Source organism: Chiloscyllium punctatum, chromosome 37 (genome assembly GCF_047496795.1).
Source record: "Chiloscyllium punctatum isolate Juve2018m chromosome 37, sChiPun1.3, whole genome shotgun sequence".
Classification (NCBI taxonomy): domain Eukaryota; kingdom Metazoa; phylum Chordata; class Chondrichthyes; order Orectolobiformes; family Hemiscylliidae; genus Chiloscyllium; species Chiloscyllium punctatum.
In genome coordinates this window covers 44,298,213-44,420,108 of record NC_092775.1, presented here as the reverse complement: position 1 = coordinate 44,420,108, position 121,896 = coordinate 44,298,213, and the positions used below count along the sequence as shown (strand labels likewise).

The following is a 121,896-nucleotide window of genomic DNA, read 5'->3' as shown; positions in this document are numbered from 1 at the left end:
TGAAGAAGGCATATGAAATGTTTGCCTTTGTTAGCCAGGGCATAGAGTTTAGGAGCAAGGAAGTTTTGTTATAACTTTGGTTAGGCCACAGATGGAATACTATGTGCAGTTCTGGTACCACACTATTGGAAGGACGTGATTGCATTGGAGAGGGTGCAGAGGAGATTCATCAGGATGTTGCCTGGGATGAAACTCTCAGTTATTAGGAGAATAAGTGGTTTAGAGGCAATCTTTTTAAAAAAAATAATAATTTTTTCACCCAGAGGATGGTAGATATAAGGAATGTGCTGCCCGAGATGGGTGGTGGAGGCAGTTACTCTCGGAACATTTAAGAAGCATCTGGATGAGTACCTAATATGCCAGGTGACTGTATTAATGAGGGTGATGCAAGGTAAATGGGATTAATGTTGCTTGATATTTGTTGATTGGCATAGACATGGTGTGCCAAAGGGCCTGTTTCTATGTTATATGACTCTATGATGATTGAAAGCAGGTAAACCAAATACAAGTGATCAACATTTCACAAATTTAGGAGACAAATTTCTGCAAAGGTAAGATACTGATTTATTTTATAAAGAAAGGAATGATGTCAAACATGCAAGATAAAAAGCGCCATTTTATAGTTTATATTGATACCTTTGCAGCATGTTTCAATGGGGCAGCTTAAACATACACATTTATTGAAAAGTGCACAAACTTTGGGGCAGCTCTTTCTGAAAGACTGACTCCTTTTCCAATGCAGCAGAATATATTTTATATTTTTCTTTGTTATATTCATTGTTGTTCTTGATCTGGGATGGAATCTTGTAGGATCTGACCAGCATTGCTGCTAATTCTTTTTTTCTGCCTGGACCTCTGAGTTCCATGGTGGCAGTGACTTTTGGAAGTTGAATTCAATATCTGTAAACAGCATCGGCATGCTGATCACCTTGCAAGGATTCTCAGAGCAGCTACATAGCTTACTGGGAACACTGGGTCTGAGCAATGTGCATTATGGTGAGAAATGAGGCAGAATCACTCACTAGTGCATGAGGCCCACCTCAAAGTCAGGAGTAACTCATACCATCTTTTCGATGGTTTCTAATCAACATGTTCAGAGATTGCATGGTTAAAGGGGGAATAGAGGGTCCGTATGGTGAGGCGGTTGCATTACCTAATGATCTGGCAGGGCCCAGCACTGATGGTGTCCACCACGAGCTGCATTCGCTGTTATTGGTTTCCCTTCTCTCAATATGAAATGATACTAGAAAATGGTTGGAACAAAACCCAGGTGGGTGAAAGCACAGCATCCTCACTTTCTGCACGTCAAGACATCTGAACCACACGACATAGTGTTCCTCATCTATTGTGTAAATGTTATTATGGTCTGTACTGAATGCACTATGATGTTTAGTGTTTGATTTATTTAAAGATAGATAAGCTTGCTCATATTCCAATAATGTAGTGATTGCAGGAGTGGTTTTGCTTATACAGATACCAGGCTGAGATCGCTGTCTGTAACATGTAATTAAGGCTATGAACATTGTAATTTGAGGTTTGTACATCTATTTGAAATTCAAACCACATCCATTTCCAATAAGAGACAATGCAAATATTATTATGAAGGCGATGTTACTTTTATTTTGAAATTTGTCCTATTTACTCAAAGCCTGTCTATAAACTGTGTTTTAGTTTGTGAATGTTGAAGGAAAGACTTGTACAACTCCAACAATCCTCCTTATGCCCTAGCCTAACCATATGTTTTGGTAAAGCAGATTTCTAAGCTGAAATTAAGCATCCAATTTTAAGCAAGTTTTAGGGAAATTATCTGACATGTACAAGCAGTGTTCCAAATAGATATAATGTTAAATGGAAAATAAATATCATAGGGGTGTAAAGAAACCGACTGTCTCAATCACACCCATGCATTTCAGTCTCCTACAAAAATGGGAATGAAATGCCTAACACCAATAATATTAATTCTGAAACAGATATCGTAATCCTTTTGGAAAATTTCAAGGTGAAAACCTTTTTGCCCTTTGCACTTTAAGCTAGTTCTGGAAACGTCTCAAATGCTGCTGTGCTGGTACCAAAGAACATAGAACATTACAGCGCAGTACAGGCCCTTCGGCCCTTGATGTTGTGCCAACCTGTGAAAGCAATCTAAACCCCATCTAATCGACACTATACCATTATCATCCATATTTTATCCAATGACCATTTAAATGCCCTTAATGTTGGCAAGTCCACTATTGTTGCAGGTAGGACATTGAATGCCCCTACTACTGAGTAAAGAACATCTGTATTATATCTATCACCCCTCAATTTAATGCTATGTCCCCTCATGCTAGCTATCACTATCTGAGGAAAAAGGCTCTCACTGTCTACCCTATCTAATCCTCTGATCATCTTGTATGCCTCTATTAAGTCACCTGCTTAAGTCACCTCTAATGAAAATAGCCTCAAATCCTTCAACCTTTCCTCATAACACCTATCCTCCATACCAGGCAACATCCTGGTAAATTACCCCTGCAATCTTTCTAATGGTTCCATAATGCAACGATCAGAACAGTACGCAACACTCCAAGTGCGGCCACACCAGAGCTTTGTACAGCTGCAATATGACCTCATAGTTCTGACACTCAATCCCTCTACCAATTAAAGCTAATACACTGTATGCCTTCTTAACAACCATAAATAATTGTGCTTTGCTTGAGCTTGCTGCTGCAGTTAGACATTTCAGAGTCTTCAGTATTTGATGTGAATTCTTTTTTAAAATCCACTTTACAAGTTTTGATTTACGTTGCAATCAAATTATCCTCTCATAGTGACCATTCTGGTCAAGCCTTAATCCTTCTCTGTTTTAGGACATGTGAAGAGTAATGCTCTTCAACTGTATCCCTGAATGAAGTCATGCATTAATTTAGACTAGTTTTTTCAAGGTGGCATTACATACCTTTTCTTTTGCAACAGGAGAGACATGCCTGTACTGGCTGATTCCACCATCAGTGCAGAGATAAATTAAAATTATATTTGGGTGTGGAACTAAGTTATTTGTAACGAAGAAAGTTATAAAGATAGAATTAAAAAGCAACTGAGATTGTTGAAATAAGTCATGTAAATAATTATGACCGCTACATTGTTACAGCCCAGATTCAGTATGCTATTTCTAAAGACATTTTAAGCCTTTTTGGATTGAAGGAGGCATAATGCTATTCTGCAGAAATTGTACTTAACACCTACCAGTAACTTTTTAAAGTCAGAGGTGATGAAGACAAAGATCATGGAACACATAAGATCTGAGCCTTTGAGCAATGATATGTATTCTAAAATAATAAAATGCAAATTTAACAGTCTAAGTCATTGTTTTTGATTTCCATTATTTGTTTAAATTAGTATTTTGAGGAATAGTAATCCAAATTTAATTCTGAAAATAGGATGTTGATAGTTCAGTTTAAGCGATCTGAATGTGTCACAGCAGCAGGTAACACAATGACGGGAATCAAAGGATGAAAGGCACAGCGTGAATAGATTGAAAGGTAGAGGATACACAGGTCGAAAGGGCAGCTTGAGGAATTAATAAAGTGGGAAAATGCTCCAAAACCCCGACAGAAAAGAAAAGCAGACGGATCTCAATACTGAGGGGAGACGCTTGAGTATTTCTTAAAGGAAATTTCAGCTCTTCCCTCATGTACTGTTTTCTATTTTACTTTCGGTCTGCTGAAGGCATCCACTGTTATTTCTACTTCCATTGGCCCTGAATTTGGAGCTTTATATTACAGCCACTCCAAAACGTGTATTTTTTTTAAATCTGCGGAAAGTTAATGTCAGTGCTAAGGGATACAGTTTGAGAGTGAACCTGATTTGCAGTGATTGGAGCGGTTTCCGCATACTTGTCGCTGACATTTGAAAACTGGTTCCACCTGAAATGTACCTGCAGGAAGTAAACCATCCCCCTAAAAATCCAGCAAATGTACTTCAATGTGGTTTTAGTCCAAGGTGAAAGCACCGCGTCTGGATGAGTGGGTTCTTATTCCAGTTTGTTTTCTGCCCCTCTCTCTCTCCCTCTTTCAAGCCCCAGCAAAACATTTCAGAGCAATTGCATGGAACTGGAGAAGTGCACCGGGAAAAGCTGCTGACGGATTGTGATGGAAAAGACCTTGCGGAGCTGCCTCCCGTGTCTGCGGGTGCTCTGGGACCGCCTTTGGCCCGAACCTCCGCCCGCGACCTCCCCTCCAGCTCGGCGTCAGGTCGCTGTTATCTCGGGTCCCTTGGTGGACTCCAAACTGTCCGCCTTAAACCCAACCCCAGTGGCGCCTCGCAAACCCGGACTTGTCTACACCGCACTGTATGATTTCCAGGCCAGGTCGCCAGAAGAGCTGTCCTTGAAGCAGGGCGAGAAACTGAGAGTCCTCCGAGATGAAGGGGACTATCTGTTTGCACAGAAATCCACCGGTTCCGCCGAGGGTTTGGTTCCCACCAACTACGTGAAAGTCGTTGAGAACTTTGCAAATGAACTGTAAGTAATTTTATTGGCAAATCTCCCACGTGTCCCGGTTTTCTCTTGTGTACATGTTATTAAAATAAACTAGGCAGAAAGAAAAACTTGCATTCATATAAGGCCATCAGGAAAAGGCCATTCAGTTTGATCACGACTGATCTGATATTCCTCAAGTCCATTTTCCTACCTTTTCCCCATAACCCTTAACTCCCCTATTGATCAAGAATCTATCTCAGCCTTAAAACTACACAATGACTCTGCCCTCTCAGCTCTCTGTAGTAAGAAGTTTGCAAAATAAATTCCTCCTTTTCTCAGTGTTAAATCGGCACCCTCTTATTCTGGGTAAAAACAAGGACTGCAGATGCTGGAAACCAGAGTCTAGATTAGAGTGGTGCTGGAAAAGCACAGCAGCTCAGGCAGCATCCTCTTATTCTGAACTATGCACTCTACTCTTAGACTCTCCCACGTGGGGAAACATCATCTCAGCATTTACCTTTTAAGAACCCTGTCTATTTCACTGAGATCATCTCTCCTTCTAAACTCAGGTGAGTACAGTCCCAACCTGTTTAGCCTTTGCTCGTAAAACAATCCATCCATCCTAGTGAACTTTCTCTAAACTGCCTCCAACAAAATTACAGTAGGACGTCAGTTATCTGAATGAAACGAGCAGGGAGTATTTTGTTCGGATAATTGATCGTTCAGGTAACCGGAAACAAGCGGTAATTTATGAGTGCTGGTTATCTGAACATTACTCTGTTATCCAGCAATGCACACTATAATGCTGTTTAACGGATAACTGATCTATCATAATCAAACTGTAATTTATGAGTGCCGATTATCGAACATTTCTTGGTTATCTGGCAATACATGCCATAATGCTGCTTAATTGATAACTGAATGCCTAATGCCATTTTTAAAGGACCTTTACATCTTGTTCAGATAGTCTGAAATTCAGATAATTGATGTTCAGATAATCGAAGTTCTACTGTATATCTTTCCCAAAACTGCTCACAGCACTCTATATATGTGGTGTCATCAGCACCTTGTACAGTAATGAGACTCCCCCGTCTTCTACCCCAACCTTTTGAAATAAGGAATAGCATTGCATTTGCCTTCCTGAGAACCTGCTGCATTGCACACTCAATTTCTGTGTTTTGTGCATGAGTTTCCCCTGTAGACCCTGGGAATCTACTGTAGTCTGAAATTTCCTTCAGCGTTTGGTCAGAGATGTACAATATCTGGACACAAGTTCAAAAAGTCAATGTTAGGACCTAAACAGGGCTGGTGCAAGAATACTGGGTGCCTGAGATGAACCTTCAGCCTCAGCAACACCCACCATCCCTCCCAAACACACAAAGGTAATTTTCAAAATAATTTTTATGCCGAAGCATGAATAATATTTCAATATTGATAATTGCAAATTTAATTTGAAGGAGATTATTATCATTCTGATTGTTCTTGATCACTGTTATACACTTTCCACAGCTTATATGCTGGAAGAAATGCACATTACAAGAGGCAGGGTACACATTATAATATGATGCTGTGTATTCCTTTCTGGTTTATTCTGTGTGTAATTGTCATTACAATAGAATGAGTTACATTCAATGATATTCTTTGATACTATTTACTGATTCACAGCTTTGGAATCGTATTAGATGTTCGAATTTCTAAAACTGCCACATTAACAGAATGAGGAATATACTATGAAATTTTGGGAAAGGCTACAGTGTAAATACATAGAAGCCTATATGTTTTTAAGTATCTGTGTGTTTCAGTAGATATTGAGCTTTTATTTGCTTATCAAAGTCTTTTTGTTTACTGAAGTGGTTTGTTAGTTTGGTTTTTAGCTCCCCCAAACTTTTGCTGATCTAAGTGTCTACCTAGTTTTAACAACTGGTTGCTCTGGGTATAAATGTGGGTAACGTGCCTCTTGGATCAAATGTTTGACCTGGCATCTTTTTGTACCTCAGCATAAAATGACTTCTAAAACTGCTCCTGTGAAACCTTTGGGATCTTGTTACTATGTTAAAATGCTATATAAATACAACTCATTGTAACTAGAGTGTGCCAAGATCTCATCCTGTAAGATGGTCTAAAGAATTATTAAATTGTTTTGTCCCGTTAACAAAAACCGAGTTAACGTTTTACATCCAGTGAGTCTTCAGAACCACTCTGAAGAAGGGTCACTGGACTAGAAACATCAACTCCATTGCTCTCCACAAATGCAGCCAAACGTGCTGAGTTTCTCCATCAATTTCTGTTTTTGTATCAGATTTCCAGAATCTGCAGTTCTTTATTTTAACTTCTCCCTTTTCCTGCCCAGTTAGAAATCCTTCCTTGTCTTTGCCCCTTCCTATATCTATAACCTTTTCCAACTCTACAACTCAAGATATCCGCTGTAATCTACATCTCATCAACCATTAGTCGCTGTAAATTCTGCTGCCAACCCCCTAAGCTCTGAAAGTCTCACCTGAAACCTTTTAACCTGTCCTCCCCTTGAAAAGCTCTTTCAAACCTATCCCTTGACAAAGGATCTTCATTCTCCATTTGTAACAACATCAGATTCCTTAATCGAAGAAATATGTCACTTTAGAAATTTAAATGTGTTCCCAGCTTCAGCTTCTTGAACATAATGTGCCTAATGTGCATGAGTGATAGTTAAATGAGTTGAAACTGAATTCTTCTACAAATTTGAATGTTTATTCTTTGTCTACTTGGTTCTTTCCTAGGACCATGGAAAGCCACCTTCATTTGTGCTTAATTTGTGACTAGGTACATTCACAAGAAAGGGTAGAATAGGAATGTATCAGACACATCTTTGAATCTAACATTCCAATTACATCCATTGGTAAATTCCAGAGTACTATATCAAAGTACAATATCAATGCATACTTCTCTTGAGGTACAGTCACTGTGATGTAAGCAAATGCAGCAGCCAATGTGTGCACTGCAAAGTCTCTCAAACAAGTATCAGATGTATGAAAATTAATTTGTATTTGCAGTTGTTCAATAGAAGATTGTCAGATAGAAGACTGGCAAAATTGATTCTGAGCAAGCCACAGTACTGAGACAGTAAAGTCATACTAGCAACATAATAAAATATTTGGAATAATACTGTTATCACCACCTGAATTTTTTTTGAAGTAATGTTATGTTCAAAGAAGGTTGATTTTGGGTTTTTCATTTTATATACAGGCCATCCTAGGTGAGCCTGTTTTATGTCAAGATCCAAATCCAACAGTATTGAAACTCAAATACTTCAAATCACTAGCCAGGGGATTTTTATCTCATTGATCTAGACTGAATTCAAACCCAGATCCACAGTTGAAAGTCTTTTGGTTGACCCATCCCAGTACCTTAAATGAAAGTGTCGACTATGAAGAAAAAATGTCATCCAGGGCACTTATTCACTTAAACTTTCTCTTTCTTTTTTAGAAAAAAATGCTACCTTAGCATTGCAGACATACAACTCTACATAGGTGTGGAGTTAACCTTTCCAACAGGAAAGAACAAGCCTTGTGGATTATTAGGTTAAATGATAGAATGATAGACTATATGAACGTTAAGACAGATTTCTAGAATTGTGATTGTTAGATGAATTGTATGGACACAACATTAAATAAGCTGTTAAAGAATTATTTTTCAAAAGAAGCAAAACAGTTTTCTCCTCTATAAATAGGCCTAAATGAAAAAGAATCTGAATTGGGTAGATGAAAAATAAATACAGAATTTGTTTCAGTAAGTTAGCCCTACAGATCTGCTCAAACTACAATTCCACTGTCCTTGGATCTTTTATAAAGTCATGGAGTTGTACAGCATGGAAACCGACCCTTTGGTCCAACTTGTCCTTGTTGACCGGATATCCTAAATTAATCTAGTCCCATTTGCCAGCCCTTAGCCCATTTCCCTCTAAACTCTTCCTATTCATATATCCATATAGATTCCTTTTAAAGGTTGTAATTGTACCAGCATCCATCACCTCCTCTGGCAGCTTATTCCATACACACACCACCCTCTGCATGAAAATGTTGCCCATCGGATCCCTTTTAAATCTTTCACCTCTCACCTTAAACCTATGCCCTCCACTTTTAAGACTTCCCTACACCAGGAAAAAGACATTGGCTATTCATCCTAACCATGCACCTCATGATTTATAAACCTCTGTGAGGTCACCCTCAGCCTCTGACACTCCAGTGAAAATAGTCCCAGTCTTTTCAGCCTCTCCCTACAGTTCAAACTATCCAGCTCCAGCAACATCCCTTTTCAGAATCCTTTCAAGTTTAGCATCTTTCTTATAGCAGAGAGACCAGACTTGAACACACTGTTCCAAAAGTATTCTGAACTAATATCCTATACAGCACAACATGACATCCTAACTCCCAAACTCAATGCATTGACCAATACAGATTAGGTGTGAAAATTAATGATATCTGATTGTGTTGTTGTTTTTCACTGTATCAATAACTAGAATGATAGTCCTTGTAATTCTTTTGTGTGAAAGTGGCACCTAATCTGCATGTGGCAAGCTTTCACGAACTGCGATGTGATGATGGCCAGATAACCTCCTGGTTGACATGCTGTTGACATTGCTCACTGTATGAATAAGTTGTTCTGTTTGTTTGTGTGTGTGTGTGTGTGTGTGTGTGTCTGTCTGCCTGCCTGATAGCAATGTTACTTGAAATTAATTTTAAATCCCAGGAAATACAATCCAGTATCGCATGCTGCATTCAGACATATAATAATAAGATGAAATGATTGTGATCTTAAATGTGGAAAGTTATTCGTAAGGTTTTTAATTATACATAAATACACATGATTAAGTGCTGGGAATAAGAATAAAAGTAATGGAAATTAACAATTTTTTAAAAAAATTCACTGTATTCCTTTAGTTTGCCAGAAAGATAAGTTATTCCATTGAAGTTATAGAATCCCTACAGTGCTGAAAGAATTCATTTGAGTCTGCATCGACCATCCAAAAAGCATCCCACCCAGGCCCAGCATCCCCACCCTCTCTCTGTAACTCTGCATTCATCATGGCTAATCCACCTAACCTACACATCCATGGACACTAGAGGACAATTTAGCATGGCCAATCCACCTAAAGTGCACATCTTTGGACTGAGCGAGCAAACCCACATAAACACAGGGCAAGTGGGGAAACTCCACATAGAAAGTCTCCTGAGGCTGGAATCAAACCCAAATCCCTGGTGCTGTGAGGCAACAGTGATAACCACCGAAACAAAGTGCTGTCCCAACATTTTTGTTGACGTACCCTCTAAACCGCCTGTGATTGGCCTTCAACCAATAGGAGGGATAAAAACTCCCTTCCTATCTGCCCTCCAACCTCCACAGTAGTCAGCAGGATTTGAATAAGAAAACCCCAGTTGTTTTCAAGTCCATCATCTTAACCACTCTGCCATGACTACAGAATCAGTCAGTTGAACTCAAGTTTTATTTTTCACCATGTGTGTATTTTACAACATCACAAAGAATTAGAAAAAAAACCTAGTCCGAGTTTATATAATCAATTCCCCTTTTTCTTGCAGTATTCATTTGATTTTTTTAACTGATTAAAATTAGAACATCTGATGTTAATGATTGAGTCAGCTTTTGACTTTGGGCACCAGTGTCACAATTCTGCATTCACAAGTCAGGAGTTACGTAAAGTTTTATCCAATTTCCCAATTATGTGTTTCAAATCTAGCGTTACAGTCATTTGAATAAATTTTGCATTTTCTAACAACCTGATCTTATGGAATTTGCAGTTAATTTTTTCAACTTGTTTTCAACTTGTATGTTATAGAAAACCATGACATTCTTCATTTGAATGCATGCTGCTACTCACATGCAGAAATTCAACTACTTTCTAATTGTGACTTCGCAATGACCTTCCTTCCTGGCCTTTATGTTAGTGGTTTTCTTGGGCATCACCTCTTCTGTCTCCTTGAAAATCACTATAACCACCCAATCTTCAATTTTTATCAATACCCGCTTATTTTAATTCCTTGAATGTGTCAATTGCCCCTCATACCCTAGCAATTGTTGTGATAGATTCTCCTGTTGTTTTGCTGGTTGTGTATACAGCGAAAGAGACTACTGGTGTCAGACTATGTTGATGAGGTAAAAACAATGATTGCAGATGCTGGAAAGCAAATACTGGATTAGTGATGCTGGAAGAGCACAGCAGTTCAGGCAGCATCCAACGAGCAGCGAAATCGACGTTTCGGGCAAAAGCCCTTCATCAGGAATAAAGGTCTACTGATGTGTGACATTAGGTCAAGTGTCTGATTTGAATAATTGATTGCAAATACTGCCTATGAAGCCATTTTTAGTGATGATTCTTGTCTTTGGAATTCTGCTACATTTGCTTGTCCTGAAGGCATTTGATTCTGTCTTCCTCAAATGTTGAAAGCACTTGATGACACATTTTCCCATTCAAGTCTGTCCAAGTTTGTTTAATTGTACGTATTTGGGTAGCTTGCAAACAAGCTTAGCTGTCAGAATATCTTTACATTTATGTTTGGGACATCAATACGCTCAGTTGGTAGTAGAATACTGCCATTGATCTGCAGGATTCTTCAATACAACAAAAACCAAAATTGATGGGAAAACATAGCAGGTCTGGCAGCATCTGTAGAGAGAAATCAGAGTTATGGTTTTGGTCCATGAACCCTTTTTCAGAATGTTTCTGATTTCTAGCATCTGTAGTTCTTTGATATTTGCATTTAATCTTCAATACAAACCACAAGATCTATCCGGTGAAGTTGAGCTCTGATGAGCCAATGCTTTCTCCTCCTAATTTACAAGATTCTCGGTGTTACAAACATTGTTTTGCCATCTGACGTTGTAAAGACATTGAAAATGGAATGCTTCCTGTTGCTTTTATATGATGCACTAAATTGTTCAAGTCTTGCACTATGAAGAGATGTTGCAGGAAGATTGCACGGTAGATGTTGGTCTTTGTTCTCTGACAAACTCCATGTTCTTTCCAAAGTCTGTGAGTAAGCTTGCCAAGCAATGAACTTGCTTTTGTCAGGCAATTCTTGATTTTTGCCATCCAGCAGAATGTTATTGGATACTGCCAAGATAGGAAAATCTCCTTTCTGTACAGACGGATGCATTATTGATGATGACTGTGGGGCCTTGAAGTACCAGGCCAGGTACGAAAATTACAAAAGTTACAATTTGGTCTTATTGTCAGACCAAAGTGTTCTGAAACTAGGATAAAGTGATCAGTAAACAGCTGTATATCCTCAAGTCTGATACAAGAGCACTCAGCTTCAGTCAAGCATTCACTTAGGAGTGTGAGCTTAAAGCTTTGCCAGTCGAAGATGTTGTCATCTGTCTTGAATTTAATGTTTACTTCTGTGTCATTATTTCTGGGTATGCGATGGAACATGGCTGAGAAATGTGTGGCAAACAGAGCGGGAGTTAAAGCTGTCTCCTACCTTGCCATTAAAAGATTAATTTCCACATTTCAACTTTAAATTGGTGTTTCCAACATTTAATAAGTAGGCCATTCAGCCCATCAAATCTGCTCCACCATTCAATGAGATCATGGCTGATTTGATAAGCCTCAACTCCATTTTCCTGACAACAATCGATCCCTTACTAATAGAAATGTGTTTGCCTCAACCTTGAATATAACAAACAACTCAGTCACTGTACTAAAGCATTCTGCAATCACTGTGCATTGAACTACTAATATTGGATATTAATTGTTTGCTAAGTGTATAAATCATTCACTTTTTTTGTTGTATCTTTCAATGTTTTTGATATTGAATAACCAGTTTAAATTGCTGTTCCTTGCTTATACCTTTCAACACTATGAAAGGAGTTTCAGTATGTAAAGAAAGTACAAACGAATGTGCTTCTTTTATGTAATTTCATCCTCAAACTAATAGCCCTACTTGTATTAGGAAGCCTGTTCAGCTAAGATGAATGGTGGTTTGCAAACAAGTTACTTTTTTGTTAGGATTTGAACGTTCATTTATTTTTCTCAATCATCTTAAGTCCATAAAATGTCAGACCATAAGTACGCCATTCAGCCCATCAAATCTGCTCCACCATTCAATGAGATCATGGCTGATTTGATATGCCTCAACTCCATTTTCCTGATGGCAGTCGATCCCTTACTAATAGAAATGTGTTTGCCTCAACGTTGAACATAACGAACAACCCAGTCACTGTGCTCTGGGAGAAGAAAGTCCTCCTCATCTCTGTTCTCAACGAGCAATCTGAGTTTGAGATTATGGTGTCTGCTCCTAGACTCACCCACAAAGGGAAAACAACCTTTCAGCACCCACCCTGTTAAGAATCTTGTCTGTTTCAATAAGGTCTCCTCATAGGAAAATCCCTCCATACCTAGGATAACTCTAGTCAACCTTCGCTTGCCTCCCTCCAATGCTAGTATATATTTCCTTAGATAAAGAGACCAAAACTAATAGTTGTATTCTACAGATTTATGCATTTAAATTATCACTGTACCCTGATGAAGGATCACTGAACCCAAAACATTCATTCTGCTTTCTCTCGACAGATGTTGCCAGACCTGCTGTGTTTCTCCAGAAATTCTGATTTTGTTTCAGATTTCTGGCATCTGGAGTTCTTTGAATCTAGAATACAATGATATAAAACATTCTAACTAGTGCCTCGGATAGTTTTAGCAAGACTTCCCAATATTTATACTCCATTCTCTTTGAAGTAAAGGCATTAATTCCTTTTGCCTTCTCCATTACCTGCTGAACTTGAATGCTAACATTTTGCAATCATGCACAAGGGCTTTCTACAGTCTTTCTCTATTTAAATAATATTCAGCTCTTCTGTTCTCCCTGCCGAAGTGCATAACTTGTCATTCTTCTACATGTGTTTCCATCATTTTTGTCCAGTTACTCAACCTGTCTATATCCCTCTGTAACGTTGTCATTCTCGCCACTTGCCTTCCCACTTGCTCTGTGTCATCTGCAAACTTGGCAATAGTATATTCATTTTCCTCATTGAAGTTAATGTAAATTGCAAAGAATGTGGCCTCACAGTACTGACCTCTGTGGGACTCCATGATTGTAGGTTGCCATTCTTAAATTGCATCCCATATCCCAATTCCCTGTCTTCTATTAGATAGCCAATGCCCTATCCATGCTAAAACACTACCCCAAAAACTACGTGTTCTTATTTTATTAAATAGATTCACGTGGTATCTTATTGAATGCCATTCGGAAATCCAAATATATTACATCTACTGCTTCCACTTTATCTATCCAGCTTGTTACTTCCATAAAAATTTCTAAAAGATTTGTCAGGTATGATTTTCTACTCCTGAAGCCATGCTGACTCTGCTTAATTATATTTTTGTGTTTCTAAATTCTCTTTGATAATAGACTCTAACATTTTACTAATGATAGGCGTTAAGATAAATAGCCTGTCATTGCTTTTCTTTTGTTCTCTCCCTTTTTGAATGAGTGTGTTACATTGGCAGTGTTCCGATCATCTGTTAAGAATTCATGAAAAGCTACTACCTATACATCCACTATCTCCGCTGCTACTTCCTTGAATATCCTAAGATGTAACCAATCAGGTCCTGGGACCAATCAACCTTTAACTCCATTTGCTTCCATAGTATTATTCTCCAGTACCAATCTTGAACCTTCTTCCTTAATTTAAATTGACAGGTTTACCTCAAAATTACAATTGTTGAATTATTTTATTTGTGCCCTTATCTGTATCTCCACCCTAAACACATGTAGCAATATTGACAGGAGAAATTACACTTCAATTAAGGAAGAAAACTATACAAAAAATGAACAAACAATAGTGGCATTGTCCCTTTCCTGACATTTAACTTTCAGATTTTAATATAATTGCTGGATATTTCATTGTGTACATTCAGATTATAAAAGTGTTATGTAATTGTTTAGATTATATTAATATATTTTCAGAACTGATGTAAAGGATACATATGCTTAGACTTAGATTTTTCCATATGTTACGACACGAGGAAAAACCATCTGCTAATTTAAACCAGCAACACAGAAAAGATTCACCACGTGCTATAATCTGTTAAAATTCAAGAGGCAAAAAACTATCCCAAAAGTCACTCTTTAAAGTAAAAGTTAACAACATTTTTTGAGTCTAACAGAGAATAATTAACTAACAACTATTTACAACTCTTTTCTCTAAATCTATCTTTTACCTTCCCCGTATAATAATGGTCCAATAAAAACAATCCCGATTATGATTTTTAAAAAAATTTACGTTTCAAAACCAGTCAGCTTGCCGAGTGTCCTCTGTAGATTTTCCCTCTGTCTTCTTTTCTTCTTCTTAAGGATTCTATTTTACAGGTTGCTGATAGGTAAAGGTACCTTCTGAGAGAGCTTTTCTGCAGGCAGCCTGTATTTGTTGGTCACTTGACAGTTCTCTTTGCTGCTCTGGATAACTGTTCAAAATGTCTGATATTTATACCTCAAAACATCAGATCGTTTCATTGATTTTAATATTGTTAAAATTCTAAATTCAAACTTGATTGGAGTTTGGTATCTTGGGGCATAATTTAAACTGATTAACCAAATTTGAATTTGTTTTTGTCTCCAGGCAAGCCGGCTACTCTAGATGTTCGACCAAATGTTACGTTGTTACCTTGTTCAGAACACTTTACTGTGTCAGGTAGTTCTGCTAGCTTTTCAACTCTCTTAAAGGTACAGTACACCTCTACACCTTCATAACACATAATTGTTAGTTACTGCTGTTTCACATATCATACATTCTTCCACTGCATTCACACTAAAACTCACCATTAAAAGATTCATTCAAGACTGCCCTCAACAGCCAGACACTGAGACCGTATCCACTGCAGTGGCCTTCCCTTCTCATCAGATGTTAAACTGTTTGGGTCTCCAACTGAGAAACAGGAAAGGGTAAGGTTCCAGAGGGACATGTACCTCTCTGTCTCCTTTGCTTCAACGAAAGCAATTCCTTTCCTATGGGAGTTTAGTGCTGCAGATTCTGTGACCTGGCTTAAACTAGTTTTTAAAATCATTATCTGGGACCAAACAATGTTCAAGGTAATCTTTTTAAGCACACATTGTTGGCCACACACAGTAATCATTTCATGCTAGCAGTCTGTGGGTCTCAGGGCTCTCTGAACTACTGTGATCCTTCTGTGTTAACCACATTTGAATTGCAGCTGCTTCAACTTTACTATGGAAGTTTGGAATTTAAAAATGACTGCCCCATCTGTGAATAATGTGTGAATGTGTTTTAGCTTTAAAGTTACATTGTCACTCTGACCCAGTAACTTGAATCTTTAAATCTAGGTCATGATTCTCAGCCCTGTAGCTTTATTGGATGATTTTAGATTAATCATCAAATCTCTCCAAACTTCTCAGTTTCCTTTTCTCCCCCTTTGGAATTCAAATCACTTAAATATATCTGTTTCTAAATCTGATTTAGCAACATCTGAAATTAAAATATATCAATTAATCTTGAGACTATGGTAAGAATCAGAATCCTGAATCCTAAAACTTTGCAGTATGTTTTTAACTCCAAGATCTGCCCAATCCAGTGCAAAGTCATTTCAAATACTCTGAATATTTTGAATTCCCTTTCATTCTAAATCCTGAGTCATATTTCAAACACAATAATATCACATACATGGAATGTGTCTTTTGTTCACACAAAAGAATAGCAGGTAATAAAACAGAAAATTCAGAAGAAACTCAGCAGGTCTGGAAGCATCTGTGTAGAGAGACAGCAAGAGAGTTAATGTTTTAGAATGAAGAAAAAGAAAATCTACAGCACAGGAACGGGCCATACAGCCCTGCAAGCCTGTGCCAATCAAAATCCACTGTCTAAACCTATCACCTAATTCCTAAGGATCTGTATCCCTCTGCTCCCCACCTACTCATGCATCTGTCCAGATGCACCTTAAATGAATCTACCGTGCCTGCCTCCACTACCTCTGCTGGCAACGCATTCCAGGCACATACCACCCTCTGTGTAAAGTATTTTCCACATGTACCCCCCTTAAACCTTTCTCCTCTCACCTTGAACACCATGACCTCTCATTACTGAATCCCTCATCCTGGGGCAAAGCTTATCTCCATCCACCCTGTCTAAACTCTTCATGATTTTGTAGACCTCAATAATCAGGTACCCCTCAATCTCCTTTTTTCTAATGAAAACAATCCTAAACTACTTCCATAGCTAGCACCTTCCATCCCAGGCAACATCCTTGTAAACCTTCTCTGCACCCTCTCCAAAGCGTCCACATCGTTTTGGTAATGTGGCGACCAGAACTGTACACAGTATTCTAATTGCAGCCCAACCAAAGCTTTGTACAATTTTAACATGACCTGCCAGCTCTTATACTCAACACCCTGTCCGATGAAGGCAAACATACCATATGCCTTTTTGACGACTCTATCCACCTGTGCAGCCACCTTCAGGGTACAATGGATCTGAATTCCAAATCTCTCTGCTCATCAACTTTGCCCAAGGCTCTTCCGTTTACAGTATAGTTCGCTGTAGAATTAGACCTTCCAAAATGCATCACCTCACATTTGCCTGGTTGGAACTCCATCTTCCACTTCTCTGCCCAACTCTCCAGTCCATCTATATCCTCCTGTATTCTTTGACAGCACCCTATGCCTTCTGCTACTCCACCAATCTTCGTGTCATCTGAAAACTTACTGATCAGACCAACAATGCCCTCTTCCAGATTGTTTATGTATATCACAAACAATAGTGGCCCCAGCACTGATCCTGTGGAACACCCCTAGTCTCCTTTCTCCATTTCAAGAAACTCCCTTCAACTATTGCTCTGTCTCCTGTTGCTCAACCAGTTCTTTATCCACCTAGCTAGAACACCCTGCACACTGTGACTTCACCTTCTCCATTAGACTACCATGGGGAATCTTATCAAATGCCTTGCTATAAAGTCCATGTATATGACATCCACAGCCCTTCCTTGATCTATCAACTTGGTCACTTCCTCAAAAAACTCTAATAAGTTGGTAAGGCATGATCTCCCCTGCACTAAACCATATTGTCTATCACTGATAAGCCCATTCTCTTGCAAATATAAATAGATCCTATTCCTCAGTACCTTCTCCAGCAACTTTCTCACCACTGACGTCAGGCTCACTGGTCTGTAGTTACCCGGCATATCCCTACTACCTATCTTGAACAGGGGGACAACATCAGCAACTCTCCAGTCCTCCGGCACTTTATCTGTGTTTAAGGATGCTACAAAGATATCTGTCAGAGTCCCAGCTATTTCCTCTCTTGCTTCCCTCAGCAACCTGGAATAGATCCCATCTGGTCCTGAGGATTTATCAACCTTAATATCCTATAGCCTACCCAATACATCCTCCCTCCTTATGTCAATGTGATTCAGAGTAAACACACTTCTATCTCTAATCTCAGCATTCATCATGTCCCTCTCCTCAGTGAACACTGATGCAAAGTAATCATTGAGAATCTCACCCATTTTCTCAGGTTCGACACACAATCTTCCTTCTTTCCGTATCCTTTAGTGGACGAACCCTTTCTCTAGTTATCCTCTTGCTTCTTATAAATGAATAAAAGGCCTTAGGATTCTCCTTAATTCTGCTCACCAAAGTTATTTCATTACGCCTTTTAGCCGCATGATTCCTAGTTTAAGATTGGTCCTACTCTCCCAATATTCCTCCAAGGCCTGTTCTGTTCTTAGCTGCCTGGACCTTATGTACGCTTCCCCTTTTCTCTTGGCTAGACGCACAATTTCTCCTGTCGTCCACAGTTCACAAATCTTGCCTTTCCTATTGCTTGTTTTAAGTCTGAAATAACACTATTTCAGAAAACATTGAGCATTTTCTGTTTTTATTCCAGCTTTACAGCATCTGCAGTATTTTGCTCTTCTAAGAAGAGCAGATGCATTCGGGGAAGGTAAATAACAATGAAATAGCAAACTGCTTTAAGATGATTACAAAACAGGCCACGTAATGCTAAACCATTTTTAAGCGATATAGACACTGGCTTGCAATCCACTCAATTCCAAAGGCTATTTGTCCAGTCTATCTCTTTCACTCAAGAATAGAACAAAGAAACTGTTTCAACACAGTATTAGAGATTCAGCAGCAGCTTTTCACAGTCAGTCTCTGGCAAATATTATGAACTTGTTGATATATGTTCCTACTTCTGAAATGCACAGCCCCTTAAACCCAAGTTTTCATCTCATTCCCCAGGTACCTTAAGCCCTTCTTCTTATCCTCTGTCAGGGCAGAGTGATTCCCCTCATGAAGGGTCGACAGCAACAATCTATTCTCTTCTCTCTCTTTAAAACTGTGGGTCTCCACCTTTTGATCAATCAGGAAAGTGGCCATAAAGCTCTTATCCTTGTGTCAGTTTCCCTATTCCTAAGACTAGATTTTCCAGTCTGTTGAAAGTGGATGGGACTACAGATTCCTTTTCTAACATTCCAATGCCTTTTTTTATCTGTCTTGGAGAGAGAGCTTTCTTTTTTCCCCCACTTGGTATCAACACACAATTGACACTCTCTTTTGCCATAACTTACCAGTAAAACTATCAATGATTCTGTTACATAATAAATGTCGTCCCTGGTAACATACTTAAAGACTGCAAATTCTGAGCCTTTCCTGCACAGCTTTGTTCCACCTCTGCTACAACCATATGTCTCTTGCCTTTTTTGCCTCTTTCCTTGATGTGTTTGCATAATAAAGCATCAGGAACTGCATTTTCCCAGACCACTGATCTGTTCTACATTTCTGCATCATCCTGTTCCTCATTCACCCTTTCCTGTCTGCAGGAGATTCTCTGTCCTGTCAACTCTGGCATCCCAATTATAATTCCAACTGGCTGTACCTTTCCTCCAACTGCTTAAACTTTGTTTGATAAGACTGCTTTCACTTTCTGTTTCTATGGATTATCTACTGTTCTGTTTCATGGAGAGGATTGTCCAAAGTCTCCACAATCTGGATCCAACCTAGAAACAAAAATAGAAACTGCTGGAGAAGCTCAGCAGGGCTGGCAGCATCTGTGGAGAACACTTGAGAAGAGTCACTCAATCCAAAACATTAACTCTGATTTCTCTCCACAGATGTTGCCAGACCTGCTGAGCTTTTCCAACAATTTCTATTTTTGTCTCTGATTTACTGCATCCTCAGTTCTTTCTGTTTTTATTTAGTATCCAACCTAGAATGCTTCTACCACCAAACGAAGTAAGCAATGCTTTCTCATCACACAATCTCTCATTTTTTTAATATAATTGTCTAGTTGCTGCTTTTAACTTGCATAAAGTTAATACAACTTTGCTCAGACACACTTCACATCCATTCATGTTTACTAGCATCTAACACTGAGACTAAACACTAACATTGACACACCACATGGACACATTTTCCTTTTTTTTGTCTTTTTCACAGCACTCTAGACTCGGTGGTACTCCCAAGGTAACTTCTAACCTTTCCCTCACCTCTGTTTCTTTATCCCAGCAGATATTTTTGTGCATCCAATAGTTTCCCAGGATTCTAACCCTTTTGTTCCAGAATTTTGTTCTGTTATTCAAGCAAAATTTAGTTTATCCTCTGACAGGCTTCCAACTAAATGTATTGTTTCCAAACATTAAAGACTTTCCAGACAATAAAAATGTCAATAATCTCAGCAACCACCGCCATGTGTGACTTCTTATTTCCACGGCTGTTTACCGGTCCTGTTTTGTAGTGATTCTGCCTTTCTCACACAATGGCTCTTGATCCACCTTTGGAGGTGCTGATTTAACAGAATCTACATAGTTGTTTTGGACACAGCATGCTCTCCTTTTTCTTCTTCCATGCTACCATCTCCAACTTCGATCTAATTGGTAGTTCATCTGGTTGCAAGACCAACACCCTGCCTATAGTGATGGATAAAGTTACTCCCATTCTTGGTATGTCTGATCATCCAACCTCCCGGCAATCAATAGCCCACCCTGTTTGCAATTCCAATTATCATAAAGCTTCAAATGGGACTCAAAATGGAGAAGGTTGCAGGTTCAAATAAGGCAAAGGTTTTATTTTGGCCTATGCATCTGGAGATAAAGCTTGATAGAAATTGTACAACAAATGAAAGTTTGTGTACCATTTGTCCCATGACCATAAACCATACAAGAGGATCACTGTGTCGACGTCTCTTTAAAAGCTTGGACCAGTCACAATTGTGATAAATACTTTCCATTGTAAGGCTAGTCAAGCTTGTGCTATGTAACAAGTATATCTCCTATATTCCCTATGTTCTCATCTTAGTTCCAGGGTATCTCTGCAGGAGTTCTTCAGGGTGGTGTCCTAGACCCAACCATCTTCAGCTGCTTCATTAATGACCTTCCCTCCAGTAGTTAAAGATTGGGATGTTCACTGATAGTTCCACAGTGTTCAGCAAAACTCACGACACGTCAGATACTAGAGCAGTCCCTGTCCAAATGTAGCAAGACCTGGAGAATATCTAGGTTAGGGATGCATAATGAATGCTGGCCCGGGCAGCAATACCCATATACCCTGAATGAATGTGTATTTCTGAATTAAACGTCCACTCAATATGCTTTATTTTAATCCTAAAAGCCTTAACCAAGCCTTAAATACTAACCTCCCAGTGCGCTATGTATCTATGTGCCCTTCTATGTCTATCCAGTTATTCAGATAGTTTCTGTACTACTGGCTCTCATGACCGACAACAAATGGACTGAAGTGGTTCACGAAGGCAGCTCACCACCACCTTTTCAAGGGCATCAAGGGATCACCTCATCAGCAAACGATTGAAAGAAAGCCTTCCCACCATTCCACTGTCAGTCCCCCCAGTGATGCCTGACATCCTTCGAGCCCAGTCTGTTGCTGCCACATAAGGTGTGATGTTCAAACCTGTGGTGTGAAGGATCAAAGCTGTTCCAGAAAGTCCTGCAAGGCCACCTGCAGTGTCCCCTAGTGGATTTCAGAAGTTTTCCACCAGCCATTCTGCAGCTACTGTGGTTACACAAGTCCACGACTTTTAGCACCTCTGGACTCTCAATACAGACATCAATATTGCTACAAAGCCCAATTTTACTGTCCGTGTTAAATAATAACAGTGCAACATTGAATAATGTCACATCAAGGACAAACGGTAAAAGATTAACAGCAAAGGTGCTTTATCTGAATGTATAAGTGTTCATAGCAAGTTTAATTAGCACAAATGGTGATAAATAGTTTTGATCTGATATCCATTCCGGAGATGTGATTGCTTTGTGATCAAAGCTGAAAACTAAATATTCCAAGCTACTTTATTTTTAACATGTATAAATAAAGTGGATAGAAAGGGGTGGAGGTAGCCTTCATGAAGAAAGTCATGAGTGAGGATTTTGGCTCAGATCAGAAACAGTATGGATGAAGAAAAAAAGTCAGAAGGTGTCGTCTATAGGCCACCTACTGCTGAGGAGAGAAGTGGTCTATGTAACAAAAGCAGTGCAATAATTGTCAGCACATCTTCTCTTCATAAAATCTGAACAAACCAAAGTGGCAAAAGTCATTTGGAGGATAGATTCTCCTTTAGGCTATTGACTCTTTGTCCAGAATTTTCAAGAGCTTCTCAGTGAATGATATAGTACCATTTTTGTTAATATCATGTCATTCACATGCAACTTTTTCCACCCAGGATGGTTTGTATGTGGAATGAACTGCCTGAGGAAGTGGTCAATGCAAATACAGTTAGATCATTTAAAAGACATTTGGATAAGTTCATGAATGGAAAGATTTAGAAGGATATGGGCCAATCATAGGCAAGTGGGACTAATTACAGTTTGGGAAACATGACCGACATGGACAAGTTGGACTGAAGGATCTGTTTCAATGCTCTATGTTTCAGTACTCTATGACTCTATAATTCAGTTGAAGTGAACTTCCTATATTTATTATAGTAATGTATCAACAGAAGACAGGAGCTAACTCACACAAGTAGTGGAGTAAATTTGTGTTGCTTTTCGGCTGTTTATCTTCTGTGTAGACAGTTGAGATGTGCAGGAGAATTTGTGCATAAGTTCCTTTAAGTCCCAGAAAACAGCATAATTTGGGTATACTATAAATGAGAAAACTTTGATGCTTTTTCTCAGAATTTAGGAATAAGGGTCTCTTGTAATTTATCAATTTTTACAGAGCTCTCCAAAAGTGTACTGATGTTTACAATGTTTGTGAGATAATGAATCAGCTTTCCAGGAAATGTTCTCAGAATGTATCTTCATTTTTTTAAGGATTTCCTCAAATCATGACAATATACGCAATAGCTTCCTAACAAAGTTCCTAGGAATGTTTTACACTTTGCAAGTGGATCCACATGAGTATTCCCATATTTACAATGGGGTCTTATGATTTCTTTGTTTATAAGAGGTACCTTCAAATTTCTCAGTATTTAACTGATTTATGGGAGGCATCGGTACTTACGAAAATTGTTGGGAATGTGACATGATCTACAAAGGTTTTTGACAACAGGTCAGTGCTTGGGGGAGTCACCAGTCGTTTATTAATATCTGCAGATAGGATTATACCAATATTTACAACGTTCTCTGCATAGAAAATTAGAGTGTGAGTATCACTGATTCACATGAGATAATAGGTTGAATTTAAATGCTCTCGCCCATTGCGAGTCTGATAGTGGGTTGTATTTAGTCAGATAATAGTGTGTAAAATGGAGGCCTCACCATCTTATGCCTCCTCTCTTGTTTAAGAAGGCTCGCCCCACTGTCAATTGGGGCCATTAACTGGGGAATTAATATCTCCTTGAAGGCTTCATTTTGATGCTGCTGGTATTAACCTTGCTACAAGAGGCACACTACTCTTGGAGCATAACAAACAAACCTGTGCAATTACCTGTGGGCTCCCTCATTCAAAGACACCAAACATTGAGAAGGGTGGTGCCTACTGAGAGTGACTTGTGCTGCAGACACCCTCTTAAGACAACAATCTCTTCTCCAGCCTCCATTTACAGATGGCTTGAGAAGCAGCCATGATACCAGGCCTGAAATGGGTATTGTAGCAGCAGATTTTTATTTAATTTTTTCTTTCATGGAATGAAAATATAACAGAAAATGCCTGCATTTGTTGCCCTTCCCTAATTGATCTTGAACAAAGAGGCTTAGAAAGTAGTCACAGAGCATAGTTAAGAATCATCCATATTGTTGTGAATCTGGAGGCATTAGCAGGACAGACCAAGTAAGGATGGCAGGTTTACTCCCATAAAGGATATTAGAAAGGGTTTTGCAATAATGGCGGATAGTTATTTTGATCACCATGATTGAGATTATAAATTGAATTTAAATTCCAACAGCTGCAGTGGAGGCATTTGAACCCTGCCATCAGTATTATCATGGGTCTCTGGAATGCTAGTTTAATGGTATTTTACCATGGATCAGAGAAAGGCCATGTTTAATCTTCCAAGAATGTGAAAAAACTGGCTGATCCTTTTTTATGAGTAACAATAGAAACATGCAAAAAATGTTTGAGAGAGTGAAGAATGAAAGGTGTTTCTCTCTTCCATCTATTAACTTTTTTAATGTGAAATAAACTTTAGCAGAGCAATCCAATTCATTGTTATATCTTGATATATATCAATAAGAGGAATTCTCCCCTTCCCAAATACTGGGAGTAAATGGAATTTTAATATGCATCTCGTTGTGCTATGCATGACATGAAGGTACTAAGGTTACCAAAGGGAAGCATTGTATTTATAGAATGTCTTGTCATGTCTGTAAAAAAAAAACTTATTGAGGTGCTTTGAAATGAAGTCAAACTTGTTCTTTAACAGATTGTAACAGCATATTTATGCACAAATTGAGGCAAGTGACAAGTTAAAACATTGGTTTAGCTCCGGCAAGATTTTTTTTCTACAATTCTGGGCATCACAATTTAGGAAGGATGAGAAGGCAGAAAAGATTCATGAAAATAAGTCCAGGGATGACAAACTTCAGTCACATGGATTGGAAAAGCTTGTCTGTTCTCCTCAGGGGAAAAAGAATTAAAAGGAAATATGATAACATCAGAGGGGCCTCAGCAGAGTAGACCAGGGGAATTGTTTGTGTTGCAAGATCAAGACTTGAGGGCACTGATTTAAGTTCACTGGCTAAAGGATTAATGGAGACCTGAAGAAAACCGTTTATTTTAATGCAGTAAGTGGTGAGAGTCTGGAACACACAGTATTGTGAAGGTAGATTCAATTATAGATTCAAAGAAGAATTGAACATTTATCTTAAGAAAAAAACTTATGTGACTAAAGGGAAAAAGCAAGACTTTGAGACCAGATGAGAGAGCTTTTGCAGAGAGCTGGTATGGATATAATAGACAGAATGACTTCCTGCAATACTGTAAGCAAAAATTAAATTGTTGGCTTAGGTCAAGTTTTGGATTTTTTTCTAAATGCTATGGACATCAAAATTAGCAGGCAGGACCCCAGCTTTACATTACTTTCAAAAGACAGCATCTTAAACAATCCAGTACTCCTCAGTATTAACAGCTTAGCTCAATATCGGGAGTAGGATTTAAACCCATGACCTACTGGCTCAGAGACAAAGGGTAGAATTGTCATTCTTGATTACAATAATGGGCAGAAGTGCAGGCCAGGAGCTCAGAAAGGCTATTGGACGCCCTCTCAGTGAAATTTTGGAATAGGCAGCCCAATTAAGTGGCCACTGTTCAGCACCCCACACCATTCAGAATGGTGAATAAGCTCCTGAACTTGGAGTGCTAATAAGGCATCATCCAGCACTGTAATATTGACAACACGACTTTCCAGCTGGGCCCTGCTGAGATCTTCCATACTCAGTCACCAGCCACAAGTCATGTATGTAAGAAAAGTACAAAGTTAGGGCTGTCAAACAGGAGGTGCAAAGACCACTATCCCGGTACGGGCAAAATTACGACATCTTCTACACTCTTCTCTCCAAAAGTGTCCAGTTAAGGTTTAACAAATGGCTTCCAGCATGGCATTAGCTGAAAGAGCTAAAATATTACTTGGCAGAAGTGATGAAGGAGAAGGTGACCCTCAGACAAAGAGTCATAGAGGTGTACAGCATGGAAACAGACCCTTAGGTCCAATTTGTCCATGCAGACTAGATCTATTAAATTGATCTAGTCCCATTTGTCAGCATTTGATCAATATCCCTTTTAACCCTGCATCTGACAAGAATGTTGCCATAGGGCTGCTACAGGTCATTAAGGAGGCACATTTGGGACTATAATATGAGAAAAGGCCCTACAGAGAAAAAGCCTTCATGAAACTCGATGAAAGGTGATACTTCAGTTTATTATAAATAGAATCAGCACCCCCATTTTTATTAATGTGTTCAATGGCCTGCAGTTGTGTCGGAATCTAATTGGGGACAATGGCTGACAGAGGAGAAAAATTGAAATGGCAGGATCTTGGGTAACTGTTGTGTGTCAATTGATTAGAAATTTGAAGAAGTCCCTGACAAATGGTAAAATACTAGCCCCATTAAAAAAAAAGTCCATTATTGGGCGCTTGGAGGCATGTGTCAGTCCTTGTTAGGTTACAGCCTGATCTTCATATGGAAGAAGACCTTCCTCACACTTCAGCTATTGAGCACAAAGCTGCCTCCACAAGTTACATGGATCAACATGCTCCACGTTATCCATCTGTTAGTCCTCGGGGAGCAGTGCAATGTCCGTACCTGGCACAGATTGAATGCTTTTCCTGTTGTTTTGGTTTGTGCATCATAATCTAACTTTTTGCTTCCTCATAAACTGAATAAACTAATTCACAATCACTTAAGCTCTTGACAGCCTCTTTAGGGTGGTCCTGATACTTTGAACTTTCATGGCTGAAAAGCTTGAACTGAATTGAATTGAATTTATTGTCACATGGACCAAGGCACAGTGAAAAACTTTGTCCTGCGAGCAATACAGGCAGATCACATAGTTAAATTGCATAGATAAGTAAATAATAGGTAAATAGTGGCAAAAACAAAAACATAGGTACAGGAGTTACCTCAAATTGTCCAGACTGATACTTAACCCTTGACTATCAACACAGAAATAGATTACTGTATTGGTGTAATGGCATGTTTTATGCATTCATGAGAAATGGGTTTCACTGGTTACGCCAACAAGGGAAACTGCTGTTTTCTTTTGGGAGCTTGCTGCATCACAACAGTGAGTACCACTTCAAGAGCACCTCACTGGTTGTAAAATGTTCTGGGACAGCTGTGTTCATGAATGATACTATATTAATGCAAATATTTCTATCTTTGCTGAAAGAATTGTTGTTCCTCCCAAGGAAACAGATTCTATCAACAGCTGCTGCACCCAAAATTCTGAACCTTCACATCCAACACTCTCAGTAGGGTATGTATATAAGAGTAGCTTTATTGTGTACAAATGAGCTGAACTTGTCAAGTAACATACAATTGCCCCAGTCTTTTGAATTACAGTGTCAGTCTCATTACCGAATATAGACTAAAATAATATTCACAACTTTTCAGTAAAAATATAAACATACTTCATTACATTTTAGAATTGGACAAGACTGAAATTTCTGCCTCTTGCTGTTCAAACTTAGTTTATTTTAAGGCAATCAATACAATGTGGTATGTTGAGATTGTATATTATTATGTTAAATAGTTCCTGAGAATCTGTAAGCAAGACATTTGTTTACAAAGACCTGATGCTCTGCCAACTTAACAAGGGAAAGTAGAGAGTACCTACTGGCTTTCTTCATTGGAATTTATGAAGAATATGAGTGGGCCATGCAATGTCAATACAAGTTTACAAAATGCGATAAGAACAATGTTCTACAAATAAACATCGCCACCTTCCTACAATTTATCATTTTTTGATCAATTCCATATTTTAAAGACAGAGATCACCAATACTGCCTTTTCTTCACTACTATGGCAACTTGCATTTTTGCAATACTTCTAACATACTAATACATCACAAGGTGTTTCACCAGAGCATTGTTGCTACAGTCAGACATTTTTTGAGCTGGTTCAAGCTTCACTTTGTTTTCTTCAGAGTTTGACTGTGAACTTTTTCCTTGGCCCTATTCTGTAAGTATGTGAATCACTTTCATAAGGAATGGTAACCTTCTGGGGCTTTGCTGAACTCCCACTGTTTTCAGCAAGCTGGTTATGCTACCATCACTGTTACCTTGGGCAGTTTGATCGAATGCTTCACCAGGAAGTGGCGGGTGGGTTCACTTAGGAACAATGGAACTTCCACCTCTCAGCAAGAGGAAGCTCTCCCCTTTAGAGTTGCTGGCCAATCAAATTGGTTGGTAGATGCAAGAGCTTGGTAATGAGTGGCATTGGGAGTGCAAACAGTCTCAGAGAGATGGCTCAATGGATCCTTAGAGAGGTATGTTGGGGTTATTGTGTGGGAATGTTTGGCCAACTTCAGGAGTATTGATTGGATGGGTTTTAGAGAAACAAGGTTAAGGAGGAAGGGTAGGTAGTATCTTTAGAGGGTATCCTGACACATGAAGCCACCCATTCCAAACCCCATCACACCCCACCACAATGACCATTCAAGATTCAAGAACAGCTGCTTCCCTGCTGTTATCAGACTAAAGAATGGACCTCTCATTTTAGACTTGATTTTCATCTACACCTTCTCTGTAGCTTTAACACCATATTCTAAATTATTTTACCCGGTTGTACTTACGTATGATATGATTCGTCTGGATAGGCTGCAAAACAATGTTTTTCACTATATCTTGGTACATGTGACAATAATAAGTAAAATCAAATATCTCTTTCCTTTCTGTCCCTTTTCTATAAAATCAGGTTGTCCACTCCTGCCTCATTACTCAGGTTGCTAAGTCTACCTGGACCTATTACTGGAGATGTTAGCAGTTAATCAATCATCCCACTCATACAAATTGTTTTTCATTCACTTTGTGCAGTATCTTTATAACTGGCAAATGAAAGCATTGAAAGAAATTGAAAAGTAAAACAAGGTTGTGTTCCATATGGTTGTTTTCTCTCCTAGCAGTGTTCCAGGCTGTTCAATTCTTGGAGATCCCAGGTCAATCCTGGAGGGGTGGCAACTCGACTGATCATTTCAATTATCTTATGGCAGAGGCAGTGTATTCGTCAGGTCAATAGGGTTGTTAATAAGCTGAACTGACCATCAATTAATCACTTAATGTAAACTGATCATTTCAGTACCCACCCAGCTTTCATATTATAAAGGCTGGAGGGCAAAGTGTCTCAGCACAGAAAAAGGCCATTTGGCCCATTGAGTCTGCACCAATCAAACGTAAGCACCTTCCATATTACGGAGGAGGAGCTGCTGATGTCTTAAAACGCATAAAAGTGGATAAATCCCCAGTACCTGATCAGGTGTACCCTAGAACTCTGTGGGAAACTAGGGACGTGATTGCTGGGACCCTTGCTGAGATATTTGTATCATCGATAGTCACAGCTGAGGTGCTGGAAAACTGGAGGTTGGCAAACATGCTACTTAAAAAAAGGTGGTAAGTAAAAGCCAGGGAACTATAGATCAGTGACCCTGACATCAGTGGTGGGCAAGTTGTTGGAGGGAAGTTGGAGGGAATCCTGAGGGACAGGATTTACATGTATTTGGAAAGGCAAGGACTGATTAGGGATAGTCAACATGGCTTTGTGCATGGGAAATCATGTCTCACAAACTTTATTGAGTTCTTTGAAGAAGTAACAAAGAGGATTGATGAGGGCACAGCAGTGGACGTGATCATATGGACTTCAATAAGGTGTTCAACAAGTTTCCTTCCCCATGGGAGACTGACTAGCAAGGTTAGATCTCATGTAACACAGGGAGAACTAGCCATTTGGATGCAGAACTGGCTCAAAAGTAGAAGACCGAGGGTGGTGGTGGAGTGTTGCTTTTCAGACGAGAGGACTGTGACCAGTGGTGTGCCACAAGGATCGGTGCTGGGTCCACTACCTTTTGTCATTTATATGAATGACTTAGATGTGAACTTAGAAGGTATAGTTAGTAAGTTTACAGATGACACCAAAATTGGAGGTGTAGTAGACAGTGAAGAAGGTTACCTCAGAGTACAACAGCATCTTGATCAGATGGGCCAATAGGCTGACTGGCAGATGGAGTTTAATTTAGATAAATGTAAGGTGCTGCATTTTGGAAAGAAAAATCAGGGCAGGACTTATACACTTAATGGTAAGGTCCTGGTGAGTGCTGCTGAACAAAAAGACCTTGGAGTACAGGTTCATAGTTCCGTGAAAGTGGAGTTGTAGGTAGATAGGATAGTGAAGGAGGTATTTGATATGCTTTCCTTTATTGGACAGAGCATTGGGTATAGGAGTCGAGTGGTCATGTTGTGGCTGTACAGGACGTCGGTTAGGCCACTTTTGGAATATTGCATGCAATTCTGGTCTCCTTCCTATCGGAAAGATGTTGTAAAACTTGAAAGGGTTCAGAAAAGATTTACAAGGATGTTGCCAGGGTTGGAGGATTTGAGCTGTAAAGAGAGAGGCTGATTAGGCTGGGACTGTTTTCCCTGGAGCTTCAGAGGCAGAGAGATGACCTTACAGAGGTTTATAAAATCATGAGGGGCATGGATAGGGTAAATAGACAAGGTCTTATCCTGGGGTGGTGTAGTCCAGAACTAGAAGCCCATAGGTTTATGGTGAGAGGGGGAAAAATTTGAAAGGGACCTAAGGGGCAACTTTTTCACGCAGAGGGTGGTGCTTGTATGGAATGAGCTGCCAGAGGAAATGGTGGAGGCTGGTACAATTACAACAACGAAAAAGCATCTGGATGGGTATATGAATAGCAAGGGTTTAGAGGGATAATGGCCAAGTGCTGGCAAATGGCAATAAATTAGATTAGGATATTTGGTCAGCATGGACGAGTTGGACCGAAAGGTCTGTTTCCATGCTGTGCATCTCTTTGACTCTACTATTCTATTTCAAAGTGGTGGGCTATCCTGCTCGAGTTGGTTTACGGGCCTCCAACTGTTGAAAACCCACCCGGCAGGGCTACAGAAAGGCCAAGCGAGATGAGCACATTCATACTGCACAGAGAAATAAATCTGCATTCTCCTTGTCTTCATGGTTGTGTCCCATCATATGATAAAATCACTTGCTGGATAATTTGGAATTTGACAGATAACATTTCTGTGGAACACTGAGATGTTTTACTACATTACAGATGCTGCATCAGTGCATGTTGTTATTGATCTATATACAATGCAACCCTGCATACATTTAGACACTCCTGTTGCAAAATATAAATATTTTTCCGCACCTACTTCTAAACAAAGTAGTTTAAAATTATGATATTGGGGTTGCTCAAAATAACCAAAATATAAAAAGATAAGGGAGCAGCCAGGAGTATAAGATTAGATTAGATGATTTACATGGAGAAGAACATCAAAATCTTAATGGGCCTTATGCCTGTTTCTGTGCTTTAAGATTCTATCATTCAGTGGTAACTGTTGTCAGGAAATATGATGTCCAGTAATCACACGTTTAATGAAATATTGGCTGGTTTATGAACTTTGCTCTCTATATATGTATAACATACAATATACTGTGCACCCTAGTCAAAGAGTGTAGCACTGGAAAAGCACAGCAGGTCAGGCAGCATCTGAGGAGCAGGAGAATTGATGTTTCGGGCATAAGCCCTTCATCGGGAATGCTGATAAAGGGTTTATGCCCGAAATGACGATTCTCCTGCTCCTCACATGCTACCTGACTTGCGTCCTTTTCCAGTGCTACACCTTTTGACTCTAATCTCCAGCATCTGCAGTCCTCATTTCTCCTCTCCTGTACACCCTCCTTATTAATGTTAAAACCTTTCCCATAACATTGATTTCAGAGAGACAATAATGTTATAAAGTGACATATCATCCAACACACCATAAACAATACCACAGGGAACTTGCTAGTAGTTTGTAATAAAAGGTGATTTTATTTTTGAATCAGGTGGTACTTTGGAAGCCTATCAAGAGCCAATGCAGAAAAATTGCTGCAATCTGCAGAAAATCAAAATGGAACTTTCCTGGTTCGTAGAAGTGAGACTACTAACAGTGATTTTTCAATATCAGGTATGCAAAACATGGTCAAGTGTAAATCAAAGCTTTGATAAAAATTAACTTGTAATTAGTGGTTTACTGGGTTATTGCCGATGTGCGTTGGTATTCACCTTTGGAAACCAGCTTACACTTTTGCGGGATTTCCAATCCTAACAGCACTATGGGTATGTTGATCCGCTATGGACTGTAACAGTTTAAAAAGACAAATAGAGATACACAATAAATGGTGCCCTATCCAGGATTAGCCATGTCCCAAAAACAATTTCTTTTTAAGTCTCTGATTTGATCCAGCTAATGACAGAAACTATCAGCCAGAATTCTGATTTCTGACTGCTGGGAGCTGACCCCTGCTGGAATGAGAATTTGTTTTACATTACAGCCGAGTTGGTGTCTTGTTATAAAGTTGCTTTATTGAATGACAAAGTCTGCATGCTAATTTATAATCCATGGAGCCTTCACATGGTGCATGTCTGTAAAATAACGGCACCTCAAACTCTGTTAACTATTGCAGAAATGTTAGAAAAGATCTTCATTGTGCTATCAGAGGTGACAAATTCTCATCTCGTACAGCAGCATCTGTGCGGTTGACTCCAATACTTAGTGTCAATTCACTGGTTTTCAATTTGATTTCAGGCAAAATCAGGCGGTTGAAAAGCATATGGGGAATGGAAACAGACACTTGTGTGCATCCTAAAAATGTTTTCTGAACCCTTTCAAGTTTCACAAATCCTTCCAACAGGAAGGAGACCAGAATTGCATGCAATATTCCAACAGTGGCCTAACCAACATCCTGTACATCTGCAACATGACCTCCCAACTCCTTTATTCAATACTCTTACCAATAAAGGAAAGCATATCAAACGCCTTCTTCACTGTCCTAAATACAGGCCCTTCCTCCCTCAACTGCATTGTGGGCCTACCTACACAAAATAAAATGCAGCGGTTAAGAAGGCATCTCTCCACCACCACCTCAAGGGTAACCACGGACAGCCCAGGCAATAAACGCTACTTCCCGTGAATGAATTTTTAAAAATCCAGATGAACAGGAGCATTAGCACAGAGGAGAAGTGTCAGGGAAGTCAGCCACTTTGAATCTGGCCTATTGAAAGGCAGTGACAAGTCCCATCTAAGAATCTAGGTCTAGTTTGTGACAAAGACCCCCAGTATTTTGATACATTTTGAAAGGCTTATTAAGAAAGTGTTTGGGCACAAGTAACAGTCACTAGCTAAACTTTGCAGTAATCTTCACTTTGGTAGATGCCTGAAATGCTGGCCCCATGGTGGAAGCACCTGCCTAATTTTAGTTCGTCTCAGAAGGACAATCAGGATCAAAAACTCAAGGGCCTTTAAAGGCTATAATTTAAATCTAGGTAAAGGGAAATGATGCATAATGTATATTCAAAAGCAGATAGTTTCATATTTAATCATTCAATGGGGGGTAAAAAGCCATTTGATTAACCATAAGTTTAGTATGCCCCTGCTTTCTCAAGTGGTACTGACTTGGTAACTCAATTAAACATTATGATCATGGCTAGTTCTCCAAATTGTGCTATGCTTCAGTTTTGCAGTAAAAATGAATTCCATGTGGACTAGACCATAAGAGGAGCAGAATTAAGCCATTTGGTCCATTGAGTCTGCTCCACCATGGTGAGATCAATATCATGAATTAAACTAAGGGCCAATGATATGCAGATATATTTAGTAGGTTTAGTTCCCACATAAGTGTTATATATTTTGGCCCTATTTTATTGTCACTTGAAACTTTTACATCTTACAACATAAATTGATTGTTGTACATTCTCAGTAATGTGATTGCATTATCTCACCTTAGGGAATGGTGAGATCAATATCATGAATTAAACTAAGGGCCAATGAGGAGGGAGACAGTAAATAGGAAGCTATAGGACAGTTAGTCCTTGATATGGTGAGTTAAGAATGTATTGGAATTTAACTTTCCTTCCTTGAATAACAATGTTACTTTGTTACCTTCCAATCATCTAGAACGGTTCTAGAATCCAGCCTGTTTTGGAAGATCACAACAATGCATCCATTATCTGTACAACCACCTCTTCTAAATCCCTATGATATTAACCATCATGTACAAGTGGATTTTTCTGCTCTTAGTTCCACTTTTTTGTCTCATATATTTTCTCTAATGATATGAACAATATGATCCTGCCTGTTGAGAGAGTGTAATAACACCATGGCAAGGTTACACTATAAAATGTAAAAGTTTACAATGAAAATATTAAAATGGATTAACAAAAATATGAACAGAATATATCACATTAAATTAGATGTTGAATTATATACTGATGTTTTAACAATGCCCTTCAAACATTGCATTGTAGTTGGGTAGCAACATTGTGGTTTTACACAAAGGAAATTGTGACTTAAAGTTCTCCCTCTCTCATCTTTTATTGTTTCTCCTCTCCATAATGCTTTATTTTTATTTGCTTTTTGCTGTGTTCACTGTTGCGTCTGACTTTTCCTTCATTCTTTCTAGTGGGAGATTGTAGCTGGGGGGGGCATTGATTTAACGGTAGATGGATCCCCAAATGACTGCACTTTTGATGCACTGTTTGAGGTTTGTGAAGCCTTTTCCATTACATTTCCCAGCCACTTGTGTTTTCACCTCAGCTTTTTTTCTCACAGTGTACTTCATTCTTTCTTCTTTCCAATTCCCATCATCATTCCTATTAAGTATTCGTTCATGTCCTCCTTATGTTTTGAACTATCAACCAGAGTATGTTTCCCAGCAATCCATTATCTCCCTGTCAATCTTTAAGTTATTTCACGTGTATTCCTCCTGCCAAGGGTGGTCAACGTGAGGCGCGAGACCTCTTCAATCCCATCCAGCTTCTATTCACTCCTCCTTTGCTATGCTTTCCTGAGAAGCCATACCTTCTAGATTTCTTTTTAAGGAAGCAAATAAAATTAGCATGTGGAAAGTAATTGTTTCTATTCATGTCTTTTTCTATCCCTTCTTCCCCTTTCTCTGTTGATGTCTCACATTCGTCACATTGGTGTTAGGCATTAAGGTTTGAAGTCACAGTTGTAGCTCAGGGCAGCCAGTGAGCCCAATGATATTGACAATATAAAGCCTATATTATCTCCCTCGTTTCACTCAAGTAAGATGAATGTGCTGACCTCTTAATTATATTGTGAATCAGTTTACCTACCCACGAGGCACAGAATTACCAATTTGAGTCCCAAGGTCTATTTAAATCAAGGTTACAACCCCAATGTAATTTTTACATGCAAGACTTGAAAATACTTTTTGACAAGGCACATAAGACCAAGGGCAACACTTTCACTTTAATACACCATTGCAGACACTCTAATAGAGAAATTAAGGATAAAGATGGAGTAACTGTTTCCCAGATTCTGTAAATCTGTTCACTAGCTTGGACAAAGGTGGTTGAAAGGGTCATTTCCAGTACTTTCCCACATAAGGATCTGAGTTCAATGCAGAAAGGAGTGCAATGACCTTATGAACAGGAACAGTGAATATGACTCATCATGTCTTCTCCTCAATCAATAAAGCCTGATGACAATCATCATTGTCGAAAATTTCCTCCTGTCTATCACATTCTTCAGAGTACAATTACGTGGGAGCTGTGCAACACCTGGATTTATCATTCAGTGCTAATTTAGTTTGCTTTCTTTACATCACATATCAATTCTCCTCTCTTTTTCATATGACCACCACCAAGTACTCCTTTTTCACTCTACATTTACAGTCATCACTCCACATCCTGTTTTCATCTTGCTTCTGCTCCATTTCTCTGCTCATAGTTTCATACACCTATGTATCGCCATTACTCCTAAATGGTCTTATTCTAATGTGATGATCAAAACCAGAATTCTGCAGGTGCTGGAAATCCGAAATACAAACTGAAAATGCTGGAGAGAGAAATTAGTGTCTTCTGTTATTTCTGATTTTCAGATTATGTTACCTTCTGGATTTCACCCACATGACAAAATAGCTTCTCTGTGTTTACCCTTTTAAAAGAATTGTATTATTTAAGTCCTCTCAGTTAGGCCACCCTCAACCTTCTAAACTCAAAGGACTGTATATCATTTTTGTGCAACCTTTCCTTGTGATTTATCCTTTAAGCCCAGCATTCTTGTAACAAATTTGTACTGTACCCACTTCAAAGTTAATACATTGTTCCTGAGACTTAGTAGCCAAAGTGAATGTGATAGTCCAAATGGAGTTTAACCATGGCTGCAGCTAAAACATCACTTTCTTAATTTTGACTTCCATCTCCACCTTGAGATTTTGTTTTCTTCTTTCATGGGATTTGAGGATTGCCGGGAATGTCAATATTTGTTGCAATCCCTAAATAAATAAATAAAGGCTTGCATTCAGTTACCTTTTTAGATCACTTGTCGTGTTTGAACAATCGCTATTAAGTTAACTGATCAACCCATCCTCTTCCGGATATTTTCTCTGTATAGCCGCATTTCCTTAGCAAAGTCCAACAGCAAAGTTAAATTAGCTTTGGAGCCTGATTAGTGTCAGTAAACCCATACTTCTGAATCACAAAGCATCTGTCACAGGCTGCAACGTGGATTTCTTACTGAAACTTACATGTTAAAATGGTGTGTGGACACTACAGTGTGGATCCAATAAGTGCCCCTTTGCAAATATTTTAACCCCATACATGCCCTATGTACAAATGATTAAAATCAAGGCTTGCATTTTCATGCTTTAAAGATTGGATTTTAAAGAAAAATATTGTCAGGTTATTACTAAGAAAATATTGATCATCACTGGCAATTCACAGATACTGAAATGAAAATAAAGATCCTGTGTCATGCCATCACTTGCTAGTAACGAATATTTAAAAGTCAGTAACATTCATCCATTTTCAACAGGAGAGGTTAAGACTCTGGAAGTTAATTTGTACCCAGATATTGATGAGATGAATGCATGGATAATAAGGCCATGGAGAAACATTTTACAACTTGTGGAGGAAAAGGGGGTGAACTGATATCAGAACTTCATATCAGCGAATCTTCAAACACCATTGCAGAAGGTTACAGGGTAGTCATCAGTCTGGACTTTCACCCCTCCTGTCACTTATTGTTGTGTCAGCCCAGTTATAAAGGATGAAAGATAGGCAAGATTTAATAGATTAATAATCTTTCAAATGGACATTTCGGTAGCCTGATGGGGGTTGTGCATGGCGACCCCATGGAATTGGAAGTTTAGCAGACTCCGAGAGAATTACCTGGGAAACTGAAGATTTCACTGAGCAATTCCTCTACATTCCCCTCCCATTAAAAACCTAATCTAATTGCCGACTGATTCCCAACTACACCTCTCCCAGACCCTGATCTGCCACCCCAATGTCATCGCCGGATCTGATACCACCCCCACCAGCTTCCTCTCCCACACATGGTACCCAGCATTTCCCTCTGCCTATGCTCCTCTCTGCTACTTCAGGACTCAACATCCCTTCCCCCTGTTGCCAGTCCTGCCCAGCCACCAGACTCAATACCCGGTATCCCAGTCGCAGAACCAGACACTTGCCTCCATGACATCAGGCCTACTATCTCACACCAACCCTGACTTACCCTCTACCCTAAACACTCCATCACTTACCTGGCCCTCTTGCCACCTTGCGATCTAGCACCCTTTCACCTAGTACCTTGCCCTTAGTCACTTAGCAACCTGCATACCTGACACTCTATCCCATCTCTCCTGGCATATTACCCTCTTGGCACCCTAATGTCACAATGACTGTTTCACAGGAGTTGGAGAAAGTGAGGACTGCAGATGCTGGAGTACCAGAGTTGAAAAATGTGATGCTGGAAAAACACAGCAGGCCAGGCAGCATCCGAGGAGCAGGAGAATCAATGTTTTGGGCACAAGCCCTTCCCTAGGAATGAGGCTGGTGTGCCAAGCCAGCTGAGATAAAAGGTAGGGGGGAAAGAATTTGGGGGAGGGGCGCTGGGAATACGATAGGTGGAAGAAGGTGAGGGTGATAGGCCAGAGAGGGGGTGGGGGCGGAGAGGTCGGGAAGAAGATTGCAGGTCAAGAGGGCGGTGCTGAATCTCCCGTCCTGCCCCCTGTGAAAACGCCATCTTCCCAATTCCTCTGCCTCCACCGCATCTGCTCCCAGGAGGACCAATTCCACTACTGAACAACTCAAATGGCCTCCTTCTTCAAAGACCGCAATTTCCCCTCAGACATGGTCGACAATGCTCTCCACCGCATCTCCTCCACTTCCCGCACCTCCGCCCTTGAACCCCGCCCCTCCAATCGCCACCAGGACAGAACCCCACTGGTCCTCACCTTCCACCCCACCAACCTCCGGATACATCGTATCATCCTCCATCATTTCTACCACCTCCAGACAGACCCCACCACCAGGGATAGATTTCCCTCTCCACCCCTATCAGCATTCAGGAGAGACTACTCCCATCGTGACTCCCTTGTCAGGTCCACAGCCCCCACCAACCCAACCTCCACTCCCGGCACCTTCCCCTGCAACCACAAGAAGTGCAAAACTTGTACCCACACCTCCCCCCCCACCTCACCTCCCTCCAAGGCCCCAATGGATCCTTCTACATCCGTCGCAAGTTCACCTGCACCTCCACACACATCATTTACTGTATCTGCTGCACCCGATGTGGTCTCCTCTACACTGGGGAGACAGGCCGCCTACTTGCAGAATGTTTCAGAGAACACCTCTGGGACGCCCACACCAACCAACACAACCGCCCCGTGGCTAAACACTTTAACTCCCCCTCCTAATCCGCCAAGGACATGCAGATCCTTGGCCTCCTCCATCGCCAGACCCTGGCCACACGACGCCTGGAGGAAGAGCACCTTATCTTCCGCCTAGGAACCTCCAACCACACAGGATGAATATAGATTTCTCCAGCTTCCTTATTTCCCCTCCCCCCCCCCCACCTTATCTCAGTCCAGCACCGCCCTCTTGACCTGCAATCTTCTTCCCGACCTCTTCGCCCCCACCCCCTCTCTGTCCTATCACCCTCACCCTCACCTCCTTCCACCTTTCGTATTCCCAGCGCCCCTCCCCCAAGTTCCCTCCCCCTTACCTTTTATCTCCGCCCTCTTGGCACACTAGCCTGGGGAAGGGCTTGTGCCTGAAACGTCGATTCTCCTGCTCTTTCACAGGAGTTGTTGAGGTGACCATCTATGTTACTGGACTTTTAAATATCACCATACCATCAGCTGTCCGCTGTGAAAAAGGAATGCAGTTTGCAACCTTCTGACTGTTTTGTATTATGAGGGACCTGTCAGAATGGAAATATTGAAGGAGCTGGGATTGGAATCTCATGTCACAAAGCAGATTTCTGTTACAAAAAAGGGATTGGAGCAGCTTTCCACATCTGATCGCCACTCCTCGGAAAATCCAGCCCAAGTGGTGTTCTCAATTTAAACTTGTTTCTTTCTTCTACAGCTTTAAATGATAAAGTCCATCACTTTCGGATATTTACCTCACCTGATGAGGGAATGTTTTATCTTCATGAAAACAGGAAGTTTCCAACAATTAATGATCTTTTGGCATTCTACAAGACGAATTGGAAGACCCTTGGGTTTTTGTTGACAAAACCTTGTGCAAAGGTATTTATTGAGAGTTCACACTTTGTAAGTGAAAACTGTATAGAAAGACTTGATATAGAATGTTGTGACATTAAGGACAAAATGTTACTACATTCAGGGCAGCTTAACCAACAGCTTCTGTAAATAACGAAAATGAGGTGTGTATGTATTGTACCTGAGGTAACATTATTATCTGTATGTGATCTGGAAACTATGCAACAGTTCTTGCATTTAATGCTTGATAGATTACAGAATGTGAATAAAAACTTTCTTTCATGTAACTCCTTTAAAGTATTACAAGTCTCAAACTGCTTCAAAAGAAATTAAGCCGTGAGGAAAGAAACAAGACAAAATGGAAGTTTTTCATCTGGAACTCAGGACTAGGATTAACCAAGCCTCGGAACAGTATGGTGATTATTAGATTTGATTCTGTTATTGGAAATCAGGTATTAAATAATATGTGCTACAAATTACAACTGAAACCAATTTAAAATCATCAGACTAACTTGCAGTGTGTTGTGTTAGCATTAGCAAGAAGCTGCATATAATACCATCCATGGGCCTGTTTTATGTAGGCAAAACTTTTTCCTACATACAGCTGTACCTTTCTCATGGGATCAAAAGAGGGTTGGTGGTGACTACCAATCTCTTCTGCAATCTAATGGAAACACCCTGACCAATCAGATCTACTATCTGCTCTAAGAACAAAAATTGACAGTTAGCTGTGCTTGCTGTGTGAAGATTAGAGTGGTGCTGGAAAAGCACAGCAAGTCAGGCAGCATCCGGGGAGCAGGAGAATCGGGCAGGAGCCCTTCATCAGGACTTTTCTTGCCTCTGTGTAACAATGTTTGATTTCTTCACATAAAATACATTTTGTTAACTCTTGGAGCAGAGTCACTCTCAACCTGGCTATTCACAGATCACCTGATCAACAGATCTGTGATCACTCAAGCTGTGTGCCTGTGTAAATCAACAAATAACAATAATTTCAACTTCTAAATGAACTTGAGGAATTGTTTTATTCAGAACAGACAGTGTAAGAAAGAAAAAGAATTGTGGTACAAATTAGGAATATAACAGCACATAACGTTTCTCTTTCCACATGACATGTGAGTTTTGATTAACATTACCAACTTACTTACACAGGGTTGCAAGATCCACAACTGCAAATGGCCAATGATCAATCCCTCTATATCATTACACAATGTTAAGTATAAAGATTAATGATACAACAAGTCATAAGCATTGTGGAGTTACGAAATTTCTTTTGTGTTTTCTCTGTGCTGTTATATCTGTGGTTTTTGATGTCTGTTTTTATTCAGGGTAATCTGGGCAGGACCCTATTTCTGAAACATTAAAATAAAGAAGTTGAGGACAGAGTCATCCTAGCTAGACTAATTTACTTCCGATTCTATGGCTGAAAGTTAAGTAACGAGATATCTGTAGTTACAAGACAGCTGCAGTATCAGAACTGAGCATGGGGGGAGTGTTTCCAAATAGACTTATTAAACTGACCTCAGAGTTGTATGATTTCCCCAATATGCTGACTTGTACAGCTTACAATATTGATGTAATTTAGATATTCTATCAGAACATTTTGCCTTGAGAGTTTAATTTATGCAAAAAGAAAGAACTTGCATTTAAGTTGAAAATCACACAACACTAGGTTATAGTCCAACAGGTTTATTTGGAAGCACTAGCTTTTGGAGCGCTGCTCCTTCATCAGGTGGTTGTCTCTTTTAAGTTGCACTTTCTCATGCCTTCAGAGTATCACAAAATGCTTCACAATCAGTGGTTAAATTTTGAATGACAGTTACTGTTATAATGTCAGACAATTTGTGCACAGAAATATGCCTCTAACAATAAGTTAATGAATTATTGGGTAGCCTGTTTTTTGATAGAACTTTCTTAAAGAATTATTATGTGGAAGGAGGCCATTCAGACCATTGTGCCTGTACTGGTTCTACTCCCTCATGTCAATCTCCTGCTTTTTCTCCTTGTATACCATTTCCATCCAAATAATCATCCAATGCCCTCTTGAATGTCTCAACTGAACTCACCGCTGCCAGATTCCAGGCACAGCATTCTGTACTCTAAAGTACAGGGTGAAAATGTCTTTTCTGAAATCACCTTTGCTTCTTTTGCATATCATTCTAAATCTATGCCCCTCTCATTCTATTTTTAACAAACAGAAGTACTTCTCCTTATCTACTCTATCCAGCCAGCTCATGAGTTTGAAAACCTGTATCAATTCTCCTCTCAACATTCTTCTCGCCAAAGATAACCGTCCTAACTTTTTGAATCTAGTCTCATAACTGAATTTACTCATTGCTCTAAATCACTTAAGCACTCATTCCAATGCATTCCTATTTTTCCTACAATGTGGCCCACAAAACTGAGGTCTATCAAGTGTCGTGTACAAGATCCCTGCTCTTGTACTCTATGCCCCTGTTAGTAAAGCTGAGAACACCACTGCATACTCTATTAACTGTTCTCCCCATGTGTCCTACTACCTGCAATAATCTTTGCACATGTATATCCAGGTTCCTCTTCTCCTGCATCCCTTTTAGAATTGTGCCCCCCCCCATTTTTATATTGTCTTTCAATGTTATGTAGGCTAGGCTAGACTAGGTTAAGATACAAGATCTCTGCGTTCATTTGGGAAACAACATGAGATGTTTATCCCTCTACCTGAGTAGGTATGCAAGGTTTGAGATGATAGGGCCAATCTTCTGTGTACTTTCATCACACCCCATCCTTCCCCTCCACCTCTCCCTGTCCTTCTGCTGGATTCTAGTGCAGTGGGCTTGTAAAGACCTGAATGCAAATCTGGTGCAGAGCTACTCCCTAGACAGAGAAAAACAATTTTGATGTTGGCAGAACCTTGCACTTGAAGCTAATCTGGCAACAGCACTGTGAATATTAGTCTATGGAGGCTGCAGCTGTACTCCTGCAAAGGGGAATCAAACATTCACATGCACACTTTTGAGAAAACTATCTCTTACAATCTCCATCAACAAAACTTACCCTAAGTACTGCACTGAAGCAGACTACAATCTCTGTGGTAGGGTTTGACTCCATTTATTGAGCCTTTGACCACTTATGTAAAATAATCTGATAAAGATGTTATGAAATTGAAATTAGCTTGAGAAAATATTGATGCCCTAGAATTTGATTGAAGAATCATTGTGTTTACACTTGTTCAAAATAAATATTTAATTAAGGTGCTATTTAAAAACATATATTAAAATTGTCTTACTGTTTTGGCTTATTTGCAGCGGACTATTTACAAAGCCGATCAATGGGAAATACCCAGGGAAGAATTGACTTTGCTACGAAAACTGGGAGAAGGTCATTTTGCAGAGGTCTGGGAAGGTGTTTGGAAGAATAACCAACATGTGGCGATCAAAATGATTAAAAAAGGTTTGTGTTATATTTACTGGATGATGTGTGTGCTGCTCAGAAGATAGGGGTGGATGTAAATCTGAACAAATGCAGTCGGCAGAACGCATTCACACGAGTATTGAACTTCACAGTTACTGTTGAAGAAAAGCCAGTAGCTATAGATTATTAAAATCTGAAAATTCTTTCATTCCTTCTGGGAACAGAATATTTTCTGATAAGATGTAGTTTTTTAAGTGAATATAGTTAATGTGATCATAAACCAAGATTATGTTCTGAGGGTCAAATCCCAGTGTTCAACCAATGTGGGGCCTGGTGAACCACATTGTAGATCCCAGAATCAACTCAAAAATTCCAAAAGTCTATCTCCAACCTATGCTTCTGCCTAACATGACTCCATACCAAGAGTCTAACATTAACAAATTATCCCTTTTGCAAATTGCTTCATATAAATTATAGAAGAAACTCTTGTAATTAATGAACAGAGAATTTATCAGGTTAGAGGCACCATTAAATAATAATGTCAAAGGGAAATAAGTTTCTCATTGTTTCTGAAAAGCCCTTGCAAGAACATCCATACTGGAAAACATATTTCCCCTCCAATCTGTTCTTTATGACAGAGCATGTTAAGATCATCACCATATGATAGCATCAAAATGCATTAAATGTGGTATATCCAGTATCAGTTTTTTAATCGTATTTTTTCCTCCGGAAGTGTGTGTAATACTGCCAGTTATATTTACCGTGAGATGGTAGTGGTGGTGAACTTTCTCCTTTTAATCACCGCAGTCATTGTGCTGATGATTTCTGTTGTTGTATTATATAAGGAGTTTGTATCATTCTGTCATAGATGAAGGAATGGTGAGTTATATTTGACCAAAAGCATAACTAGACCAGCTACATCAGTGCGATTAATGTATCGAAGTAGAGCTCGGATACTCAGTGATAAGTGGATGAACCTTTTAGAGAATATTATCCAAAATAAAGCGACCCACTTGATTGGTGCCAAATCCACAAACATTCAGACCTTCCACTACTGATGATCAGTAGCAGTGAGTAGCACTAGTACCATCTGCAAGATGCATTCAGAAACTCACCAAGGCACCTTAGGCAGACCTTCTAAATCCATGACTATGACCTTCTGGAAGAACTAGGGCAGCTGATACATGGAATACCACCACCTGCAAGTTCCCTTTCAAGCCACTTACCATCCTGACTTGGAAATATATCACTGTTCCTTTTGTGTCACGGAGTCAAGAACCTGGAACTTCCTCCAGAATAGCATTCTTGGTTGACCTGCACCAAATGAACTGCAGCAGTTCAAGTAGGCAGCTCATCTCCACCTTCTCAAGGGCAACTAGGGAGAGGCAATAAATGCTGGACCTGCCAGTGAAGCCCAAATTTCATGAATGAATGAATAAACAAAAAAAGTGTCAAAATCTCTCCTCCATCTTAAGACAATGATTGAAGCTCATCATTCACTTGAATGGATGAAGAGCAACAACATTCAAGGAGCTTGACACAGTTTGTAACTTAGCAGTTTACAGAAGGACCTAGATTATCCGAAGGTCACAGGCAGGAAGTATTTCATTCAGTTAATCGAAATCCAGATAATCGAGTGCCAGATAACGTTTAGCCAAGCATCGGCACCTTGCGATCTTGTCAGATAATCCGATATTCAGATAATCGAATGCCGGATAATTGAGGTTCTTCTGTAAATGACTGACACCTCAGCCATTGATTTGAATGTTCACTCCCTTCATTAGCAATGCTGTGTGATTACACTGTATGCAATTTACCAGATGCACTGCAGAAACTTCCAAGATACTGTGGCAGAATTCCTTTCCCGAGACCTCTGAAATGGATTCTGCAGCAATGTCATGTGAGGAACATCACCGTGAAGGTCCACTCCAAATCACACATCATTCCAACTTGGATAAATATTGCTATACTGTCATTCCTAGTCTTCCACATCTAATTCCATACACCACAGTGCGAGCACAACTCTACAAGGAATATGGTTATTCAAGAACAAGACGCATTACTGCCCTCTCAGGTAACCACCCTTACACTAAAATAAATATTTTCTTGATATCCAAATCAGGATGGTCTGTAACATGGAAGACAGTTTGCAAGTGAAGGTCCTTACCAGTGTAACAAACATCAGGGAAGTTAGATGAATTGTCTCTTATTCAAAGTGTATTAATTCCCTGAAACTGATTAATAACAGTTGACTAGGGATAGCTAAGCATTTGAAGAAAAACTGAAGTGCAGGGAAAACCCAGGAAGATGGCACAAAAGCAGATTATTCTGATGTCCTGCTGCACGTTGCCTCTCCTGTTTGTTCTAAGGCAGTGGTGAGTTGAAAAAAGCATGCTTCTCTGTTTATATTTATAGATTCTATACTCCTAGAATCATTACTGATGTCAGTAGATTCTCCTTTAGTTATTCTTGGGTCTTTCTTTTCTGACCATTTTGCAAAGTCTGTCAGCATCTGATCTCCACATTCACCCAAGAAGAATAATCCCATGAGCAAAGATGGCCTTGTGGCTAAGTGAAAAAAATAATGGTAGATCTTTGTGTAAAATTTAAATTTTATTTTATAAAATTTAATTGTGGTAGAAAAATGGCATGAATGGAATGTAATGGAAGAACATTGAATGTTCAAATGTGAACTTGGCTGATTGAAATTTCTATTGTATAGTTCTTAATTTTTGCTTAATTCTCAAGGGTTTCTTCAATCATATGAATGGATAGCTGTGGAGCCAAGTTAGCATTAATGACACTAGTGTGAAAATGAATTGCAGATGATAACAGAAAGGTGCAGCCCTGATGTTTTGCTGAGATACTAATGCAATTAACCGTGACCTATTTGAAATTTCACTGACAGTGTCAGAATATAAAATAAGATAATGAGTGCAAATTAATTTACTAAACTTTGTAAACTTGTGACCTGTTTTGACTTCAGGACTGTAAGCTCTTGGAGGTGAAAGATTAAGCAGGAAACATTGCCAAATTGGGGATAAAGCTCCACAGGATAGATTTTATATTCCCCATGGGCAGGTCTGAAGGCAGGCAGCCTCAGAAAATCCAAAGGCAATCCAATTAATGGCCTCTTGAGGTCCTCATCTGGTTCTTTCCACTCTTTTACTTAGTGTGAGAAAGCCCACTATGTGGTGGCTAATGTTGGTCAGGGATGGGGAACTTGCTTTGCCGGTGTCCGTCAGTCTGAGAATCAGATCCAGCATTATTTTCTTTTTCCCACCTTTGCTTCTGCCAAGCTTGATCGTGCGCGTGTGTTTGTATTAGTGAATTTGCTCCACAGTCATATGTGATCTCATTCATGACCTCTTACATCAATAGCAAACTCTTACATCAATTCACATTCTTCCAACTCTTCTTCACAGCAGTGAGCAGATTATAAAAAAAGGCTAAAAATGTCAGTTGATATGTAATGAATACAACATTTTATTTACACAGATGATATGATCGAGGATGAGTTTGTTAAAGAAATACAAATTATGAAGAATTTCAGCCATCCAAAGCTAATCCAGCTACTTGCTGTTTGTTCAATTGAGGAACCTGTTTACATTGTGACAGAACTTCTGACTAAAGGGAACCTCCGGGAATATTTACGTGGTTAGTATTTGAAAACAGTAAAATGTCTGGAGAGTTAAATTAAACAGTTAGCTCTTTCAGATAACTCTCACAAGCATAATACTGACTAAGTCATCTCTATTTCATGCTGTAAGATGATACATGTATTTCTATATGAAACAACTTTAAGCCACATATTTTACTGCATAATAATAAATGTTATATCATCCAAGAAACAGTTTTTTAAAAATTAGACAATCTCTAAGTACAATTTTATTTGGTTGAAGAAGTAGATAACACGGTTGCTCTTATCTTGCTCATAGTGTGTAAAGTTAATATTAATCATAATGAATTTAGAATCCTAATCATCTGATCTGTAATATTTTTGTTTGGAATATAATAAAGTCATAGAGTTATATAGCACGGAAACAGATCCTTTGTTCCAACACATCCACACCGACTAGATATCTTAAACTGATATAGTCCCATTTGCCAGCATTTGGTCCACATTTTTCTAAACCTTCCTATTCATGTATCATCCAGATACCTTTTAAATGTTGTAAATGTACCCACCTCTATCTCCTGTTCTGGCAGTTTGTTCCGTACATTTACTACCCTCTGTGTGAAAAAGTTGCCCCTCAGGTTCCTTTTGAATCTTTACCCTCTCACCTTAAACCCATGCCCTCTAATTTTGGACACCCCTACCCTGGGAAAAAAACCTCAGCAATTCACCCTATCCATACCTTTCATGATTTTATAAATCTCTGTAAGATCACTCCTCAGCCTCTGTTCCAGAGAAAATAGTCCCAGCCTATTCAGCCTCTCCCTTGACCTCAAACCCTCCAACCCCAGTAAAATCTTTTCTGAACCCTTTCAAATAACATCTGTCCTTTAGCAGGAAGACCAGAACTGAACACAGTATTCTAAAAGTGGCCTCACCAGTGTCCTGTACAGTTGCAACATTACATCCCAATTCCTATATTCAATGAAGGTAAGCAAGCCAAATGCCGCCGTCATTACCCTGTCTACCTATGACTCCACTTTTAAAGAATTATGCACCTGCAACTCTATGTTTCTTGTTTAGCAACACTCCACAGAGCCCTACCATTAAATAGGTCCTGCCCTGGTTTGCCTTACCAAAATGCAACACCTCACATTTATCTAAATTATCCTCGATCTGCCACTCATTGGCCCATTGGCCCATCTCTTGAGATAACTCTGAGATAACCTTCTTCACTGTCCATTGCACCACTAATTTTGAGGTCATCTGCAAACTTACTAATCATACCTCCTATATTTATGTCCAAATCATTTATGCAGATGATGAAAAACCATGGACTGAGCACTGATCCTTGTGGCGCACCACTGGTCACAGGCATCCGGCTAGAACATAATCCTCTACCATCATTTTCTGTCGCTTACCTTCAAGCCAAGTTTGAACGATATAGTTCTAGTCACTCATAATGTGGGAAGGGAAAATTCCTGAGTGACATTGGTCTTCAAAGTTAGCCATAGCCATTATTGCATAAGTGGGAAATGAGGTTAAACAAAATGTTGAAGAAAGTCAGCAGGTCTGACAGAATCTGTGGAGAGAAACAGAATTAGGTTTAAAGTTCAGTGGGACTGCTCCTTGGAATCAAAAAGGACTAGGAAAGTGATACAGGTATCCCCCGCTTTTCAAATGTTCGTTTTATGCAATTTCGCTTTTATGAAAGACCTATATTTGTTCGTATTTTCACGAATCCAAAGAGGATTTTCGCTTTTACAAAAAAACGGCAATATTTTTTCCCATCTAAATCATGCAACTTCGCTTTCTGCCATTTTCAGCTTACAAAAGGATTCCTGGGAATGCTCTACTTTCGGATAACGGGGGCTACCTGTAATTCTATGCTGCAATAGAAAGAGAGCGGGTCTAGTGGAGCAAATGGTAAGGGTGCCCAGAGGAAAAGACAGAGTGAGTGCAAATGGAAGTAGAGGAGGGTATGGAAGGAGAATCGGTATTAATGGTAGATGGTAATTAATTGCAGAAAATAGGTCAGCTCTCCTGAGAGTAAACCCCATGTAATCAAGACACTTGAGGGGAGGGGTCGTCAAAATGGAGGACAATGTTCACGGTCTGAAGTTATTGAACTCAATGTTAATGTATGAAGGCTGTAAAATGTCTAAGCCAAAAATGAGGTTCTGTTCCTCTAGCTGGCATCGGGCTTCACTGGAACAATGCAGCAGGCTAGTAAACAAATGTGGGCATGACTTTGAGATGGTGTTTTGAAATGGCAAGTGACTGGAAGACTGGGGTCATGCTTGTGACCAAGCAGAGGTGTTCAGCAAAGTAGTCACCCAGTCTGCATTTGGTCACAGCAGTGCAAAGGAGACCACATTGTGAGCATCAAATACAATAGACTAGATTGAAGGAAGACCGAGTAAACTGCTAAGGAGGGAGGAGTTAAAAGGCTAATGTTCCACCTTGTGCAATTGCATGGGAAGGTGCTATGGAGGGAGTAAAAATGTGTTGGGAGTGAAGGAGGAATGGTTAATGTATGGAATGAACTTCCAGAGGAAGTGGTGGATGCGGGTATAATTACAATGTTTAAAAGATATTTGAATAGATACATGAATAGGAAAGGTTTGAAGGGATATGGGCCAGGAGCAGGCAGGTAGGACTAATTTAGTTTGAAATTATGGCCGGCATGGACTGGTTGGACCAAAGGGTCTGTTCACGTGCTGTATGACTCTATAAGTGCATGGAATAGTTTTAGACATGGCTGACAGCTGAGTCAATCACCGTGGGAAAGAATCCTCTGTTGAGGAAAATGTAGGATATGTCAGAGGCACCTGTGTGAAAGGCAGCATCTTGAGAACAGATGCAACAGAGAAACAGAAAAGCAAAATAGAGTTCTAACAGGAAGCAGAGTGTGAGGTACTGTCATCAATTTTGCAGTCGGTGGATTTGTAAAGAATGAGTAATACAGCAAATTGCTGCTTGTGTTTGGGTCCTTGGCAGTAAAATGTCAAGGGGTACATGTTTTACTGAAATTGTATGGGATGGTACCAAGTGAATACAAAATGAATGTGACTTAAAAAAAAAAGACTGTTTGACTCCTGTTCTGAATTGCATCCAATTTTTACAATAGAAAGAATTACTACAATGTAAAAATAACAGTATACATTTGCCATAACAAGGCTTGAAATATGCATAAAAAGTGAATAACCTCACTGGAATTGTTCAGCTATCAAGACATTTGAATTAGGCGGAGGTGGGTACTGCGGATGCTGGAGATTAGAGTCAAGGTTAGAGTGGTGCTGGAAAAGCATAACAGGTCAGGCAGCAACCGAGGAGCTTTTGCCCGAAACGTTAATTTTCCTGCCTGAACTGCTGCGCTTTTCCAGCACCACTCTAATCAAGACATTTGAATTGTCTGGCGTTCAAAGGTTGAGAAGACATTGGGTCGCATTTTGCAGTATACTTGACAATTCTGAGCACCTAAAAAGTATTGGAAGTGGGGCTATAAATATAAAATTGGAGGACGATGTTCACGGTCTGAAGTTAATGTGTGAAGGCTGTAAAATGTCTAAGCCAAAAATGAGGTTCTGTTCCTCTAGCTACATCGGGCTTCACTGGAACAATGCAGCAGGCTAGTACACAAATGTGGGCATGACTTTGAGATAGTGCTTTGAAATGGCAAGCGACTGAAAGACTGGGGTCATTCTTGTGTTCAGGGCTGTTCAGTAAAGCAGTCACCCAGTCTGCATTTGGTCACAGCAGTGTAGAGGAGACCACATTGTGAGCATCAAATACAGCCTCCACCTCCAGCAGACTGCCACAACCAAACACACGATCCTCCCCCGTGACTTGTCAGCAATTTGTCAGCTTGTTTAAGCTAGCTGTGGGTGTTAAATGTTAAGGAAATGGTTTTTAATCAGAGTGTGTTGTTGATAATTGTAAATTTGACAATACACACTTGGATCTTCTTCCATCTCACCATGGATTCTGAATTATGCCCCTGGGGGATATGATGAAAGTTGGTATGAAGGATGTAAAGAAACAGGTGGGGCCATGGCTTGTAATGGATTGGTTAACCATCAGCATAGGAAGTATAAAAGGCCACCTAAAATGGGGGAAAGGGCACAGGTTAGTACAGAGGGCATGAGGGATCATGGGGTCAGGTGGAGGTTAGCATGAAAGCTGTGTGTGAGAACTTGGAGGCATGTGGAAAGCATGAGTTGACCTAGAGAGGTTATTGCATGTGGGTGAGGGCGAGAGAACTTTCATCATAGAATAATAGAATCCTTAAGTGTGGAAGCAGGCAATTTGGCCCAACAAGTGCACACCAACCCTCCGAAGAGAAACCCACCCAGTCCCATTCCCCAACCCTATTTCTCTACATTTGCCCCTGATTAATGCACCTAACCAACACATCCCTGAAAACTATGGGCAACTGAGCATGGCCAACTCACCTAACCTGCACATCTTTGGACTATGGGAGGAAACTAGAGCATCTAGAGAAAACCCATGCAGACACTGGGAGAATGTGCACACTCCACACAGACAATCACCCAAGGCAATTACAAATGTATACTGTTATTTTTACATTATGATAATTCCTCCATGCCCCAATGTGCATTTTTTGTTTAACAATGCAATAAAATCCCACGGCACTACGACAGTTCTTTAAAACAAAACAAAATAAAGAACTGCAGGTTCTGGAAATCTGAAATCAAAAACAGGAATTATTGTAGAAACTCAGTTGGCTGGCAGCACCTGTGGAGAAAAAGCAAAATTAACTTTTCAAGTCTAGTGACTGTTCTTCGTTCTAAGTTTTTGATTTTGTTTCCAGTCCATCTCAGCTCCCTGTGGGCCTTCTTTCAGATGTCAGCAGGCACACCAATGGTTAATACCTGCCAAATTTTCACAACTCTGCTCCTGGCTTGAGTTCAAAAATTCAGGCCAAATTTTTAAGTACATTTTATGCCCACCTGAAGAGTGCCCAGATGAACTTTCCCAGCATATCAGAGACACTGGTTTCCTACTTAAATGTGCTCTACACCCAGTGGATATTTAGAACCATACTTCTATGAGCTAAACATTGTCAAGAAAAGAAATGTATTATGATACTAAATGCTTTTACATCTTCAATTTAATTTGCCTTTGAAAATTGGACGTGAAAATCTCCAAAATACAGGATCCCACTCTTAATGGTCAAAATACGCATAGTTGAAAGAGCCTGAAAAAATATATCTGTGGTGTTGAACCTGCATACAGCTGGTCAGGAAACACTGGGAAAATGCTGGAGATTACGTTTTTCACAGAACAAGTTTAACTTTCTGTGGCTAGGGATATTGCATTGTTGTTACACCATCACTCTGCATTTAAGTACTGAAAAAAGAAAGAGATTTCCGGCTACGCTTCCCCCTTTGACAAAATAAAGAAGGGGCTCTAGTTCATTCCTGTCACTGGGATCTGGTAGTAAGACTACATTTCTATTATATAATATTTTAATAAGCCTGAATCATGAAATTTCAAAGTTCATCCTTCAAAAGGTTTACTTCCAGTTGTACAGATGCTGTGATCAGAGGTCCCTGGTTCTGATAGAGTTTTCTAAACTAGAACGCCTTTATATATTGAAGTGTACAGTCTTATACCATTTGGGGAATAGCGTTGTAAGAGACTCATTGCATGTACTGCATTAAGAACCAAATGGGAGCCTCATCACCTTCTCCCTCTATTCCAGAAGGCATTAAGATCACAATTCCAGGTCAATGTGTAAGAATAAAGCTAGTGGACAAATTTATTTGCAAGTGATATTGTATACAAATATTCAGTGGTAATTCAAGTAAATGCAGTACTCGACTTAAATGGCAGTAACACTGGGTGGAATCTTCCAGGCTACTGGAGACAAGGGAAGTGTCAGGAGGACTAGAATACGGTTGCATTGAAACAGATACCTGATGCCTTTCTGCTTCCACTGAAGTAATTTCCAGCTGGGAATGCCTTGATCAATCAATTAATGATGACTTAAGGACCATTAATGGTTTATTCCTGCCTAGCTACAATTTCCAAGTTGGGCAATAAAAGGGAGCTCACCTGCCAGGTAAACCTGTGCAGGATGTGTACCATTTGGATGATGAGGTATTGACCTGCAGTCATTTCTGATTGCTCAAGGGCATGTCCAGGGAAAAGGTGGTTGCTACAGCTGGCCAACCCATGTCCTTGCTTCTGACCCGTCTGGACCACCTCCCCTCGGAATCCTGAGTTGCACACCTCCCCAAAACAACACTTCCCTTTGTCCCTGATTGCTACTCCATCCCAGGAGTTTAGTTTCTACTTGAGTGACTGATGGGCACTAGATCAAGTGGGCCTTCACTCTAGGAGGGTATGTGGATGTCTCTGTGCCCATGAGACATCTACATGACAAAAGATTCCATGTAGTGTTGCAGGGCAAAACAAATACCATCTGAAATTCTAATATCCTTTACACATTCTATCACATCTAGCAATATCACAGTGCTGAATGGGATAGACTTCAAACAGACCTAGTGACACAAGACTGGGCATCCATGAGGCACTGTGAGCTATCAACAGCAGCAGAGTTGTATTCCAGCACCATCTATAACCTTATGGCCCAGCATATATCCACCACTGTACCATTGCCATCAAGCCAGGGGATCAGCACCAGTTCAATGGAGAGTGCAGGCGGGCACACCAGGAGCAACACCAGGCATTTGTAGAAATGAGGTGTTAACGTAGTGAAGCTGCAACACTGGACTCCTTGCATGCCAAACACTGTAAGCAGCAAGTGACAGACCGAGTTAATCCAGTCCACAATCAGTAGTTCAGATATAAGTCCTGCAGTCCTGCCATGTTCAGTCATGAATGGTGATGAACAATTAAACAACTCACTTAAAGAGAAGGCTTCACAAATATACATATCCTCAATAACAGGGGATCCCAGTACATCAATACAAAAGATTTGCAACAGTCTTTAGCCAGAAGTACCAAGTCGATGATCTTTCAAGGCTTTATCCAGAGGTCCACAGTTTTAAGACTGTCAGTCTTCAACCAATTTAATTCACTCTGCATGATGCAAAGAAATGACTAGAGGCCGGGATGCTGCAGAGGCTATGGGCCTTGACAACATTCTAGCAATAATACTGAAGACTTGTGCTCTAGAAACTGCTGTTCTCCCTAGCCACACTGTTCCAGTACTGTTACAATATTGGCATCTATGCAACAAGGAAAATTACATAGCTGTGGGACAAATTCAATCTCGCCATTGAGTGATGGAAGCTGTAATCAACAGTACTATCAAGCAGCTACTGCTCAGTAATAATTTGCTCAGTGTCACCCAGTTTGGGTTTTGCTAGGGCCATTCAGCTCCTGACCTCATTACAGCCTTGGTTCAAACATACACAAAAAAGCGGAATTCCAGAGGTGAAGTGAGAGTGACAGCCTTTGACATTGAGGCCACAGTTGATTGAGTGTGGCATCAAGCAGCCCTAGACAAACTGGAGTTAATGAGAATTGGGGGTAAACTCTCTGCTGGTTTGAGTCATACCTGGCACATAGAAAAATGGCTGTGGTTGTTGGAAGTCAGATATCTCAGCTCCAGGATATCGCTGCAGGAACTGCTCAAGGCAGTGTCCAACCCCAACCATATTCATCTTATTCATCAATGACCTTCCCTCCATCATAAGGTCAGAAATGAGGATGCTTGCTGATTGCACTATCCTCAGCACCATTCACGCCTCCTCAGATACTGAAGCCAATCCATGTCCAAATGCAGCAAAACCTCAACAATATCCAGGTTTGGGCTGATAAATGGCAAGTAACAGTCATAGAGGTGTACAGCACAGAAATAGATCCTTCGGCCCAACCCATCCATGCCGACCAGTTATCCCAACCCAATCTCGTCCCACTTGCCAGCACCTGGCCCATATCCCTCCAAACCCATCCCATTCATACTCCCATCCAGGTGCCTTTCAAATGTTGCAATTGTACCAGCCGCCACCACATCCTCTGGCAGCTCATTCCATACACATATTACCCTCTGCGTGAAAAGGTTGCCCCTTAGGTCTCTTTTATGTCTTTCTTCTCTCACCCTAAACCTATGCCTTCTAGTTCTGGACTCCCCCACCCCAGGGAAAAGACTTTGTCTATTTATCCTATCCATGCCCCTGAAGATGTTATAAACCTCTATAAGGTAACCCCTCAGTCTCCAGGGAAAACAGCCCTAGACTATTCAACTTCTCCCTTTAGCTCAAATCCTCCAACCCTGGCAACATCCTTGTAAATCTTTTCTGAATCCTTTCAAGTTTCATAACATACTTCCAATAGGAAGGAAACTAGAATTGCATGGAATATTCCAAAAGCGGCCTAATAGTCCTGCCCCACAAATGTCAGGCAATGTCTTCTCTGACAAGACAGAATCGAACCATCACCCCTTGACAATTCAATGGTAGTGCTATCACTGAATCTCCCATTATCAACATTCTCAGGGGTTATCATTGACCAGTAACTGACCTGAACTCGCTATGTAAATTCTGTGGCTACAAAAGCAGTTCAGAAGCTAGAAATCCTGCAACGGATAACTCACCTCCTGATTCCGCAAAGCCTGCCCACTGTCTCCAAGGCACAAGTCAGAAGTGTGATTAAATATCTGCTACTTAATGGATAAATGCAGCTCCAACAACACTCAAGAAGCTTGACACTATCCAATACAAAGCAGCCCATTTGATTGGCACCACATCTACAAACTCCCTTCACCACCAACACTGAGTAGCAACAGTGTTTACAATGTACAAAATAAACTTCAGGCATTGACTAAGCCTCTTCCAAATCCATGATCATCTAAAAAGACAAAGACGAAAGATAAATGAGAACACCACCAACAAGTTCTCCCTTAAACCACACTCCATCCTGACTTGGAAAATAGTTTGCCTTTCCTTCAAAGACACTGGGTCTGGGATTGCGTCCCTAAAGGCATTGTTCAAATACCAATACCAATTGAACTACAGCGGTCAAGTTGGCTACTCACCACCACCTTCCCAAGGACAGCTAGGGATGGGGATTAATTGTTGGCCCAGCGAGCAATACCAACATTCCATGAATGAATAAAACATGTAGCTGCTTTGAATTGAATCCTTGATGAGCATTCTATGAAAATGACATTACATGGCACCTCTTATGTGGCACAAATATTTAAATAGACTGAAAACCATGGAACTGAATTAAATACAGTAGGGTGTCAAAGGAATGAGCCAACGCAGTACATTTGCTTTGACAACTGTCAGCACATATTATCCAGATTTTGTGTATTAGTGCAATTAAACATCATGCAACTTGATCTGTTCAGAAAAAAAAGCTGCCTTACTGGTTCAGAGTTGACAGTGTGGTGCTGGAAAAGTAGAGCAGATTAGGCAGCATCCAAGGAGCAGGAGAATCGATGTTTCAACATAAGTCCTTCATCAGAAATGAGGCTTGTGGGCTGGGGGGAGCTGAGAGACAAATGGGGGGAGTGGTGGGGTTGGGGGGAAGGTAGCTGCAAATGCGATCAGTAGATGAAGGTGGGGGAGAAGGTGATAGGTCACAGAGGAAGGTGGAGCGGACAGATGGGAAAAGTGATGGACAGGTCAGGAGGGTGATGCCGAGTTGGAGGCTTCGGATTGGGATAATGTGGGGGAGGGGAAATGCGGGAACTGGTGAAATCCACATTGATCCCGTGTGGTTGCAGGCTCCCAAGGGGGAGAATGAGGCGTTCCTCCTCCAGGCGTCAGGTGGTAAGGGTTTGATGATGGAGGAGGCCCAGGACCTGCATGTCTTTGGCAGAGTGGGAGGGGAGTTGAAGTATTCAGCCACGGCTCAGTGGGGTTGGCTGGTGCAGGTGTCCCAGACATGTTCTCTGAAACGATCCGAAAGTTGGCGTTCTGCATCCCTGATCTAGAGGAGATGACATTGGGTGCAACAAATACAGTAGATGACATTAGTGGAGGTACAGGTAAATTTCTGTCAGATGAGGAAGGATCTTTTGGGCCCTTGGATGAAGGTGAGTGGAGTGGTGTGGGTGCAGGTTTTGCACTTCCTGCGGTGGCAGGGGAAGGTGCCAAAAATTGGGTATGAGCTGGTGGGGGAGTGTGGATCTGATTAGGGAGTCGTGGAGGGAATGGTCTCTCTGGAACACTGATAGGGTTGGGGAGGGAAATATATTCTGGTGATGGGTTCTTTTATAGGTGTGGAAGTGGCGGTGGATGATACGATATATATGGAGGTTGGTGGGGCGGAAGGTGAGGACCAAGTGTTTCTGTACTTGTTGAATTGGGAGGGGTGGGTTCAAGGGTGGAGGTACAGGAAGTGGAGGAGATGTACTGGAGGGCATCATCGATCATGTGTGAAGGGAAATTGCGATCTTTGAAGAAGGAGGCCATCTGGGATTTTCCAAGCGTTCCAGAATGACCATTCCCTCCGTGACCCCCTCATCAGATCCACGCCCACCACCCCCCCCCCCCACCCTCACCACCAGCCTACACCCCACTCCTGGAACCTTCCCCTGCCACTGCAGGAAGTGCAAAACCTGCACACACATGTTCCCCTCAGCTTTGTTCAAAGCCCCCAAAGATCCTTCCACATCCAACAGGAATTTACCTGTACCTCCACCAATGTCATTACTGTATCCATCGTGCCTGATGTAGTTTCCTCTACATCAGGGAGACAGGGCGTCAACTTGTGGATCGTTTCAGAGAACATCTATGGGACACCTGCATCAACCAACTCCACTGCCCCATTGCTGAATGCTTCAACTCCCCCTCCCACTCTGCCAATTCTAGTCCTCCTCCATTGACAAACGCTTGCCACACAAGGTCTGGAGGAAGAATGCCTCATATTCCGCCTTGGGACCCTGCAACCATAGGGATCAATATGGATTTCACCAGTTTCACCATTTCCCTTGTCCCCACATTATCCCCATCCCAAACCTCCAACTCGTCACTGCCCTCTTGACCTGTCCATCACCTTTCCCATTCATCCGCTCCACTCTCCTCTGCAACCTATCTCACTCTCAGCTAACGTCTTCCCAGCCCCACCGCCCTCCCATTTATCTCTCAGCCCACAAGCTTCATTCCTGATGAAGAGCTCATGCCCGAAATGTTGATTCTCCTGCTCCTTGGATGCTGCCTGACCTGTTGTGCTTTTCTAGCACCACACTCTCACTTTCTCCTGCCTTGCTGGTTCAGGAAATTTCTATAATCATTTATCTATTAATCTGTTGTATGGTCTAATACTTAACAAGAATTGAAATCAGAGGGTTCATTTTACTTTTCTATCTCTTGCCTTTTTGTGTGATGGATTGAATTAGAGGCAGTGTCCTATCTACTGGCTTGATATCTCCAAATGGGATATCACTTTAACTTTTCGGACATGTCCCAAGCCCTCACAGTCGATAATAGCCACTTTAAATTGCGGAGGGCAGTGTCTAATGGTGTGAGTGGCCTAATACTTATTTTAAACACTCAAACTGACTAATTGAGCATAAGTAGCATAGGCACAGGCCTTCATCTCACAGAAATCTCCAGAAAGAAGTACATTTTCCAAACTTTTAAAGGTAGTTGTTGTGGAACCAGAGGAACTGCCTCTGGAATTACAGCAGGTACTGGCAGCTTGATGAAGTGTTATAAGTAAGAGTCTTCATTCTCGGAATCTAGCTACTACACTCAGTTCATTCAAAACAATCATGTTTCCAAAATAGATAAAACAATGTATACAGAATAAGTTGCTCGCAATTTAGTTAGAACATAAAAGTTTCCAGCCAGAACTGAGTGTGACAAAATGGGCAAACCAGCTTAAATGTACTCAAGATGGAAAATAATATCATTGAAATGAGTCTAAAATGTCCTTATGTGTCTATATATTTAGAAAATGTGTTTGCTTATGTGCAATTGAAAGAAACATCAGTTGTTAAAATGCTTTTATAAAACATGCTCTTTTATAAATCTTTCAGAAATAAGAGTTTTTTTTAATCATTGTTTGAAACTTTTCTCCCCATCTCATGTGAATTGTACTCATTGAAGCAAGTTACAGATTTGTTCCCAGAAACCTCCAGGTACAGGGAGGGTAATGTGTGAAATTACAAGTCTGCACTACCAAAACAAAGTCTTGCCCATCGGCAGCAGATATCAGAGATTCAGGAAAACACTGCTTATGATTTTCTGTCAAATAAATTCATGTTCACAATTTTCTGAACATTGTTTTGTTGAATTCGCAGCCTATATAGGAACACAAAAATATGTAAGATTTGTTAAAGATGAATTTGCTCTCTTGAGTGTTCAACTCCAGAGTTCAAAAACATACTACTGACCTTTGTATTTCAATTTATTTTCTTGCCAAATTCATGCCCAGCTTTCTCAAAATGACTGATGTTATCAGCTTGATTGTTTGCTGACTAAATGTCCCATTCAACAGTAGCATGCAGTTAGAATTCTTCTGTTGAGCTTTTAAGTGCTGTCAAAGGTCAGAAAGACTATAGATTAAATGCCTTAACCCCCAAAATGGAAACCAGGTTAACACAGAAGATGATATGGTTTTATGTGGAAGATAAATTGCTAATTTTTCCTTTTTATGGCTGGTCATTTGGAAGAAAAGCTGACCTACAGCCAATTATGATTTTTTTTAAAATTAACCATGGATGGCCAGACTGACAAATTTCACAACTGCATTCCATGGTTATCTGCATCAAAATGCAGCTACTCATTTCAAAGCAGTAACTGCTGCAGACATGAACTGATAAATTATCTCCAGCATTTGCAAATGAGCAAAGTATTGCAAGGGCTTCTCAGTGAGAAAGAGTGAAACTGAGATAATGCTGTACTGAAGGCAAACTGAGAAGTTGCTCTTTCTATCTCCATCCCCCTTTGGGAATGGTTTGCCAGGTTTGGTAAAAGCAACCAAAACCAAGAGAAATCCATGGTTTGGTTGCTCAATGGTTAGTACTGCTGCCTCATAGCAATAGACACCCAGGTTTGATTCCAGCCTCGGGGGTCTGTCTGTGTGGAGTTTGCACATTCTCCCCGGGTCTACATGGTTTTCCTCCAGGTGATCCAGTTTCCTCCCACAATCCACATATGTGCAGGTTAGGTGGATTAGCCATGGGAAATGCAGGGTTGCAGGGACAGGGTGGCTGAGTCTGAGTGGGATGTACTTTGGAGAGTTGGTGTGGACTTGAGGAGCCAAATGGCCTGTTTCTATAGTGTGAGGATTCTATGATTCTAATTGCTGACTAAGACAGATTACAATATGGGAAGCTGTTCTATAAAACTACATCCAGAAGAACAACTGGCAACGTTCCCCAATTTGTTATGGTTCCAGATGAAGTAATTCCAATTGTTAAGCTCCCAAATGAGGAAGGATGAACAGTTTCCCCTGTACACCAGCCATGTCAGTTGGTCACAAGGTTAATTTACTAAGACATTTTTTCCCACATGGATACCTTTGTCCCAGACGCAAAAGAATTATGTTTCAAAGGGAGCTAGTTACCCATGTTTGTCAATCAATAAAAAGTGAGTTTATTAATAAAGAAATGCAAGAAGAATTGGTAACACAACACCCATATGGATTAGAAATAAGAGGTTAGTCCTGAAAGAGAGAATTTTAAAAACTTAAGTCTCTGAATTGTTAATGAAGAGTGGATTATTGAACTTCATGTCTGTTGGAGTGGAAGGTACCATAGTGGTGACATTGGGAAATAAAAATTTCAAGATTCTTAGTTTTGTAAGTTAGTTGATATTCTGTAGTTTTGATTCATTTGACCATGACAGAATTCCAATGTTAAGGACAAGAGACAGTCCTTTTGTTGTCCTCTTCCTTTTGTCTAGCTTGCTGGTTAGCTGATGGTTAGCACACAGACCCTTTTCCTTGCATTGTGGAGGTGACTAGGAGATAGTTCTTGAACTGTAACATTCACCGCATGTTAACAGTTGAACTCAGGCTAGCACATATGGTTACCTTAACCCACTGGCACACACTCAACCACACTAGCATATGCCAGTAAAATAGAAACTGGCCTTTTAACACTTTCTGTATTCTTCAAAATGTTGTCCCCGCTATCTTTGTAGGCACCAAGAGATAATAGATCAGTCTGTTTTCACATGTCTCTTCTCCCTTAGAAGGATTGTTGTTTGAAGTTGGTTTTGCAGCTTAAAGTGTTCCATTCCATGAGTCTTTCTCTCTCCAGACAGCTATTCAACTTATATTGTGGCGATTTTTAGCTATATCAGGTTTCTCTTAAAACTCATTTTGAAAAGATAAAATAAAATATTTGCAGTATTTTGGAATCCTGACCCATGGTCTTGATACTGTACACTCCCTTGTTTAACTTCAATTTATCGTAAACCACTTGTAACCTATTTGTGCCTGTGTGATTTGAGGGAGTAGGGGCATGTGTGTGTAAGGGGCATGACTGTACCAATGTTACCTAGCGTTTCTTAGACAAGGAAGATCATAGTTTTAATAAATCTACCTTGTTCTTCGTTTAATCCAAGGAAACATGTCTAATCAAATTCTTCATAACCTTAAATTGTAAATGGTGGGCAGCTTGTACAATTGTCAAAGCACATCCAGTCTAAATTCCAAAGCTAGACAGTGTTATGGTGAAATCAGAAGTGGGAGAATTAGATAATGCAATTAATATCTCCTTATCTTGGTAATAACATACCTCATTTGAGCTTAGCCCCTTACATTAAGCAGAGAAGATGATTTTGCCATTACTATTGATTGGATTCTAATTCAGTTTAGTTAATAAACATTTTTTGTTAACTAAACACATGTGAAGAGCTGACTTTAGAAACTGAAGTACAATAGCAGAGATATATATGTGTATTTAATTTCTAGGTGATGAAGGAGCGTCATTAACAACAACTCACCATGTATACATAGCTAGCCAAGTGGCTGATGGAATGGCTTATTTAGAACAACATAAATTTATCCATCGGGATTTGGCTGCAAGAAATGTTCTGGTTGGAGAAGAGCTCACCTGCAAAGTCGCAGACTTTGGATTAGCAAGACTAATCCGGGTAAGTGACATTTAGACATTCCAATCCAATTATGGAACTAGTTTTATTAGGATTTTATTTTACATCACCTGTTTCAAAGATGAAATGTAAACACCTGCTGAACTTACAGAACAGGACACTCTTTGATAATGCTTGGAGTTGGATAGTATTGAAAGTTTCAGTAGTTTCTTGCTTATGTCTTTATAGTGTTCTGGCAATGAAATAAACACTTCACAAACAGTTGGGTGTTTTTTTTCTTCAAAGTCTGTCAACCTGTTCCAGAAATGCAGAGCTTCTTATTGTTGTGGTTCTGTTCGCCGAGCTGGGAATTTGTCTTGCAAACGTTTCGTCCCCTGTCTAGGTGACATCCTCAGTGCTTGGGAGCCTCCTGTGAAGCGCTTCTGTGCTGTTTCCTCCGGCATTTATAGTGGCCTGTCTCTGCCGCTTCCACTATAAATGCCGGAGGAAACAGCACAGAAGCGCTTCACAGGAGGCTCCCAAGCACTGAGGATGTCACCTAGGCAGGGGACGAAACGTTTGCAAGACAAATTCCCAGCTCGGCGAACAGAACCACAACAACGAGCACCCGAGCTAAAAATCTTCTCCCAAACTTTGAACAGAGCTTCTTATTCCTGCACCTGTGCTCCCACGCCTATTTCGGTGCACAAAGCCTGTCGTGGACCTGTATCGATAATGTAGCTGAGTTAGACTAGGCAAAAGGAAGGGCCTGTATTCCTGAAGAAGGGCTTTTGCCCGAAACATCGATTTTACTGCTCCTCGGATGCTGCCTGAACTGCTGTGCTTTTCCAGCACCACTCTAATCTAGAATCTGGTTTCCAGCATCTGCAGTCCTTGTTTTTACCTCGGCAAAAGGAAGGGCCAAGTGAGAGTCAATGAAGTATATTGCTGTATCTACATTCTCATACACAAGAACACTGATGACACACGCACTGAATCAACTATGTGACAACTCTTTCTGATATTTCCACTACATGTTTGTCTTCTGAATTTTCTAATATGTACCCATTTTAAAAAAACAAAGATACCAACTGGCTTACTTTTTCACAAAATGATTTGGAGATGCCGGTGTTGGATTGGGGTGTACAAAGTTAAAAATCACACAACACCAGGTTATAGTCCAACAGGTTTACTTGGAAACACACTAACTTTCGGAGCGTTGCTCCTTCATCAGGTGGTAGTGGAGGGCTCAATCCTAACACAGAATTTATAGCAAAAATTTACAGTGTGATGTAACTGAAATTATACATTGAAAGATTGATTGTCTGTTAAGCCTTTCATCTGTTAGAATATCATGATAGTTTCACTTCTTTCATGTGTAAATCACAAAACCTTTTTTTTAAATTGCATTCTTAGGTTAGCTGTTAACAATGGTGGTAGCTAGACAATATGTTGAAGGTGTTGGCCCCCTGTGTTCTCTGTCTATGCCATGATGTTTAGATTGATTCTAATCTAAAAAGTGAGGTAACGGAGTTTTACATAAATTCATGCAGTTTTTGAGCTCAGAGTTCTACATGAATGCATGCAATTTTTGAGTAAAGTACAATCTAACCCTGAAAGTACAAATTCACCACACAAAATATATTTGTGTATGTGAGTCTTTGTCTGTCTGTGTGTGTCTGTCTGTCTGGGTTGGGGGTTGTGAGTGTGAGAAAGTGTGTGTGTGTGTGTGCGTAGTGAGTGCAGAGTGTCTTAAGTCTGTGAGGGGGTGCATGTGTGAGTGTTGGAGTGTGTGTGTCTGTAAGGGTTTGTGTGCGCGTCTGTGTATATGTGTGTCCGTGTGTATATGTGTATAGGAGTGCCTGTGTGTGTGTGAGTTGTAGGATGGTGTGTGTGTATAGTGCAATGGTGGTCACCTGTAATGTGACATGAACCCAAGGTCCCGGTTGAGACCCTCCCTATGGGTACCAAACTTAGCTATCAGCCTCTGCTTGGCCACTTTTCACTGCTGCCTGTCCCGAGGGCCGCCTTGAAGGTAGGTCACCCGAAGGTCCGAGCTCGAATGTCCTGGACCACTGAAGTGTTCCCCAACTGGGAGGGAACCCTCCTGTCTGTTGATTGTTGCGCGGTGCCCACTCATCCATTGTCGTAGCCTTTGCTCAGTTTCCCCAATGTACCATGCCTCCGGGCATTCGGTTGCAGGCAAGGATGCCCGGAGGATTGAGCCCTCCACTACCATCTGGTGAAGGAGCGACGCTTCGAAAGCTAGTATGCTTCCAATTAAACCTGTTAGACTGGTTTTGTGTGATTTTTAACTTGTTTCGCAAAAAGAATCGTAAACATAGAGCTGAGCATACAATTTGGCAAGTCAGTTTGTTTAACTTGTATAATCTGTGTCTGTCTTGTATAATCTTGACATTGGTCAGAGGGAGACCAGAATTGCACACAATATTCCAAAAATGGCCTAACCAATGTCCTGCACAGCCGCAACATGACCTCCCAACTCCTATACTCAATGCTCTGACCAATAAAGGAAAGCATACCAAACGCCTTCTTCACTATCCTATCTACCTGCAGCTCCACTTTCAAGGAGCTATGAACCTGCATTCCAAGGTCTCTTTGTTCAGCAACACTCCCTAGGACCGTACCATTAAGTGTATAAGTCCTGCTAAGATTTGCTTTCCCAAAATGCTGCACCTCGCATTTATCTGAATTAAACTCCATCTGCCACTTCTCAGCCCATTGGCCCATTTGGTCCAGATCCTGTTGTAATCTGAGGTAACCCTCTTTACTGTCCACTACACCTCCAAGTTTGGTGTCATTTGCAGACTTACGAACTGTATCTCTTATGCTCGCATCCAAATCATTTATGTAAATGACAAAAAGTCGAGGACCCAGCACCGATCCTTGTGGCACTCCACTGGTCACAGGCCTCCAGTCTGAAAAACAACCTTCCACCACCAACCTCTGTCTTCTACCTTTTGAGCTAGTTCTGTATCCAAATGGATAGTTCTCCCTGTATTTCCATGAGATCTAACCTTGCTAATCAGTCTCCTATGGGGAGCCTTGTCGAATGCCTGACTGAAGTCCATATAGATCACATCTACTGCTCTGCCCTCATCAACCTTCTTTGTTACTTCTTCAAAAAACTCAATCAAGTTTGTGAGACATGATTTCCCACGCACAAAGCCATGTTGACTATCCCTAATCAGTCCTTGCCTTTCCAAATACATGTACATCCTGTCCCTCAGGATTCCCTCCAACAACTTGCCCACCACCAAGGACAGGGTCACCGGTCTATAGTTCCCTGGCTTGTCCTTACCACCCTTCTTAAACAGTGGCACCACACTTGCCAACCTTCAGTCTTCCAGCACCTCACCTGTGACTATCGATGATACAAATATCTCAGCAAGAGGCCAGCAATCACTTCTCTAACTTCCCACAGAGTTCTTGGGTACACCTGATCAGGTCCTGGGGATTTACCCACCTTTAACCATTTCAAGACATCAAGAGCTTGCTCCTCTGTAATCTGGACATTTTGCAAGATGTCACCATCTATTTCCCTACAGTCTATATCTTCCATATCCTTTTCCACAGTAAATACTGATGCAAAATATTCATTTAGTATCTCCCCCATTTTCTGTGGCTCCACACAAAGGCAGCCTTGCTGATCTTTGAGGGGCCCTATTCTCTCCCTAGTTACTCTTTTGTATTTAATATATTTGTAAAAACCCTTTCGATTCTCCTTAATTCTATTTGCCAGAGCTATCTCATGTTCCCTTTTTGCCCTCCTGATTTCCCTCTTAAGTATAATCCTACTTTCTTTATACTCTTCTAAGGATTGACTCGATCTGTCCTGTCTATACCTGACATATGCTTCCTTCTTTTTCTTAACCAAACACTCAATTTCTTTAGTCATCCAGCATTCCCTATAACTACCAGCCTTCCCTTTCACCCTGACAGGAATATACTTTCTTTGGATTCTTGTTATCTCATTTCTGAAGGCTTCCCATTTTCCTGCTGTCCCTCTACTTGCGAACAGCTGCCTCCAATCAGCTTTTGAAAGTTCTTGCCTAATACCATCAAAATTGGCCTTTCTCCAATTTAGAACTTCAACTTTTAGATCTGGTCTATCCTTTTCCATTACTATTTTAAAAACGAATAGAATTATGGTTCGCTGGCCCCAAAGTGCTCCCCCACTGACACCTCAGTCACCTGCTCTGCCTTATATCCCAAGAGTAGGTCAAGTTTTGCACCGTCTCTAGTAGGTACATCCACATACTGAATCAGAAAATTGTCTTGTACACAGTTAAGAAATTCCTCTCCATCTAAACCTTTAACACTATGGCAGTCCCAGTCGATGTTTGGGAAGTTAAAACCCCCTACCATAACTACTCTATTATTCTTACAGATAGCTGAGATCTCCTTGCAAGTTTGTTTCTCAATTTCCCTCTGATTATTAGGGGGTCTAAAGCACAATCCCAATAAGGTGGTCATTCCTTTCTTATTTCTCAGTTCCACTCAAATAACTTCCCTGGATGTATTTCTGGGAATATCCTCCCTCAGCACTGCTGAAATGCTATCCCTTAACAAAAATGCCACTTCCCCCTCCTCTCTTGCCTCCCTTTCTATCCTTCCTGTAGAATTTATATCCTGGAACATTAAGCTGCCAATCCTGCCCATCCCTGAGCCATGTTTCTGTAACTGCTATGATATCACAGTCCCATGTTCCTAACCATGCCCTGAGTTCATCTGCCTTCCCTGTTAGGCCCCTTGCATTGAAATAAATGCAGTTTAATTTATTAGTCCTACCTTGTTCCTGCCTGCCCTGACTGTTTGACTCACTCTGTTCTCAACTGTGCCAGTCTCAGATTGATCTCTTTCCTCACTATCTCCCTGGGTGCCCCCACCCCCACCATACTAGTTTAGATCCTCCCAAGCAGTTCTCACAAATTTCCCTGCCAGTATATTAGTCCCCTTCCAATTTAGGTGCAATTCGTCCTTCTTGTAAAGGTCACTTCTACCCCAGAAGAGATTCCAATGATCCAAAAATGTTAATCCTTCTCCCATACACCAGCTCCTCCGCCATGCATTCATCTGCTCTACCCTCCTATTCCTGCTCTCACTAGCTTGCACTGGGAGTAATCCAGATATTACTACCCTTGAGGAACTCCTTTTTAGATTTCTGCCTAACTCTCTGTAATCTCCCTTCAGAATCTCAACCTTTTCCCTTCCTATGTCATTGGTTCCAATGTGGACAATGACCTCTTGCTGGCCCCTCTCCCCCGTGAGAACATTCTGCACCCTCTCTGAGACATCCTTGATCCTGGCACCAGGGAAACAACACACCATTCTGTTTTTTTTCTCTGCTGGCCACAGAAACGTCTGTCTGTACCTCGGACTACAGAATCCCCAAACACAATTGATCTCTTGGAAGCCGACGTACCCTCATTGCATTAGAGCCAGTCTCAATACCAGAAACTTGACTGTTCATACTACGTTCCTCTGAGAATCCATTACCCCCTACATTTTCCAAAACAGGATACCTGTTTGAAATGGGTATATCCACAAAAGACTCCTGCCTTAGGTGCCTACCTCTCTTACCTTTCCTGGAGTTAACCCATCTATGTGACTGTATCTGAGACTTTCCTCCCTTCCTGTAACTGCCATCCATCACATACTGTTACTGTTGCAAATTCCTCATTGCTTCTATCTGTCTCTCCAACTGATCCACTCGATCTGATAAGATTCACATCCAGCAGCATCTATGGCAGATATAATCCGCAGTAACCCTTAAACTCTCTTTGAACTCCCATAAGAAGTATATATCACTGCAAAGGCCATTTTTGCTCCTTCACAATCTACAGACTCAGAAAATAACACCGTCTTATTCCTCTCCAAAACACTGTACCAGGTTAAATTAATAGCTATGGTTTATATTTTAACTTTATTCAAGAGACTTATCTCCAAAAATGTATAATCAGGAAAGAACCCACTGTACTCACTAATACAGCCTTTCTCTTGGACAGACTTAAAACAACAATTAACTTATCTGATTCTGTGTTGTGAACTTCGCCCAAATCAGTTCCTCCAAGATTAGATATGAAATTCACTGTTGGTTAATTTTCCCAGATGCACTCCGATGTCCAGCAACACATGAATTCAAAGACAGCAACTGTGCAGGTTCTCTCTCTCTCCTGCACTGTCCTCATCATGTGCTTCCTTTGTCTGTTCTCTAAACAATACTGCTTCTGCCCAGTTCGCATGTTAGGCAAACGTGATAACCACTACACTACGGAAACCTCCCTTGCTGAAAATAAGTCTTCATCAAAGCCCCAGTTGAAGGAAACTAGATAAACCTCTTTTAGTTAAATTTTGAACTAAACATCTCCAAACAATATTGAACTGCCAAAGACAGTGCTAATAGAACCACCAACCTTTTGGACACAACATTTCATGATCATGAACAAGCCAAGACCATGGCATTTTGTTTTCACATTTTCCTTTGGGATTCATCTCTCAATTCTAATCTTTGTGTATGTGTATAATGTTTTACTTTCTATGTTCATGTTTCAGTCAGCAATGAAACCCACTCTTCTTTAACTCAAAAAGACTGGACAAATTGGCTCCTTTTAAGCCATAAATATATTTGACTGGAAAAGGTATCCACAAGGGAAGGCATTCCATTCAAATTAACTTTGTAGTAACCAGCCAAGAGAAGAATTAATTTTAAAAAGAGAGCCAGTGCACTCCCATCAAGCAGGTACACAATGAGGGCATTTCATCCAAAATGGGGATGACTGCCAGGAACTGTTCATAACACTTGTATTAAGGCAAAAAAAGAGCCATTTGCCTTTCTAACTGCTTGTTTTTCCTTTGTATCAAGTTTTTGTCCTACTAGTACATGTAGATCCAAGTCACAAAATGTACAACTTTCACCAAGTTTTAACCCTTAGGCTAATCCATTCAAGCAGATAAATTGTACAGATCAGTGTTCCCGAGCATGGAACCTTATTTACTGACGGTCTATATCAGAAAACTGTGCACTCCTATTCTGTGATTTTCCATTTGTTTACCTTAATGTATAAATCATTGCTAATTAATTATTGTATCAAAAATAATTAAATAGTCATAATTGTAACAAATTCCTTGTTTCAATGGGCAGGATGAGGTATACCATCTCCGTTCTGGGACTAAAATGCCTATAAAGTGGACAGCACCAGAGGCTGCAAACTACCAGAGATATTCAATAAAATCAGATGTATGGTCTTTCGGTATACTTCTGTATGAAATAGTGACATATGGCAAAGATCCTTATGAACGTAAGTCAATTAAAAATTCCAAAGCATATAGCAAAGAGAACAGTGCATTTTCTTATAATTTAATTTAATTTTGCAGGAATGACAAACACAGAAGCGATGGATCAAATAAACCGTGGATATAGAATGCCTTGTCCATCAAACTGTACACAAGATGTATATGGAATAATGCTTAGGTGCTGGAATGAGTCCGAGGAGAGCCGACCCTCATTTAGTACTCTTTTTGATGAACTGAATTCATTGTATGCTGCATATTATTACAAAAATTAAGACCAAATTCAGTACAGACACAACAAATATTGCTGCTACTTGTGTAATGCTGGATGAAACTGTGTTTGAATCAATTCTTAAAACAATATTTTGTGGCAGTGGACTTTTTAAAACTTTTGTTAAAATAGGATACATAAGTGAAATAATTACCTCAAAACTACAGTTGGTAAAATGGGGGGAAAAAAAATTATGGCATTGGCATGATATTCTTCTGTGCAATATTCCAACAGAGCTGTTAACAAAATGAGAAAATGCTAGCAGAGAAAGGAATGTTGTACAAATGCATTAAGTGCTTGTCAAACAGTCAGCTTAATATACTGCCAGTAAATATTAAGCACTGTAAGAAAAGAATTGAAAGCTTAAAAAAAAGATACAGCAAATTTACATCTGGAATCTAAAATCTCTTTAAAGAGAATAGAATTTTAACCAACATCAATCATTGCATTGTGAAACATTTTTAAACAATCTGTTACAGAGCACAGCCTTTCTGGTACCATTAAAACATTTGTGGCTTTCATGTACCATGTCTAGTTCCTTAAAGTTATATTAGGTTAGAAATTACTCTTAACATTAACGAGCAATCTATTTGGGTTTTTCCTTTGTCAGATATTTTAGCACAGATGGTATTCTGTTTGTTAAAATAAAACAAATCCGCATTTCTGTTCAAATAGAGAACAAAAGATTGTCATCCAAACTGTAACTTCCAAGCCTTAATGACCTTTACTAAATACTATGCAAGAACTGTAAAAATCTTTACATTGGACAAACAAGCAGGAAACTTGACCTTTGCGAAAAACCACGCAAGAACTGTAAAAAAAACACTACATTGGATAAACAAGCAGGAAACTTGCCACCAGATACACAAACACCAATTAGCCACCAAAAGATACAATCCACTATCACTAGTTTCCATACATATAAACAAAGAAGGACACCACTTTGAGTGGGACAACACACACCTCCCAGGACAGGCAAAACAAAGACACGCACGAGAATTCTTGGAGGCAAGACATTCTAACCAGAACTCCATCAATAAGCACATCGATTTAGATCCTATCTACCTTCCCTTTAAAAAAAGAACCAGAAATGACATCATGCACCTTAAGAAACCAAGACCTAGATATAGAGAAGCAGGATGTACCACGAGCGCTTCACTGGAGACTCTCACTGAGCTAACTTACATATTGACCTGAAAATATTTTTACTTCTTTATTTGAGTGTAGCAATACTGTTGTAGGCATCAAACAAGCTTAAATATTGACTTCATGTCACTTTTTAGCAACATTCAAAAAGTCTCTTTCATTGCAGCCAATTCAATCAGCGAATGGGTGTGCAGATTCCAGGCAGGTCTACATTTTTGGGGGCCTGCTAAAGGGAGCTTAAGACTTGTAAACCATTTCAAAAGAAGAAAATTAAGAATCCACTAAAACACTTGCTTTCTATACTGCATTCTTTTTCTTTTGCATGTATTTACTCACATGTAACTGACAGAGCGAATGTTCCTTCTTCATAATTTCAGATAGACCAAGCTCTCATAAATAGGCCCTCAAGAGTAAATTCGATACTCTGCTTCCAGCTTGGAGCCTTATTTATCAAGGGTATCAGTTCAAGAAAGAGCTGAAACACAACAGAGAAAATTCTACATTTAGCACATTTCTGTGGCAGGAGCAGCATTTTACAAAATACTAACTTGCCATTAACAGTCTTAGCCTAATTTTATAAAAGAGTATTTAAGCACTTCCTTCATTGACTGAGAGTAGGAAAGTAGTGTGCTGAAAATCAATGTACTAAATTTAGTGTCCCATTCCCAATACACTCCGCGCCATTGCATAACCATGGTTGTGGGATTAGATCAAACAGCTCCCTGAACTCACTCTACCATTCAACATCATGGTGGATCTACCACATTGTTTTAGGTGTGCAGCTCATTATGACACACAAGTCAAACTCCAAGGATGTACACAGAATCTCAGGGCAACTTTCATATAGGAAGACTGGTGTTTGCATCACCCCGACTCTCCATTTGTTAGTATTTGGCACAGAGTATCCTTTAAGTAGCTCCTGAATGGATTCCTGCAAACCACACTGGAAAATATATTGATGAGTATTCAGAATGTTTTTATTTTGAAAAAATTAGGAAGACCACTCTGGACCTTTCAATGCTCCACCCCTGATTAGTTGCCTTCTCTTACTTCGCTTTGACTTATATCTCAACTCTCACTGTTGGGTTTTCCTCCCCCAGCAGTCGATTGATTGGTCAGCTGTCTTTGAATGCTGGTTCCATGTTCAATTATCAGAGGCAAACAAAGCGTGATCACTAACTAGTCTGGGGCCCCCCATTGGGTATACCAAGTGATCATTTACATAGATGGTATGTACTCCAATGAAATCTGTAATCTCATGGCCTGGAATATCCCCCAATCAACCATTACCATAAAGCTGTGGCAAGTAACTAATCTCCTGACTTCCGAAAGCCTGTCCACCATCTACCAGGCACAAGTCAGGAGTGTGATAGAATACTCCCCACTTGCCTGGATGAGTGCAGCCCCAACAATGCTCAAGAAGTTTGACATCATCCAGGACAAAGCAGTCGACTTAACTGGTACCTACAAAATGCACCTCAAAATTTCACCAAAGATCCTCAGACAGCACCTTCCAAACTCATGACTACTTCCATCTAGAAGGTCAAGGGCAACACATGCACATGGGAATACCAACACCTTCAAGTTCCCCTCCAAACTATTCACCATCCTGACTTGGAACTATATCACCATTCCTTCCCTATCGCTGGGTCAAAATCCTGGAATTCCCTCCCTAATGGTATTGTAGGTCAACCCACAGCAAGTCGACAGCAGCGGTTCAGGAAGGCAGCTCACCACCACCTTCTCAATGGCAACTAGGGCCTGGCAATAAATGCTGGCCTAATCAGAGACACACATATCCCACAAAAAAAATGAATTTTTTTTTAAATGCCCAGTGCCTATCAAAAGTGAAAATGGGACCCAATATTATTGTATTTCTACCTTTGCCACTGGCACTTCTCAGACCATCACAATAGATTTTATTACAGTCACTCCTTGCTTAGATTACTTATTTCTTTTCCACTTATTTCTCCTTTAAGAATCTCGTCTTATTCTACGTCTCTCCTCTTCCACTTAATATCCTCCTTTCTGCTATGCATCTAACTTTCCAAATTAAGAAACCTCCTTAGGCACGAACAAGTCTCTCCTGGTCAAACCAGATTATTCACAACCTTTAAAATAAACATCTGACCACATGGATGGCATGACTAAGATCATCTGCTTCCTCCTCTTACATTTCCTGATTGTCTCAATTTGTCAGCTACAGAAACCTTCCTAAGACCCTTGTTACCTATGGATTTGACTATTCTTCTGCACTCCAGGCTAAACTCTTGCACTTATTAAAATCGAGGCCATTTGACACACTATTACATGTATCCTATGTTGAACCAAGCCCAGTTATTCATCAGTCACGTGCTTGCTGACCTATATTGACTCCCAGTTCAGCAAAGCCTATATTTTACAATTGCTTTTCCTTGTTTTCCTATCTCCCCATAGCCTCAATGTTCCCAATCTCTGCTCCTCCATCTCTGAAGTCTCACATATCCGCACTTCTCCAATTCCAATCTCTTAAGTATCCTCAATTTTAATCTCTGACCAATACCAGGTGTATTCAGCTTTTGGGTTCCAAACTCTGGAATTCAGTCCCTAAACTTCTTGTCTTTCCTCCTTTGCTAATCTTCTTAAAACACATTCCTTGGGCAAGCTATTGGTCATCTACCCTAATAACACCTTATCTCCCTAAGATGAGAACCAAATATTATTTGATAACACTTCTGTGAAGAATTGTTGAGCAGTCTATGGCATTAAAGGTATGATATGCATTCAACTTGTGTTTGTGAAGGATTAGGGATCTGTTTTATTCCAAATTGTGCCAAGCATCATTTCAAAGTGAATTTGTGCTATGCAAATACAAAAGAAATGTTGTTAGATCACAGTAACTAAAGGGAACATTCAGTGTGTAAGACTGTCCAAATTTGTTCCTGATTACATTCAGAAATTCTGTACTTCACCTACAAGGCACTTAGTGTGATCTATGATGTCTGTCATCTTCATCTCAGAAATTTGCAGCCATCAAGGCTGAATCAATCATGTGAAATAATTCTGAAGGACATGAGGTAATTGCTTAATTACTAGTGGGAGGTTATTTTAAGTAGTTGGGAACAACATATCCTGGAGAGCAACTACTTTGCTGAACAATATTGTGTTATTTTACAAATATCAATAAAACATTGTATGGGTTCAATATGAGTTGTTTTTTATAGCAGGCTGCCATTTAGATGATTATGAAAGCATTATATTCTTGTAAAATATTATAAAAATGACATTAAATTCATACTTCATTTGAAATGGTAAAATAATCATGTCATTGCATTTGTTATTCCTTTCCAGTGTTTGAGTTCCTTGTAGGGAGTCTCACTGGTGTTGCAGAAATGGGGTCTTGCCTCCGATTCCTGAAATTTCATATGGAACTTGGTAAAAACAATCTTCTCCCCTGCTCGAGGCCTCTACAAATTATTTCACCATAAAAATAACCTAATTTGCTACTTTTACAGCCAATCAATTGTAGGTTGAAAGGAGAAACAGATTAGAAAGTATTATTGGCATTATTAGTGGGAAGGCATTTGACTTGTCTGTATGAGATTCCTTGATTTACTACTTTAACTAAGATATTAACTGACTTATTTTAAAATGTCTTATTAATGGGGGTAATTTTCACCCCCAAAATGGATTGGATGAGAAGTTAATTTTTTTTTAAATTTCAAACCCACCTGCATATTTTAAGAGACAAGATGTGAATGATTGGTGGAAAATTGATGGCCAATATGCTCTCATCAAGCCAAATGGTTGCTATCAAATGTTAATGATAAGGCACCCCTTCAGTTTAATAAACTTTTCACTTTTAATGACTGTCAGTTCCTGGGTCTCATGAAACCTAAGAGTCAAAAGGAGACAAACAGGGCTGGAGTGAAAAAGCTACAGTGCTACTTGTGGGCGAAGCAGAGCAGTTTCTTCTTCCATCATCCCCCAAGCCCAATAAGCTCATCTGATTCCACCTCCATAATCACTGACTTGCTCTAACCACTATCTCGCTCCCCCTCTGACTGCTATCTCTTCTTTCTCCTTGATTGTCATTTTGCCCCATGCAGTCTCTCCCTCTTCCTCCTATCACCACTGATGCCCACCAACTGCAAAGTCTCCCTACTGGCTCTCTGCTGCGATGTGTCCTTGTGCTGTAGGCATTGCTACCCAGATATATAATACATGGGTTTCTCCTTCATAGCATCTTTGAGATTACTCCAAATGCATGGCTTCCTAAAAGGTTGAGGCCTTTGTTTCTGTTAAAATAGCAGACTGAAAATTATCTTTCATCCTTGTGGCACAGTGCAGGCTTGAAATTCTGAATAATTCTGCAGAACAGTTTATTAAATTAGAGATGTTATTTCTGTTTCCCACTCCACAGATGCTACCAGACCTGCTGAGTTTCTCCAACACTTCCTGTTTTTGATATTTGAAAATTTTCAGACTGCTCAATTGTAAATATCTGAATAAAGAACATCAATTTTTGGGCCTGTCACCAATAGATCTCTTTATTCAAGACATGTTTCCGTATAATCTGATTCATTGTGATTTTTGTTTAATTTATCAATGTATCCTGCTTCTGACTGAATTGACAATAAATATGCAACTGAAAACCTCTTTGCAGTTACTGTCTGCCACAGAGTTATTTGTTTTTCTTTCAATACCAGAAACATTTACTGTGGGGTCGAAAGTCATTGGGCAGAATGTCCCCAGCTGCTAAATGACATCTGTAATAGCACACCAGTTGGTAAAATATGGCAGGAACAGGAATATGAAATGCTTGCCATTGACAACTAAAAAAGTCCAATTTTCCAGCCAAGTGTTTAATTAAAAGATGAGAAATTTGCTAGTGAATGCTGAGATTTGGCATATATTATGACCTATTTACATATATTTACATCTCATTAATACTTAATTTCACCTTGCTTGTATGCCATTTGCTATTTTCCCAGGCAGAGGGGAGAAACCAGACACTAACAATTGCTGATATAAGACTCAGAATGGGTACCTGACCGCTCCAGCTTATCACTTGTTCTTCCAGCCCTCCACCTTGGCCAGCATTCCCCAGCATGTCAGGGCACTCTAAACTGGGGAGAAAAAAAAACCTGCTTCCTTTATTCTGCAGAGGTTGGCATCAAATACAAAGCAACTGTACCCACATCAGCATTTCTCCAACCCGTTTACAATATTGTACCACTTTAATACTGCACTTTGGAGCTCACCAATGCCTTGCTGCACAATACAGCTGCCAGACCACAATATGCCCCATCTCCTGCATTGGAGCAGGGTGCATCTCAGAACTTTTAACGCTCATTTAATTTTTACCTACGTGGATGCTCACAACATCTCTGTCATGCCTGACTATATCTTTCTGAACATTGCTGCCTCATTCAAAACTTACAGCCTGTCAGTTGTTCTTTCTTGCCTTGTCTTTTAAAAACACAGGCATAAAGTTAGGTAACATGTCATATTTGCAGGCAATGACGTCAGTTATGGGAGCTGATAGGTTCCCCTACGGCACCATGTGATGTCAATGTCACTCCTGCAGCATATGCCAGCAGCTTACACAGCAGGGACATAGATAGTTGTGTTTCAAACTCTGGGGCGATTTTTGTTGCATTTCAACACTGTAGGGCTACTCATGGCTGGCAGCATTTGACCTGGTGAACGACTAACATTTAAACGTGATGCTGGTGGTGCAAATCCTGGACGATCCTGGCATTAGTGAATACTTCCACAGTTGGTGAGCGCATGTAGGAGCATGGTACAGAAGACAGCAGCACAAAATTGCATGAAATAATTCACTAGAGTAGAAAGAGAGAGATACCCTCCATGGAACTCCTTGAAATTGACACCTTTCCATTTTTTGATTAATTTCAAACCCATTATCATCATAAAAACAGGGTCCCAAAACTCTGTAATTGTGTAATTGCTTATTTTCTTTCTAGAGAGGATCTATGCTGGGCAGTAATGTGTATAAGACAATACAAGCAAATAAAACCCTACAACTGAAAGGTTATATTTACTTGTATTGCCTTATACACAACTGAAAGAAAGCCATGTTTTTAAAAAAAAATCAATGATGCCATATGACAATTATTATTCTGAAATTTTCTTCGCTAAATAACAAATAGTGTCTTTAATCCTGGTCGTATGCCAAGTTATTATGGTTTGTGGAACTAAAAGTAGATTGTGAACAATGCCAGTGTCATACAGCCAAATAACTACCAAATCTTGCTTCATATTTGTTTTGAAATAGCAACAGTTTCACTGCAATTGATATAAAACATTTGATTGAATTAAATGTTCCTAAATTATGAAATATGCAATATGGAAAAATACCAACTGCTAAAGCTCATTCTTTGGAAACCAGGATTTATGCAATATTTTTTAGATTAATATCTGGTGATTTCAGAATTCCAGCACATTAATGATTGACTAGCTGATCAGACCTGAAAGTGGAGTATTATCCCAATGAGTACTGATATGAAATCTATATTAGATAAGCAATGACTCTAGCAGCGCAAGTTTTTCATTAGTTTGGTTTTCAAACTCTTACATGTTAAAAGCTATTATCATTTTTGACAGCCACCAGTTCACCGAGTTAACTTGAGATCACTTTCCCAGCAGTCTTCTAATTCTGGTCTGCAGTATTTTCAATTCTCCACCAGCCATGGCTGTGTTTTCAGCTTCCTGGGTCTTATGATCTGGAATTTCCTTTCTAATGCCCTGACTGCTTTTAAGATTCTCTTTAAAATGTGTTTCTTTGACAATGCATTTGGTTACCTGTGATAGTGTGGCCTTATGTCATTTTGTACTATTTTGTTTGACAATGTTCCTGCAAAGTGCCTTGAGGCATTTTACTACATTAAAGGTATGATCTAAATATATGTTTCTGGTTGTCTGGAGACACAACTCCAGTTTCCTCCTTAAAGCAATAGAAGGAATCTGCTAAGTTCCATATAGAGAAAAAGTGGATTTACTTAGTCTGCAATAAATTGTTCAAAATTCTAATTTTGATTGACAATTAAGGTTGTTTTGCTAGTGGTACTATTATGCATCAGGCAGTATGGTTTGGGTGCAGTTTCTCAGTGCTGGACTTCATATAGTTTGTTGCAGTTGGGGCAGCACCGTGGCTCAGTGGTTAGCACTGCTGCCTCACAGTGCCAGGGACCCAGGTTCAATTCCCGCTTCAGGTGGCTGTGTGGAGTTTGCACATTCTCCCCATGTTTGCGTGGGTTTCCTTCGGGTGATCTGGTTTCCTCCCACAATCCAAAGATGTGCAGGTTAGATGAACTGGCCATGCTAAATTGCCCATAGTCAGGGGTAAATATAGGTAGGGGAATGGGTCTGGGTGCGTTACTCTTCAGGCGGTTGGTATGGACTTGTTGGGCCGAAGAGCCTGTTTCCATACTGTAGAGAATCGAATCTAATCTAAAGATTCTTATTAGCTACAGTGATCTGGCCAGCTACTAAAAGCATTTACACAGTTCCAGTCATCAGGAAATACATGTAAGTATGTTTGGGCGGCACGGTGGCACAGTGGTTAGCACTGCTGCCTCACAGCGCCAGATACCTGGGTTCAATTCCCACCTCAGACGACTGTCTGTGTGGAGTTTGCACGTTCTCCCCGTGTCTGCGTGGGTTTCCTCCGGGTGCTCCGGTTTCCTCCCACAGTCCAAAGATGTGCAGGTCAGGTGAATTGGCCATGCTAAATTGCCCGTAGTATTAGGTAAGGGGTAAATGTAGGGGTATGGGTGGGTTGCGCTTCGGCGGGGCGGTGTGGACTTGTTGGGCCGAAGAGCCTGTTTCCACATTGTAAGTAATCTAATCTAATCTATGTATATAGATCACTAAATAAGCCCCAAAGTTTAAGTATCAGCCTATGAAAGTGGACCATCATTCAGGGATGAGCTGATCATTAGCATAATGAGTTGCTAGACGAGTGAATTAAGTGACAAGACATAGAACAGATAGCTTCTGCTATCCCTCACCTTCCTGTCTAGCTGCCAGCTCCTTTGTTGTCCTTCTCCCTCTGTGGGACTGTGTCTCTGTAACTTGTTTCCAGTTCCAATCTCCTCAGTTGTCTGCAATTGCAGGAACACAAGTCACAAAGCCAGAATTTGCGATAGATCATGGATTTATTTGTACAAAATATTTGCAGCCATTCTGGTGAATCCCTGATTTTAAAAGCAGTTTTTTCTCTTTGCAGCCCACATTTTTTAAGGACTCAAACACAAAAAACACACAGTTCTCACACTTAATGATCATCATTTCAAGTCATATAAAAAGAAAACTGATTCATTAATGTTCTTCAATAAATATTTGCCACTTCTTCTACAATACCTCAGTACGCATTGTGTGCCTAGCAGGTGACACATTATTGAATAATTGCTATTAAATTCATTAATTGGTCTGGCTCAGATGTAACTCTAGATCCATGACTGTCAGCAGGACACCTTGTTGTAATGAACTGCTACAAAAAACAGCAACAAAAATAAAACCAAGGAAGTCATTTAGCATTATCCTAGGCATAGAACTGAACAATAAAGGCACACCCAGTAAACCCTGTAAAGCCCTTCTAACTAACATGGTCCAAAATTGGTATTGGCTTCCCATAGGTTAGTTTTCCAAGACGTTTCATAGTATTTGGTCATTATAAACAAGACAACCAGTTACAGTCCACCTCATCCTTTCTCCCACACACAGTATGCCCTATCAGTGCTACATGATATCACTATGTTAAATATTAAGTCTTTAGGAATAGACGTAGACCACATTACTGTACAAGCAAACATACAGAAGCTGGATAAACTCAGTAGGTGTGGCAGCATCTCTGGAGAGAAAGTTAATGTTTCAAGTTCAATATGACTTCTTCAGAACATTGCTCCTCAAGCCTGGTTCATCACTCAATGCAATCACTTTTTCCCTCACCTTCCTGTCTACCTGCCAGCTCTTTTGATTTCCTGAGAGGTCAAATCTCTGAATATATTCAAGGTTGGAATAGATAAGTGTTGAAGCATTCACGACCATTTGGGGAAAGAAATCCCAAGATGCACAACTCTTTGAAGAAATCTCTCCTCACCTCAATCCTAAACGATCAACTCCTTATTCAGAGGGTTTAGCCATCGCAACTTTCATTTTAAGAATGCACCAATAAAAGTCATGGAACACGACTAAGGCACAGACTTCGCCATTTTCTACGACAAAGGAATTATATTGGAACAACATTGTTGAGTTGTTACTTTCAGGCAAAAAGTTAAAAAGTTTTACATTTGTGCAATGCTTTTCATTACCACAGGATGTCTCAAAGTGCTTTACAGCCAATGAAGTACTTTTGAATATCGTCATTATTGCAATGCAATTTAATGCACATCAAGGTCCCACAAACAGCAATGTGATAATGACCAGATAATCTGGAAATATCAGAGATAACTCTTTGCCATGTGATCTTTTACAGAGAGACAAAAAACCTGCAGAAGCTGGAATCCAAAGTCAACAAATAGGAGGCTGGAAGAACACAGCAAGCCAAGCAGTATAAGAGGTGGAGAAGTCAATGTTTTGGGTATAACCCATCTTCACAACTCTTCAGTCCTGTGGAAGGGTTATACCAGAAGTGTTAACTTCTCCACCTCCTGATGCTGCCTGGCTTGCTGTGTTCTTCCAGCCTCTTGTTTGTCAACATGAGATCTTTTACATCCACCAAAGTAGGCAGATGGCGCCTTGCTTTAATATCTTATCATAAAGACAGCACCCCTGACGGTGCAGCATCCCCTCAGTACTGTGCTGCAGTAGCAGCAGAACTGGTCCTATGGTCAGATGAATCAGGGCAACTGCCCAGGACCCTGCACTTTGGGGGAGTCTGCATCAGGATTATAGGTATCTGGGAGGAACAGGAAGCTGGACTGACAGATGAGAGTGATACAGTGCAGTCTTTCCTTTCATTTCCAGTTTGGTTAGAAGGAAGTAAGGCTTCTTTAATGTAAAGATGCTTCATGTGATTCTAAGCCTATAATTCCATGAGGATGGCAATATGATTGTCAAATCACTCAGCAGTCTTGAATGTCTTTTGCTGTAAACACAAAATTCTTGGCATTGATCATGACTGGTGAGTTTAGTTTTTAAAAGAAAGGACCATTAGAAATAAAAGGGGGGCAAGCAACTGATACTGGTGAATGGTAATCACAGCAAAGTGAAACTTGCAAACTCAGAGACTTGTGTTTAGAGAATCACGGGGGAAGGGTGGGACATAGTGTGGTCTGCCCCATTCCCGACAAATCCTTTCCCACACCACCACACCCCACCAAATAAAAGCCTTGACTTTTTTTAAATAAATCCGTTTGGATATGATATGACGCACCTCCATGCTATCACATCCAGAGGGGAGAGCCGCCCCCAGACCTTCAAGCCCAGAGATAGGGATGCTACCACTATACCACAAAAATTTCATCAGGGAGTGAATGTATAGGTACTGAAGTGGGACTTAACCCTTTAACCTCGCGATTTAGCGGTGAAGCACAGCTGATTGGAAGCTACGATGGGGCGTAGACAGGAGCTCTGCTGTTAAACAGTGATGTGGGATTAGCTGCCACTTGTTGGGAGCTGGGAAGATTTGATAACGGGGTCAGAGTGTTGTTCTTCTGCTGTGCCAACGGATTAACCCAGTGAATGGGCACAGGGATACGAACAGTTTTGCCAACATCTACAACTCACCTTCTTTATTCCATCCGGTCTTCACGCTCATAAAATAAGCAGAGCTCAATCCTGCCCACACCAGAATTCCAAATATTCCATTCGAAATGTGGTGTTAGCATCAGCTTTCGGCTGCTCCACATGGCCTTGCAAGCTCCCAACTGGTAAAATATTTGCGACGTTTTTTGCCCCGAACAAAGTACGGACACAGCCCAAGGCGTGGTTTAAATGGCATTGTCTTCTTTTAAAACACACTCTGATTACATCAATGTCAGCAACGAGGAAGTGAGATGGAAAAAGGTCTGAAGTTTACATTTTCGAGAATGTAACAAGTGGAACATCACCAATCGTCCCTGGAGGGGGGGGGAGGGGGTGGGGGGAGAGAGTGAGAGAGTTTGGACAGCGATAACTTCCATGGCCGAAACCTTGCAAAGGATCTGCCCCTGTTTAAATTCCGTGTGGAATGTAATCTTCGCCTCGAGGGCGACGAGCTCTGAGGATGACGGAGGGAAAAAATTGCCGGAGTCTGGCAGTTCTCCTGTGTCTGAGCCGGAGGAGAGCTGGAGCAGCGTTTACACGGCGCTGTACGACTTTGGCGCCAGGACAAGTGAGGAACTGTCCTTTCAAGCTGGGGATGAGCTTGAAATCCTGGAGGGGGATGACCGTTCATCGGGAGCTTGGTTGTTTGCAAGAAAAAGAACTCGTTCCAAAGGCCGTAACTGCACGGGATATATTCCTTTTAATTATGTTGCTAAGAAAGAAAGTGTGGCCACTGAGCCGTAAGTGATTTCAAATAGTTTTCGCTGCATGTACCTGTGTAAAGCTATCTATTGTGGGTTGTACTACCCACACTGACAGTGCTGGTTGCTGTTCAATTCAGAATTTTCTAATTGCTGAAATTGTTTGAGAGGGGCTGTTTAATTGGGGGTTATGATCTTCAAGCTGTAGGTGAGATTGACAGTGTGTCGAACAGAGAGGCAGAAAGCTGGAGATTGCAGCTGTCAGTGTAGTGGTCCGACTCCGAGAAGCGCCAGATAGAATTTAATTGGGAGAAGCGAGGACTTGGAAAGGAAAACTAAGGTATGGAATTACCCAACAACTGGGCACTGAAGTGTAGATGAACATCGGGACCACTGTATCCGCAAATCACTGCATAGAGTAGGCGAAGATGTGCTGTGGTGGGAATCTCCCCATTTGCCTGGGGGATTGCAGCTCCAAGAATACGCGAGGAGTTAGACTCCAAAAAGCAGCTCAATTAATCTGTATCTCATCCACCACATTAATCATTCATTATCTCCGTCACTGACGCACACTAATAGCAGGGTGTACCATATATAGAATGTATTGCAACAAATTACCAAGACTCCAATGACCGTACCTGCTAAACCTATAACCTCCACGCTTAGAAGGGCTAAGGCAACAGAAACATGGTACCACCTGCAAGTTCCCCTCCACAACATTCTACCTGGGAACGATATGGTCATTCCTGTCACTGGATCCTATTCCTGGAACTCTCTTCCTAACAGCACTGTGGGTGTACCTGTGCAACAGTTTATGAAGGTGGCTTACCACAATTGGCTCCGAGGCAATTAGAAATGGTAAACAAGTGCTGGCCTAGTCAGCCACATGAAAAAAAAATTAAAAAGGTGGTTGAAATGAATGCAAGGTACTTTCACTCACTCGCTGAGGCCAAGAGTATAATCTCAGACAGGTTATGCTAGGTCTGTCTAAAACATTAGCTAGGCCATCACTAGATGAATAGTAGACTTTGATCACAGCCTTGCATTATGGAGAGTCCAGAAAAGAATTATAATTTTAGCTGTGAGGAAAGACTGAAGAGACAAGGGTTGCATTCTTTGGAACAAAACAGCAGAGGGCTGAGTTAATTGACATGTTTACTATGAGTGATTAGGAAGTGACCATTCCTCTTAGCAGAGATGTCAGTAACCATGGACACAGATTTAAAATAATTGATAGAATTAGAAGGGACGTACCATATCTTACTAGCTCTGGACTAAGTACCGAAGGTGGGATTTGGCTAGATAATTCTCCTTCTGATGATCCAGACATGATGGACTGAATGGCTTTCTGAGGAACATAAGAAATAGGAGTAGGAATTGGATCTAGTGGCTCATTTTCAGTGCCATAAATATCTATGGTTTTGAAATTTCGTCACATCATGCAGTTTATTATTTCTTTGTCTATAGACAAATGTGACCACTGGTGATGGTACAAGCAAAAGACAAGTGTGTACTGTGCAGTTTCATTGTCCATTATTTTGATAAGTATGTTGGATCTATTTTAAAAGTAATATTATAAAACAAAACAGAATAGGAAGGAGGCGCAAAATAAGCAGAGCTCAATCCTGCCAACAACAGGATTCTTAATATTTCATTTGAAATTTGGTGTTAGCTTCAGCTTTTGATCACTACACATGACCTTGGACATTCAAATTGGTACTGGCAGTTTGGCCAAAGAGGAAAATAATAGCCAACACAAAATAAACTTTCCAAACAAAATTTACAAATCAAAAGCATTCCATATTGTTTGCAAACACCAAAACTTGTGCATTCTGTAGTGCCTGCCTGTTGTGTGCTTTTGCCTGTCTAAGTTGCCCTACCCAGAGCTATCCCAGCAGTTGTGCTGCTAAATTTCAGTGGAGGCCTTGGAGGACAACCTTGACCAGCTCTGGGTTCCAAAAGCCCAAGCTTCAGATTTCACCATCTCAGTATGGATGGTAGCAGTTTGGATCTGGCTGGCTGCTAGACCACAGCAAGGTCATACAGGTGTGGAAAGATCTGTCCTCTCCCCCAGGACAATCCCTTAGTAATCTGTATAATCTGTTGAAATCCAGATTGTTGAACTGTTGTGTGACTCTGAATGCATCTTTGATCACTTCTATTTGCTCAATGATGATGGCTGCCATTGTAGCTTTTGTGCTTACTTGTTGAACATGCCTGAGAGCAGTCTATGTTCAAGGTTTGCATAAATATTTGTAGCTTGGGTGCCTGTTGCCGTAGTGCGATATGTTCACCAAACTGGAAAGTTGATATGCAGATATTTAGCCCCCTTTCTAGGTGATACCTTCAGTGCTTTGGAGCCTCCTGTGAATCGTTGCTGTACTGCGTCCTTCTGGAATTTATTTGGTTCCGTTCCTGTTGCTTCCAGAAGCAGGTTCCGGTTGTTCATTGCAGTGGTCGGTATATTGGGTCGAGGTCAACGCGTTTATTTGAGGAACCCATGGATGAGTGCTGTCTGTACTTGCGTGATTGTGTGCTGATCTTGATTAACAAGAGCTTTATTTGAGCACGTAGAAATTCATTATCTGCTGTTTGTGTTGCAGTGGAAGTTGACACATCATTCATCGAATGTTATGTGATCATTAGGTACACAAACATTCTAATAGATTTAGTCAGTATCGTACTTGAGTGAATGAGCTCCAAGCTCAGAAAAAAGCCTGTGCAGCATTGATTCTAGACTACTTCATCCTTTCCAGCTTTTCCTAGCTTCTTGTCCTTTCTGTATGAACTGTCCTCTTCAACCTTCAGGTCTCATTTCTTGACATCTTTTAGCCATGTCTCTCCAATACTTACCAATCTGTTTGCACACTATTTTCATCTGTTTTGTTTAAAAACATGTGTATTCAGTTGCAGAGTCTTTAATTTTATCCTAATATTGTTTTTTGTAGCTTCTAGTCTTCTCTGTTTGTTTATTCTTAGATTGGCACTCTATCCCTTCCTGTTATGGTCTGTTTATCATATCACACATTAATACCTTTTTCTTATATATTAGGCAAAAATGAAACTATGCATGTTATGAATGAGTCATAGAGTCATCTAGCATAGAAACAAACCCTTTGGTCTAACTCATCCAAGCTGACCAAGTTCCCAAACGAAAATAGTCTCACTTGCCTGTGTTTGGCCCATGTCCCTATAAACCTTTCCTATTCATGTTCCTCCCCAAATGTCTTTTAAATGTCTCACCTTCACAGACGCCCGCTCGCACACTGTCTCACCTTCACAGACGCCCACTCTCACACTGTCTCACCTTCACTGTTGTCAAATGAACCTGTAGAGACAATGAATCCATCCTCTTAAACTAATGCAGGCTATCTTTAACTGCTGCCAGCTTCTCTTAGTTTTGGATCTTCTGATGTGCACAGCAATTCAACAGCATTGCTTCCGCTGGTTCCACACTCCAATCATGTAAATAAAATTGGTGTGCTGTCTGCATCAGAAACAATATGTGCAGGTTAATCCCTCATTGCAATTCCTGTAGCTGTTTTCAGGGGTTGTCAACTTTCACCCCTGTACATTTTCAACATGAACCACTGGAAAACAATAAGACTTGAGAACATCTGTTTATTTATCTTGTTGCAGTAAAGGAAATAATTTCTGGGCATTGCAAAGACTTTGTGGCGAATTAAGTACCTTTGAAAGCTAGCCACTGTTGTCATGAATACCTCATAGGGTCCTTATTGTCAAAGCTAAGTCACTAAGGCTACCAATTCTGGGAGAAAGTGAGGACTGCAGATGCTGGAGACCAGAGTTGAAAAATGTGGTGCTGGAAAAACACAGCAGGCCAGATAGCATCCGAAGACCAGGGGAATCGACGTTTCGGGCATAAGCCCTTCTTCAGGAATGAGGCTGGTGTGCTTGGCGGGCTGAGATAAAAGGTAGGGGGGAGGGAATTTAGGGGAGGGGCGCTGGGAATACGAAAGGTGGAAGAAGGTGAGGGTAAGGGTGATAGGTCGGAGAAGGGGTGGGACGGAGAGGTTGGGAAGAAGATTGCAGGTCAAGAGAGCGGTGCTGAGTCCGGGGATGGGACTGAGATAAAGTGGGGGGAGGGGAAATGAGGAAGCTGGAGAAATCTACATTCATCCCATGTGATTGGAGGGTTCCTAGGTGGAAGATGAGGCGCTCTTCGTCCAGGCGTCATGTAGTCAGGGTCTGGCGATGGAGGAGGCCAAGGACCTGCATGACCTTGGCGGAGTGGGAGGTGGAGTTAAAGTGTTCAGCCATGGGATGGTTGGGTTGGTTGGTGCGGGTGTCCCAGAGGTATTCCCTGAAACGTTCCGCAAGTAGGTGGCCTGTCTCCCCAATGTAGAGGAGACCATATCGGGTGCAACGGATACAGTAAATGATGTGCGTGGAGGTGCAGGTGAATTTTTGACGGATATGAAAGGATCTATTGGGGCCTTGGATGGAGGTGAGGGGGGAGGTGTGGATGCAAGTTTTGCACTTCTTGCGATTGTAGAGGAAGGTGCCGGGAGTGGAGTTTGGGTTGGTGGGTGGTGTGGACCTGACAAGAGAGTCGCGGAGGGAGTGGTCTCTCCTGAATGCTGATAGGGATGGGGAGGGAAATATATCCCTGGTGGTGGGGTCTATTTGGCGGTGGCGGAAATGACGGAGGATGATACGATGTATCCGGAGGTTGGTGGGAAGATAGGTGAGGACCAGTGGGGTTCTGACCTGGTGGCGATTGGAGGGGCGGGGTTCAAGTGCGGAGGTGCAGGAAGTGGAGGAGATGCGGTGGAGAGCATCGATGAACACGTCGGAGGGGAAATTGCAGTCTTTGAAGAAGGAGACCATTTGGGTTGTTCGGTAGTGGAATTGGTCCTCCTGGGAGAAGATGCGGCGGAGGCGAAGGAATTGGGAATATGGGATGGCATTTTTACAGGGGGCAGGGTGGGAGGAGGTGTAATCTAGGTAGCTGTGGGAGTCGGTCGGTTTGTAGTAAATGTCCGTGTTGAGTTGGTCGCCCGAGATAGAAATGGAGAGGTCTAGGAAGGGGAGGGAGGAGTCTGAGATGGTCCAGGTAAATTTGAGGTCGGGGTGGAAGGTGTTAGTAAAGTGGATAAACTGTTCAACCTTCTCATGGGAGCACGAGGTAGTGCCAATACAATCATCGATGTAGTAGAGGAAAAGGTGGGGGTTGGTGCCAGTGTAGCTGTGGAAGATGGATTGTTCCACATATCTGGCGAAGTTTTTTCTTTGATGTTCGATATGGCTAGGAAAAAGCGTTTGTTCAGTGTACCAATTCTGGACCTATTCTTAGAGGCTTCATCACAAGATCATTCACCTTCAATGGTACTGCCCCACTCCAACAGCCTGATTTCAGTATTTCTCTATCAAACAAAACTAATCAACGAACATTTTTAAATGGAGATTCTTTTGCCCTTGTGACTTTCCTCTTAGGTTACCCACAGCAATGTTCAGGAGATAAATCTTCGATTTCTGGGTACTGCAGAACAATCTTGCAGGGTGGCAAAGATTGAACTTGGGATTTTCCTGGATCAGTTACTTACTTAGCTAGTCATTAGCCAACCAGTGAGATGAATGAAGTGGCACAAATAGATACAGATTATTTTGATTTTTAAGTAGATTTTAACAAGATGGAATTCAATCAATTATCACACAAAGTTAAGCCTTATGGGATTGGAGTAATATGTTCATGTGGATTAGGACGGATTCATAGATGGAAGACAGTGTGGAAATAAACAGGACAATTTCAGGCTGGCATACTGTCATTAGTTACATGTCATTAGCAATTTTGATGAAGCGGCTGAGTGTAACACATTCAGATTTACTGATGATACCAAAGTTAGATGGAAAGAAAGTGGTGAAAAAACTGCAAAGAGGCTGTGGAGGAATATGGTCGGGTTGGATGAGTGCAACAGCACCGAATACAATATAGAAAAGTACAAAGTTGTCCAGTTTAGTTTCAAAAATAATAGTTTATTTTTTAAACATTGAATGAATACTGGAAAACTGGAAATGTTTGCATTCTGAGGGGCATGGGTGTCCTTATATTATTAATTGTTGAAAAATAACAAACAGGTTCAACAAGCAATTTGAGGTAGAACAGCCATGATCCTGTTGAATGGCAGCAAGCTTGAGAAGTCATATAAGCTACTTCTTATGTTCTTAAGTAATTAATTATTAAGAGGGGACATCAGATTGACAGGATATTTCCAATTACATAAATTAGCATTCTTGTTTATGTAATGTGCTTTCAGTCTTAGGATGTATACCCCATTAAGTCAGTCTGTGCAATATCATACAAATATCAGAAATTGGAACTTTTCATAGTTTGGATTTCACAAAAATAATTTAAAACGCTGCAGTCCTCAACCCAAATAAAATTGGAAATTCGAAGTTTTATCTCAGGAATGATAAACTACAAAGTCCCAATATTACAAAGAGCACAATGCAGGTGGTGTATGTAAGTTGCTGGCTTGATTTTCACTGCACTCTATTTACCTCTTCCCTTGATAGTTGGTATGCTGGGAAACTAAGCCGGTCAGAAGCAAAAATGATTCTTCTCTCTAGCCAGACCATAACTGGGTCTTTTCTTATCCGTGAAAGTGAAAATCAAGAAAACGTATATGCATTATCTGGTAAGCAATTTATACAAATAGGCAGTATCTTCTTTGAACCCATTAGGTTTAACTATCATCTAATCTATTGTATTATATATTGAGAAAAATGTAGCTGCAGCTGCATGTGTTATTTTTAAGTTTTACTGTGGAGTAATGGTTTGAGTTTCATAACTGATCATTTGCAACATGACAAGTGAAACCACACATCCAGTCAGTTTGTGGTTAAACCTGAACCAGATTTCCTGTACAGGAATACTCTACAATCAACAGCTTCATTTCCTCCCTCAATAGAATGAGAACATTTTTCTTTATTTTTAAAAGTCTACTGCAGGCATTCAACCTATAGCTCTGGGCCACTGCTGCTGCCAAGTCCTATCCTAGCCCTCAAAGCCGAGGTGCTTCACTCCTATTTGTCTTATTTGCTGTTTATGTAAAGGGCTGTTGCCTAACTGGGCAAGAGGTCCTAAGGCAGATTACCAAAAACTATTCCTATAATCAACTAACATGTGCTTTAGCTACTAGACAGAAGATCCAACCTAGTTTCTAATGGTGAATTTGGCCAGCTATGTTGAGCAACACTTGCTCTAAACTGAGCAACCACCCAATCACCCAAGGTTCCTCACTTGCTGGTTGGTGTGCTTACCCACCGATTCCCAGTTTCAGAAGTCAATACAAAGCACAGAACTCTGAGGTCCAATCACCATTACAAGCAACTAGATGGAGCTTTGATATTGGATTGCCTGACTTGCTTCCTCCAGCACCCCTTGCGAGGGAGCAAATGTTTGAGCAAATGTATGAAAATGAGTTCATAATCAAGCAGGGCAATATGATTCAGCACTGTTAAACATAATCTGAGTCAAAGGCAGGCAAGGTTGAATTGATGAAAATGTTCAATATTTGAACAATGGTCTTGCTCTTTTTAATGTAAAACAACAGGACATCTGACCGTCCATAACCTAACGTTGAGGAAGCAGTTAGACAGGATAACAGCACTATAGAATTGATTATACTATTGATTTTTGTAAATCAAAGTCACAATGGCTGCTTTTGTCAGTTATAGCTTAAACATGAAAATCTAGGCTGACCCTCCAGTACAAGGCTGAGGAATTTCTGCACTTCTAGAAATGCTGTTTTTCCAGATGAGGCATCTGCTCCCACAGGGGCATCTGAAAGATCCTATAGCACTATTTCAAAGAAGGACAGGAAATTTCACCAATAGCCTGCCAAATATTTATTTCTCAATAAACATCACTAAAGAAGTGTTAACTGGTCTACTCCAGTTTCTCTTTCTATTGTTTAACAAATATAAATAGAAATAAACCTATATTCTAGAGAAAGCCAGTGAGATTAGGAAGTGACAACAAATCCGTTAAAAACTGGATAGAAAACTGGCTAACCGGTCGAAGGCAGAGAGTGGTGGTAGATGGTAAATATTCAGCATGGAGTCCAGTTACAAGTGGAGTTCCGCAGGGATCAGTTCTGGGCCCTCTGCTGTTTGTAATTTTTATTAATGACTTAGATGAGGGAGTCGAAGGGTGGGTCAGTAAATTTGCAGATGATACAAAGATAGGTGGAGTTGTGGACAGTGAGGAGGGCTGTTGTCGGCTGCAGAGGGACTTAGATATGATGCAGAGCTGGGCTGAGGAGTGGCAGATGGAGTTCAACCCTGCCAAGTGTGAAGTTGTCCATTTTGGAAGAACAAATAAGAATGCGGAATACAGGGTTAATGGTAGGGTTCTTGGTCAGGTGGAGGAACAGAGGGATCTTGGGGTCTATGTACATAGATCTTTGAAGGTTGCCACTCAGGTGGATAGAGTTTGTAAGAAGGCCTATGGAGTATTATCGTTCATTAGCAGAGGGATTGAATTCAAGAGTCGTGAGGTGATGTTGCAGCTGTACAGGACTTTGGTTAGGCCACATTTGGAGTACTGTGTGCAGTTCTGGTCGCCTCACTTTAGGAAAGATGTGGAAGCTTTGGAGAGGGTGCAGAGAAGATTTACCAGGATGTTGCCTGGAATGGAGAGTAGGTCATACGAGGATAGGTTGAGAGTTCTCGGCCTTTTCTCGTTGGAACGGCGAAGGATGAGGGGTGACTTGATAGAGGTTTATAAGATGATCAGAGGAATAGATAGAGTAGACAGTCAGAAACTTTTTCCCCGGGTACAACAGAGTGTTACAAGGGGACATAAATTTAAGGTGAAGGGTGGAAGGTATAGGGGAGATGTCAGGGGTGGGTTCTTCACCCAGAGAGTGGTGGGGGCATGGAATGCGCTGCCCGTGGGAGTGGTAGAGTCAGATTCATTGGCGACCTTTAAGCGGCATTTGGATAGGTACATGGATGGGTGCTTAATCTAGGATAGAAGTTCGGCACAACATCGTGGGCCGAAGGGCCTGTTCTGTGCTGTATTGTTCTATGTTCTATGTTCTATGTTCTATGTTCTAACTCTCCTCTTCGTGCCTCCAGTCATCTCAATGCATACGTTTTGCATCAGTTCCTGACCAAGTCCTTCCAAGTTCCCACAGGTTGTTACAGATGCCTTCAAAGTCCCCAGTACCTTTGTGACTTCTGTGGAAGCCTAATATTCCTTCTTAACTTTTTCAGTCTTTGCTTTATCTTCAACCTGTTGCCCATAATATTGCATCTCCTCTCTGCTGCATCTGTATAACATTCCACATTTCCATTCCTACTTGACTCAACTAAATCAAGTCATCTCCGGGAATGATTTGTCCTTCTGGATCTTCACTTTTAATGCAGCTAAAGGTCCATCATGAGAAGTCTTCTAATCCTGACCATGCTGCCCTCAGCAACAGCAGGAAGCATGGGATCATGTCCATTTGAATACTGATGATATTCAACTTGACAAGTGCACTGACCATTCCATCATCCACCTGATTCTTTGGTGTTGTTATCCTATCTAATGCTTACTCAATGTTAAGTCATGGATGACTAGAATGTCCTGTTGCTTAACATTACAAAGAAAAAAACCATTGTTGTTTAATGGCTAAAAATACTGAACGTTTTCATCAATTCAACCTCGCCTGCCTTTCACTCAGATTATACTTAACAATGCTCAGTCATATTGCCCTGTTTGATTATGAGCTTATTTTCATTCATTTGCTCAGACTTGAATCATTTGGTTTCCAATTATTACTCATCTCTATCCATCCATATTTTGGTCCCATTAAAACCTCTGCCAAAGGCCTCCCTAAAGTTCTCCTTATTGAGCTTAATTCTACATAAACTGTAACTAATACAAATCCTATCTAAGCATTCAGTCTGATTTTCACATCCATACTAACATTCATTAGCCGGCTATGCGCCAGAAGTTATTTCTAAATGCTTCCAAAGCCACAGTAAATCCAAACCCTATCTCTACTCCTTGCTTCTGCAATCTCTTCTAACCCTATATTCATTTTTCACCATTTCTGCAATCCAATTTGTGTCAAGATCTACAGATGCTCACTTAAAACTTCACCAATCTGTTTTCTCACACCTATAAAATGGTCTTATTTGATTACCTTCCAAAAACTGTCGCATGCCAGGTTCAATAGAAACTTTGTTGCTGGAAAAGCGCAGGAGGTCAGGCAGCATCCAAGGAGCAGGAGAATCGACGTTTTGGGCATGAGCCCTTCTTCAGGAATGAGGAAAGTGTGTCCAGCAGGCTAAGATAAAAGGTAGGGAGGAGGGACTTGGGGGAGGGGTGTTGGAAATGCGATAGGTAGAAGGAGGTCAAGTTGAAGGTGATAAGCCGGAGTGGGGGTGGGGAAAGAGAGGTCAGGAAGAAGATTGCAGGTTAGGAAGGCGGTGCTGAGTTCGAGGTTTGGGACTGAGACAAGGTGGGGGGAGGGGAAATGAGGAAACTGAAGAAATCTGAGTTCATCCCTTGTGGTTGGAGGGTTCCTAGGCGGAAGATGAGGCGCTCTTCCTCTAACCGTCGTGTTGCTATGGTCTGGCGATGGAGGAGTCCAAGGACCTGCATGTCCTTGGTGGAGTGGGAGGGGGAGTTGAAGTGTTGAGCCACGGGGTGGTTGGGTTGGTTGGTCCGGGTGTTCCAGAGGTGTTCTTTGAAACGTTCCGCAAGTAGGCGGCCTGTCTCCCCAATATAGAGTAGGCCACATCGGGTGCAGCAGATGCAGTAAGTGATTTGTGTGGAGGTGCAGGTGAATTTGTGGTGGATGTGGAAGGATCCCTTGGGGGGTTGGAGGGAAGTAAGGGGGGAGGTGTGGGCGCAAGTTTTGCATTTCTTACGGTCGCTGGGGAAGGTGCCGGGAGTGGAGGTTGGGTTGGTGGGGGGTGTGGACCTGACGAGGGAGTCACGGAGGGAGTGGTCTTTTCGGAACGCTGATAGGGGAGGGAAGGGAAATATATCCCTGGTGGTGGAGTCCGTTTGGAGGTGGCGGAATGACGATGGATGTTACGATGCATATGGAGGTTGGTGGGGTGGTAGGTGAGGACCAGTGGGGTTCTGTCCTGGTGGCGATTGGAGGCGCGGGGCTCAAGGGCGGAGGAGCGGGAAGTGGAGGAGATGCGGTGGAGGGCATCGTCAATCCAGTCTGGAGGGAAATGGTGGTCTTTGAAGAAGGAGGTCATCTGGGTTGTACGGTATTGGAACTGGTCCTCCTGGGAGCAGATGTGGCGGAGATGAAGGAATTGGGAATATGGGATGGCGTTTTTACAGAGGGCAGGGTGGGACGAGGTGTAGTCTAGGTAACTGTGGGAGTCGGTCGGTTTATAGTAAATGTCCGTGTTGATTCGGTCGTCCGAGATAGAAATGGAGAGGTCTACGAAGGGGAGGGAGGAGTCTGAGACGGTCCAGGTGAATTTGAGGTCGGGGTGGAAGGTGTTGGTAAAGTGGATGAACTGTTCAACCTCCTCGTGGGAGCATGAGGCAGCGCCGATACAGTCATCGATGTAGCGGAGGAAAAGGAGGGGGGTGGTGCCAGTGTAACTGCGGAAGATGGACTGTTCCACATATCCTACGAAGAGGCAGGCATAGCTGGGGCCCATGCAGGTGCCCATGGCTACTCCTTTGGTTTGGAGGAAGTGGGAGGATTGGAAAGAGAAGTTGTTCAGGGTGAGGACCTGTTCAGTCAGTCGAAGGAGGATGTCAGTGGAAGGGTACTGGTTGGTATGGCGGGAAAGGAAGAAGTGGAGGGCTTTGAGTCCTTCGTGATGGGGGATGGAGGTGTACAGGGACTGGATGTCCATGGTGAAGATAGTGAGGTTGGGGTACCAGCAGACAAGGGAGGCACGGCAGTAGTTTGGCGCACTGACTTTTACACCGCTGAGGCTAAACACCAGCTCGCGGACACCTCCTCCTACTGCCCCCTTGACCATGACCCCACCTCCCAACACCAAACCATCATCTCCCAGACCATCCATAACCTCATCACCTCAGGGGATCTCCCATCCACCGCCTCCAACCTCATAGTCCCACAACCCCGCACCGCCCGTTTCTACCTCCTGCCCAAAGTCCACAAACCTGACTGCCCCGGCCGACCCATTGTCTCAGCCTGCTCCTGCCCCACCGAACTCATCTCTGCATACCCCGACACGGTCCCGTCTCCCTTAGTCCAACAACTCCCCACCTACGTTCGGGACACCACCCACGCCCTCCACCTCCTCCATGATTTTCGCTTCCCCGGTCCCCAACGCCTTATCTTCACCATGGACATCCAGTCCCTGTACACCTCCATCCCCCATCACGAAGGACTCAAAGCCCTCCGCTTCTTCCTTTCCCGCCATACCAACCAGTACCCTTCCACTGACACCCTCCTTCGACTGACTGAACTGGTCCTCACCCTGAACAACTTCTCTTTCCAATCCTCCCACTTCCTCCAAACCAAAGGAGTAGCCATGGGCACCTGCATGGGCCCCAGCTATGCCTGCCTCTTCGTAGGATATGTGGAACAGTCCATCTTCTGCAGCTACACTGGCAGCACCCCCCCTTTTCCTCCGCTACATCGATGACTGTATCGGCGCTGCCTCGTGCTCCCACGAGGAGGTTGAACAGTTCATCCACTTTACCAACACCTTCCACCCCGACCTCAAATTCACCTGGACCGTCTCAGACTCCTCCCTCCCCTTCCTAGACCTTTCCATTTCTATCTCGGATGACCGAATCGACATGGACATTTACTATAAACCTACCGACTCCCACAGCTACCTAGACTACACCTCGTCCCAACCTGCCCCCTGTAAAAACGCCATCCCATATTCCCAATTCCTTTGTCTCCGCCGCATCTGCTCCCAGGAGGACCAATTCCCATACCGACCAACCCAGATGGCCTCCTTCTTCAAAGACCACAATTTCCCCCCAGACGTGATCGACGATGCCCTCCACCGCATCTCCTCCACTTCCCGCTCCTCCACCCTTGAGCCCTGCGCCTCTAATCGCCACCAGGACAGAACCCCACTGGTCCTCACCTACCACCCCACCAACCTCCATATACATCGTATCATCCGTCGTCATTTCCACCACCTCCAAACAGACCCCACCACCGGGGATATATTTCCCTCCCCTCCTCTATCCGCGTTCCAAAAAGACCGCTCCATCCTTGACTCCCTCATCAGATCCACACCCCCCACCAACCCAACCCCCACTCCCAGCACCTTCCCCTGCAACCGCAAGAAATGCAAAACCTGCGCCCACACCTCCCCCCTTACTTCCCTCCAAGGCCCCAAGGGATCCTTCCATATCCACCACAAATTCACCTGCACCTCCACACACATCATTTACTGCATCTGCTGCATCCGATGTGGCCTCCTCTATATTGGGGAGACAGGCCGCCTACTTGCGGAACGTTTCAGAGAACACCTCTGGGACACCCGGACCAACCAACCCAACCACCCCGTGGCTCAACACTTCAACTCCCCCTCCCACTCCACCAAGGACATGCAGGTCCTTGGACTCCTCCATCGCCAGACCATAGCAACACGACGGCTGGAGGAAGAGCGCCTCATCTTCTGCCTAGGAACCCTCCAACTACAAGGGATGAACTCAGATTTCTCCAGTTTCCTCATTTACCCTCCCCCCACCTTGTCTCAGTCCCAAACCTTGAACTCAGCACCGCCTTCCGAACCTGCAATCTTCTTCCTGACCTCTCCGCCCCCACCCCCACTCCGATCTATCACCCTCACCTTAACCTCCTTCCACCTATCGCATTTCCAACGCCCCTCCCCCAAGTCCCTCCTCCCTACCTTTTATCTTAGCCTGCTGGACACACATTCCTCATTCCTGAAGAAGGGCTCATGCCCGAAACGTCGATTCTCCTGCTCCTTGGATGCTGCCTGACCTGCTGCGCTTTTCCAGCAACACATTTTCAGCTCTGATCTCCAGCGTCTGCAGTCCTCACTTTCTCCTCAATAGAAACTTTGCAAATTTGTTTCATTTGTTGATTGAAATGGTTACAACTTTTCAACTAACACTATTCTTTTGTTTTATTCACTGGTTCAGTTATTTTGTCTCAGTCCATGGAGTAAGAAAATTTGTAGAAAAGTTAGAATTTGTATCTAGAACTCTGCAGTGCCTGTAACCAAAGAAATGTTTTCATTTATTTTGGTTTTTGGAATTCTGATGAGTTACGTTTAACTATCTTACCAAGTTCTCATAATCCTTTTTGACTTACTATCTCATACAGCATTCCCATTTTATCCTTTCTTCCTCAGTACGAGATGGAGACATTATAAGACACTATCGAATCATGCAAAATAAAGCTGGGACGTTTTGCCTGAATACAAACAAACAATTTTCCAGTCTTAAAGAACTTGTGGAATACTACAAATTAAGTTATCTTCGATCAAACCTCCTACTAACGACACCTTTTCAGAAAGTAAGTTAATTTTAAGTGAAACTTATCAAGATCTACCTTCTTTAATCTTCAAGCTTTTTGTTTCAAGTCAGAGAACAATGTACGGCTTTGGTTGTAAGAAAAAAAGTGGGAAAATCACTTTGCTGTGGATAAAGGCAAGTTAACCTTTTCTTCATATAAAACATTTGAGTCACCTGATATTGTGGGTAAAAATTTCTGATTGCAGGTTCCCAACAAGGAACTTGATGCATCAGGAAATTGCACATGTGTTGCCCCTGATTTTGCTCTAGACAGACTGGGCTCCATCTCATTGCATCACACTCAATTAATTTCCATTTCACATTTTTCAGGTTCTATTTTGTTAGATCCATGCAATCCTACATTTTGTTAGATCCATGCAATATTAGCACAGCTAATATCCAGTGCACAATAAAAGTAGGCCACTTCATTTCAGTTCTGAGAAGATTAGAAAGGAATACCTGTGCAAAATTTCTTGCATAATCCAAACCCTGGTTGTTGCTAAGATTGTTCTGTGAGTAAAACTTTCTTGTGAAGTGCCAGCAAATTTTTAATATTCAATTTAGCAGACACTTCGGTTTAGTTTCTCAATGAAAGAAATCACCTTCAAGAATGTAGAATTCTTTTGTAATGCTGAATTAGTCACCAAAATAAGTCAACAGACCGGGAAGGTACCTGAATCCACATCCCATTAATCTGGAAGATACCTGAATCCACATCCTATTAACCTAAAGTTGAAGCTGTTACCACCAGATCTGAGATTCCAGTAAAATTGCAAATGAGCAGCATGAAGCTGAAAGTCAGTTTATTCTCCTTGCTCCTGGTACCCATGACGATGATGAGGGTAGTTGTTTTTAAAAATATCTGCAAAAAAACCATTGCATAGACTGTTAACACATTGATTAAATAAAGTATTTGTCATTATTTTTCAAATAAAAGTATTCCTTCATAAATGTTGAATTTCAATGTGCATTTTTTTCATGCCCAGCCACTGCTTCTGACCAATTTAAATGGACAGATTTTGCAATGAAATAGAGAGGTATCTAGAATGTTCATATATGTGCTCTTTCAGCAAAAATATATCCCAATTAGCTCATGAAAATGTTAACCAAACAATTGCTGAGGAATTAAATATCTATTTTTATTTTGACAATCAATACGTTTCAACACTTGAAGGAAACATTTACTCCAATCTTACATGTGCTTTGTATTTGAAGAAACATCGACCAAATATAAGAGATCTGTCCTATTTGACTATGGATGACTGGGAGCGACCAAGGAAAGAATTCACACTCACAAAGAAATTGGGATCTGGACATTTTGGAGAAGTATATGCTGGATATTGGAATAAAACCATTCAAGTCGCTATCAAAATAGTCCATGTTGGTAAGAATGTCCCTGAAGCAAGTTTGAACATGAAATTGGTTTGTTCAGTTAGGACAGGGGTCTTTAGGTTAGACTCCCTACAGTATGGAAATAGACTATTTGGCCCAACAACCCACACCAACCCTCCGAAGAGTAACCCATCAGACCCATTCCTCGACCCTATATTTACCCCTGTCTAATGCACTAACACTATGGGCAATTTAGCATGACCAATTCACCTGACCTGCACATCTTTGGATTGTGGGAGGAAACCAACACAGACACAAGGGGAATATGCAAACTCCACACAGACAGTCACCCAAGGTGGGAAACAAACCCGGGTCCCTGGCGATGTGAGGCAGCGTGCTAACCACTGAGCCACCCAAGAGTCTCTCTGAGGCCATCAGTTCATAGCTTATACTTTAGGCAACATTGCCTTATTTGTGCTAATGTAGGTATTTTTGTGTTACTCTTATTTGAATTTTGTAGACCTGGGTTTTTTTACCTCATTAGTACATAGATCCTGATCATTATTGGGCACTCCTAGCTGCCTTGGGAGAGTTGCTTAAAACTCCAATATCAATTGATTTGTACACTGGAATGATATTTAACAATGTTATTGGTTTTTAGCTAAGTTTATCCTTTGTCTTGAGCAATTATACTGATTTTGAAGGCTGTGAGATCTTTCATTTTTCTGGCCTCCTGCGCTCTGTGTTACCTGAAAGATATTCGTCTAATATTTCAAATTAATTTAAAGTGAAATAGTCACTAAAAGCTTGTCCATTGGATATTTTAATAAATTAAAATTTCATTGCTTCAAAAAGGAAAAACTCATATATCTATTTGCATGTTTTTGCTGAAAAAATGTATGATTTAATTTTATTAGTAAGTGCCAACAGATTACTTGTGTATGATTAGACCTGCACAAACCATTCTTGCCCCTCCAAAAATGATTAACAATCACCAAAGGAAATATTTCGAAAAGCTGATTTAGTTTGTCAATGCCTTGTTTAAATGTTAATGAGAAGCCCCAGCAGATATGATAAGAGACTCTTAATTGACTGTTTACATAACTTAATTAGGCTCCAAGCAAGATGGCGTGTTTACCCAGCTTTCCCCTCACTGGCAAAGTGGCATGGCAGCACGATGATGTCAGACTGGTCTCCCATGCCCATCAAAGGTAAAATTCTCCCTGTGAGATCAGTTAGGACAGTTTTGGAACTTCTTCTCTGATCAATGAACAAAGTGAATAATGCAGAGTATTTGTGCAACTGCCAGTGAAATAAACCAGATGGAGAAGGTATTCTAGGAATGAGGCCATAGAAGCCGCAATAACTACCTCTAGCACAGGAAACTGAGAACTCAGCTACAAGGATATGATAAGGAAGAAATTAGTAACATTATCTTGGTTAACCTGAAATATTAGAATTCAGAAATAGCACTTGATGTTCAGTCATTAATTTGTAAATCACCATGAGTAACAGTTGTTATGGAGAAATCCAGGTACGCAAGGAGCCATAAGAGTAGAATCCCGACAGTTTGGAATACGGCCATACAACACTTCAAATCCACACCCCTAACCCTCTGAAGACCAATCCACCTGGACCCAGCCCTCTACCCTATCACTGTATCCTTGCATTTCCCACAAGTAATCCACTTACTCTGTAAATCCCTGTACACTATGGGGCAATTCAGCATGAAAAATGTGTTGCTGGAAAAGCGCAGCAGGTCAGTGCAGGAGTTTCTAACAAGGAGAATAGAAAACACAGGAAGATCCGAAGACAAGAACCTTCGGCTGCCTGGTTTTGAGATAAGAAGTGTTGTTTTGTAAATCTTAATTGGGGGTTTTATCAGACTAGTATTATAGAAAGGAAGGTAAAAGATAGGTTAGAGAAAGAAATTGTAAATAGTGGTTAGTTAATTATTCTCTGTTATACTTTAAGAAATAAAGTTGTTTGTTCTACTTCACATGGTTCTTGGCCACTCATATTTTTACAGATTACTGCACGGGATAAATCTTATCTGTGTGGTTAGTTTTAAATTAAGCAGGAGAGATTACCCTGAGTAGTACCACTTCATTGTCAGTGCAGCATTTCTGCATAATTTAGCAACTTCAAATTTTCCTCATGCCTTTATAGTGTGCAAACATTTGTAGAATGTGTACAAATAAGGAGAGTCGGGGGCAGAATTGAGTATGATAGGCATTACACAAGAGAAAGTACGAGTAAAGCTAGAAGGTCTAAAAATTTATAAATCTCCTGGCCCCGATGGGCTACATCATAGAGTTCTGAGAAAGGTGGCTGAGGAAATAGCTGAGGCATTGGTTGTGATCTTTAAAAAGTCACTGGAGTCAAGGAAAGTCCCAGATGATTGGAAGATTGCTGTTAAAACCCCCTTGTTCAAGAAAGGATCAAGACAAAATATTGAAAATTATGGGCCAATTAGCTGAACCTCAGTTGTTGGTAAAATTCCAGAATCCATCGTTAAGGATGAAATTTCTAAATTCTTGGAAGGGCCGGGCCGGATTAGAACAAGTCAGCATGGATTTAGTAAGGGAAGGTTGCGCCTGACAAACCTGTTAGAATTCTTTGACGAGGTAACAAGTGGGTTAGACCAGGGAAACCCAATGAATGTTATCTATATAGACTTCCAAAAGGCCTTTGATAAGCTGCCTCATGGGAGGCTGCTGAGTAAGGTGAGGGCCCATGGTGTTCGAGGTGAGATATTGGCATGGATTGGGGATTGGCTGTCTGACAGAAGGCAGAGAGTTGGGATAAAAGGTTCTTTTTTGGAATGGCAGCCAGTGATAAGTGGTGTCCCGCAGGGTTTAGTGTTGGGGCTGCAGCTGTTCACTTTATATATTAATGATCTGGATGAAGGGACTGGGGCATTCTGGCAAAGTTCCCTGATGATACGAAGTTAGGCAAACAGGCAGATAGTACTGAGAAGGTGGGGAGGCTGCAGAGAGGTTTAGACAGTTCAGGAGACTGGTCCAGACAATGGCTGATGAAATTCAACGTGCACAAATGCGGGGTCTTGCACTTCGGAAAAAAGAATACTGGCATGGACTATTTTCTAAACGGTGAGAAAATTCATAAAGCCAAAGTACAAAGGGATCTGAGAGTGCTAGGATTCTCTCAAGGTTAACTTGCAGGTTGAGTCTGTGATTAAGAAAGTGAATGAAATGTTGTCATTTATCTCAGGAGGGTTGGAATATCAAAGCAGCGATATGCTTCTGAGACTTTATAAAGCTCCAGTTAGGCCCCATTTAGAATACTGTGTCCAATTTTGGGCCCCACACCTCAGAAAGGACATACTGGCACTGGAGTGTGTCCAGTGGAGATTCACGCAGATGATCCCTGGAATGGTAGGCCTGACATACAATGAATGGCTGAAGATCCTGGGATTGTATTCATTACAGTTTAGAAGGTTGGGGGGAGATCTAATAGAAACTTACAAGATAATGCATGGCTTAGAAGTTGTTTCCATTAGGCGAGGAAACCAGGACCCGTGGGCACACCTTCAAATTAGAGGGGGTGAATTTAGAATGGAAATGAGGAGACATTTCTTCAGTCAGAGAGTGGTGGGCCTGTAGAATTCATTGCCAGAGAGCACAGTGGAGGCTGGGACATTCAGTGTCTTCAAGACAGAGATTGAGGAATTCTTGATCTCGCAAGGAATTAAGGGCTATGGGGAAACTGCGGGTCAGTGGACTTGAAATGCCCATCAGCCATGACTTAAATGGCACAGCGGACTCGATGGACTGAATGGCCTTACTTCCACTCCTATGTCTTATGGTCTTATTTGACTTGAATGAACTTTAATGCATGAATTAGTTCAAACTTTGCCAATATTAACATTACCTATTGCCCACAAAGATGCATGTAACCAACACAGAGTGTAATAACTTCTTGTAAAAAAACTTTGGAAAGGAAATCAATTAGTTCTGATCCCCCTCTTATAGGAAGGATGTTGTGAAACTTGAAAGGGTTCGGAAAAGATTTACAAGGATGTTGCAGGATTGGAAGGTTTGAGCTACAGGGAGAGGCTGAATAGGTTGTGGCTGTTTTCCTTAGAGCATCGGAGGCTCCAAAGGTGACCTTGTAGAGGTTTATAAAATCATGAGGGGCATGGATAGGTCTTTTCCCTGAGGTGGGGTAGTCCAGAACTAGAAGACATAGATTTAGGGTGAGAGGGGAAAGATATAAAAGGGACGTAATGGGCATTTTTTTCACACAGAGGGTGGTGCGTGTATGGAACAAACTGCCGGAGCAAGTGGTGGAGACCGATACAATTACAACATTTAAAAGACATCTGGATGGGTACTGTTTATGAATAGAAAGGGTTTAGAGGGATATGGTCCAAATACTGGCAAATGGAACTAGCTTAATTTATGACATGTGGTGGGCATGAACAAGATGGACTGAAGGGTCTGTTTCAGTGCTGTAGATCTCAATGACTTTATAAATCATGAAACAACATTCCCTTATTCGAAAAACAGCATTTGAATATCCAACATTAAGAGTATATGATACATTCATGAATGCTGTATATTAATAACCTGACAGAATTAAACATGAGGCGACAAAGGAAACAGTGCAACTTCAGCTTTGCTCTTCTTATTGCAAATTGATATTTTGTTCAAATAGCAAAGTCAATAGAAAGTATTCAGCATTAGTTTAGACTAAACTCTATGTCTAGGTCACAAGTTAACCAGTTAGCACAATAAGGCTATCACATGTTTAATAATATCCCATTCTGCTGATAGGTTAGCACACTGGCAGTCTTCCAAATTGGATAATGATGCTCCTTGCAACAGTTTTCCAGTTCCAGAAAAGATAGAGAAAGAACGAAAGAGGAAATTACCCGAGTTGTTTCATGCTTTCCCAAGTATTAGTTACAACACAGCAATAACATGAGAGATTTCCCTCGATACCTTTTATAACACCATTATCATATTTACAAAGGTTATATTAGAAATTAAAGACAGATGGTATCTTCCCTAGCAGTGCTTTCAGTCCATATTGTTCTAAGTTTTACTTCTGCATTATACTAATGGAGGGTCTTTGTTTCCTTTCTCAAAAAGATGGTGTTACAGCTCTCATAGGCTAAAATAAAACCTATTTAAGCTTCTCAAAAGAAATCACTGCATTTAACTATTTGACCAAAAACTGGTGGAAGGTTTTATGAACATAACATTAGACCAGTAAAAATGTAGTAAACAAAAATGCTTATGCTTCATCAAATCTATTTTTATATTTTCCTTCAGATGTAATGAATCAGAAAGACTTCCAGGCAGAGACGCAGCTTATGAAGAGGTTGCATCATCCATATATAATGTCTCTTTATGCAGTATGCACAACAACAGATCCTTATTACATTGTAACAGAGCTAATGAAAAATGGCAGCTTGCTAAACTATTTACGAAGTTGAGTAGACATCTTTTATATTATTAACTGTTCGGTATTTTGGATTTATTTTGAGTGTGCTGTTGAAATGTTGAGCAATGAGAGTCCTTCTTCAAATTCAGCCATCGAGGTTGGAGCTGCAAATGAAATTGTGCTCTGGGAATTTTGAATTACAATCTATTAGCTCAAGGTGCAGCTTTTTCACTTTTATGTTGGGATATTAAAATATTCTCTTGTCATTGGTCATTCTTTTGTTGAAGACCTTTTTTGATTTGATATTGATACCTCCAAAAGGGCTGAAGCAAACCAGACAACATTGTCATCAAGGAGAATGACACAAACTACTTGAAAGATGGCAACATACAACTTTCAAGATAACAATAAACACTTTTGCTGAAATGACCACTGCAGAAGTATAAAACCACTATCACTAAAGTAAAGAATACTGTTAAAGGATACTATTATCAGGACAACAAAGTTCTCAGAAAGCACCTTATTTACAAAGATCAACCCGTGAAATTGCAGATTATAGCTACAGCTTGGAAAATTAGGGATTTTTTTCACGTCTGACAGGGTCTTTAAAATTCTGACAGCTTACAAGAAGATAAATTGTGGAAGGTTGTTCGTGTTGCTCATTACTTTATTACAAGAGACCATATTGAAGATTATTACTCAAAGGACAAGAAGGGAAGGCTTTAATTTTTGTAGTTCTGTGAGCCCTGAAGCAGTTTATACTATCTCTTGCCAACCAGAAAAGTGACATTGGGTAGAATTTCTGCCTCCTTAGTGCTGCAAGTGTAATGCCGAGAAAGGTAGCAAAATTGAGTGCGAATAACAAAATCAAATTCTTGATGGTTGATAAAATTAATCTGATTTACCCCTCAGAGCTTAAATGACAAGTTCAGAATCTATCCAATGAGTACTGACTACCTTTTTGTTCTCATCAAATGCACCCAACTTTGGTCTTGCTTCCAATTTTCCTCTCCTCCACTGAGAAACATGATGGCTAAAAAACTTGATGTATTGGTTAGAATGGTTACCTGGTATCTGCAACCTGTTGAATTCTTGTCCCAGTCATCATTCAACTGCTTCATCAGGCAACCCTGCATGTTCCTGTGTGGTGACAATCCTTCTTAACCTTTCAACCACACAAGCTGGCATCAGTAAACAGTTATCCTCGTTGAATTATCTTGACTGTTCTTGAAGCAAGTCAGACACCTTCAACACTTCGCATTGGAGCTAATGGACACCTATGCTTCTGCCATGTCACTTAGTATGCAGGGACAAATATGCTTCTCCTGCACTGAAATAGGATGCCTTTGAGCTGATATAGACACATGCATCTTATGGCTCTTAGCTTGATTTCTGAGTGCTTGGAGGCTGTCAACTTTAGATTACCTTTTTAGATTAGATTACTTACAGTGTGGAAACAGGCCCTTCGGCCCAACAAGTCCACACTGCCCCGCCGAAGAGCAACCCACCCATACCCCTACATCTACCCCTTACCTAACAATTTAGCATGGCCAATTCACCTGACCTGCACATCTTTGGACTGTGGGAGGAAACCGGAGCACCCAGAGGAAACCCACCCAGACACGGGGAGAACATGCAAACTCCACATAGTCAGTCGCCTGAGGTGGGAATTGAACACGGGTCTCTGGCGCTGTGAGGCAGCAGTGCTAACCACTGTGCCACCGTGCCGCCCTTAACTTCTGTCCACTTAACATTGCATGCTAACTTCAATACTATCTTACGGGCTGCCAACCTCTGTGTGAGTCACATTGCTTTCTTAGTGCACAGGTCTTTAGTCCTCAGTTACAGGTTGCCAGCTGTAGACAGAGGAGAGGAAAATGGGAAAATTCAGCACTCTGTAACAGAGGCAAAATGGGACACACTCTGAAAATCTGAAATAAAAACAAAAATTGTTGGAAACTTTCAGATTAGCATCTGTGGATAAAGGAGTAGAGTTATTTTTTAGGTCTGATGAATGATCATTAATCTAAAACATTAACTTTGCTTTTCTATGTCCACAGATGCTATCTGACCTTCTAGCATTTTCTGTTTTTAACTTCAAAATTTGATTAAATGCTTTTGAGTGTCCACAAACCAGTCTTCTACCAAAACAGCTACAAGGCTGCCTAATATAATTTGAAAGTGTGCCTGCAAAATCAAATAATTCATCACTAAATAGTTCACCCCTAAACACTGTGCATTAAAATCTTAAAATAATTTCTCAACCTGTCTTTGAAATATTTTCTCTTGCAGCATCATGTCTGCAGCTAATTTACTTCCAATTCCTATAAGGGCATTAGTAAGTATTTCAAACAGCAAAAATGCCTTTGGCCACCCAGCTAATCTTCTTGTTATCTACCTTTGATCCAGTTTTGACTTTGATTGTTGGAACTCTTGAACTTTGCTTTTGTTAGATCTCCTCTGAGGGGCCATAATGTACTCCTTCCTTAACTCCAATACTTACTGAAAGTAATTCAGTCTCACTAAAACAACTTATACTCACAGTACTAATTGGGTAACTCATTCAAAGAGCCTGTACAGGCACAATCACTTGAATGACTTCTTTCTGTGCTGATATCATTCCATATTTATAAATTTAATTGCCATTTGTAGCTTTGATTTTACACAGTTGAGAAAGGTCAAATGGATGAAAGTTCTCTTGGGAGACTCTCAACTGATATATTTAATTTTGGATTATTTTAATTCCAAAGCCAAACAGTCTCTAAAATTTGGTAAATTATAACAGTGTCTGCTTTAATTACATTATTCAATATTATGTATAAATGCTTAATGTGTGCAGAAAAGGTCATTATTGTCACACACATCCATGAAATAATAAGAGGTTTGTTGCTTGAATAAGTAGCATATTCAAATGTAAATTTTACTGGTGGAGAGAATTATACAAAATGTGAATCAATAAAGTTATATTTTTTGTCAAAATCAATTTTTATTTTCTCTTCAACCTTCCTGCTGTTCATTTTAATGAACGTTAGGCAAAGAAGGATTATATTTAAATATGGACCAACTACTTGACATGACTGTCCAAGTAGCAGAGGGAATGTCATATTTGGAATCCCAAAACTATATCCATCGAGATTTGGCTGCAAGGAATGTACTTGTTGGAGAAAACTGCATTTGCAAAATTGCTGACTTTGGATTAGCCCGTTTGGTAAAGGTAATACTATTTTCCTTTTGGATCTTTTGTGCATAATGCTAAATTTAATCATGTTAGAAAAAGGATATCTGACTTGTTGATCTCCTCTAGAGTTTAGACTATAATGAGCATGAGTAGACCATTAAAACAGAAATGGCTATAAAACTAATTACATTCAATTCAAAAGCATGCAACAGAGTTGACCTTTGATCTGTTTCACATGGTGAATTCTTAGTACCTTCTGGAATTTTCTGCTTCATCACAAGATGCTTAAGGATCAGCAAGATCAGTAATACCCTGCATCTTACTATTTTTACCTCAATTTGTTTCTTAAGTGATTTCAAAGCTTAGGACCAGAAATTGATTCTAAGAATTATTCATTTTCATATGATAAATATCTACCTAATATTGGTGTTAAAATTATCTTTTAAGATTTGTGAATGCTGGTCCCTTTGCATCATTCATGAAGATAATTTAAAGAAATACGACTTTCCCTTAAATATTTAACATGCTTTCATAAAACCATCTTTCCTATTCCTCGCTTCTAAGGATTGAAAGCCAAAGTTTCTGCAGCCTTTGAAGTGTGAGATCCCCAGATATTATTACCTTGATTCTTCTGAGCACTAGAATAGCCCATTGCTTCTTTGCAGTCAGAACTGGACACAGTACCTGATGTGTCATTTGATCAGTGAATTGTAAAGCTTGAGTCCATATAACACTTGACCTGCTTGGACATGTTGATCATTGTTTCTATTAAGTCTCCTTGTTGACCAGTTCAAGTTAATCATCTGTCATTTGGATATTTCCATTAATGGCACACCCGTATCACCAATATTTTTCATGTACAATACTTCACTGTTTTCATCTTAAATTTTCATTTGTCATTGTTCTGCTCGCTCAAATATTTTGTTGAAGTCATTCTATAAATTTTTGGCTGTCTCTTTCAATTTCAGTACCCTTCCCAGTTTTGTGCAGCTTTTATCAACTTCCATTGAATTTTTAGATCCAAGTTATCAATGTAAATAAACATTAAGTAGTAACTGTATGTACCTTTATAAAGTTCATTTGGATGTCAGCTTTGTGACATTTACCATGTACTTGCATCCCATTTATACCAGGGACATGAGTTTTGTCTTGGTTCTCCTATTTTGAAAGAGACAAAATTCATAATATCTTAGCTATCATTAAATATTTTATGCACTTCCTCAGTCTCAAGTCCAATTGATATGTTACTGATGATAGATTTTTTTCTATTGTGGTACTAAAATAACAGGTTCTGAATCCGCATTCATGGTTATAAGCTCAGTGTCTCTGCTCCCCTGTTAACACTGTTGTGTGCGCGTGTGTGTGTGTCCGTCCTTCCTTACGTAGTCTTTTTGCTAGATTTGTAGAGATGCTTCTTGCTCTTTATTTCATTGTTCTTTGATAGTTGATGTAAGTGACATTTGTTCAGTCAAGGCTCTCTGTCTTTGTACATGTAACCATCCTTGTACTTGGCACTTATTGAAAAGTTGGTAGAAGTTGTTAACAAAATGGAAACAGCTTGGGAGCAGCAAGCTTCTTTGGTTCAGAAAACAGACTCAACTGGAAGCTGTTGAATGCTATTGCCATCTAACAACTCCATATAATTATCAATTCAGAAATAACCATGTCAATCAATCGTTCATTATTCATATAACTGGTTTAGAAACTAAATAGTCAGAAAATAAACTTTATAAGTGTCTTCAAAAGTGATTGATTGGCTATAAAGTGTTATGGTATATATTGAGAATGCATATTTGTTTGTTAACTTATTCTTTCTTTCACATTTCGTTTTTTTTTCTGGAGATCATGAACTTATATTATAAAACTAGAATTTGACATTGTTAGACTTTTTTGTACAGATTCAACAATTAGTCAAGTTTTAATTACTCATAATGTAGAAAAGTGGAATTGCAAATAACCTTACTTCCTTGATGTACACAACATGCACTGGCTACTAATGTTACAGATAATTAGATGCTAACTTTACTGTAAACAGCCATAAAATGATGGTAAAACATTAACAGAGGCAGAAAGTACTTCAAAGCAAATTGTTTTGAATTGTTGTAATAGAAACTTTGGAGTGTGTTGTTGATGACTTACTTGCTAATTTGAGCCAAAGAGCAGTGTTTCAGATGGGAAATCAGATAAGCAACTAAACATGAAAAATACAAGTTTTCAAAATTGTTTACTGGAATTTATTTCACTTAACAGACACTGAAAGATTAACATTTAGAGTGTGATACGATATATTTGTTACAAGATTCCATGTCCCTTGAGCAATGTTTGCACTTAAATGATGCAACATCCATGTGTGAGAAGTTTTATATCACTAATTTAATGTTTAAATTATACTGCTTGGCATGAATGGAATCCAATTATAATAAAGTTATGTACTTTCAGTGGCTAGAATCCAATTATGGATTAGAGCTAGGCTGAATGGTCTGTTCTTGTCAATATGTAACATTCCACTGTTTTATTTAAATCTAGGAGGATGTATATGTGTCTCAATCAACTACAATTCCATATAAATGGACCGCCCCTGAAGCTGTAGAATTTGGCCATTTCTCTGTGAAATCTGATGTGTGGTCCTTTGGTGTTCTTCTTTATGAAACAGTCACTCGTGGTAAAACACCTTACCCAGGTAGGCTTTCAGTTTTGTTGCTCAAGTCTGCACATCTGAAAATTATTAGGAAAATATACTTGTAATTTTAATCTATTTAATAATAATCACTTTGCTGCAGGTATGAACAACCAAGAAGTAGTGAGCATGGTTTCTAAAGATTACCGAATGCCTTGTCCTGAGGAATGTCCAAGAAAATTGTATGAAATAATGCTTCAGTGTTGGAACAGAAAAGCACAAAATCGCCCGTCATTCAAGGCATTAGTACAAATGTTGGTGTCCTTCAACAATTATGAAGGTAATATTTATTTTTCCACCAACATTAAACATTTCTGTTGAAATTAGAAATAAGAATATTCTTTAAAATATCATATTGTTGAATGACTGCCTTTGGATTGCCCATGAACTTTAAATATTCTTAATTCCTAGCCCAAAATTAAGCTAATAAACTAATAAACTAATCCAGGGACAATAAACTGATGGGTTAAATTTTTATGGCACCACTGTCATTTTAGAAAATCACTGCTATAATATTTTGCTGCTCTTATCAAAATTCACATGGTTCATATTTATAAAGCTATAGAAAATAAAACGATCTTTATTAAATCATTATTACTAAGTAGTCACTGTGACATTTGGGAGAAATTAAATAAGTTTGCTTCTTGAAGGAATTGTCTTATCAAAACATTTATGGAGAGGCACACTTTCCTCTTTGAGTAAAGTTGAACAAAACACATAATAAATGATCATTAGTTATAATTAAAATTTAATCAACTGGTATATAGTATTGCTGTAAGGTAGAGACTGAAAATATTAAGTATTCCAACCATAACAAAACACTTTATTTGTTTGCATCAAAGGCAACAGTCCAGGCTACTGATTCGAGCACTAGCCATAATTTTCATACTTCCACTGAGGTGGTTTTCCCAACGTAACTGGGAATAGCACTAAGTAACTGCTTTTGAAATGGGTCCAAAATTTGGAAATTGGCTGGAATTAAGGGAGTGGGCATGGAGACAATTATAGGCTGTATCTTACCAACTTGGCATCAGCAAAGAAACCAGTAGAATGACCAGCCCCAGTGTGCTACTTTGCTGTTTCACCAGTAGTTTTCTCAAACTAAAATCTCAGCACAATGTACAGAATATGTCTATGTTGGTAAACATATTTACATGAGTGTAAGTCAATGTTCATGCAGGAGTTTATATGTAATTGTGTGCATTCCAAATGTGTTAACACAATTGTGTGTCCTCAATCTGACACATTTTCCTCCTTTGAGCATCTCACCTTCTTTTATCTCTCTTACTGCTCATTTAAAAGACTCATTCTCTCCGAACTACCCAAACCCCAAAATATTTTTTCACCAAACTACTTTCACTGTTTTCTTGCCTCAGCCTCTGAACCAAATGACTGCTCATCCTCACTAATTTCAACCCCCATCTCAATTCATTATCCTGTCTCTCTCCCTACCCAGGAGACTAACATCTTGGTTGCATGACTATATGTCCTTGAAACTGCTAATTGTACAGCTCTCCTCTTGACTCCCAGATTAGCTGGTGTTGTTAATGGTTCTCTCTAGCCATAGTACTGTCCTACAGTTCCGTCAAATCTGCTTTCAGCACTCCACTCCCCATGAGTCATATTTTGACACCTGCATTCTTATAAATTACAACCCATCAACAACTTTCCTATTCAAAATCCTTGAATTTGTTGTCAGCCCTCAAATCCATGCTCATCTTTTGCAGAGCTTTATGTTTGGGAACGTACAATGAGGTTTCTTCACTGTCACTGTACCTAAACAGCTCTCAGCTATGTGACTGTGACAGTTCTAAACCGTCCATCCCTTCTCATCCTCCTTGACTTGTTTTCAGACTTTGTCACAGTCAGACACACCACATTCCTCCAATACCACTCCACTTTTGTCCAGCTGTATGAAACAGCATTCACATGGCTCCATTCTTCTTTATTCAGTCATAGCCAAAGAATTGCATGCAGTACTTTCTCTTCCTGCTCCGACACATTGCATCATGTCTCCTAAGGATCTGTAAGTAAGAACAAAGACTGCAGATGCTGGAAACCAGAGTCTAGATTAGAGTGATGCTGGAAATGCACAGCAGGTCAGGCAGCGCCGAGGAGCAGGAAACTCAATGTTTCGGGCAAAAGCCCTTCATCAGGAATAGAGGCACCCTGCCTCTTAAGGATCTGTCTCAGGCCTCTGCTATTTCTCATCAACATCCTGTCCCAAAGTAACACTATCACAAAGCACATTATTAGTTTTTGCATACATGCTGTCAACACCCCAACACACCATATTCTCTTTCAACACCACCAGTGTTTGACATTCTGTACTAGATGAGCAGAAATTTGTTCCAACTAAGTCATGGGAGGTGAAAGCAGTTATCTTCAGTCCCCGTGACAAAGTGACTTCCCTAACTGCCTTCTTCATTCCCCTCCTTAACAACTGCCTCTGAGAATGCACACAACTATGGTATTATATTTAACTTGACATGAGTTTTCAACTACAGATTTGCACCATTACCATTTGCACCACTTCACCAATATTACTCAACTCCATCACTGCCTCATAGAATGTGCCGTACAATCCTTACAGTGCAGAAATAGGCCATGCAACCCATTGAGTCTCACCGACCCTCCGAAGAGCACTCCCCAGAACCAGATCCTCACTATACCCGCTGACCCCACATTTTACCGTGGCTAATCCACCTAGCCAGCAAACCGCTGGACACTATGGGCGATTCATCATGACCGATCCACCCAACCTGCACACCTTTGGACTGTGGGAGGAAATTGGACAATCCAGGGGAACCTACGCAGATATAGGGAGAATGTGCAATATCAACACAGCCACCCAAAGCTGGAATGGAACCCAGATCCCTGGCGCTGTGAGGCAGTAATGCTAACCACTAAGCCACTGTGCAGCCCATGGTGAAACCCCACACTTGTGCCTTTATTACCAACAAACAATCACTATTCTAATCATCTCTATGCTAAATTGCATCAGGTCCAGTTTTCTCTCTCGCTGACTCACATTGACTCCCACACTGAGCAACTCATCAATTTTAAAAATTTCATCCCGATTTTCAAATACATGCATGCCAATGCCCTTTCTTATCTCCATTATCTCCTCCAGTCCTACACACTTCCAAAATATCTGCATGCCTCCAATTCTGGCCCCTTTGATCTTCTGTGGCATCACTGGCTGCAGCACTGCTGTGCGTGCCACCAGCTGCCTCAGCTGTAAACTCTGTAATTTACTGCCTAAACACATCCACATCTCTGCCTCTCCTGTTTTAAAATGCTGTTTGAAATGCATCTGCTTTTATCAAGCTTTTGATCATCTACCCTATTAAATCCTTAGGTGATTCCATTTCAAATTTTATTTGGCAGTATTGCTATGAAGTGCCTTGGGTTATTTTGCTCTGTTAAAGGTGCTATATAAAATGGTTATAAAATATACTTTTGTATATTTTGCAATGCTACAGACCACAAATTCCAAATGCACTACAATCAGGAATCTACGTAAGAGTGGGAGCAATGTCCTAACCATCTGGTTCACAAGTAATGTTAAATACTGTGATGTCATTCTTAGTTTACCAATGGCTTTACTCGTGTGTTATTCAGAGTAGTTTTGCATTTTTCAAAAATCGCTCATGTTAAAATGTTCTATCTATTCAAATTGCATAACGTTTCATCAAAATCTTAGAATATAAACACCATGTCAAATTGTCAGCTTGGTCCAAAAGTATTTACAAAAAACGTTATGCATACATTGTTCTCTTAAAATATGTTGGGACCTTAAATGTTCTATCCAATAGCATTCATTTTATCTTATATTTAAAACAAGATCAAATGTTATTTTTCTGTCTCTTTCCACAGATGCTGTTTGAACTGCTGAACATTTAGAGTATTTTCTGCCTTTATCTCAGATTTCCACTGGCAACAATATTTTACTTTTATATTTTATTTTAATTTATACGTTTTTTTGACCTCAAAACAAGTCAAGTGTGATATTCCAGTTATTGGATAAACAATTCTAATATACATCAAAGCTATTTCTAATACACAATAACTTCTTCAATCTGGAGAGCATGTGACCAAGGCATTTCTGAATTTTGGAATTTTCTGGATTGTAGAATAAATTAGAATGTCAAACAACAAGTGTGTCAACTGGATTCAAGTCTGAACCCAAAACATAAAACATACTAAAACTATGTTAAGACATGATGGTGCATGGTTTCAGATCCATGTTTTGAACATATGGGCCGATGCTGCAACACACATAGAGGTGGAATAATGTTGAGCATCATCAGCAGTTAAGCAACACATTCCATTACGAACATCTTTAAAGTTTGTAAATCACAATGTATTAATATATTTGAAAACATTTAAAGTTATCTTAAGTTTTACCTAATGAATACACACCGAATAATCAATCCCCATCTGCCAATTTTGATGTCAGTGCCTGCAAAACAGAGTCACCAGAATAGGGTAATTGGCAATAGCAGGTGGAAGGGACAGTAGAAACACAGCCAGATTTGAAGCTGCCACTCAGCTACATGACCTACCACAGAAAGGAAGGCCATTCAGCCCATCAAGACAACACTGACCCTCTGAAGAGCATCCCAGACCCACCCCCTTCCACAAACCTGTATTTCCCCATGGCTAATCCACCTAGCCTGCACAGTATAGGCAATTTAGTCTGGCCAATACCCCTAATCTGCATATTTTTGGACTGTGGGAGGGAATTGGAGCACCAAGACTAAATCCACACATATACAGTCACCCAAGGATGGAATCAAACCCAGGTACCTGGTGCTGTGAGGCAGCAGTGCTAACTAATATGCCACTCTGCCAGTTCTTTCCACACTCCAGACTTACCAGTAAATCAGAGACTGAGATACATTTACCTCCTGCCTCCTCACAAACATCCCAGGCCCACTAGACACTTGCTGCTTGAAGTATTTTGATTTAATATTTGATTTGATTTATTGTAGACACATGTGCCTAAGTACAGTGAAGAGCTTTGTTTGTGAGCAGTACAGGCAGATCATAGTAAGGAAGGACATACAGACTGACCTGAACTTAAAGAGCATTTTGGGCTCATTGTCTGCACATTGCTGTTTAACAGCATTAACCCAGTGGGTCATGGGCTTGTGCAGTTCTGGGAGAAGAGGGTCTGTGAGTTGAAGGACTTGCAGAAAAAAGTTCCAGATAACTGGTGCTTCTATATTTCCTTGTCTCAGACTGGAGAAGTTACAATACTGTATATTGGTTATTAGTGCATTTCTTGCAGTCTGCACCCAGATAATTTACATCCATTCACTAGTAATATTTACAATAACCCATTGACAGATGTACAAGTGTGACTGACCGATTTTGGTGATTTTCTTTTAAGTTCCCCTGTGTTCTTCCTTCCCTGTGAGAAATTCTCGCCCTTCGAGTGTCTACAATGTTAGTTGGTCCTACACTGTGCCATTAGCTGCTTTGACCCTAACTCTGGAATCTCCTCCTCAATCCCCCTTTAACATTCCTTCCTCCTTTTAACCATGTTCCTTCGGACTTACCCACCAAAGTTTTGATAATTCACCCTAACGTGGCTTGCTTTCAGTTTTGCTTATAAATGAATGTCTCTCATGAGGAATGTGCCATGTAATGATTTTTGTTTTTACTCCTTCATGGATGAGTGTCAAGGCCAGCAGTTTGTGCCTATTCCTAATTGCACTTGAGAAGGTTCTGGTGAATCCTCTTCCATCTTAGTGATTTTCTAGGCCATTCCAGGGGCTGGTTCAAGGCCAACCATATTCCTGTTGGTGTGGAGTTACATGTAGAATATTAATTTAAACTAGTTGCACTTGATTTGAACTGATATCACCAGAGAATTAATCTAGGGCTCTAGATTGCTAACAGTAATATGGTGCTGTCATTGCCTTGGGAATGATCTTCTCACACAGCATGAACTATATACGGCCAACCAAGTCCTTTATGTTAACTTTTTAAAGTAAATAGAACATTGAGAATCTGTGAAATATTTATTCATTTTCAGCGTGATAATAGTTCTAGATATTGTATCCAAATGCTTTTCTTTAATGCAGTATAATTCACGTTTATTGTTGTATACCTCATAAAATTGTATCTTCAGTATTTGATAGAGGTATTGTACATAAAGCCACAACTCAGTGAATGCCTTAATATTATATAGTTTTTACTATTTTTGGGAATTCCCATAATAAAGTTATGTTTAAGTTCCACACAATGAGTGATTAAAATAGTTGAAACATTGTGGTTGCTTATTTGATAGCTTAAATCAGAAATCAATCTTTTTTGAGAGATTATTTAATAAAATTATTTTATCTTCTTTTTAAGGCTTACATGCAGCATCTTAATCATTGCCTTCTGAAAGTTAAATTAAATTAATTCAGAAATGATCCACAGAAGTTTGATTTCAGTGTTATAATTTCTGGCTCTCATTCCTCAAACTTCCTTTCAACACCTGCATAGCTTTACCAATCCTCAATTTTACCAATCCCTAATTTTGTGACTTCTTCAAGCCTAGCTTGTCAAATTGTTCTTTCTGCAGTTCAGCTGTGGTCTCTCCTGTATTACCATTTCCTCAGCTTTCTTTTTAAAGGCAAGTTTTTAATCATTTTCATTTAACAATTAGCTGTTACAGATAATCATTTGGTAGTACAGAGCTTGAATATTTGCTGAAACAACATCACATTTTGTCAAAGCTTTTTGTCTTGCACTCATCAGAACATTTTATAAGATTACCAATTCAAGGGGTAAAAGCAACATTTATGCACGCATGACACAGGTTGGCAGATGGACTTTAGTAGCAGCATTAACTATTCAACTAACCCACAACTTACCTCCCTCACCCCAATTACACTCACCTCCCCCACCCAAACCCCTTGTAATGTCACTGCTCTCCACCCTGGCACGCAACATCCCCTACCACTGGACTAATACCCCACTATGCCTGGGATTTGACACATCCCATCCCTGGACCAGGCATCCCCTCCGCCAATCACCTATTCCCTGCTCCCCCCCCCCCCCCCCCAGCTTCCAAAGACCCTGATCCTCCTCCACTCCGCACTTTTCTGCTTACTGACCCCAACCCTCATTACACTGCTCACCGACCTGAGGCCCCTCCCCACCCACCATCAGTCTCATCATCCCTTTCCTCACCTCTGCATCCAAACCTAACTTATCTGGCACCTCTATCCACTGGCACTTTACCTATATGGCGCTCAACCCTTTCCTACATGGTATAATATAAAATATATAAAATTGAGAATTGAGGGACTGCTGTGTGCTTTGCTTTACAGTCATATGGCTTTTTTCTGCTGCACCAGACTGTGCTTTATAACCTGCTCACTGAATCAATACTCAGTTCACTGAGTTGACTGCTCAGTGTCCACAAGCAAGGCAAGAGGTGGTGAGGTCTGTCTCCACTTCAACACCTCCTGGTGATGTTCAGACATGGTGACCCTGGTAAGTCACTGTTGCCGCGACCTAGAATATTTAGCAGTGAAATGCCATCCGTATTACCTGCCACACAAGTTCACTCCACTATCCTGACAGTGGTCTACATTCCAGCCCATATGGAAGTGAAGTGCACATTATATGATGAAGTATACAATGGTACAAGCAGACTTGAGGTGAAATACCCCAAAGCCTTGTTCATTGTAAACAGTGATTTCAACCTGGCCAATGTCAAGAATGTGCTTCCAAAATACCATCAATTCTCCTGTCTCACCAGAGATCTGCACATCCCTGACCATTGATAAACAACCATTAAAGATAACTACCATTCCATCCCCCACCCGCATATTGGAGAATCAGACTGCAATACTGCTTTCCTCCTCCTGGCTTACAAGCAAACATCGAAGCATGAAGACCCAGTGCAGAATGTAGTGCAGGTTGGTCTGAGGAGACTGAAGAGCTTCTATGGAACTGCTCAAGAGTTGATAGATGAGTATGCCACTACCATTACCGACTTCATTAGTAAGTGTGTAAATGACTGCATACCGAAGAAGTTAATCTGACTGTTCCCCAACTAGAAACTATGGATGAACTCCCTGCTGAAGTCCATGTTTGAGGTTTTCAAGTCAGACGGCCCTGAATTACTCAGGTATGACCCTCATAAGGCCATCAGCGACACCAAGAGGCGATACCAAAGTAAGCTTGAGAACAGACTAACCACATGGACACCTGTCATTTGTGACAAAACTTACATGACATAATGGGCTATAAAGTGAAGTTGAACAGAATCATGGGAAACACCACATCCTTACCTGATGAGCTCAATGCATTTTACACTCATGTTGAACAGAAGAGAAGTGAAACAATATCACCTGTCCACCTGCCTCAGATGTGCCTGTACCCTTGGTCACTGCCGTAGATGGTAGTTTGGCCTTCTTGAGAGTGGGTTTACTGAAAGCAACTGACCCAAATAGAGTCCAAGCCATGCATTCTGACCCTGTGTGGAGTAATTGGCGGGAGTATTTGCAGACATCTTTAACTGCTCCTTACTTCGATCTGAAGTCCCCATCTTTAAGAAGACCAAAATCATCATCCCAGTGTCAAAGAAAAATCATGCAGCATGCCTCAGTAACTACTGCCTGGATGTCAGACTCCTACTTATTGACTACAGCTCTGCCTTCAACACCATAATTCCAAACAAACTATTCTCCAAGCTCCGGGAAATCGGTCTCTGCTCTCCCCACTGTAACTGGATTCATGACTTCCTGACCAACAGACTGCAGTCAATAAGGATAGGTATAAATACCTCCTCATAATAATCCTTCACACCACTGTCCTGCAAGGCTCTGTGTACTCAGACCCCTACTGTACTCCTTATATACATATGACGGTGTGGCCAAATTCTGCACCAACTCTAGTTACAAGTTTGCTGGCAAAATTACTGTCGTAGTCGGATCTGAAACAGTGATGAGACAGAGTACAGTAAAGAGAGTGTTGTCTTTACATCCTGCCATTAAGCAATCTCTCCATCAGCATCAGCAAAACGAAGGAGTTGGTCACTGACTTCTGGAAGCAGAGTGGAGGACACGCCCGTGTCTGGATCAATGGTACAGAGTTGTGAATAGTCGAGAACATCAAATTCCTGTGAGTGTCGATCGCCACTGACCTGGTCCACCCATGTTGACACAAGTCAAGAAAGAACAGCAATGTCTCGACTTCCTCAGGAGACTTAAGGAAATTCAGCCTATCTGTAAAGACTGTTACCATTTTTTATAGATGCACCATAGAAAGCGTCCTAGCTTGGTATGGCACCAGCTCTTCCCAAAGCCAACAAAAACTACAGAGAGTTGAGAATACAGCCTAGTCCATTATGCAAACCAGCCTTCCATCCATTGGCTCCATCTATACTTCCCGCTGCCTCAGGGAAGCAACCAACACAATCAAAGACCCCTCCCACCCCAGTTATACTCTCTTCTACCCTCTTCCATGGGGTAGAAGATATAAAAAATTGTATACAAGCATGAACAAATTCAAGAACAGCTTCTTCCCCACTATTATCAAACTTTAATATTAATGTTGATCTTTCTCTGCACCTTCTCGGCAGATTTAACATTATATCTCTCACTCTGTTGTTACTCAGATGCACTTGTATAGTACGATCTGCCTGTAAAGAATGTACGACAACAGTTTTCACTATGCCTCAGTACACATGTCAGTAATAAATCAAATCAAATATTGTGTTAAAGTACTCGAGGGCTTATGAAGTTAGACACTAAGAAGCTGGTTCCCTTGTTGCAGAGTCTATCGTTAATGTCATAACGACACAGAGATTTCGGACTGAAATGCAAATTCCTTTTGCCTTGAGGGTTGGTGCAATTTTAAAATAATGTCACCCATAGAGCTGACAGTGCTCAGTCATTGAGTACATCCAAAGCTGTGATCAGTACATTTTTGGCCAGTAAGGACATCAACAGATGTACCGTGAGCGTGATGAAGGGGAGTTGATGTTGTGGAAGATCAGCTGTGGTCTTCCTGAACAGCTGCAACAGGCTCAAGCTTAGGCTTCAGCTGTGCTGAACTACACAAGGCTGCCGCCAGGTGGCATTCCTAAGTAGGGTCTATTTTGCCAGAAAATTGAGGTAAGTCTGGAATGGGGACGGGAAATTGGACTCTGGGTCTTCATTTTCTCTCATTCGGCAAAACAATAAATGTACAGCTCCTCACACCATTCTTCAAATGTGGTGCTTTTAGCACTGAAAGATACCCTGAACAAAAGTAACAAAATGAGAAAAAAAAATTCTCAGCATTAATTGGAACAAAATAATAAGTTTACAAGTATATTTTATTGGCTTGGAATTGACTGCTCGCAAGGTAAATACTTGCATATACTTATGCTCACTCTTGTCGCAGCACACAGTAAGATAGCGAGGATTCATTATTTTATTGCATTGAAGGTATTTGATATGGTTAGAGATAACATCATGTACATTGAAATAAAGTGACAGATTACAGCAAATTCCAATTTGTGAAATATATTCTGAGATTTTATTGACATTTTGAGGGTTGAGCTTCACGTCTGTCTACACAAGCACTTCCTCATTTCATTGCCACCAGTTTTACTGGTAAACTTATCTAGGCAGCGCCACCAGCAACAAAGCAATGCAACAGTGGAGTGTCAAATGTACAAAGGAATTTTCCTTTATAAATACGAATGCAGGGATTCATAGCAAAAAAATAAAAGTAAACGAAAATGAATGATTTTAAAATGAAGACTGCTGTGCCACGGCACTGCTAACATCTTCATTTGAAGGTTACAATTGTTTTTCACTCCGTGTACAAGGTCATGGGAAATCAAACAGTGTCTTCAGTTTTTAATCCCCAAATATCTTAAAAACAAGCAGTATCGGAGATGCAACAACTGGATGTAAGTAACTGCATTTGTTTTTGTACATTGTACTTGTCAGCCGTTTCAGTGCAACAGAAACGCGACAGCTTCACTTGATCACGATTTAAATACATTAACAAAGTCCTTGCCTGTCTAACTGAACGTCTGCCTGACCTAACTGAGGTACTGCTGAAAATTAGCGTGTCCTACCATCCCCCCCCCCCCCCCCCCCCATTTTCAGGCAGAAAGATTCATGTTCCTCTCAGACCTTGATGAATTTTCCAAACTGCCCTGATCTTCACATTTGACACTCATGTAACCACGATTTTTAAAAACAGAAGTCCTATTCTATTCATTTAAAACATACTCAGTGTTAAATGCCCCCCCCCCCCAAAAAAAAACAAAGATCATCTGAAGGTTATTTTTCAGCAAATAATTTTGAAAAAGGTTTTAACTAGAAACTGGTGGAGTAGGCTGGCCTCAAGGAGGTATGCTGAAAGGAGCCTGAAGGTTGTCACACAGGCCAGCAAACTGTGCTGGAGTCGTGTATAATGATTGCTGAACAAAACTGGCAGTGATCCTGGGATTCATCCACTTGCTGTCCTCGCCCAAAAGGAAACATTCATACTTACACCACTGCCAGTGCACTTGCTGTTGCCTGTCAGCTGCCCATACTGCAGTCTTCATGCCAAGGTGATGCTGTCCAAAATTAGACATTCAAGGTCCAAAGCTGTACAAGGTCATCTTGCAAGCCCAAAGATAGCAGTTTGTTTTTATAAGTTAGCAAATAATATGCAAAATAGGAGCAGGAGTAGGCCATTCAGCCCTTCAAGCCTGTCCCTCATTTGTTGCTGATCTGCCCAAGGCTTCAACTCCTCTTTCATGCCTGCTCCTAGTCCTCAACTCCTCAATATTTCAAAAATATATCTACCTCCTCTTTAAATACTTGCAATACCTTTCTCAGGTAGAGAGTTCCAGGTACTTACTGTCCTCTGGGAGAAGAAATTCCTTTGCATCTCAGTTTCAAATGCATGTTTATTTATTCGGTAACTATGTTCCCAGTTTGAGATTCCCCATTAGTGGAAACATCTTCTTGACATCTACCATGTCAAGCCCCTTCAGAATCCTGTATGTTTCTACTGTACATGTTAGAAGCACTAAATCCATGATGACTTATTCTAATCTGACCCTGCACTTCCAAGAATTTAGAAATCTCATCCTTAACGATGGATTGTTGTAACGATTGAAATCTTGGGATTTCAAATAGACCTGTTAGACTGTAACCTGATGTTGTGTGACTTTGTACACCATTGAAGTTAAATTGACTGGTCTGTAATGTCTGTGCTCATCCTTGCAACCTTTCTTGAACAAGACTATAATGTTTGCACTTTTGCAGTATTCTGGTACCTCAGTCTTGGCAGCTTGTGAACTTCAAATAGATTGGATTTGATTTATTTATTGTCACATGTATTTTGTTACAAAAGTGTTGTATAGTGTTGCCACTGTCCAGCAGCATCATAAAACATAGAAAATAAACCAAAACATAGAATATAAAGACAGAAAAATAAAGAAACAAAGAAAAGAAAAAGAACTTTAAGAGCATTCCTGATGAAGGGCTTTTGCCCGAAACGTTGATTTTGAAGCTACTTGGATGCTGCCTGAACTGCTGTGCTCTTCCAGCACCACTAATCCAGAATCTGGTTTCCAGCATCTGCAGTCATTGTTTTTACCTCTTTAAGAGCTAACAGTCTACCCACCCATTCTTGATTATCAATTTTGAAATCTTCTCATGACAGAGATTCCTCCTGCATCTCCTGCATCTACATGTGATAATAAATAAATCAAATCCAATCTATTTGAAGTTCACAAGCTGCCAAGACTGAGGTACCAGAATACTGCAAAAGGGATATGCAGGAGGAATCTCTGTCATGGTAAAGATTGATGGCAAAGATTGATGCAAAACATTTGTTTCACATCTCAGCCTTGCACCTGCCTCCAGATATAAATTCTCTTTTTAATCTTTAATCAATCATGCCCCTCTTTTTGTATCCTTTTACTATTGATGTGTCTTTAGGAGATTTTGTGATTTGCTTTATTTTGGTGGCCAATCATTTTTCATATTCCCTCTTTGTTTGTGTAATATGCCTTCTCACTTCATCTCTGAACCTTCTATATTCCTCTAGGTTTTCAATTGTATTTTCTACCTAAGCCTGTCATGTGCAGAATTTTTCTTTATTTTAATTTCTATCTCCTTAATCGTCAGGGAGCTCTGGATTTGTTTGTCTGGATTGTCAAAAATCAGAATGATGAACTTCGAGCATGGATCAGTACTGAGACTGTAATGTTGTGGCCATAACAGAGACATGGGTTTCACAGGGCCAGGAACAGTTGCTAGATATTCCAGGGTTTAGAACATTTAAAAAGAACAGGGAGGATGAAAAAAGAGGAGGCGTGTATCAAAGCTAATTAGAGAGTGCATCATAGCTACAAAAACAAAAGTTGTTGAGGAAGGTTCATCTACTGAGTCAGTACGGGTGGAATTTAGGAATAGCAAAGGAGCAGCCACCTCATTGAGGGTTTTCTACAGAACTCTCAATAACAGTAGGGAGATTGAAGAACTGATGGACTGGCAGATTTTGGAGAAATGCAGATGTAGCAGGGTTGTTGTTA

The 121,896-nt window shown here is 40.6% G+C and overlaps 2 protein-coding genes and 2 long non-coding RNA genes across 5 annotated transcripts in view; 3 read left to right on the top strand and 1 right to left on the bottom strand.

The window, feature by feature from the left end:
- The first annotated feature begins 3,641 nt into the window (after positions 1-3,641).
- Positions 3,642-74,448, top strand: LOC140463061 (tyrosine-protein kinase Srms-like). Its single transcript, XM_072556719.1, has 8 exons — positions 3,642-4,498; positions 31,413-31,534; positions 38,965-39,128; positions 42,386-42,530; positions 45,990-46,148; positions 60,979-61,160; positions 68,263-68,419; positions 68,496-74,448. The coding sequence occupies exons 1-8, from the start codon at positions 4,128-4,130 to the stop codon at positions 68,684-68,686; spliced, it is 1,491 nt and encodes a 496-aa protein (XP_072412820.1). The 5' UTR covers positions 3,642-4,127; the 3' UTR covers positions 68,687-74,448.
- On the bottom strand, positions 70,086-80,687 carry LOC140463062 (uncharacterized). Its single transcript, XR_011954599.1, has 4 exons — positions 80,563-80,687; positions 77,844-77,936; positions 74,858-74,936; positions 70,086-70,303 (listed from the first exon to the last, which is right to left on the bottom strand). It is a non-coding gene; the product is annotated as an uncharacterized lncRNA (long non-coding RNA).
- Positions 80,461-114,609, top strand: LOC140463060 (protein-tyrosine kinase 6-like). Of its 2 annotated transcripts, XM_072556717.1 has the most exons (9): positions 80,461-81,320; positions 87,819-87,940; positions 95,592-95,755; positions 96,970-97,138; positions 102,387-102,545; positions 105,531-105,712; positions 108,203-108,356; positions 108,457-108,633; positions 112,233-114,609. In XM_072556717.1, exons 1-9 carry the CDS (start codon positions 80,956-80,958, stop codon positions 112,241-112,243), a joined length of 1,503 nt encoding a protein of 500 aa, XP_072412818.1. In that variant the 5' UTR covers positions 80,461-80,955; the 3' UTR covers positions 112,244-114,609. The 2 variants fall into 2 exon arrangements, with proteins under 2 accessions (XP_072412818.1, XP_072412819.1); XM_072556718.1 differs by lacking the exon at positions 87,819-87,940.
- A 4,428-nt stretch (positions 114,610-119,037) lies between these two features.
- LOC140463063 (uncharacterized) overlaps positions 119,038-121,896 on the top strand; it is a 14,762-nt gene continuing 11,903 nt past the window's right edge. Inside the window, exon 1 of the long non-coding RNA XR_011954600.1 lies at positions 119,038-119,265. This is a non-coding gene — a long non-coding RNA (uncharacterized lncRNA). The remainder of the gene's footprint in view (positions 119,266-121,896) is intronic.

Bases quoted from the DNA above. Each gene is read 5' to 3' on its own strand.
- LOC140463061 (XM_072556719.1), top strand. From the start codon at position 4,128: ATGGAAAAGACCTTGCGGAGCTGCCTCCCGTGTCTGCGGGTGCTCTGG. The intron at 4,499-31,412 runs GTAAGTAATTTT...TTTTTGAATCAG, and splicing joins GAGAACTTTGCAAATGAACT to GTGGTACTTTGGAAGCCTAT. The intron at 68,420-68,495 runs GTAAGTCAATTA...TTAATTTTGCAG, and splicing joins TGGCAAAGATCCTTATGAAC to GAATGACAAACACAGAAGCG.
- LOC140463060 (XM_072556717.1), top strand. From the start codon at position 80,956: ATGGCCGAAACCTTGCAAAGGATCTGCCCCTGTTTAAATTCCGTGTGG. The intron at 102,546-105,530 runs GTTGAGTAGACA...AATGAACGTTAG, and splicing joins CTTGCTAAACTATTTACGAA to GCAAAGAAGGATTATATTTA. The intron at 105,713-108,202 runs GTAATACTATTT...ATTTAAATCTAG, and splicing joins GATTAGCCCGTTTGGTAAAG to GAGGATGTATATGTGTCTCA.